We start from the raw sequence: 128,402 nt of genomic DNA, 5'->3' as shown, positions 1-128,402 counted from the left end.
GGAGTTCGTGAAAGTACCATCCCGTTTTCTAAGACAGTCAAACCTGGCCGACTCATCCTTATTAAGGACTCTGCATAGCCTGAAAGTCTCCCTTTCTCCTTCCAATTCCTCACAGTATGCTCTAAAACAGTCTCGTTTCGAACGTTTCACAAGCCTCTTATATTTACGGTGTGTTCTTCAAGATTAACTAATCTTCTTCCTTACTGCTTTCACAAGCACGTCTGGTTGATTTCCTGAGTCTTTGTAGTTCTCAGTTCCACCACGGAACCGTTTTACCGAGTTGGTCTCGGAAATAGGACACGCCTCTTCAAAGCACACTAGAGTCTCCAATTGATCTTCTATCGCCAAATGGGTCCTTAGTCACCTAGTGAGCTCCACTTGGTCGCCAATAAGTTCATTGAACTTTGTCCAACCCATTTTCTTAGGATTCCGTCTTTGTATTACAGACTGTTCACCAGAAATAGTCAGACTAAATTCTAAGCAAAGGCGATCTGAGAGTGAGGCTTCATCTAGCACTCGCCAGTCTCTAATCTGAGTTGATTAGAGAGAGTTTGAAGTGCAAATTGTTAGGTCAATTACTTCACTTCTTCTTCTTGGCCACATACGTTCGCGGTCATCAAACTAGCTGATGTGATAAAATCAAACAGCTTCTCTCCTCTGTGATTGCATTTGCGACTTTCCCAACAAATATGTTGTGGGTTCGCATCACAACCTATTAAGGGTTCAAAGCCACTTGACTCTGCATACACAACCAGATCCTTTAGTTCTTTCGTCAGTGGAGGATACAAAGAATCATAAGGTAAGTAAGGAGAGGCAACTATGACGTTTCTCCTCTTACCATTAACCTGTTATTGTAAGTTGACCACAACTAGGTCCTGGGAGTAGAATTGTTTAGCATTTTGGTGTTCGAACATGGGCCGTCGGTCTCGAGAGTCTTTCATCGAAGAAGATCCTAGATTTTGTCAGAACGAACCCATGGCTCTTGATGCAGAAATATATTAGGACGGTTCTGCAACTTTGACAGCCTTGCCACCAGTAGATAGGAAGGGGCTTTAACATGCTGCGGATTAATTTGACTAACTCTTATGTTTGGAGACATAAGTGTCGTCTGATAAAAAAACTGCTCTTAACTGAAAAGTCTGCTGCGTTCAGTGAGGATCTCACCGGGCTTAGCAGCTTGTCCTCACTTTCAGCCGAGAGTTTCGCTTTCTTGCGTCCGACTTCTCTGAACATCGCCACACTTGGTAGTGTAGCAACGCCCATGGCCTCATTCCCAAGAAACTTCACCGTCTTCGGCAGTGCCTTTCGTTGCCATCGGCAGGGAGCCCTGGAAGGTTCACGATTTCCGAGCTGCACGGATCTGTTTCCACATACCGAAATTAGACCAGTTGCGCCTACATCACCAGCTTCCCTTTTGTCTGCTTTCTCTGATAGAGACGGAAAAGAAGGTTCTGACAGGCAAGCATGTAGTCCTTTCTCCTTTGCGGCTGAAGTTTCCTTCTGCTGAGCTTTCCTTGTCCGTTTTTTTTAGAAAAATTAGGCAACAGTGTCACCGGCAAGCTGTAGTCTGGTTTCTATGATAGTTCCTTTTATTAGGAGAGTTGCTGCACTATCCTTCCTGACTGACTGCACCATTGACACCAGGTGGTGGTTTTCCACTGAAATGAAGAGCCTGTCTTCCCCAGATTTCTTGGGGAACATGATTCTAGTGAGGTCTCCAAAATCCGTGAATCGACCACGACCTAATTTTTCAAAGTCGCGGGTCGATTCGAAGTCTGTGACTTCTTACCACTTGGAGAGTTACAATCCTTTATTTCCATTTTCATGTGTTTTTAGATACACTCAGTGTAGTAATAAACTACCACAGGGATCCGAGGGGGAGTGTTAAGTCAAAAACTATTCCACCGTGTGGTCGCTCAATCCATTTCGGAATATTCAATATAATTCTGTGGGTTCAGTATCTTTTTGCAGGCATGCTCCACCTCTTCTGCTAGTCAGCGATACTTTCACTTTCTCCGGTAAGATACACTCGATCGTAAGACGTCCTCGAGTATTGTTCGATAAGCAATACATGTTCGAAGTATACTTAAGCAATATGCAGCTCCCACTTTTGTCCGATTTCTAGTACATCTAGAAATGTGATGTTTGGGTTTCAACTTTTATTTGCATAGACACCCATTTCCTCCACTTAGTGATAGGGGACACTTCCATCTTATGTTTTGCAAGTGATAGGTCTGCGTTGTCCAGCCAGGTCCTAATGTCATAAACTATTTCATTTGCGAAAATCTTGACCTGATTAGGGAGGCGTGCAACAACTATTAGCCTAATGTCATATGCAAAGACGATGGTGGCCACACCGGTAAGGAGCTCCATCGTCGGCAATTTGTTATATATATCCACAAGAATGGTCCTACGATGAACCATTGCCATGTCATTTGATATGATTTCAGACCTCCATTTGAATCGCAGCTCAGGAGCCGATCGACTAAAAAGTCGGTAGTTATGTGCATCAGATACTTCTGCACCCCCTCCATATCGCGGAATTTAAGGCGTTCTTTACGTCAAGTGTTATCACTGCATTTATCCTCTTCGAGTGCACTTTAGCTACTCTTACCACAAGATTAACCGCATCGATTCTAGGTCTCGTCTTTCGAAATCCGAACTGATTCCCAGAGGGATCTTACAGCAATTGGAAGTAACCTGTTATAGATTATTCGCTTGTTGGAAGAAGGTTTACCAGAAGATTCTTTTAGCTTAGGCATGCCTTTTCCACTGGGAAATGCATTACGGTTCGTTTCAGCACAACGCTTGCTGGTACCTAGTGTGCTGCTCTCAACGGCTACGGTCTCCTGGCTGGATGCCAACAGCTCATCCTCCGATCATGTGCCTGGCATCAGTACCTCTTCTTCTATCGTTGGTTTATTCATCTTTTTTTTCTAAATTCAGTCCATCTCTTGCTCCCATGGGTTGTCCGGGAAGAATGTCCACCCCGGCTAGCCCCCGGGGGAAGGTGCCCAAGGTATTCAGTGTTCGCATACTAAAGACCAAGTTTCCCATTGATCGTGCAGCCCTAGGCGAATGCTGTTCCGCCTTGGCTTAGGGTCCCATTAGCACCTTCTCTAGTGCGGGAGGACGATCCCCGGGCTGCTGCTTAAGCTCATCCCCCCCCTGCCAGATCCACTTGCCCCTAACAAATGGCCAGCAGACAAGCATATCGTCATCAGTTGGATGAGCCTACTCCCAGCGCGGTCTTACACACTCTTGACCCGTCCTAAGACGGTTTCCAACGGCCACTGCGAGGAGGTCGTGTGAGGATTTGACGAGTTATGCAACCTTAACTTGAAGCATAATCAGACCAGGCCGCCTACAAGGAGATATAGTTCCATTAAAATGAAATATCTTTTAATTTTTAAATCCATTTATCGTTCATTTTTTTAAATTTGGCATTTTACCGGAAATTCAATGAAATTGATTTTTAAATTTCTTGCGTCATTTTAATCATATCAAAATGAATTTTCAACTCTGAAATGATAATGCAAAAATGCAAACAACCCCCACATCAGTTTTGCTAATATGCACGTTCTCCACACTCTGTTTATTCCGTTAAAATGCGGAGATATTTCATCGCAACGACGATAATGATCGAATTTCTCTCTCAAATAATGAGTGCATTATCGTCTCATAATTCAGAAAGCTTGGGCAATGCTAATAATGTTAATATCATCATCATTCATATTCATAAAGCAGGAATGGAACGCGAGAAAGGATACGTAAGGACATACCAAAGGTTACATTGACTTCCCAGCTGAGAACGGCACTCGGAACGATGCCTGTAAATAACCGCAGTATTCGTCGCTCAGGACATAATCCATCACATTATCGATGAGCGCAAAATAACGCCCGAGTAAGGACCCCTTCAAAGGAATTTTAAAGAGCTTAAACGGATTAAGTTCCATTGACTTGAAGGAAAGCAAGTGAAGCACGAAGGATATCGACTAGACAATCTTATTTTGAAATTCTGCATTTGAATCACGTCATTCGTGGTTGTATGGGTTCCGTTCTGCTGTTTGTTTTTGTGGGTATAATTCTTACGTGGAAATGGGATTTTCATTGGAAAACAAGAGAAACTTTAAACATTTTCATTATGCCATGGATTAATTTATCAAGATTTATCCTACCATTTACCCTACCATGCGGAACTCGGCCTGACTAAACCCCTCCCAATGCTACTCTAATTAAATTTCCACCGAAATATTTTTGATTTAATCAAACATTTACCTTTCCCCGCATTACGCGTATTAATTATGAATCAATAATGAGTCCAATTACATAATTACCGCTAAGTCAGTTTTATCGGTGAAAGCGCTGATTCATATATGGATGAATGTTAATGTATATTTCCAGCAACCAGAATGGAAATTTTTGTGAAAACACACCATAAATAAAGGGAAAAGCCATTCCATGTAATAAATTGAAATACTGTAAAGCCCCCCCCCCCCCCCCGCCCATAGCATCAGATGACTTTACTTAGCCGCGGTCCATATTCATTTTATCGAAAGCTAATTGGTTTCACATTCAATCCACATCCCCCATGCATCCATCCACAACCCCACAATATTTCACTTTTCACATGTTTACAACTTCCCTTGACAAAACCGCCCATTTCTTCTGTTATAAATTTTCCAAGCAGAAAAGTTGGTCAGAAAAACCATCGCGAATGCCTAATAAATGAGCTCACATATGTACACACTCATCCCTACATATATAGATTGAATCATTTTAATTTAAACCATAAAATGATGATTACAATTTCGCGCTATTTACTTTCTTTTATGTCATAATTATTTGCATCCATTGCTGGAATTACGTCCGGTCAGGTTTAAGGCGGCGCGTTATCATGAGATAATGTAGTGCCGAAATTTCCAGAGGCTGCGATATGCGGACGCGACCTGTAACTCGCCGTGAAGGTGTCTCAAATGCAACAGCCTTCACGGCCCCCGACAATGTCCTAAGAAAGTATGAAGAGGGCTCGACGTGCTGCAAATGCGGCAGGAACACGCAATCGGCAAGTTGCAGGAACTGCCCGGTCTTCGTTCAGGCACAAGCCAGGCAGAACCAGCAACAACAAATCAAGCCCGCACTTGTAACAAACCCCAGATCTTTGTTACTCACACTACACACCCCACCCGCAATCACCTCCAAAACCACTTCAATCGCCAAACTGGCGAAATTGTCATTCTCCAAACAAATAGCATCAACCACAACCAAGAGCAAATCTGGCAACACATTAGACTTGTATTCCCACCTATCAGACACTCACTTCACCGATGGACAGGAAACTTGCCCTCCTCTCCTTCCCCTGTCAGGTGTCGCCGAACAATGCCAGTGGCTATCTTTTCCACCAACCATAATCCTGACATACTCCTCCTAACCGAGACCAAGCTTAAACCTAGAAATACCCTCAGCTTCCCTGACTAAAAAACCTTTCATCATCATCATCAACGCCGCAACAACCGGTATCCGGTCTAGGCCTGCCTTAATAAGGAACTCCAGACACCCCGGTTTTATGCCGAGGTCTACCAATTCGATATCCCTAAAAGCTGTTTGGCGTTCTGACCTACGCCATCGCTCCATCTCAGGCAGGGTCTGCCTCGTCTTCTTTTTCTGCCATAGATATTGGCCTTACAGACTTTCCGGGCTGGATCATCCTCATCCATACGGATTAAGTGATTCACCCACCGCAACCTGTTGAGCCGGATTTCGTCCACAACCAGACGGTCGTGGTATCGCTCATAGATTTCGTCGTTAGTAGGCTACGGAATCATCCATCCTCATGTAGGGGGCTCTTCTCTCGAACGCGGCCAAAAGTTCGCAATTTTTCTTGCTAAAAACCCAACTCTCTGAGGAATACATAAGGATTGGCAAGATCATTGTCATATACAGTAAGAGCTTTCACCTTATGGTGAGACGTTTCGAGCGAAACAGTTTTGGTAAACTGAAATAGGCTCCGTTGGCTGCCAACAACCGTCTCCTATCTGCATCGTTCTCGTTTGACCAGTGCCATTTGAAGTTGCTTGTTCTTTCGGTTTTGGCGCTGATGTTTCCACCATGTAGTTCGCCTTGCCTTCATTAATGTGCAGCCGGAGATCTCGGGCTTATTGCCACCTACTCGATCTGAATGAAGGTAGGCTGTACATCTCGGGTTCTTCGTCAGCGTAAGCCAGTAGTTGGGTGGGCTTGAAGTGGATGGTGCCTCTCGCATTTACATCGGCATCGCAAATCCCTTTCTCGAGGGCCAGGTTAAAGAGGACGCATGATAGGGCATCCCCTTGTCGTAGACCGTTGTTGATGTTGAATGGTCCCGAGAGTGATCCTGCTGCTTTTATCTGGCATCGCATATTGGCCAGGATCAGCCTAACCACTCTTATCAATTCTACCACGGCCAGGTAAAGTTTTACCGCGGCTATGCTATCATAGGCGGCTTTAAAGTCGATGAAAATATGGTTCGGCTGATGTACATATTCCAACAGGTTTTCCACCGCTTGCCGCAGAGATCAGATCAGATTTTCTGATCTGTTGCTGATTTGCCTGGAGTGAAGCCTCTTTGGTATGGGCCAATGATGGCTGAGAACTGAGAATATCTAATAGATGGTACCCAGCAACGTGATACCTCTATAATTGCTGAACCGTGTGATATCTCCATTTTTATGTATGGGACAGATAAGGCCCCGTTGCCAGTCGTCAGGCATTGATTCGCTGTCCCATACTTTGAGCATCAGTTGATGAACCACTTGGTGTAGTTGGTCGATTTCATATTAAACCAATTCAGCTGTAATTCCATCGGCTCTCAGCGACCTATGGTTTTTAAGCTGATAAATTGCACGGACTGTTTCTTCTATGCTTGGTGGTGGAAGCGTTTGTCCGCCGTCTTAAGTTGCCAGGACCTCCAACTCGCCGATATTTTGGTTATTGAGTAGTTCAACAAAATACTCCACCCATCACTCCAGTATGCCCATTCTGTCGGAAATCAGATTTCCCTCTTTGTCTCGGCAGGATGAACATCGAGGTGTGTAAGGCTTCATCCTGCTGACTTGTTGGTAAAACTTCTGGGCCTGGTGCGGTTGCTTCCTGTACTTTTCGAGTTCACAGACTTGTGGTTCTCCCAGGCTTCTTTTTTCCGTCTGCGAAGTTGTTTCTCCACTCGCCGGAGTTCGTGATAAGTCTCTGCGCGTGTCCGCGTCCTTTGAGAATGCAACATTACTCGGTATGCGGTATCCGTAGCTAGCTTACATTCATCGTCAAACCAGCCGTCCCGACTTTTCTTGCGGTTGGGGCCAAGTATCTTTGTGGTCGTATCAATAAACGCTCTTCAGGTGGTTGTGAAGATCATTTATTGGTGCCTCATATCCAAGACATCTGTTAGCCGCGGCTATTGTGGCATCCATTTCCCCTTTAAAGGTGTTACGGAGGGCTCTGTTGTGAATGGCTTCAGTATTCACTCTCACCTGATTGTCAGCAGGGATTGTAGGTGGTTTTGTAATTCGAGCTCTGAGCACCGTGCCAACGGGAGAGTGATCCGAGTTTATATTGGCCCCACTATATGTTCTGACATCAAGGCTGAGAAGTGGCGGCGTTCGAATCAACACGTGGTCAATTTGGTTGAAAGTGGTCCCGTCAGAAGAGGCCCACGTATGTTGGTAGACCGATTTCCACGCAAACCAGATCCTTCCAAAAACCATTTCGTCCGATTCTGTCAACTGAATTATCCGCAGTCCGTTATCATTGGTATGCCTATGTAAGCTATGGGAGCCAACGTATCGCCTGAATACGGGCCCCGTCCCCATTTGACTATTGAAATCTGACTGTTAAAATCCCCAAGTATGATATCAAAATCATACTGGGACAGGCTTAGCAGGCCTAGTACAAGATATCCTTCTCCGACTCTGTAGTCTCCTCTGTATGGGCATGAACGTTAATGGGACTGATGATTCTAAATTTACCTCCGAAATGCAGAGTGCATAGCCTTTCGTTCATATTTTCAAAGCCAATAACGGCAGGTTTCATTTCTTGGCTGACTAAGGAACCTACTCCTGCTTCCAGCATATGGTTTACTGGACGGCCACTATAATATATGTTGTAGTGGCTCTTCTCTAGGAAACCTGTCCCTGTCCAACGCATCTCCTGCAATGCTGTTACATTAGCCCTATATTGGGACAGCGGATCAGCCAGCTGCTCAGCAGCTCCGTTTCTGTACAGGGAGCACAAGTTTCATGAGAAAATGCGCAAATCTTTATTCCGTTGTCGTTGCCAGGTTCGTTGTTGTAAAGTCCATGCTATCCGAGGCTCCTTCTGTGGCTTCGTAATATTGGTTTCCCACGTAGGTTTGCCAGTGCTATCCAACCTGGAGCACCAGTTGATACAATCTGTTCCGTTTTTAAGCGCGGGAGGCTCGCCTTCATTTTCCTTCGTGTGCAGTTTTCCATTGGGAAAGAGTTCCCAGCGGTTACCATGTGGTGATGGAGCTAGGGTTTAGTAGTAGAACTGTTGGTGTTGGTTCAGCAGGCGTTTCCTAGGTTTTATGCTCCATCATGGGTACCAATCGACGTTTCGTCCTGGGACCTATACTAACCTTTGACCACCAGCAATCATTAATCAGTTAAACATCCTATTCGGAACTTATGTGCTCCGCCGAAGATTATGGCGATTAACCCCAAATTTGGTGGAAGGGTGGGAACTGTAAACGCCAATGCATACAGTGAGTTACATCATTCTACTCCGAAGTTAAGGGGTGGTGTCCATTTTTCCACCAAATATAGTCATGTGGGGTATCAAATGACAGGTATCGGTTAGTACTTTCGGAAGCCGATAGTTTTAATATTTGTTGAAAAGGCAATGAGTGCGGGGGTCGCAAGTGATCATTTTTTAACGTACCCATTCTCAAAAACCCAAAAACCGGAAAGGCTGTGATTATATGGTGCCTAGGCTCCGATATCTGTTCAAAAAAAGTTCATAATAGTATATTACTATAAGACCGTCTTCAGGTTCATCCTAGCATCATGAAATTTTACAGCAATATAGGCTATAACATAGAGCATGATCACGCTTGGAAAGTTGGACTAGCGATGTTTACTAAGAACATTAGTTGAGGCAGCTACATACTCCCCACCTTGTCAGGAGCGAAAATGGAATTAGTACAAACAGTCAAGTATTAGGAAGTACACCTCGACTACAAGCTGTCGTGGAAACACTATATCCAAGAACAATATCAGAAATTCTGCAGATTTCTCTGGCGGAACTGCGATAGGTAAGCCCTGGAGGCCTTTCACCACAACGGATTCATTGAATATATATCTTATATCTACCTTAAAACTCATTTTGATGTATACATGCCTTGTCCGCTCGTGGAGACTGAACTTTATTAACAGTGGGATGTTGCTAGCGCAGATTAGCAATGAGTACTACGCCCACCGCGGCATTCGGGGCTATCCTAAATCTACCTCGCTTTCATCTTGAGGTGACACGAAAAACAGCTAACGACGCATATAGATTCGATACCTTTGGTGGAAAGGCGGCCAATCATACGGTCATGCGTCCACCTGAAAACTTCATGGCAAACATGTGGTGGTTTGACGTTAACCGATCACATGGTTTCCAGATTCACCTTGGAAAAAGATACTCGATCGTAATCACCAGAAGAGAAGAATAGTCGATAAATGGCCATGAGTCTTTTGGGATGACAGTCATGGAACACTGATGGCGCAGGGATGTTTTCAGGAAGTCCAATTATAGAACTGGCCCTCAACCATTTTCCAGGTGCAGATTTATGACAATTTATTATCAGAAAAAAAAATTGAAAAAAAAAAGGCGGAAGTGCGAATCCGGCCATCTACTGCCAAATCTATTCTTAAGGCTGAAATTGCAAAAATTCATACAGCAAAATGAAGAAAATTAAACGCTTGCGAGTGGGAGAAGTTCCGGGGCTAGAGTGGTATTTTTGCTTTCCCTGAAGAAGTGGACAATCTATCTATCTATCTACCATATGGAAAAAAACACCACTTTCATCTATATTTGGGAGGCATCCACCTTAGCATTCTAACCCATGGCCAAGGAAACGGCTTTGTCTGGATTCGGTATTTAGGGGTAACGTTTTTCAATGTCTATCTAACATCGAATGGGACGATGCCGGATTTTCGACGCTGGCTTGACGCTCTGAAGGCCAGAGAGGGGCGGATCCGGGACCAAAGGGAAATTAATTTTCAAAATTGACAGGACCACTCGGTGTGCACCATTCCGGCGAACTTTCTGTGCGTTTAACCTCACAAGAATTAACACCGAGAGATTTGTCGAACCCCTTGGAACAGCTGCACTGGAGGCACCCCTTGGGTTACTGGCGTTGCAGCTGACACTGTCATAAATGCAGTCATGAGCCTGATGATGACGGCCTGCCGAGCTTCTGTGCAGAGCCTCGAGACGTGGCAAGCCTTCTATATAATAGTGGACAACCAAAATGAAAATTTTTGTGAAAACACACCATAAATAAAGGGAAAAGCCATTCCATGTAATAAATTGAAATACTGTAAAGCCCCCCCCCCCCCTAGTATCAGATGAATTTACTTAGTCGCGGTCCATATTCAATTTATCGAAAGCTAATTGGTTTCACATTCAATCCACATCCCCCATGCATCCATCCACAACCCCACAATATTTCACTTTTCACATGTTTACAACTTCCCTTGACAAAACCGCCCATTTCTTCTGTTATAAATTTTCCAAGCAGAAAAGTTGGTCAGAAAAACCATCGCGAAGGCCTAATAAATGAGCTCACATATGTACACACTCATCCCTACATATATAGGTTGAATCATTTTAATTTAAACCATAAAATGATGATTACAATTTCGCGCTATTTAGTTTCTTTATGTCATAATTATTTGCATCCCTTACTGGAATTACGTCCGATTCCGGGGATAGTTTTAATAAATTCATAAAAGGCTCTAATACTCGTATGTATAGGTTAAATGTTTCCATTATCAATTCACGAGGCCAAATTAAATTAATGAATATTAGTTTATAATGATGCGATAGCCTAGATTAATTTACACTTAGGCCAAAGGTGGTTCAAACGGATAATAAGCAAGTACCCAACATACATAAACAAGGGTGGAAATTAATTTCATTCTTAAATTTGGACATTGAAGTATGAGTGATTGTATAAATTAAGCTCTGTATGTAAATGTGCATTTGTATATATGAAAATTAAGAAAATTAATCGGAAAAATCAAGCCTATAAAAAAAATGTTAGTTACGCTAGGCAAATATAAGCTGGGATCGGCGATTACCGAAGTCGCAAGGGATGAAATTAAGTACATAAATCGCTTCATCTTTCAGCGGAGCCGCAAATTAAAAAAAAAATGTAATTAAATCAAAGTAAAGAATTAACGCTCATTATGTTACGTTTTCTAACTAATTTGATAACGCATTCGCTCAAAAAGGAGTCATACATAAAATGCTCAATAGTTGCGCAATAGTCGAATTGTAAAAACATGAAAAATAGAATAATAAATCTGTATTTAATATGCTGTAAACACTGGAGTTTCATTGATAACCCAGTCCTCAGAGGACACCCCGTAGGAGATTCTAACTAAGCTCCACAGATCTTCATCTATTTCTAGTAGCGTTTGCCCCCAAGATCCAGCAAGCAAACCTGATTAAGGCACTGTTCTAACCATTGTCAAGTTTGAGACGGTGCGTTATCATAAGATGACCCAGAGGTTGGGACATGCGCGGACATGCCCGCGACAATATCCTAAGAAAGCTGAAGGGAGCCCAACGTACTGCAACCGGCGAACAAGTAACCGTCAAGTTACAGGAACTGCGCGGTCTTTGTTCAAGCACGAACCAGATAGAGCCAGCAACAACAAATCAAACCCGCATCTATAACAAACCCCAGATCCTTGTTACCCACTCTACTCGCCCCACCCCCAATCAACTCCAAAACCACTTCATCCCCAACATGGCGAAAAATGCCATTCCAAAGAAATAGCTTCAACCTCGACCAAGAGTTTTTGAAAATACTTAACACCCAAAGAGCAAATCTGGCAACACATTTATAAACTGTTATTCCCACCTATCAGACACTGGCAGCAGCGATGGAGAGGAAGCTTGCTCTCCTTTCCTTCTTCTGTCAGGTGCCGCCGAGCCAAGCAGGTAGAGGAAACACGAACTGGCTATCCTTTTATCCAACCATAATCCTGACATACCTCTCCTAACCGAGCGTATAGCTTAAACCTAAAAATACCCTTAGCTTCCCTGACGAGGAGACCTTTCGGACGGATAGAATTGAGACCCCTGGAGGAGATACATCAGCCATCGTGTCAAAGGCACGGGGCGCTAAAAAAATATTCCTCACCACAAAATTAGCGCCTTCTTTACGAACAACCATATTTCAAAAAGAAAAAATCTTGACTGACGCCCCTCTGGGTAGAGGTGAAGCAGCATCTGATGAGTGCCTCTGCTCTGGACGAAACCGTCAGTCAAGACTTTTTCTTTTTGAACGTGGGTGTTTAACCCAAAAAGAGGAGTCCGTGGACCACAAGGGAGGAAGTAAGTTGCTTCCCAAGTAGTCCGGTCCATCATCAAGTGGATGCGGAATCAGGACTCCCAGCATCCAGCAATAACTCCATAATTTTAAGCCTATAATGTCCCTATCAAAACCTGAACCCTTCAGACATTTCCGCTAAAAGAAATAACCTCAATTCCCACTCAATCACCTCTAATAGGAGAGTGCCAGTTGCAATGGGAGGCGATTTGAACGCCAAGCACGCCATGTATTATAGAATAACCAAAGGCACAATGAGAATGGCAATAAGCTTGCACGCTGGTCTAGTCAACACCGCAACCCATTACAACTAATTCTTCTGCCCACCAGTCAACCAACCCACCACGGGCTAAACATACGTTCCTACATAGACCTGTTCCTTGTTAGTAATCATTTACTGACGCATCTCCATGACATAGTTACAGCTCCTATCCTAATAGTGATTTAAGTGTATTAAGTGACCATGACGGTGTGATTTTCTCCTTTAGTATATCTGAAGAACTCCAGCAGACTAGAATGTCGTACATTTGGGACTGGCGAGCGAAATTGACCAAATATATCTCGCAACCCAGCCCAGCTACAGGGAAAGTTTGCAATCAAACAATTCCCAACAGACCATTGTAACCTCACCCTTCCAACGCAAACCCTCAATTTAATCAAGGAAAAGGCTACACTGCGTTGTCAGCTACATAGAAATAGATTTAACCCACAAGCCATCCACTTAAGATCCCGCATATTTATCCTGACCGACAGAACCAGAAATTAGATCCAAACCATTTATCCTCAGTACTATGCCGCTCAGTATGCACCAATCTGCCTTAACAGCTAAGCCATCTCCCGACTCTGGAAAACTTGTCCTCGCCTTTGTCCCGTTGACAAGCGGGATCGGTTCATTGTGATCGGTTTCGTCATTTTTTTTATCAAATGCCTGATCTGGATACAATCGCGAGGCTTTTAAATCCCTATCCAGCGTATCAATCCACTGTTGTTTCGGCCGGCCTTTTGATCTTTTACCATCGACTTCAATGTTCAGACCAATTTTGGCAAGTGAATTATCATTAGCGCAAATTACGTAAGACGCCTCTCTCGCAGTTTTTTCACGAACGGTGCAACTCCATATCAATCGCGGATATCCTTATTTCGGATTGGTCATAACGTGGCACGCCACTGATTCAATGCAACATCTTCGTCTCCATTACCGCAAGACGACGTTCATTGTCTTTTATAGTCGGTCAACACTGAGAACCATAGAGGGAAACAGAACGGACGACATTGCGGTAAATTTTAGATTTGAGATGTTCATTGAAACGTCGATCACAAAGAACACCAGTTGTGGAACGCCACTTCATCCAGGTTCCATTAATGCGTGAAGCAATTTCATAACGCAGTTCTCCTTTGGCTGATAATTTTGACCCGAGGTATTTAAATCGCTCAGTTCTGGGCAGGTCATTGTCGCTGACAGTGATTGTGCCTGTTCCATGGGGATCGGTCGTCAAAAATTCAATTTTATTCAGATTCAATCTGAGACGGTGTTGCATGAGCTGATCATTCCATTTTTGGACAAGTTGTTCGAGATCATTTTTGCTATCAGACGCTAGGAAAACCTCATCTGCATAAAGCAGTGTATAGGGCGCTGGACGTTAGATCCCGTATGCCCGTGTCTATAACAGGAACAAAGAGAAGTGCTGAGAGGGCCCTTCCATGACAAACACCAACGGACACACGAAGCGGTTGTGATACGCTCCCACACGTCGAACTTTACTTTTCGGATCGTGGTAGAGCAATTGAACCCAGCGCACGAGTTCTTCTGGCAAGAAGTGTTGTCGTAAAGCATACCAGATGAGTTCGTGTGGTACACGGTCAAACACTCTGTCTAGATCCAGAAATGCAATGTAAAGAGGACGATGCTTCTCACAGTGTTTCTCCATGAGTAACCGCGCAGCGTGTATGGCGCCAGTAGTTCCGCAGTTCTTGAAAAATCCGTCTTGATTCACTGTTATTTCAACGATTTCGTGAATACGGTTGTCAAGAATGCGTTCAAAAGTCTTGATGGTGTGAAAAAGTAACCGGATCGGACGGTAATTTGGACATTTTACTGGACTACCTTTCTTTTTCCATATTTGAACTATGGTACTTTCTTGCCAGTCAAATGGTGTTCTTCCTTCCTAAATAACCCGATTAGAAAATTCACTGAGCGCAGTATTAGGTTCCAGCTCTTCGCTTAATATAGACAAAATCACACTTCACTTTTCCGACCCAATAGTAGAACAGAAAGTGAAGCAGAACGTAACCCACCCTATCCTTTCGCCTGACGGAATAGCTGCTATTTGCGCGCCCATCGATACCGCAACCAGCAGCACCGTCGAATCCATAATTATACCCCATAACAAAAAAAAATCCTCAGGACCTGATTAAATTCCAAATGTATTTTCAAAGAATTGCGCTAAAACCATCAGCCCCTTCCTCACCAAAATATTTAACGCTTGCCTGGAAACAAGACACTTCCCTAACCTTTGGCAACAAGTCCTCATAGTCACCATACTGAAAAGCAAACAACCTGCATCTGAGCCAAGCAGTTACCGTCCCATTTCGTTACTCAACACCACGTCCAAGATATTTGAGATCGTGATTCACGACATAATTGGTGGTCATATCTCAGAAAATGACATCATTCCCGATTTCCAATTTGCAAACAAACGATAACCCGGCACATCCCATGCACTCCTCGTCCTCGAAACAGATATTGCAAAATATCTCAACTTTAAGACTCCTCCCATGGCTTGCCTGTTAGACATGCAAAAAGCCTTCCATTCCTTATGGATCGAAGGAATAATCTATAAAATATCCCACACTTTCAATTTTACCTAACCAATGCCCTCTCCAATCCTTACCTTCCTCCAGCGGGTACCCCCAGGGGTCTTGTCTATCTGTTACACTGTTCTCCATATGTACCACCGATACTCATTTAGAAAATCACCCAGCAACCCCATTAGAACCATCCAATACGCGGATGATCTAATATCGTACACAGGCTCAGCTAACCTACAGACTAGTCAACGCTGCCTAAACCTGTCCTTCCAAATACTCAACTCATACCTCAAATATACCTTTCGTGGTAAATCCAAATTAACACGGAAGAGAATGACTGACGCACAAAACCTAAACGTACATGTTGACACCACCCAAATCCCCTGTGTTACATCCACCAAGTACCTTGTCGTCCAACATAATACCCGCCTTTCGCCGATTGCTCATGTGAGTCAAATCAAATACAACACTGCTTTGTCTTAACAACCTCTGACCCCTCCTCAATTAGAACCCCTATCCCCGATTGGAGGTCAAATTGTTCTGTTATAAACAATTAATTCGACCTCTGATCTCTTATGGTTTTGTCGCTGGAACGCCTTAGAACAAGAGAGAGGAGATTCTTCCGCATAGCGCTGAATCCCGATGACCCTCTACCAGGATACCTATGACGCAGTGAAAACCATCCGCATGGACGTCTTCCTAATCAAATCCCTAATAAAACTCCTAACCCAAGCCCAAACCCACCCCAACGAACTTGTTCGTCGGTGCGTGCCAGACCGACCTACCCCAGTCACTAATTTCCCCCGATCACACCAACTCCGAGTCAATATCCTATTTAACCACAATCAAGATCAACTTTTCCGACAAAATTCCTTAATACGCTATAACCGCCCCTTCCACAAAAGTCGCCTCATCTTTCAGCAGGGCCGCAAATTAAACAAAGAAATGTAATTAAATCAAAGTAAACAATTAACGCTCATTATGTTACGTTTTCTAACTAATTTGATAACGCATTCGCTCAAAAAGGAGTCATACATAAAATGCTCAATAGTTGCGCAATAGTCGAATTGTAAAAACATGAAAAATAGAATAATAAATCTGTATTTAATATGCTGTAAACACTGGAGTTTCATTGATAACGCAGTCCTCAGAGGACACCCCGTAGGAGATTCTGACTGAGCTCCACAGATCTACATCTATTTCTAGTAGCGTTTGCCCCCAAGTTATAATATTTATATACGCGTCCTGATTTGATGCGAAAGGTTAAAGGACTAAGATAAAGGTCACCTGACCGGGTATATGTCTAGCGGGTATTCCCATTCCATTATTTAATGCAGCGTTTTCTTGATTCTTTATCAGATTGTCTGGAGTATATCCTTGCGACTACCAGCAGACACGAAGGACATTTTCTGGGCGGAAGCATTCTATCAAATTCCTATATTCAATTATTGTGGAAGTAGATGGATCTTCTTGATGGGAGATATGTAATATTTAAGAATTTCTTTTCCGAACATTGGATATTTAGTTGATGTATTGTAAAGGGAGTGTTCCATGCTTAGAAAGCAAAGGGGGCGGCAATGCAAAATAGAAATGCAGGAAACGAATTTAATTCTACCGCAATTTTCTATCCACGCTTCCTTATAGAATCTAAATAAAATACAATTAATTTTTTCCTGAAACGGGATATATTGTTTATTTGTATATACGCATTTCGGGCACAAGTTAGGTAACCGATGTACATCCCCCAGCTGAAACCGCGCGGGTTCAACAAACGGACCATGTGATCCCGCCAATGAAAGTCACTGGGCGAATCTGCCACTCCGCGGGCGCTTTTTGAATTGGCCGCCGGGTCGTCAAAGGCCTTCAGCCTTTTGGGCACGCCTCGTTTCAGCACTCTAAACGGGCCCTCGTAAGGTGGTTGCAGCGCTCTCCGAGAAGTATCCACCCTAATGAGAACCTGTGTAGATGTCTTAAGGTCCCTGGGTGTGTTCAACTCCACTGTCGACTGTCGGAACGGTAAAGTTGGCCACATCTTCGAAACTGCGTCCCTGGGCAGGCGCAGTATTCCTGAGTCGCTTAACCCTACTCTGGTGTGTAGCATAGAGTCGGCGGGGAAGCGCAGATTCTTCCCGTACACCATCTCCGTAGGGCTTCCCGTGAATTCCTCTCATTGGGGTGTACGGAGGCCGCGGAGGGCGAAAGGCAAGGACCACGACTACGATGAATCGTTGCGAGCCATTAAGGCGGGCTTCAGCGTCCGGTGCCAACATTCCAGCATACCATTGGACTGTGGATGGTATGTAATAAAGCTTTCATAACTCCAGGAAAATAGTAGGCTCGAAATACACTCCCTGGTCCGTGATGATTACAGGTGGGCTACCAAAGCGCAGAATTCATTCTCGAGAGAGGGCCTCACAACATGATTCCGCCATTATTGCAGACAGAGGTCTATAATGCCAGGCAATACTTGAATCTGTGCGAATCTCGCAAAGGGCCAATGACGTCGAGGGAATACACCTACTTTCTTTCGTACGTGCTTGTTGTCTTTGCACTTCTTGTACGTGGTGCACTGTCCGCCCTAAGTGTTTGCGTTCATGGACGGCCAGAAGTATTTTTCGGTGATTAACCGGTTCGTCGTCCTGATGCCTGGATCCGCAAGATTGTATATTACGCGAAATATTTCTCTGCGATCGACCGAAATGAATGGCCTGGGTACCTTATCTGAGGTCTCGCAGAGTTAATAAGAGTTTGAGCAAAAAATGAGAAACTCCTTGAAATTGTATTTGGAGTTTGCCTTCAGGCTCCGAAGCTCTGCGTCGTTTTTTTATGCCTCGGCGGTTGCCCTATAATCGACCGCGACGGGGATTGTGACCACCGAGGTTCGAGATAAAGCGTCTGCAACTGAAGTAGAAGAAGAATATGAAGGCTGATATAACTCAGAGCCGGAAATGACTATTGGACGCTTTGTCGGACTTTTGTCTAAGCGCGAAAGTAAGGAGCATGTGGTCCATGAACACGGTGAACGGCCTGCCCTTAAGGAGGAAATGGAAGTACTTTATAGCGAGACACGCGGCGAGTAGCTCACGATCATAGGCGCTGTAGTTGCGTTGAGCTGTTTTGAAAACAAGCTCAACGGCTGCCAGATTTGATTCACCCGTTGGGCACCTACCGCTGTATCTGAGGCATCGACGAACATGGATTTGACTGATGTGTTGCGTTTTTTGACCGACTCAAACGTATCGACTGCTTCAGCAGACCACGCAACCTCACGGGAGTCTTTCGTTTTGAGCCCAGACAAGTAGGCGTTAAGGATCGCTTGGTGATGAGCGGCCTTGGGCAAGAAACGACGATAGAAGTTTAATATGCCCAACAACCTTCGAGCTGGAAGAAATGTTCTCCCTGCTCGAGAATGCGGTACGGGCCTTCATAAGAAGGTTGCAGCGGCTTCCGGACGGCATCCGTCCTGACCAGGACAAGTACACGTACACGTGTCTAGTTCCTTGGGCTCACAAACAGGTGCGGACGAGTGTTGCGTGGGAAGAGTGGCTTTCAGCGTCCGGTGCCAACGTTCTAGCATCCCATTCGATTGCGGGTGGTATGCAGTGTAGGGACCAAATGAAGTGGAGATGACCAACAGCTATTGGAAGATCTGCAGTTGTTTCATCAAATCGTTAAACTTTTTTTGTGTTACTGTTGCCGTGTTAGTGGAGGCACCTTTGAAAAAAATGAGGAGCCGCTAGTGTTGATGTGGTGCTGTACATCGTGCTTAACCAGGTGATAGAATCTATTTTCCGCAGTAATGTTGCGGTACTTTCTGAGGAGTGCGCGAATGCGGTGGTCGGCAACATCCTCGAAAATAATAGAGACAGTGTCGTTTTTGTAAGTGGAAATTTACCCTGACGTCTGTAATGAGATTGTGGGATCTATCAAGCCCTTGTTTTGCAGGTTTACAAACAGCCCGTAGTGACACGGATGGGGATGATAATATCCGCCAAAACGAAACGTCACGAAAACGTTCAGCGCAGTCAGAGACTCACGTCCACCTACCTGTAGCCATAGATGCGAATGGGAGGAGAGTTTACTGCAGCCAGTCGTAGGTTTTACGGAATTAGGGCGTTCGGACGGCGCGTAGGTAGAACTGACATCTCGGCACTCGTGTCGACCAGGAAATAACGCCTGCTCTCGTCCGCTTTATGGTTACCATAGACTTAGATGCTCTCCAGACCAACTGCCTCATTTCACGAGACAACTGGCTGGGGGCATGGTCGCCTAACGTCAGCTAATTCAGCAAGTGATTAAACTTTGGTTCCTCATTTACTGGAAAGCGCCGCATTAGCTGCTCCTTCAGGCGGACTCATTTGATACGTCTGAAACAAGCCCGATGATCTCCTCGTCAAGACCTTTAAAAGCGCCTGGGTGGCGTCCTTCGTGAGGCCCACCAGCGCAAATTGAGCCTCCAGTTGATGGAACCATGCAACTGCATTACGCCGCCAAAAGAGAGGCACCCTAACCGCAACTGCCTCCAGCTGTGGTATCGCGCCTTCCGCGGTCTTCCTCTCACGGAGATACTGTTTAGAAAGTGTACCGCTCAGGTCAGCGAACGAGACTATCTCATCACAAAGATCATCCTTGGCATTTTTCACCCCAAGCAGTCTTTTAGTTTGTCTTATGTAGCACTTCTCACAATCGGCAGTCCTCCAACAACCAAGGGTGCCGAACGAACAAATCGTCGTTGAAATTGAGGCAGACATTCAATTTCAAAGTGACGAATTGAGAGAAGGAAACCGTAATAATGTAGCTATCATCCTTTCCTCGTATAATAAACCTGCCCTCAAGGAACTACTGATAATACAAAGCCAAAGTAAAATGATGAAGGAACTAAAAGAAAGACCAGTATTTTATTTAAAAACGGGCAAAGAAAATGCGGTCGTAATAGTAGAGAAGACGGACTACGACGCAGCAATGTTCGAAAAACTTTGGACGGGAGGATACTTCGAATTTAGGAAAGATCCTTTGCGAGATTTCCAGGCTTGGAAAAATTATTAAAAGAATGCTACCACATAATTGAGAATCCAGCCAAACTTCGGATGTTCTACCCCGTACCGCCAAGAATAAAGGATCTACCAAAGATCCACAAACATGACAACGAATACATAGCATGTCATTACGAGCATCCCAGAAGGAGGCGCTTCTGTATCTGGAGGATTGGCTACGGCTACTAAGTAAAAATCCCACACCCTTGGCGTGAAAAAGAGACACATGCCCATGGAACTTGCGGGGATATGCATATCGGAGAGCTACCTGACATTCAGAGTGGAGTTCTACAAAAGAACCAGAATGGTGGCAATGGGAAACTTCCTATTACCATTTTCGAGTGACATATTCATTGACAAGATTGAGGATAATTTACATTCTCAAGACCTGCTTCAAAAAATGTGGTCAAGGTATATAGATGACATTATCACCATTACCCATGAAGACAAAGTCGAACAGATGCTCAAGGTCCTGAATAAGGTACATCGGAACCAGAGGTTCAGAATGCAGATAGGAGGATCGAAAAATTCAAACAATGATCCAACATAAGCCAATCACGTTCGGTTTTAACAGAAAGCAGACAAAAGATCGACAACGGAGACTGTTGAAACATATAGGCCAAGTACTCGTTGATATAGTTCGTGTCCATGTCTGTACTCGAATTAGTGTAATGACGATGCGGACCACAACGATGATGTCGAAATAGCAAGTATCAAGGGAAAATTTGCACTTAAACTAGAACTGAAACGGCTCGACGAGAGCGCAACCATTTTTTTGCCGAAGCGAACCCGACCCTACGTGCTGAAAGTTCTCTGAAGGAAATTATTCGATGCATTTCATAGTATGGCTCATACGAGCGGTTGGACAACAAGGAAAGCAACTGCCTTCCTCTACGTATGACCAAGAATGAATGCCGACATCACGCTATGGGCCGATATTGCTTACCGAGCCAACGAAGCAAAGTGTATACCGACAGGATTACGCATTGTCCTGAAGCATTCTCATTAAAAATCATCATCGAATATAGGACGGCCAACGACTTGTTCAACGATTGGCTCGCGAAGTTCGATTCACCAGAAACCATCACCGCAGACAGAGGTAGTCGATCTGGGTCCCCGTAGAGAATGACAGCTTACCACCCAGTGTCAAACGGAGTGGTAGAGCGGTGGCACAGATCGCTCAAGTCAACCATAAACTACTACGAAAATTATGAACCCAAAACTTGTCGGTGTGTTGGGAGATTGAGCTCAACTGCACCATATAGCAACTCAAAAAGGACGTTACTTTGTTAAAGCCTTCGACACTGTAAACCACAGATAGCGTTCCCATACCAATATCCAACCGATCTTGAAGCGCCTCTTTTGGTGACGGAACATTCCTCTCTTTCTCTTGACTCCATCCAACATTCCTTAGCTCTCTTCAATTGCCTCGTGAGGAGTACCTTGAGTACTGCTCCGTGATCTGGTCACCATCCCGTAACGGTTATTGTCTTGCCCTTGAAAGAAAAACTTCCCTCGTGTGGACTATCCCTCTCGCCTCCGCTTTCTGAATCTCCCCTTCCTACAACAGCTTATAACCAATTTGAAGTTATGCACATTTTTTTGAAACTTTCCTCGGGTCTGGATAGGCCTCTAATAATATCCCCTGCCACCCTGTGTCTTTCAATACATGCAATCCAGACATATCTAACGTGCCCTTCATAGACCTCGAAGTCTACCTCCATTCCCCGACTTTGTCGAAGTTACAACGCACTAAAGCGTGGTTCATTAAACTTCTCTTCTTTAAGTAATTTTAGTTAGGTTAAGATTATTGCTTTCTCCGTCTCCTGAGGGCAACAAGTAACTGGAGTTAACTCTATTTATTGTCCGATAAATAAAGAAATAAATAAACCTAGCTTGCCCCAGAATATGTATGGAGATTTCATCGTTCCAAAACTGCTGGCAGTGTCCACAGTTTTCCCTAGCTTTCCCAAGCAGTAGTCTGGACTGCTGTGGCCCATGAGTCTTCCTAACTATTCGGCGAGCGTTTTATTTCATATCTACCCTTGAGTATCTGGGACTGATCCATTCCTGGTAAATTTGTCAAGCACAGATCCTTCAACGATTCCTCTTCATTCCTTATTGCCATGACTATGTTGTGCCTTCTTGATACCACCGAATGGTGTTTGTCCATGTGGCGGTGATCTTTCTTTCTTACTGGCTGGCTGATCCACTACCTCTTATATAAGCGAATATCAACCTAATGGTAGTAACGCATATCCATGGGAATATGGATTGAGCCTTGAGTCCCCATATCGAGGCAAAGGTCCGTCTTCTCAGCTCATAGGCTGTGAGAGCTCGTTTCAACTTTACTTCTACATGATTGTTTAAAAGGAGAAGAAGTTCAACTGGTCCTCCAAGTTGGGGGTTGGGTAGGGTTAGCAACCCTACACTGGATTGACTACACAACGACAAACCCGCTCCCTGTACAGATCAAATGCTGCCCAGCGGCTAGCCAATACCCTGTCCCAATATAGGGCTGATGTAACAGCATTGTAGGAGATGCGTTGGACAGGGACCGGTTTCCTGGGGAAGAGTCACTATACTGAAAATAAAAGCGAAAGGCTATGCACTCCACGTTTGCGCGGCAACTTTAGAAATATAAGCGTCATTAACATTCACGCCCCTACAGAAGAGACCGCAGAGTCGGAGAAGGATACCTTCTACGAGGCAGGTGAGGGGACCCTCGAAGCCTGTCCCAAGTATCATATCAAAATCATACTTGGAGATTTTAGTAGTCAAGTAGGGGCGGAGCCCGTATTCAGGCAATACGTTGGCTCCCATAGCTTACATACGAAATTGTTGTTGGAAGTACCTGGTTCTCGCGGAACCAAAATAGCTATGGGAACACCCAGAAAATAAAACCACCATGGACGAATTGAGAAGGAGTAAAAATACGATGCAGGGGCTCGAACCTTAGTACTGACCACGTACCGAATATGGTTCTCAAACTTGCCGTCAAATGTAGACCGGATATGTTTGCGGAGCTGTTCGAAACGTGCTTGTCCGAGGATATCTTTCCTGCACCATGGAAGCGTAGAAGCTGGTGTTGCTGCCTCAGGGTAGCAAACCTCAAGGCGAACCGGTCTCCTATAGACCCATACGTCTTCTAGACATTATAGGGAAAATGTTGGAGCGGGTAATTTATAATAAATTACTTCCAGTCGTCGAGAGTCAAGGGGCCTTTCAGATAGGCAGTATGAGTTCCTCAAAGCGAGATCAACCATTGGTGCCACCAAATGGTTGCTGGCTTGGCCAAAAATGTAATTCACGGAAACAAATATTGTGTAATGGTGACCCTGGATGTGAGGAATACATTTAACTTGACCAATTGGAACCTTATACGAAAGTCTCTGGCGACAATTATCAATAGCTACTTGCAAGAGCGGATGCTCTGGTGTAATACCGATGATAGACCCCAGGAGTACATTGTCTCCGTGAATGTCCCACAGGGCTCTGTACTATGCCTGCTACTGGGGAACATCATATATAATGATGTACTTAACCGCCGACGATATAGCACTGGTTGTGGTCGCAAAGCATCTCGATGATGCTGAGTTGTACTCAAGTGAAGCAACCAATGTTGTTAAGGGTTGGTTAGAGAGTGGTGGAGTGGCACTCACAGAATAAAAGACGGGAGCGGTCCTCATCACTAAGCGCCCCAAGAGAAATTACGCCTTCATTCCAATCGAGAATCGCATCATCACCTCCAAGCCGGGAAACAGATTCTTGGGGAAAAAGCAGGTTTAGGCAATGCACATAAACTGAGTACGGTCTGCAGAAGAACAGCCTAAAGAGCGTGTCCTGCCTTCAGGAACATATCAGATGATGCAGCGTTCGCCAACTCGGGAATAATGCCGATTGACATCCTGGCAACCGAAATGATGAACATTTATTACACCAGGTCCATCTCTCCCTTACCGCAGCTGAAAAATCCGAAAGGTAGAGATCCATAAGCAGATGGCAACAGCGATGGGATAAGTCAGAGAAGGGTCGTTGGACTTACAGGTTGATCCCTTCCATCAGCGACTAGCTGGAGAGAAAGCATGGGAAGATGAATTACAATCTCACTTAGTTTCTCACCGGCCATGGAGAATACCGCCAATACCTGTACAGGTTTAAATTGGACAACTCACTTAATTGCTTAAACTGCGACGAGATCCCAGAGAACCCAGCGCACGTATTCTTCCAATATCCTAGGTTTGTGGACGAAAGGAGGAACCTAGAGGAGACTCTAGGTGAGGTGCTATCGTCCGGAAAATGGTAGCTTGCCCGGCGGATTGAAATGCGATCAATTCCACGATCGCAAGAATCCAGGATAAACTGCGAAAAGCAGCAGAAGTGAGGAAGGCGCGGTTACGAACCCCGCGGGAAGACGGAAGGAGACCTAGCTAAAGTAAGCTAACTCCGCCCCGTGATGTAATACCAAAAAGTGGTTGCAGGGGTAGGGGGGAGTAGGGGCGGTTTTAGTGAGTAAAAATCGCATACTCTAGCGTACACAGGCCAGAGTCTTTCGAAGACTTGCACCCCCTAAAAAAAAGCACAGACCTATAAAGGGGAAATGGATTCCGCAATAGCCACAGTCAACAGGGGTCCTGGAGAGCGTTATGCAGCATCAACAAATTACCTGCACAATCACCTGAAGAAAGTTTTCATGAAGACGGCCGCAAACATACTTGACCCCAGCGGCAAAAAAAGCCAGAACGGATGGTTCGACGATGAATGTAAGCTAGCAACGGAATAGAAGAATGCTGCATCCGAGTAATGTTGCATTCTCAAAGGACGCGAGCGCGCGCGGATACTAACCATGGACTAGGCGAGCGGAGAAGCGACTTCACAGACGGAAAAAGGAAGCCTGGGAGAACCAACAGGTCTGTGAACTTGGAAAGTACAGGAAGCAATCGTACCAGGCACGGATGTTTTACCAACAAGTCAGCAGGATGAAACCTTACACACCTCGACGCTCATCCTACCGAGACGATGAGAGAAATCTAATTTTCGACAGAATGGGCATATTAGACCGATGGGTTGAGTACTTGGATCAATTGCTGAACAATCAGAACATCGGCGAGTTGGGGCTCCCGCCCAAGGTATAAGACAGTGAATCACTGAATGACGATTGGCAACGAGGCATTATCTGTCCAATACATTCAAAGGGCCCTGGAACTTGGGTTCTTAGCAAGAAAAATTGCGAACTCTTCGCCGCGTTCGAGAGAAGAATCCTCCGAAGAATTTTTGGAACCCTACATGAGGATGGACGATTCCGTAGCCTACACAATGACGAAATCTATGAGCGATACCATGAACGTCCGGTTGTGGATAAAATCCGACTCAATAGATTACGGTGGGCGGGTCACTTAATCCGTATGGATGAGAATGGTCCCACCCGAAAAGTCTATAAGGGCAATATCTATGGTAGAAAAAGAAGACGAGGCAGACCCTGCCTAAGATGGAGCGATGGCGTAGGTCAGGTCGCCAGACAGTTTTTAGGGATTTCGAATTGGTGGACCTCGGCGCAAAACCGGGATGTCTGGAGTTCCTTATTAAGGCAGGCCTAGACCGGATACCAGTTGTTGCGCCGTCGATGATGATGATGATGACATTGGTACTGGTTCTTGGCTAAATGGCTCCAGATATAGAAAGAGAGTCAAATTGAGTTGAAATGAAAATAAACACCAACAAAACAGCGTGACGGATCATCGCATTCTCTCTATCTGCATTAACAGGGACAGCATCGAAGACGTCGATTAATTTGTATATCTTGGCAGCGTAGAGTCGGCCAACGGTGGTACTGAACTTGAGGTTGGCCAATTCATTAACAACGCTGGATCCGCTTTCGCGCTATCTAAAATACGAAAGTGCAATTATCTTGACACCAAAGTAATTTAAACACTTTATTTTATTTTTCAGTTTTCACAATTTTGGCAGATGCCGGATTTTACCTAATACTAGCAGCAGTGCCAAGCATTTGGGCTCGGACGATCCTACCTACTTAAAAACTAAAGGGCGCTGCTGGTAGTAGCCGATGGTAGGTCAATGGGAGAATCCGTCGAGAACTTCCTGCAACATCGAGCACGTATGAAGAATGGTGTACTTCTGCATGGTTTGGAGCAGACTGTGTGAAATTCCCAGGACATCAAGGGAAGCCGTGAGGGATTTGGATACCATACCTATAGCAGACAATATTATGGGAACCACAACTACCCGCTCCATGCGCCAAATTTCCTTGATTTCTTGAGCCAGTCGCTCATAGTTCACCTTCTTCTCACCGTATTTCCGTTCGATGTCGCTATTATGGGGGATAGCAACATCAATAATATACGCGGAGTGACCCGTCTTGTCAAGTAACAGTACATCAGGCTTGTTGTGCGGTATGTGACGATCAGTTAGAACTTGCCGGTCCCAATACATGCTGTAAGCAGAACCATCAAGTGCTGCTTGCGACTTATATCGGTAAACCGGACATGTTCCCTTGATCAGCCCATGCTTGTATGCAAGGTTTTGATGGATCCCTTTACATTCAGCATTATGCCTGTTTGTATATTGCATCGGTGCCATTACAGTGCAGCCAGAAATGAGATGGTTCTATATCTCTAACGCCGCACCACACATTCTGCATTGGTCGTTCTTCACCTGCTCTTTCATGATGAGCTTTCCATAAGCTCGGGTGGCGACCACGCCATCCTGAATGGCACACATAAACTACTCCGTCTCAGCAAAGAGCTCCCCAGCAAACAGCCATCTGATCGAAAAATGCAAATCGACAAATGGCTGTCAAGGATAATTCACGTGTTTACCGTGCATTGCATTCGAAATCCATTCATCGATCCGCTTTTGGTCCGACTTCACCCGATTCAGAGGATTAAAGGATCGATCCTTCAAGTTAAGTGAAGTCAACGCACAGTGTGCCTTACAGACACCCGCATCCAAGGGACTCGCCTGAGCGCAGCGAGTCGACTTGGGGATAATGTTGTGCCGCCCCGTCAACCAAGCCCTTATCTACGATGTCACGAGACAGGTTCATCCGCTCCATGGCAGAGTTTTGAAGATGCATTTGGAATTTAGGCATAGTAGTCCACACGCTCCCTGATGCTCCACGAATCTCTGGAGCAACATAGGTAAGATGTTATACCCGCCCCGCTGTTATTTGGTAGTAGAAGCGGATGAGGAAAAGATTCATCTCCTCAGTCTACTGTATCCGGTGCCTACACGAACCTACTGAAGTGGTCGCTACACAGTGCGGCGAAACAACTGCAGCAAGCGGAGCATTGCTCCTGGTCGTCGAGCCTTCCCACGACTAACGGTTTCGACGCCATGCTGTCCATTACGAGAGCCCGTCCCACTCACCAAGTCTGACGACTCCCACCAGTTATCTATGTCAGACCTTAAATTTTTCCTTCTTAGCATTTTTGGGTTTACATTTTATACCTAACTGGCAGGTGCGGTGATAGCTTCCTCAGTGAGTAATCTGCAAGACTGCAAAATTCCTACACATCGAAAGACAATTTTCGGTGTCAAAAATTGCTGTTTGGTTAGCATGGCGTGCGATAAGCAAGTTTTGATTAACATGGCGTGCGATAAGCAAGTTGTTCGCTCCGTTACACCAAGTTGAAAATGTTCTGTGTTGCTATGTGGAAGCGACACATGGCCTGATGCTATTTCAAACTCAGAAATTGGTCCCCGTAACGACATGTCACCATTTCGCGACATGATCCTAAGGCAGAAGGGACAATGGCTCCGTTCCCGTGGTTCACTTTGGTTAATTTGGATGATCACTTGACCATTTCTCATTCCATCAAGTCAGAGAAATCAAGGCCCCAACATCAAATCGACTCCATCAAAAGGAGTAAGATTCCGTCCCGTTCAGTAGAAAGGCAACTCGACCGTATGTCCTTTAAATAATGCAGACATATAATCTTTCAGGATATATTCATGCAACCTGGCGTTTCTCCCATCAGCATCTTTAATTTTGGCACCAATAATGAAACTTGCTAGCTAGGATATAGGCATCCATTATACTGATCGCCTGCAGTCCATTGTGCCGAAGTGTCATTCTAAGTATATATTCCCAAGAAAAACCCCAGAAAAATGGAATCAAAAATCAGGCTCACGACTAAACTTCAAAACTTCAATGATTAATCGACAATGACATTTTTCTGTACCATTAACGAAATTACCGTAGATAATAATTCTCTTAGCGTGACTCCAATGGCGCAATTTATCTATACAACGCGTTCCTCAGTACCTAAGCGATACCAAAAGCCAGGCATCTGTCTGAATGGATACTTAGCTCTAATGTGCGCCATCATATCGTGGGAATTCTCTGTCATAGCTCATCGTAGCATTAATCAGATTCTGCTTGGATTTACCAACAGTCAGACAAGCTGGATGCCAACGTAACCGCTGCAAGGATATGAGTGAGAAAACCACAAGTTCCCAAAAGCACTCAAACAGTCATCAATAATTTGCCGAAAAAGGCATTCCCCACTGGATAGGTGTATTTCGTCTCAAACCGTGGAAATACCAAATGCCATTTTCCTTGTTTTCGCTGATTTTCACCGGTGAGTGACTCCCTTTCGCGTTGGGCTCCTGTGGATTAACCCTAGAGCGAAATGTTTGGTAACAAATTTTTCTATAGAAGGAGAACTGAAACTTTTATAGAGCAAGGATCAAATTTCCAGCATAGGGGCAAGGAGGCAAATATAATTTTCTGCAATTTTCACTTAACTTATGATAAGTACTCACTTTTTTGAATATTTCATGCTCGTACTCGTACGCCATTCAAGGACTATAACCCAATACCTTCCAGCAAATGGAGCAGTTCCATCCTCAAGGGTATCTACTCAATTTCGTCTATTTTTACAATAGTTGCAGAAGTCCTTTGTGAAGCACATCAAGCATATACGGAAACTTCTTTCTCTCCTTTTTGACGTACAGAAAAAATGAAAAATGATCCTGTCGAGTGTACGACACAATTCACAAAACAAAACAATTTACATAAGAAATTACGTATCAATCCATCAAAATGAATAACAAGAAAACAGAAAAAGGCTACGGTGACATCCTGGCCTTCTCGATATATGCAGGCAATGGGTCAGGAGGTTCCGAGTAGGAGGAGTTGGCAAAAGAATTTTTTTTCTATTAAAGTCGGCGAGTAAGGGGTAGTGGATGAACTACCAGAAAGCCCATCCTCATAATAGCGGAACGATGACAGGACAATGGACATACGTACATCCTGAAAACAATAAGTCACGAAAAGACGACATTTGAAGTTATTAATGTCATCTCCGAAGGTGAAGACCTTCATTAAATTGCCACGAAGTTAATGTTGAAAATAGGAACCGAGAGGTATAAAAGGTCAAGCAAGGACCGCATCTGCTCTGTACGGTAGACGTGGAGCAAAGTGTGGGATAGTGAATACCAGAAAACTGTAAGAAGTTACTTAGATTCGTTTCAATTAGTTCAGTGGCCTGTAGTCCTGGAGAATTTGAACGAAATTCTATTGTTTGCCCAAGCACCGTACAGTCATACACCTTGCAAGTCTCGAAGTAAACCAATAACTTTTCTGCTACCCAATGGCTTCGAAAATTAGTTGGATTTCCATTTTTATCTTAACGCTTCATACCCCTCGCGGCCTACATGCAAGAAGCCCCCCAAGCGCCCAAGCTCAGTTAATTCACGAATTCGCAAGATCCTTTAAACACATACACCGAGTAAGCTTGCTCTCCTGCCATAACCTTCCGGTCAACTGCGACTTCTATCGAACCCCTAATCAAACAACATCCCCAACAAGCACTACAACAAACGCTATTATTAACAGTCTTACATTCGTTGAAAGTTTGTTCAAGGCCGAAGGCATTTTAATCAAAGTCCTTGCAATTGATACACTGTCTGCCTCATGGTCGACAGCGTCCAGTCGAATGGAACTTTGGAAATCCTTTTTGCAAAGCGAAGACCATAGACAAGTTGTTGTCTTGAATTTGTCCTGTGGCAACAATAGTCTGGAAATCCTCGAACTGGTAAGTAATCACAAGGATAAACTCCGGAAAACCCTTTATGCTTCTCAATCTTTTTTTCGCCAAATCCGCTATCCAGCGGAAACTGCAGGCATATATCCTTGCGCTATATACATACAACCTAACATATTCAGACCACAATGTAATATAATGTGTGTTTCAGCCTTTTATTGAGGGAATTTCTGTCAGGAGCAGGAATATATGCATTTCGTATTTTCAGGCATCTTATGAAGGGTTTTTCAACTCCTCGTATCATTGGCTGCTGATAGACGAAGATGGAGGAGAAAGGGAATTCCGAGCTGGAGCTGAAGCGGATTGCAAGGATTATAGTGTTAATCGGTCCAGAAAAGTTGATGATTCCCGGCCCGTAGACGAGTTTGAATACAAAAGGAGTACCGAACGTTTGCAATATATTGAATTTCTTTCCAAACTTAATATCAGCATGAATACTGAGCTTCTGTTTGCAAAAAGGAATGACCGAGATGGTATATATGTATTGTATGACATATGGTGAGTCTGAATTCCTAGAGTTGTCACCCAAAATAGGTTTTACTCTCCTTCTTCATTCGACTATAACATTGACGGATTTTTTTTTGGGTGGGGTAGGTGGACTGTGAATGTATTTAGGTGCAGACTAATGGACTCCCGCAACGGTACGCCATCGGACTACCAACTGGAACTACCAGTCTGGAACCATTTGTCACATTACTTCGAGCTAATCCCTAAATTCTCCCGCCTTTCAGAGCCTTCATAGCAGGCCATTCCTTTCGCCAAAGGAAGGGATCATCTCCTCAACAATGTTGTCTGGAAAGAGATCCCCCGTGTTTAAACAGAACTACTGACGAATCCCATTTTGGCGTCTTTTAATTTAAACACTTTTATGTTAATAACAATATCACCGAAATATATTTTAACTTCCAATATGTTCAATCCGTTAACTTTAATTTTCTTTTTTCCTTCTCTCCGGCAGACGTGACTCGACTCTTCTTCTCGACTCTGTTGACTCAAAACTGTCATTCCTAAAATTTTTCCCCCCAGTCTCATGTCAGTCCATCAGCTGTTTCTGCGGCCATTTTATGCACCGGCGGAGGCGAATTCATGTTGACGCTTAGATCCGCGCCTCCGATGTGCCGCCACATCACTCCGCCCCCAACTGAACCACGCCGGTTCAGCGAAACAAACCGTCCGCGTGATCCTATCAATGGGGGTCACCGGACGAATCTGATGCTTCGTGAGCACTCTTTCGAAAAGGCCGCCGGCCCATTGAAGGCCTTCAGCCTCGACAAGGACACTCACTTGCGCCCGCCTTGAACGTCGAGTTGAACCAATTCTCGCCTCGTTCCAGAACTTTAAATTGGTTCTCGTATAGTGATTGCAATGGCTTCCGAGGTGCGTCCACCCTGATGAGTACCTGGTCACACGTCTCGAGACCCCTGGTGGTGTTGACCTCCAATGTCTCGTGTCTGGACGGCGGAGTCGGCCGCATCGTCGAAATCGCGCCTCTAAACAGACGCAGCATTCCCGAGTCGTTTAACCCTACTATGATGTTCAGAACAGGATCAGCGGGGAGGCATAGATCCTCCCTCGTAAACCATCTCCGCTGGGTTGGCCGCGAACTCCTCTCGCTCGGCTGTACGGAGGCCGAGGAGGGCGAAAGGCAAGGACCACGACCACGATGGATCGTCGCGGCCCATTGGCCTTCAGTGTCCGGTGCCAACATTCCAGCATACCGTTAGACTGTGGTTGGTATGCAGTAGTCCTATGCCGTTTAAAGCAAAGGAGCTTTCCTAACTCCGCGAAAAGAGTGGATTCGAATTGCTTTCTCTGGTCCGTGATGATGACGGCTGGAACAACAAAGCGCCCAATCAACTCACCACAGAGGGCCTTAGCACATGATTCCGCCGTAATGTCAGACCGAGGTATTGCTTCATACTTGAATCTGTGCAAATCTGGAAAAGATCCGATGATGTCGATATGGATGGTGTGAAAGCGCTTGGTTGACCGAGGGAAAACACCTACTTCTTTTCGAACATGCACTTCTGACACGCGCTGTGCTGCCTGGCCCAAGAGTTTAGGTCCTTGTATTTTCCATTAACCGGTTTGTCGTCTTCATGCGTGGGTGCGCAAGATCGTGTATTGCATGAAATACTTCCCTTCCAAAATCGACCAGAATGAATGGTTTGATTTCCTTATCTGATGTCTCGCAGAGTAAATAGGAGTTTGCACCAGAAATAGAAAACTCTTTGAATTTATATTTGGAATTTGTCTTTAAGCTCCGCTGCTCTGCGTCGTCTTTTTGTGCCTTGGCGATTGCTGTATAATCGACCGAAGCGGGGACTGCGACCTCCGAAATTCGAGACAAAGCATCTGCAACAACATTGTCTTTATTAGACACGTATTGGATATCGGAAGTAAACTGACTGTTACAACTCAAGTGCCTTAGTTGGCGAGGGGTGCTTCGTCGGGGTTTTGTCTAAATGCAAAAGAAAGGGGGTGTGGCCCGGGAACAAAGTGAACGGCCTGCCTCCAAAGAGAAATTGAAATATTTTATAGCGAGGTACGCGGCGAGTAGTTCATGATCATAGGTGGTTCAGTTGCGTTGAGCTAGGTTGAGCTGTTTTGAAAAGAAGCTCAACGGTTGCCACCCGTTGGTGCAATGCGACGCCTACAGCAGTATCTGAGGCATCGGCGAACACAGCTAGAGAAGCATCTGGCTGAGGAAATGCCAGCAGTGTTGCCTCAACAAACTGCTGTTTGACCGTCTCAAACCCATGGACGGCCTCAGCAGACTACGCAATCTCGCGGGAGTCATTAGTAGTAGTCGTTCAGGATCGCTTGATGATAAGCGGTCCTGGGCAAGAAACCACGATAGGAATTTACCATGCTCAAGAACCTTCGCAGACCCTTCACCCTGGTTGGTAGTGGAAAACTCTTAATCGCCTCAACCTTGTCTGGGTCAGGTTGGATACTAACTAACTGGCCGAGAAATTTCACCTGCTTCTGTAGAAATCTGCATTTTTCAACGTTTAAGACAAGTCCGGCTTCAAGGAGACGTTGAAAAATGCGCTCAAGATACTCTAAGTCCTCAGATTCGGCAGCGAAAGCAACCAAAACATCATCCATGTATACGAAACAAAAGTTAAAGTTTCATAACCCAGAGTGGATGAACCACTGGAAATTCTGCACAGCGTTGCACAAGCCGAAGGTCATCCTAGTGTACTCGAAGGTGTGCAAATAGCCGTCTTCGTAATGTCTTCGGGAGTTACAGGGATTTGGTGGTACACCTTGGCTAGATCCAAATGCACAAAAACATGACAATTCTTTAATGAGTGCGTGAAATCATGGGTGAGTGGTGTGGGGTATCGGTCTGGAACTATCTGAGCATTCAGACGTATATAATGTTCGCATGGCTTCCATTCGCCGTTTGGCTTAAGGACCATATGAAGCGGAGAGGACCAACTGTTTCATGGTCTGCAAATACCCTGTTTCGTAATTTTTTCAAACTCCCTCTTCGCAACAGCAAGCTTCTTGGGTGAAAGAGGACGCACCTTTGAGAAGATTGTAGAGTCGGTGGTGTTAATATGGTGCTGCACACCGTGCTTCACGGGCTTGGAGAAACTACGTATTGCGAAACTATCGGAGGAGTGCGCGAATGTGATGGTCGGCAACTTCCTCGAAAATTATCGAGAGAGTGTCATCTTGGCAAGTATAAATCTTCCCTGATGTCTGTAACGAGGTTGCGGGGTCTATTAATGTCCTGTTCTGCAAGTCAACCAGCAGCCCATAGTGGCACAGGAAGTCTACGCCTAATATGGGAATACTAATGTCCACTAAAATGAAGCGCCACGCAACGTTCAGCGTAATCCGAGACTCAGGTCATCCTGCCTATAGCCATAGGTGCTGATGGGAAATGAATTCGCGGCCGCTAAACGCAGGTTTTCAGGAAGACGGGGTCCAGGGAGAACCGACACCTCAGCGCCCGTGTCTGCTTAGGGGGTCGAAGATTGTAAGGCGACGTGGTACTGCGCTTCGGGTAGCCGTCGTCGAGGCACCCAGCGAGCTTAGTTTTTTACTGCGCTAAACGTGCATCCTGTGATACATTTAGTCGCTTGAGCTCCGTATTTTCGATAGTACCAACAAAATGTCGAAGCCGATGAGGGGCCTGGCGTACGACTTCTCGAACGGGAAGCAGACCTCGATGTGATTGTGATCGAGATCCAACTCCCGAACGAAAAGTACCTACCCTTGTAGTGAGTTTGGTGACTGCATCGGCCAATGTCATCACCATTGATTTCAGCTTGTCGATTTCCCGAGTTGTGTCTAGGGAAACTTCCACGACCACGGGGCGCGTGTACACCTCGTGTACTTGGCGGCCATGGCGGACAATACCTCCGGCGATCCCGAGTCCGCGCAGGCCAAGATGGCGCGGGTGCTCTCCGGGAGTCGTTGCAGGCAGAGGCACTTTAGCAGCTCAGAATCGACCTTATCCCGATCCAGCCACTTCATTTCTCGCAGCAACTGGCTGGGAGCACGGTCACCTAGCGTCATCTCATTCAGGAAGTGTATATCCAAACTCGTATCTTCGGGGTGCAACCCTATTTTTTAAGATTTTGCGTAAAACAAAACCTTATTAGAATCGGTTTAGTGTCTGTCTGCCTGTCCATCTCTCCGTCTGTCCGTCTGTTCATCTGTCCGTCTGTCCGTCTGTCCACCTGTCCGCCTTTTTTTTTGTTTTTTTGAGGAGGTGGAAATCTTCAAAAGACACTGGTCTGGACACACCAGCGTGTGGGATTTTTACCGACTAAAACCACCTCCGACTCCCTCCCTGCCCCGCGGAACCACCATAAGGTATTAAATCACGGGGCGGAGTCAGCTCACTCTAGCTTAATCCCATTTCTTCTATACGCGGCGCACGTGACCGCGCTTTTCTCCTTTCCTCTGCCTTTCGCAATTTATCTTGAATAGATGCGATCATGGAGTTGACCGCATCACAATTCTCCTGATGTGCTACCATTTTCGGCACCACATTTTCTGGTACCAGCGCCTCTCCTAATGTGTCCTCTAGACTCCTTCCTTCCTTCCTTTTTTCCACAAATCTCGGAAGGTTTAAAAATACATGCTCTGGTTTCGGAACTCCATCGCAATTTGGGCTGTCGGGTGAGGTTTCCAATTTAAATCTGTGCAGGTATTGGCGATATCCTTCGTGCAACATGAGAAATTGCGGGAGATTATAATTAATCTCAATATGTCGTGTCATCAACCACTCCTTGATAGCAGGAATGAACCCGTGAGTCCACTGACCCTTTCCCAAGCATATCCACCACTCTTGCCATCTATTTATGGATCTCTCCCTCCCGGCCTTCTTGAGAGCATGATTGAGGTCACCAATCTGGTGGAAGTTGCAGAAATCCATGAACCTCCCACCATAATTTCGGCCGTAAAGATCATGTTTCCCCATCACATGTCCGAGCCACCTTAGTGTTCAGATCACCCATCACGATCGCAATGCCACCTTTGAGAAGTCTCTCCTAAACTGCGTTAAATTGTTCGTAGAAGGCATCCTTCTCCACTATATCGGAAGTCTCCCTAGGATTGTACAATTATGATGATACTTCGCCTGGGCCCAGAATGTCCAGCTTATATCGTTGGAATTCCCAATCAAGTTGTTCACATTCCAGAAACCAATCATTGTCCGTTTTCGTTGAACGTTACCAGACAAAGGATTTGAGTCAATGACATCACTACATTCTGCATGAATTCATACGATTCTTTGCTAAGCCTTGTGAACACCGAAACTTGAATAGGTGGCAAACGAGCTTACTATCACTGAACAGCCGATTCCGATATGCAGCAAACGAAGCGTAAGTAATTCTTCAACCGATATGTCAAAAACAAGGCATCATACAAACCCACCTTTCAAGTCCTACCTGAAAAACGACCCTATTTACTACTTACCTTCCTACGATAATACCTGGTTATTATCTGAAAGTCTCTTAAAGATATCCTGGCCTTATTCCGCGGAAAGAAAGACTAAGGGTTGGAGCACGGACATGACAACTCTTTTATGAAGTCAACCTTGTTTCAATTTCAATCTAGTAGGCGAAGTCCTTCAACCGTCTGTTCCCTCCTTTAGCACATTGTTGCGAAATCCAAGGTTAGTAGCTTCTAAATAAATGCATAACTCTAACCATCCTTGTGTATATTTTCGTCCTTATATTTCAGAAAAAGAACCACTGAAAAAAGGAACAGTTGTTTGCCGAAACATTGTATCAATCCATCAAGTTCAATAATAGACCAAATTTCTGGCAAGGACAAATGCTATTATCCACATTTTTAAAAATATCACAAAAGTTTTTAGGAATTCAAAAGGATCAGGACGACTTTGTCGGAAAGTCTCAAAAAGTTAAACAAATAATCAAGTCTAAATTAACTTTTCCTCAAAGCAAAATGGTCTGCGAGACAACTCCTTCCTCATGACCGAACCGCTGGTGATAACCACCCCCAAAACCAGACAAATAAATATAAATTTGATTTCAGAATATGGATCGCAGTCGGTTTGGTGACTGGAAAAAGAGCCTCCAGGAAGATGAAAGGAGCTCGTTGTATGCAAAGCTATATCCAAACACGCCATCCCATTTGCCCATCAACTTTTTACTTATTCCTACGATGTGTTCCCCAAAAGCAGCGAACGCTGGTAGACTGCACCGGCACAATTGCCAAGTAAAGAAAGGATTACAAGGGAATTGTGCTTGAACGCCAATGTACACACATATTCCGGGATGTGTACATTTGCTGCTTCCGACTCCTATTCCGAATCCAGTGCCATTCTTTGTCGACGAAATACACCTTTTATTTTGCAAGGAACCACCATCAAACACCATACGAGGGAATTCCACGAAAGCTAACAACAGCGCTAAGTGGGTGGATCTCATGTTTTCTGCAAGAACGTACCAAGCCAAGGAATGCTGGATGTGTTACTTTTCCTAAAGTGTTTTTTGATGTTTCGCCTGATAAACGATTTTAGGAAATGCATAGGAGGAGACACTTTGTATTCACTCCTTTCCTTTTATTTTCTTTTTCCAGCTTTGTTCCCGCTGCTCAGGCTAAAGATTGTGGTTTTCAAATCACACGGAATTTCTTTGGTATCCTTTCGGTTATTTGCTTTCTTGCTTTCGTCTTTTCCTCTGCTTGCTTATCGCTTCGATTCCTTCCTTTTTTCAGAAATTTCATTCTGTTTTTTTTTCTCGGCGGAATCAAAGGAAAGAAGTCAATTTTCCAAGTTGGTAAAATTCGTTTGTGTGGAAATTGACTCCCATTTTAACGCAATGGGATGGCGTATTGTATTGCAAATTGAGTACAGTTTTTTGAGTTTTGCCAAAAATAAAGCAATACAATTACATAAATGGAATGTTTTTGTTTCCTTCCTTTTTCAATTTGTTGGGTACGACTGAAGTTTGACTTCAAATTTTATGGAAATGCTGCTCCTTTTCCGACCGAATATGTAGTCTCCGGTGTATGTCTTCCATTTCGGTATCTTTGGCATGCATGAAAGAATGCAACCTGAGTAAAAACATTCCCTGAGATGCATACATTTCTAAAATTTTCTGAAAATCATTGATATTTTCGTGTGACAACAGTGTCCAGCTGTCAGTTTCCACCTCGGCCCTGTACGTAACAAATGACGGGTATTTGGAAGTAAGATGCTTCACATCCTTCGTAATCATCTCGCATGTCGGGAAATATGGAGAGCCGTCATGCCCTAGACAAAAAAATATATGTTTAGGAATTCAGTTGGGTCCTAGCTAACTTATCCATGTCATCCGTTAATCCACTTTGGATCATCGGGGATAATTTTGTCGGTCAAGCGTCCTTTAAGGGAATCAACCCATCTCTTCTGATATCCTTGTTAATTGCCAAAGATAGGTAACATATGGACTCACCAATTTCCTATGTTGGGTCATAGAGACACTATCCTTGTTCGCTAAGATGCCGACAGGGACCATGTACGGTTTCAAACATCCTGCATCACTGAATGTTTTATAGTGAGGACACGATGTTCTTAACACACTTATTCAATATGGAACCCCAATTTTTTTCCAAATCTTTTGGGAAGGGTAGGCGATAGCATTTACGCACAGAGTATTTGACTCCCACAACGGTACATTGTCGGACTACGAACTAAACCCTTCCCATCGTCAGAAAGCTTGCCTAGAATTGTATTTTATCATACATTACTTTCACCCCAGAACTCTCCGCCTTGCAGAGAGTTCAAATCAGGGAATTCCTTTCATCAACGGGAGGAGAGAGGAGGAAACCAACTTTGAGATCAAGGAACCCCTGCCATCCGGCCCCTGCATCGGTAGAGCTGCATTTTCTTTGCAATGAGAAGACCCCGAACATAATGCGTATCACCAATCCCCCTGTCAGCGCTCCTCACCACCTCCTCGACAATGTTGTCTGGAGAAAGATCTCCTGTGTTTAAATAGAACTACTGACAAATCCTATCCCAACTTCCACAAGAAAAAAAAAGTGTAATGGGTGTCGTCCACAATTCCCACTGCAAAGTAGACAAACAGGAGACCGTGCCTTTTCAATCTCATTCCGGCAAGACTGAAAGCTTCTATGCCCACTTAAGAGCTGGGTAAGAAAATTCTCAGTCTCACCATGCTTCTGATTCAATTACGCACCTAACTTGCTAATAAGCCACGCACTCCATCTGCTTCTAGTCCAATTTTGCCTAGATAGTTCCCGCTCATCTAGTGTACGTTGCCGTTCTTTACGAGCAACCACCTCCCTTGACTCTTCTCCTTTGCGCTTGTATATGGATTTACACTCCTTAGTAAGAAAGGCAACGGCGATCACTCCCACGATCACAATTACGGCCGTTTCAATGCGATACGCAGATGCTCCCCACTTCTGTACTTGTGCAAGACGCTTATGATATTCCTCCTCGCAAAGAGTGTCAGCCCATAGCTCTCCACCGTAGATGGACTCCCCACCGAACTCTTCTTCTCATCCTGTGGCTTTTCTTTTGACTGTGTTGCTTTTCGTGTCTCCCCGCCCAACTTCCTCCCGTTCATTGTATCTTATGTATACGTCCCCTGTGCTTGCCTTTCTCACCTCTATGAAGAATTGTCAGACAGTTTGTCTGAACTCTTTACTGTCATATTCCCTTCCTTCCTTTTCTTCCTTTGCAGAAATTTTAACCTACTCATACTCCACTGGCCTAATCATCCTAGCCTTCCAATTCCTTCCAACAACATCTCCCATTCTTCCTTTCTACTTTCTTCCTTTATGAACACTGGCTCTGCCAGAGTCTAAATCTCTTCTTTTCCAACCTCCTCGAGCGCCACCTCCCTTTATTTGATTGCACATCCCGGAATGCTAAAACTGATGCCCACCAACCCTCGCTTGAATTTGAAGCGAAGCTCCTTCGTTCAAACTCCAAAGCCGAGCGTAAACCTACTAAGCTCAACTTCCGCAAAACCAGCTTTAACGATCTGAACTCAGCTGTAGCGTCCGTCGACTGGGTACATATATTAAGCAAACTCAACATGTGATCAATCTCTAAACACCTTTTACAATATACTGTCCGAGCTCCTCTCCTATTATGTACCTTCTTCCCCTACTTGCCTAAGTTCGTACCCAACTTTGTTCACAACGGAGATTCTTAATAACATTCGCCTGAAACATGCACTGCGGAAGAAGTTTCGGGCTTCTAAGAATGACGCCAACCTTGCTCACTTTAAGGCCATGTTCTCTACTGTGAAGTCAATGATTAAAAAAGCGCACAAAAGGTACTTATTGAGCGTCGAAACCGCCCTTGCCCGCAGTAACTTGAAACCCTTTTGGTCTAACACTCGCAATTCTCGTAATCCCACAAAATCTCTCCCTTCTTCCATCTCACTGCCTGACTCCACTTCCAACCCTCGACCACTCCACCCTCTACGCCTCTTCTAACCGCAGACTGTACCGAATCTTTGGCCATTCCTCTCCTTACTCCTTCCTTGGTTGAGCTCCTTATTGGCACTTGACCCCAATGTCAGACTTGGCCCCGATAGGCTTCCAAACACCTTCCTTATTAACTGTAGAAAACACATTTCCCTATCCCTGTGCATAATCTAAAACAAAAGTCTAGAGGAATGCTCCTTTCCCCATCTATGAAAAGAGGCCTCTATCATCCCTATCCTCAAGAGCGGAGACCTTTCTCTTGCTGTTGACTACCGCGCCATTTCCCGTCTCTCCTCTTGCTCCAAAATCTTCGAAAAATACGTCAACGACTGGTTGACCGCCCACTTTGGTCACCTCATTATCAAAGAGCAACATGGTTTCGTGAAACATAGATCTACGGTTTCAAACCTTCTGGTCTTTACCAACTTCGTTGCTAAATGGTTTAACAACAGGAGGTACATACTATTTATACTGATTTCTCCAAAGCCTTTGATACCGTTGACCATAACATTCTCCTCTCTAAACTCTCATTACTCAACTTCCCTCCCTCAGGCATCTCCTGGCTTCCTTCTCTCCTTCCTCTGGTGTTCCCCAAGGCGCTATACTTGGCCCCTACTCTTCCTGCTCTTTATCAATGACCTCATCTCCATCCTCAACTGCCCGTTTTGCTTTACGCAGACGACCTTAAGTTATTTGCCTCTGTTTCGCCTCCGCTGGACTGTGGTCTCTTGCAGTCCAACAAGTTAACACTGAATGTCAACAAATGCTACTGGATGTTCTATTCGCTCGAACCCTCCCCAACATCCTTTTTCTTTTCTCTTAGTGGACAACCTTTCCCTATTGACCTCTTTCCAAGACCTGGGTGTAATATTCGACGACAAACTTCGTTTCAATTCCCACTTCGTTGACACCATCAATAGAACTTCTAAAATGTCTGGTTTCACCCTGCGTCCCTCCTCTGACTTTATCTCAATTCTTCCCTCACACTCTCCAACTCCCTTGTCAGAAACATCCTCCAATATTTCTGTGTAGTCTGGTCCCCCTTCTGCATCTGTGGCTGTCGCGCTCTTGAAGTTGTTCAATGCAAATTCACCCCAATCATCTTTTATAGAAGGTTCCATGGGTTGACTATCCGTCACGACTCCGCACCCTCAATCTCCCCTCTCTGCAGTAACGCCGTATCTTCTTTAATATATGTACTCTTTTCAAACTATGCAATTGCCTAATGGGCTGCACTGCTTACTAAGATATTACTTCCCGCACCGTCTCTCATAACACATTTAGTGCGGACATTTTTTAAGTACCCTTGACAAGGCTCAAGAGTTCCTTTCAATCCCCGATCCCGAGACTATGCCGGTCCTACAGCACCCTTCAGCTTGGGTTCTTTCACACTTTTAAGGGAAAGGTAAACCATTTACTTGCTCTCCCTCTGAGAACAATGTGTAATAAGGATTTTTTTTTTTTGGGTATTGTCTTCATTAAATAAATAATGGGGAGAGGGGGTCGTAGCGCCGGAATTTTGTTGTTAGTTAGAATGACTACTTCGCTTTTTTTCAAGTCATCCATCCGCTTATCCAACGCATCAATATGACAAGCCTGCTTTGTGTCTGTTCGACAGTGCGTCTAACAACAAGCGCCACGGCATCATCTGCATAACCGACTAGGCGCGACTCTTCTGGCATATCGAGTCTCAGTAGACTATCGTAGGAACCCTTCCAGGATGGATCCCTGCGCTACCCCGGATGAAACTTCCATCCACAACAGCATCCCCTGTGGACCTCCCTGTTCTGAACCCGAACTGCCGTACGGGATAGCTCAGCACGTGGAAAGTATTGTCTAGTGTGCCTAGAATGCCTTTCCATCATACAGAATTGAAGGCAAATCGGACGTCAAGTGTTAAGAGGAACATCATCCGTCGAGTTAGGTGGCTGTATGGCTCCGCTCGATGATCCGCATCCAGGACTTGCATGATAGCATCAACTGTGGATCTTCCTTGCCTAAAGCCCAACTGGCGTGGGGATAAATCTCCTTCAGCACGTATCGCTTCAGCGAGTTTATCTCTGATGAGCTTTTCGAGCAGTATTCCGGCAGTGTCAAGCATTCATGCTGGTCGGTATAAAGACGGCAACTCAGGGTCGGCTGTCCCTTTGCTGATCAACACAAACCTCGCCACTTTCCAACGAGAAAATTCCCTCTTTCAGGCAAACGTTGAATGCGTCGAGCAGTACGTCTGGGCGATGTTCCCGCAGCAGTTTGTATACCTCCACAGTGATGCCGTCGCGTCTTGGGGTCTTCTTGGTTTTCATAGAGATGACTGCCTCTTCCAATTCTTTTATAAAGAAAAGTGGATAGTCCTCGCTCTCTGCGCCACCGTCATCATTCGGTATGGAGTGGGCAGGGGTTTTCCATCTGTTCGGCCTTAAATGAACAGGATTTTCGCGATTCCCGATTTTTCGGATGACTAGTTTGTAACTGAGTCCCCACGGGTCCCCATTCATCTTGTCGACCAAGTCTTGCCAGCAGCGAGCTTTACTTTTGTTTATTGTTTTGCGGAGTCTGCTTTAGGCGGTTCTGTAGTTTTTGATTACGGTATATGCCTCCTCTCGGTCGTTTGGACGTTTGTGACACTCGGCGGAGTTTGTGACACTCCTTCCGGAGCTCTGCAATTTCCGCCGTCAACTAATACATAAAAGGTTTACCATGTCTCGATACCCTCCTGGGCATGAAAGCTCATAAATGAATTTACGACAGTGTCAGCTGCAATGCCAATACCGCCAGGAGTGCCCTCTAGTGCGGCCCCACCTGCTCCAAGAGTTTCAGTAAACCTCCCGGTGTTCACGCACAAAAAAAGCGCCAAGGTGGCGCACACCAAGAGTTTGTGTCAATCCCTTCTAAGGCAATATATTAATGGTCGCTTGCCGAAAAGTCTTCCAGAACTCGCCATCTGTCCACTAACGACACCAGTGACTCCGGCGCGAAGGTTACATCGGGAATGCTTCCCTCGAAGCCTGTGCACCGGATCATTGAGGTGCATCCGGTATTTAAAATTACAAGTCCTATTCTCGCCACCATTTCGAGAATTCGTTTCCCTCTGGAGCCTGAATGAGGCATGCCTCATTCAAGTGCCCTGGCACTGAAGTCACTCCCAACCAGGATCCGCCCCTCCATGCCTAAGATAGTGTTCTCCACAGGATCAAGTCTGCGACGAGAATCCGCCATCGTCGCGTTTGGCGTGAGATAGATACTGAAAAACGCTACCCCCGAAATCCGAACCCAGATATAACCATCCCCCCGACCCTTGCCAAGAACCCTAATGTGGGTACCGTTGTAAACCCAGACGACAGCGGTACCCGGTAGCGGCATTTCATCTTTAGGTAGACTACGGAATAGTCCATCCTTATGTAGGGGGACAAAAATTTTTCTGAGGATTCTTCTCTCAAACACTGGCAAGAGTTCGTAGTTTTTCTTGCTAAGTGGCACTAAATGCCATTCACACAATTTTCATGGTGCCTCCTGAAACTACTCCACATGCCGGAGTCGAATCTTTCGGTTGAGGGCTATGTGTGTCTGTTAGTCCCGAGATTACATTTTGGATGTTGCCTGGGAAGTGCAGCAAATGGTTCCCCGTTTCCCCATCGGTTTTTGTGTACCTCCTACTTTATAAACGTAGAGAATCCAACTGGTGGCAAAGTTCTTTGACAAGGATCCGCTTTAGCTTTGAGGTTGCCTCAAGAGAGTTGGTCTCTCAGTAAAAGCGTCTCTATAATTATCATTTCGCCGACCTTATGCTCCTCTTTAGAGCTTTTTGAGCCTCCTTGTACCGAATCGAGCAAGCGGCTGAAACAGACTTTGGAGCTCGGTTGAGGAAGACCCTTCTTTCTATTTCGTCAAATTCGAGTTCCACCATGGTGTTTTACCCTTCTTTGGCATCATGAATGGACAGTTCCCGTCGAAAGCTTCTCTCATGCTGGTAGTGATCATCTGGGTTGTTTTCTGAATTCCAGTAGGCTCGATCCTCCCGCGTTGATGTTGGAAATTTCCCAGCATGTATGGTTTCTGTTAACATCACCTCCTACTATTATTCCCATGTCTTTATTTTTAGCAAATTGGTTAGCTCTGGTGAATGTTCCACTGGAAACTTCGGCTACGGCATAAGCACCATACGATCTCCTTATCTCCCTCTTGGCTTTTTATGGTCAATTTGATCGTTGTGGTGTCGCCACTTCCATTGACACTAAGAGATATGGTACCTCATCTACGGTTCAGATGAAGATGCCGTGGGTTGCACGTCACCTCGAAAGTCTTCAGAGCCAACACTTGTAATGTGACGGTCCCAAGTCTGTAGTAGAGCCGGTAGCCCGTTTGTTCCCAAACTTTCTTAATATCCGGTTCAGGAACGCCGATATTGAGGCATGTTCCCGGCCTATCGGGTTTTCCCCCTACTTTGCTGCCTAATAGCAGCCAGTTGGAGGTGTTGAGGTTATTCTGGACTCCAAGTTGTGCCAAGACCTCAGCACCATTGCGCTCCTCTTCTGAAAGCCAGAGGAAGCATTTTCTAAACGATGGAACCCTCTTCAGAGTCAGTTGCGCACCCTGCCACACATCGTTGAAGGAGGAGCAGTACTGTCTGAGCCACTCGTTCGTATTTTCGTCGGCAAAGTTTATCCGTAACATTTTACGGTATACCTACCAACACAAAGCGTAGTACACACTGGTCTGTATTATAACCGGAAAGGTTGGTGTCGTCGTAGAGGACCCATCCATCGGCTTCAATAGCCTTGACTGCAAATGAAAACTTAGCCATTGCCTGCTGAGCCTTCTTTGTAACTATTTGAACCGAAGAGATGGGATCATCAGAAGACCCCTGCCGCTTTCTCTTGCCCTTAGCGGGGGATGCCCCAGACGATCCTTTCCCTTCAGCATTGGCACAACTCGGGGGTTGTGTTTTGCCCGAAGGTGGACTGCCGGAGACTATTTGCCTGGAGGCGATTTGCCCAAAGGCGGTTGGTCCGGAGGCGGATTCCAGCTACGTAGAAATGGAATCGACGTCTAAGGAAATATTTTGACATATGAAGTACAAAAAGGCTTTTCCACATGAGGAGCCGAACTTCTGGTTTTCAATGTGTTCTTGACCATTTGGACTACAGTCCAAATCCCCTCAAAGAAATTCTAATGGCTTCTCCATATATGCATATAAATATGAGCCAACACAGAATCATCCGTAAGTAAAGAAATAAATCCATGAATCCTTCGTTAATTCATATAAATCCACCCCGAAATTCAAACCCTATTAAAGAAACATGACTAAAGAACAATCCAAACCTCTCCACCTCATTTATTCAACACAAAAACAAATTCCTGAGCAACAATTCCTCAACACTATTTACAATCTAATTTCAGGAGTCCTGGACGACAATACGGAGGTGAATTGAACGTAACTGAAGTCGGACGATTCTCACAACATGACGGCCTGCAAATGTACAATTGGTTCAAAGAAACAACCTCAATTGTCCGACGAATGGACACGAAAAATGCCCTCATTCGATGCATGATTGTAGTAAGTGGTTCTGTTGATTTCCCCAGAGCAGTAACATAGTGTTATGATCCTATTTCTCTGGCATTACCAACACTCTCTGTCCTTCTTCCTATTAAGTGTATATCTTATGGTCATAGTTTTCCAGTTCCCATCTCGCAATGCCTGGAACAATTCTGAATTCTGTTATTTGTACTCCACTTGGCCATTGCGTCTGGTACAGATTGAATTCGTCAACTGATCCTGCGAGACATATAAATAGGGTTCACTTTTAGGATTACATTTCAACTATTTGTCTTCTTGTCGAAAATGAGTATCCCCGGCAACGGACGTTTTATATTGTTACAGATTACCAGCCACATGACCGAGAACTTTGAGGATTACTTGAATCACCAGCATAATCCCCATTTGGATTCAATGCACCGATTCAATTTCAATCTTCTGTCACACGTTCGAGACATGTTCAATTTCAGGTGAGTAACATTCTTTTTTAGGACATTTGCTCCTTGGAAGGTGTTCGGACCATTGATGTTTGAAACTGAATCACACATGACCCCTTACAGGCTCCAATTATCTAATTTCGGCACACATCCTCACCCTACTCCTTCGGGAATTCCCAAATAAAGCACGAGATTGGAATTCGTTGCCGCTTCTCACAAATTTCATATAATTAAACTCAAACCCTACACACATCTCATTACATAGTAGTTACACCCCTTCCTCTAGGAAAAGTATCCAAAAATCGCTCAGCAATCCCGGGGTTACCAAAAACCCTAGCACATCCGCTTAAATTCCACACAATTCAACCACAGGCGCGGGCTTAATTCATTTCAGTTACGTCCTTTTGAAACTATCAAATCCACCAGCTCATGATACACCTGAAATTGAGCCGGAATTCAATCAATAATAATTTATTCCTCCTCCGTTCTGTAATATGTACATAACTCCCGACATAGATTTCATCTATTCCGTACCAATTCCTGGGGTTATTTGAAAAATGGAACGTTCGACGGGATGATCGGAGCCTTGGTGAGACGCGAGGTTGATATTGGGGGCTCCCCGGTTTTCTTTCATGAGGAACGTGCCGCCGTGATTGATTATACGACGAGGACATGGATTGCAAGGTATGTAATTACTGAGAATAAGGACATTATAGAATCGTGATTGATTTCATAGATTTAGATATGAATATTGTATGCATGCATATTGTGTGTCCTGAGATGAAATTTGTTCATGTAAATGAGAATGGAGTGAAAAAATGGATTATGGGGGTGAGAAGTTTGGTCTTAATGATATGTTGACATTGAAAAGGTCCTTATTATAGCTCTAGCCATAAATGAATGCTTGGGAAACCAGACAAATTCAATCGTTGTCGGAGTCGAACGTTGTCCCAAGCCATATATTGAGATTTCCTTGCGCTCCTCAGAGAATCCGCAGATATCCCTATTTTCTCCAGGTGATAATTTTCCCGTAATGTCCAGTGAAAATATTCCAACTATGATCGGGAGGCTCTTCTTTTCGAGCGCTTGCATCCATATCATGTTATGAACCCCTTAGACTGCTCCCTTTCGGGTAGGCTCGCCCAGTGTAGTTCCCTAAGCTGTCCCTCTTCATTTTTCAGCATCATAGCCATGAACTCCTTTCCGAATGCACAGAAGGATTCTGGTCCACATAGCGGCGATCATGCCCCTTCCCTGCTCAGTTCGTCCACTGCCTTATTACCTTTTAATGCAATGTAGCCTGAAACCCGCAGTAGCCAGACCTTATTACGTAACCCAAGCGCGATCGAAGCAAAAACATCATGTTACCACGGCAATCACATTTGAATCTTATCATGCCTACCATGCAATATTGCAATGTTATCCTTGGAAATCGCTCCAAGGTACAGTAGTTAAAGCGCTAGGATATCGCACGGAAGGTCACGATCCAAATATCAATGGTGACTGAAGGACTGGATGTCCGATACCAGTCTATTCAACTGCGAATCAAATCATGGTAATAATCATAGGCGAGCACAGCACTTCAAGGCTCACATCCAATTGGATCTACGCACCAAGGATATTATGCATATAATTATTAATATCCCTAAACCCTTGCAATCACTGCAGCTTTTTCATGGTTGAGGTTTACCTGGACTATCGTTTTATTGACCACTGGTTTCATTAATATTTGAAGCTCTTCTTATTCGAATATCATCCTTGTGTATCGCTGTCCAACTTGAGTCCCAGCAGATTCAGCTTGTGGCGTCTAGTTTCTCCTTCCCATTGGACAAAAGGTCCAATTCCCTGTTCGGTCTTGCTCTTTCAGTTCCCATAACTTCCGCGATTCCTTCGAGGATCTCGGTAAACTTTCCACCCGATGCATCACCATAGTTTCTCCCTGTGTATAAGCACAGTAATATCGCCAAATATATATTATTATTATTCTGTTGAGTGGAAGTCGCACCGCGTCCTTAAAGAAGCCTATAGCCGTCAGGAACTTTAGTATGTTCCCTACTTCCAGATCTTTCAGCTTTGCATCTGAAGTGTTCTCCCAGATGCCTCGACCTACTTTGCACAGCATGTCTATAGAGGTTTCGTCATACTCCTCACAAAACCTGCAGGTAGTGTCCGTAGATATCCCTAGCTTCCCTAGGTGATATTTCAGCCGACAATGACCAGTGAGAATTCCCACTATGATTCGGAGGTTCTTTTTGGTGGTGTTAAGCAATCCTTTGTGCGCATGGGTTCATATCCCCCAAAAAGCACCCTAGACTCTCCATCCCTGGTAGACCCACTTTAGTTCCCTCAACCGTACCTCTTCATTTCATAGAGTCATAGCCATGAAACCGTTTCCGATTCCACAGAAGGGTTCTAGCCCGTGTAAAGACATCCCTGGTCCCTTCTTGGCTAGTTCGTCCGCTGCCTCGTTGCATTCCAACCCAGCATGGCCTGGAACCCAAAGTATCCAGACCTTGTTGGACGAGCCGCGTGTATTCAGTCTCTCAAGGCATTCCCACACCAGTTTAGAGTTCACCTGGTTCCACCTAAGTGCCTTGATCGCTGCTTGGCTATCAGTCAGAATAGCAATGTTCTGCCCCCTGTAGTTCCTTTGCAGATTAAAGGAGGGACATTTGTCTATGGCGTATATTTCCGCCTGGAATATGCTAGTGCACGCACCCATTGGCTCGAAGTACGTTTTCTTTGGACCAATGACCCCGGAACCCGCTCACTCTGCTGTGAGGGTTCCGTCAGTGTACCAAGTAATCAGTTGCTGATTTAAGCCGTATGTCGCAACCGCGTTCTCCCAGTTTGCCTTGTTACTCCAGCGTGTTTCAAACTTCTTATCGAAGTGAAACCTCGTTGTCATGTTATCCCTTGGTATCAGTAATTCGGGATGCCGCCTAGAAAGAATATCAATCTTACTTCGATTTACGCAGCTCCCCGCCTCACTCATACTATCAGCCATCCTGAATATTGCCCTCCTTGCCTGCATCTGTATGTGCAGATGGAGAGGGGCTAATCCCAGAAGGACCTCCAGGGATGCCGTTGGGCATATCCTCATTGCCCCACTGATACACACGCAATCCAGCTTTTGGAGCCTATGTAATTCCCTGACTTGTGTGCTGAGTTCAGTTCTACCCAGATTACCGTTCCATTGATAATCATTGGTTTTACTATCCCAGTGCATATCCAAAGTAGTATCTTCGGTATGCAACTCCATTTTTTACCTATTATGGACCTACAAGCCATCAGAGCCCTCTTCGCTTTCCGCCAAATGTTTCCGACATGGGTCTTTCAGAGTAATTTGTGGTCTAGCGTACTTCACAAATATTTGACCTCTGTTTCTGGTTTCACCTCCATGTCAGGTAACCTTATGGCTCTCAGGTGATCAAGCTTACATTTCCTAGTGAATAGTACTATGGTGGTTTGGCTAGATTGATCCGCAGTCTCACTTTCCGGGGCTAGACATTAGTAACCCTTAATCTAGTTTGGATTCTATCACGTAGGGTGTCTTCATATTTACCCTTACAGATTAAAACAATGCGATCCGCGTAACCCCCCGCCTCTATTTCAGTATTCGTTAGTGGCGCCTTGTGGACAACCTTGAGTAGTATTCCTGACAATTGAATTTGTACTTGTCAGTGCTTCTGTTTGCTTACTCTCTAGCATTTTTCCCATCCAGAAAGCCAGGGTGTTCCTCACCCCCTAGCGAATCAGGGCAGCTTGTATCTCTGTGTGCGATGTGATGTCGGGTGCAGCTTCCATATCCAAAATCGCACACAGTACTATTGTTTTTGTTTCTATAGCATCCCGCAATACATCCGTCAGCTTATACAGAGCATTTTCAGTTGACCATCCTTCTCCAGCGGTTTGAGTACGAACGATGTTAGGCAAATTGCTTTGATCGATTTAGCGTGGAAAGGATACTTTTTACCCGCTTTCGGAATAAAGACAACTTCTGCTCACCTCCATGCTCTTGGTATATATCCCAGAGCTTGGATGGCCCTTACCACCCTCAGAAGAGACTCAAAGATAACTCCTAGGCCTCTCTGGATTAGTGCTGGGTAAATGCCATCTATTCACCCACCTTAGCCTAGCTTCTGAACATACCTCTTTTGGTAATTTCCAGTTCTCCTTTCATCCCCTTTTATTCGTTGTTGGGGTGCCAGGCAGAATATTGTCGCCTGCCACCGTTGGGTTGGACCCCGGGAAATGAGTTCTCAAAATCAGGTATACTCTATCTTCCTTATTCTTGCTAAATGCCCCATCTTCCTTCTTCAAGTAAGCAAAAGATTTGTCTACAGCTTTGTAAAGCCTGGTTGCTTCTGTGATTTGCTCCATTCCTTCACACAATTCCCCGAAGGTGATCCGTTTCACTTCCCTGATCGCGTTGCTATACGCAGTTAGTGTATTTTTGGACATCGAAAAGGCCCCGGTTTGTTTTGTCCGGTTGAAGAATTTTCGTACCTTTGTTCTCATTCTGGCCAAGTTCCTGTTCCCCCGTGGTACATCCCTTGATGACTTGACTGTCTTAGCTGGACAGCTGGCCTCATATGCATTTCTTACGCCTATTTTGAGGTTTTCCACCACTGTTTCTAATTCCAGTTCGCTCCTGATGTCACCGCCCCCTTGAAGGTGGGCTATGTTGTTGCTCAGGTGCTTTGCATAGAATTCCCAATCAGTTCCCCTGGGATTCCTTATTATTCTTTTTATTTCGGAGTTACCCTCAATGTCGAACCCGATTATTTTGTGATCAGACATAGAGAGCTCATCCGGCATCCTCCATTTTCTGACCAGCCCGTTCATTCGAGTATTTCCTAGAGTTTGCTAAGCACTTCCTCTTTCTAAATATTGGAGTGCTCCCTATGTTATATATTTCTAATTTATTCCTAAGAATAATTTCAAGAAGGTACTCACCTCTTCGATTGGTTTCGCTGCTTCCCCAAACTTCGTGATGGGCGTTGGCATCGCAGCCGACGCCTTCTTCTCACAGTATTTCACCAGTTTAGCGATTTGTTCCGGTGGAACCCGGATGTCGTCTCCTACGAAGTATCCCGATACCACGACTGCCTTTTAACTGCTCCTCCCGGCTTCAAATGGGACTTGGATAGCCACAAGATCCCCATATACATTAAATTACGTTTTATAATTATGCAAGCTTTTGGTTTTTCACAAAAGAGAGTCCCAAATTATCTACATGCTTCCTCCTTGCGGATCGCGGATCTGCCCCCGGTACACCTGGAGCTCCTAAGCCAGCACTATACCAACGTTCTCCTTGGAACTTGCCCTCGCAATTACCGCAGATGCACCTTTGGCATAATGGAAGTTTATCTGAGCTATTTTAGTTCTGGCCATTGGCTCCCTTATTGTTTGGAGCTCTTCTCCACTGTGGGAGTATCGCCTTCCTCCTCCATGGCGTTTTCTGCGCGTCGCTCTCCACCCTGAGCCCTAGAAGTCCTAGCTCTAGGTCATCCAGCTTCCGCTCTTGACTGGACACCAGGTCTACTTCTCTGGCTGTTCCAGCCCTTTCCGCCTTTATGGATTTCGAGAGTTCTTCGGGGACCTCGGTATGCTTTCCTGCCGGTATCTCCTCCTCTCTTTTCTCGGTTTTTCCCTGTAGTTGATATGGCAACTCCAACATTTGATTGCCTCCAGAGATCGGTCATCTACCACGATCGGGCGGAGTCTATCCTTAACCTCTACCTTCTTTAAAGACCCTTACTGAAGACTATCCATAATCGCGCATGGAGATCCTCATTCTAAGTGATTATAGGAGATCCATACCATCTTCCGTCTTTATTGTAGCGGTATTTGGGAGAATCCCTGTCACCATCTATACTCTTGTCCATCACATGTTGACAGTTCTGCTCCATTCGAGCCTGGCAATTTAGGAACTGTGGTCCTAAGCCACTCTGCAGTATTTTCCGTCACGCAGTCCACCAGTATTTGACATGGTCGAAAGTATGGCCCCTGAACACAAACATCGCAGTCCATCCCTTGTACATCTGCCTGACGACAAAGTCTTCGATAGTTTCCTGCTCCTCACGAGTGAATATTTGCTCGGGAAACATTTTTGGCAGTATGGCCTGTCGAATGATCGTACTAGCATAGCTAATGACGGGTTTTCTGATTCCTGCCTTCATCCCTGATCTACCCGGATTTTGTCCCCTCTTGAGTTCAGGTTTGGATCTTTTGGAGCATTTCCTTCATTGGGGCTAATTTCCGCTTCAGCTTCTCGCTTTCTTGGCTCTGATAAAGATGGCTTGGATATGTCCTAAGCCTCATTAAGGGCCTTTTCTGGTTTCAGGCCTATCAGATAACGCGATATCATTTAGCATCTGCCCCACTGAGACCTGTCTCCTTCCTGACGTGTGATATGTTTATCTCAAATGTGCTTTTGCTTGTCCCTGCTTTTTGAACAGTGGTGTTTGTTGGTTGTTGTCCTCGCAATATGCCAATGTTGACCTTGGATCCACTGCTTGACGTGCCAACTTCTCCCTTCTTGGGTGTAATCACCTGGCTTTCAGTATTTCACAGTTGTGTCTCCGCCTAGTGAACCAGTTTGTGTGCGGCACGGGGTCCCGGTTATGTGGTTGTAGCTTTCTTCATTTTCTTTATTTTTGTAACATTACTCATTTGATTCCCATGAGTATGGGGGTTAGGAGCTCCATACTACAGTCCCCGTAGCACGGTAAGGTAAAACTTACTCACTGAGGCGACCATGTATCACTGATGCTCCATTCGAATACCATCTGTTATCCCCAGGGCAGAGACCACTCATCAGATGCAGCCTCACCACCTTCCTTCGAAATTGTATCAGGCATATACAAATTGATCGTCGCTTTCGATGCTCTTCTAATAATGGAAATAGGAAGAGTGCGATGACCCGTCAGAATGAGAAACATGATTTTGCTGGTGTTTATCTTCAGTCCAACTCTACTACCCCCTCATTCTAAATCTAGAGCCTTTTGGCCAAGTTCCATGAACCGGTGAGAGAGCAAACAGATGTCATCAGCATAGTCGAGGTGTCGGTGAAAGCTGTCCTGATTTTAAAACTCTCTAAGGCGACGGTGTGTACACACCTTCCTCAGCCCGAGTCCAAGAAAAAATAATCCCCTGTCCACTGGTGACGTTGAAATGTAGGTTGGGAGCCCTACCGAACTCCCAAACTCGAGGACCAATTGTTACAATTTTTGCCGCTTTTAGGCATGGCATATCACCTTCATCCTTCTCCATCTGCAGGCGTTAAATGTCATCTTGACCAAAAATGCAATGTTTCGAAAACGAGGATCGGGGGGCACGGGAGTTAGACAAGATTGGTAATTTCTCAATATATGTCCGGTAGTAGGTTGTACAGCCATACATGAAAAGGACATACAGAAAGGAAAAGGCAGGTCATGGGTACGTGGATAAGAAGTATACACACAGGAGACTTTAATACAGCGCATTGCTTAAATTTGTATGATGAACAAAAAGCATAGCATATGTGTATGTTCGATGTTTTTCGACCACTTAAAAAAATTTCACGCATTTACTCTGGTGTACATTGGTTTGCGGCCACGTGATTGCCAGCACATGGTTGCGAATCCAGCTGTTTATGGCTTGCCACATGGGATAGAGAAACACATCAAGGAGCCATCGACACACCCGAGAAACCAATCGACATACCACAAGGGCCACGGGCCAGTTATCTACCTCATACCTACTCCACGAATACGCAATGACACTCCTTGCCACCTGGAAACTTGGTTTGCTCCTCCCAAAGGGTGGGCGAGGTACATGCCTTATAACGCTAATGAATCCTTACTTATTGGGGTGAATATTAAGCTCACTAATTATCCGATTCTTCGAACAGGAAGATGAACACAGTTTTCTTGACCAAGCATTGTATAACCGGGGAGGCGTGACTGGAACATTTTCAATGGCATCTTTTTCTTCATCAGATAAGGTTTAAAAAGCTCACTGACTAAAGAGAAAAAAAAAATATCTCTACTAAGCACTACACCAGTGAATCCTTCTAAACTACACCTAGTTAATTACGAAACTTACTTTTTCATTATACTACATAAACTCGTTTCTTTTCCAGGCCCTGCTTCATATTTCGACATCCAAATTCAACCCGTTACATGCGAAATATTTTCCTGCAACCATTTTCAAATCAAGTGTGGATATGCATTGGTATCTGTGGCCTAGTATCTGTTGTTATTCTGTGGCATCTAAGGCACACCGAGGAAAATCTTCTGGACGAAATGGGTAATTAATATGTGTGGCGTAAAATCCTGTGGCTCCACTAATTGACGTATCACACCTTCTGGCTAAAGTTGGATGCTTAGCCTTACGGCATGGTCTTTTTTCTTAAGCCGACGTCTCCACTTTCATCAGCACTCCACCGTGTGCGGTCGTTCTGCTACATCAAGCAGACCTTACTTTTCCCAGGAAAAAAAACGAAAGCCCTTAAATATCCTTGGCACTGTTCCTATGTTCCTTACTCCTGGTACTCGTTGCACTCCCTTCCTCCCGTCATTCCTCCTCATTCCATCCATATGAAAGTGCTTGTTGCAATCTTGCAACATTCCAGACCCCATTCATTAGTTTGGGTTATTTAACTTTGTTTTCTTGCATTAGCTTTTCCTGCTACATGTTTCGAATCAGTTTTCCCTTGCATGTTTGGGCGGTTGCTGGCAAATCAATGGTGAAATGCTGGAAAATGATGCATTCATGTACCAAGAAGTGCTCGCAAAGGATTCAAAAGTTGTGCTGTTATTTCCTATCGACGTTAAGAGCTATTTTCTCACTTCAAGCTTAACCAGTTCGGAAAAAGTTGTTTCACCGAGAAACACTATATTTCTGTGCCATAAACGCAACGCTACTCCGTTTCATCATCTTGATTTATTTCCACCAATTTTTCTATAAAACATGATATTGGCCACAGCTTTATTAATAAGGAAAGGAGGAGATGAAATTCTTCGAGGAAAACTCTCCAGGAAGATTTAATGGCTTCGTTCAGTTTTTTAACAGACAAACTAAGGAAAAAATTTAACATTAAAATTTCGAATCCTAGTTCAAAAAACCCCATCTTTCGACCGATCCCCGGAAAATCTCCTTCCAGATTAAATCAATGCAACCGATCCCTGTCCCAACTGAAGCCAAGCTAATGCCCAGCATTTTCCAAGCTACGAGCTGGCACTTAATCGACACAATGTTCTTCCAGATACCACCGACACTTTAACAAATCGAGGGAAACGAATTCATGGACGCAACTGCAATCTTCGAGATTTTCTTGCAAGCATTCTCAATTGTCGTCATAAATCACAACTTGCAATTGTGCTAAGACGCTTCTTTGGGAAGTTCTTCTATACCCGGAAGGCTCCCCATCCGATAGCAACTCCAGCAAATGCCACAACTTGCTTTCAAACTAAAACGGATTATCGTAATTTTCCCAATAATAGCAACAACCACAGAAAAGATTTTCGATTGTCCCGTCCGTTTTGCTCCTGCAAGTTGAACGACGCAACTGAAGGACTTGAAGATACTCCTAGGGCAAAGGATGATTGTTCCAGAACGAGTAATGCAAACGAAGCCAATATTTGTGCAATGAGCAATGTTGGAAAATATTCAAAACGGACAACAATGCCGGCTACTTATTTACAGCAAAACAGAAGAAAAGATCGTTTATCTTGGCTGAATTTGAATGGAAGCTCAAATGAAATAGCTCCTTGGGGCACATCCAGATCATTTCAATGTTGCATCCTGTTTTTTATTGCAGCGATTTGTCAGCAAGGTAAGTGAAGTAAGCTCGTTTATCTCTAGGGGGTAACTATGTTAACTATAAATGTTCCTTGAGATACTTTGTGAAAAATTCATAGATTTTTCAGAAGTAATGATAATCAATTTCGTTGCTATTATATAGGAAGGAGTCCTTGAATGTCATTGAATGATTCTAAATTTATATTCAGGAGATAACAAGTTCGTAATTTAGTGATTGCATCCACAATTAAAGTAAGTTTGAGAGGGTATACATATTCCGGAAATCTTCCAATGCAATGGTACGAAGAAAATTCTCATCATCCCTTTTCCAATTTTCTACACCTCCTACGGACGACACACTAATAATGATCATTATAATTTGACTTGAAATTTAGTACCCTAAACTCAACAGTCCTAGAACCTCTCACAATCCCAATTCTACTTTAAATAATCCTTCTTGAGGATAATAGACCTTGTCATGCTATTTACTTGGCCTTGCCAGCGTGCAATTGCATGCAATTTTCGTAAGTATTTTTCCTCCAGTAATTTAGAAACGTTTCTGGGAACAATGTTGCAACTTAAATGCAATGGAGAGTCAGCTGGCAGTTCTGCTAGAGTACAACTAACAGTGCGTAGGTTAGACACCCCTCGAATAATGTATTGCTCACAGGTTAATGATTCTCAAGGATTTGGAGTGTGAGGAGTCGCATTTAAAATTTCGTAGAGGACGAACAGATTAAGATTGGACTTAATATTCGCGATTTTTAAGATGAGAGGAAAAGGAAAGTGGTTCGCACCTGTAGAGTTATTGGGGGGAAAGAGATGGATCGTCAAATAATCTTTGTGAAAATAAATGAAAAAGCTGTGGGAAGAATGTCCTTACAGTCTTGTCCACGTAGTGTTTCACAATGTTTGTTAACTGTACCGCAAATCTTACCAGAAACGTATTCGATTGCAGTCACCTGTAAAATTTTCCTTTCACATCAATCATGTTTCCTTGATTACATTTTGGAGAGCTCGAGGGAGGAAGAAATTAGCAAGCGATAAGGTTGCTCCATCAACAGAAGATTTTAGGTGTTGCCCACCTACATGGACCCGCAAAAGCGCATCTAATGTTTCAAGCAGTATTGGAACAAAAAGTTCCTCCCATGCCCTCAATTAGCCTTAAGGCTATGCATGCCTTGTACCATCCTATCCGGCTTCCACTCTCATTCGGTTCTTACCGTCCTCCTCTGTTGATACTTTGGATGTATCGTGTGCACTTTCCACCCCTCGCAGCTGCCCCTTTAGGGAGAATCTCTCAACGCTCTCATCTCCACAAGGGAGTTTTCATAAGGCGTCGTATTGTTGACAGCAATGGGGAAAACGCCAACATCGTTACCCCAACCCTTCCACCGCAAACGTCGTCTTGGTAAAGAGTCACCGAATAGACCATACACCATCACTGTTCTTCTCAAGTGATTGCTACAGTCCGGTTGCTTGTAATAGAAAGTTGATCGGATATGTAAAAGTTGAAATACAATGTACCCTCCAACGCCCCCTTTCTTTTTCTTCAGCCATTTGGCTCTATCGAATGCCTGATCTGGGTGCAATCTCGAGGCTTTCAAATCCAGCGTATCAAGCCACCGTTGTTTAGGTCTGCCTTTTGGTCGTTTATCATCGACTTCGATGTTCAGACCAATCTTGGCAAGTGAATTCTCGTTTGCACGAATTGCGTGACCATACCATCGAAGACGCCTCTCTCGCAACTTTTCCACGATCGGTGCAACCCCATAACGATCGCGGATATCCTCATTTCGGATGTGATCTAAACGTGTCACGCCACTAGTCCAACGTAGCATCTTCGTCTCCATTACCGCAAGACGCCGTTCATTGCCTTTTATAGTCGGCCAACACTCAGAACCATAGAGAGCGACTGGGCGGACGACATTGCGGTAAATTTTAGATTTGAGACGTTCGTTGATACATCGATCCCAAAGGACACCAGTTGTGGAACGCCACTTCATCCAGGTTGCGTTAATGCGTGAAGCAATTTCATAACGCACTTCTCCATTGGCTGATAGCGTTGACCCGAGGTATTTAAATCGTTCAGTTCTGGGCAGATCACTACCGCTGACAGTGATTGTACCTGTTTCATGGGGATCAGTTGTCAAAAATTCAGTTTTGTTTAAATTCAATCTGAGATCGTATTGCATGAGGCGATCATTCCATTTTTGAACAAGTTGCTCGAGATCATTTTTGCTATCAGATGCTAGGAAAACATCATCTGCATAAAGCAGTGTGTAGGGCGCTGGACGTTGGATATCCCGTGTGACGGTGTCCATAACAAGAACAAAAAGGAGTGGTGAGAGGACGCTTCCTTGATGAACACCAACAGAGACACGAAGCGGTTTTGATACACCCGCCATACTTCGAACTTTACTTTTCGGATCGTGGTAGAGCAATTGAACCCAGCGCACGAGTTCTTCTGGCACGAAGTGTTGTCGTAAAGCATACCAGATGAGTTCGTGTGGTACACGGTCAAACGCTTTCTCTAGATCCAGAAAGGCAATGTAAAGTGGGCAATGCCCCCCTCCCTCCATATATCGACGTGATACTTCAGCAGAACTGCCCTTAGCTGCAGGCAGACCGCGACACAATTCTCTCCAGATCTACACCATAAGCACATATTGTACGCTCGGATCCTTGTCCAACCTCGAGGCATCCGTTTGATTTGGACTTCTCTTAACCCGAAGCAGTCATGATGAATTCGGTAGCACACTCCAAGCTTCAATCACTTAAGCCGTTTGACGATAAATAGCCGAACCATCCTTCAATCAAAGGACCAATTGATCGTTGTGGAATGTTTCCACATCAAGCGGAGATTATACATTAGTATTATCCAAGCCTTTTCAACCCCATTAAGTTTCCCCTTCAACGTTCGACGGAAACATCAAATCTTCTCAAGGAACCATGTGCGCATCCTGCATAACCCATACACAAAAAAAGTTCACACATCAGAGATCGTTATCTTTAAATCCCGCTGTGTTTATTAAACTGCACGATTCATAGATAGATTCATCGAATTACACATCAACGGTTCCAACAGCCTAGTACCGGGCTGATGCTAGCCAGCGTATAAGGCCGCAGAACATACGCCTATTGCATCCTCGACCAACAGGTCAATGCTAATACAACTCTCCCCTGGCTACAGTTAAAAGATTTTCCTCTGACCACTTGATATTGATTCAGCAGAGAAGTTACTATCCACTCTACCTGGTGCTCAGAGGTGATGGTGAGGAAGACGGGGCGGCAACCCTGTCGGCTGAACCAAAACCAAGTGGCCGATGAGAACCTCCATAGTAGTGGCACGGGGAGACGCTGTATCGCACTGGCTTGCCGGCCGTGATGCAGTAGGCGAATGCTCCAAAGGCCTAATCAGGGCGATCAGACCCGAGTTTGCACGGGGACTCATCTGAAGTAGCAATTGGTCACGAAACCTTACCAGGGGTATACTGGTACGATGGGAACCGGGAAAGCCCCTGGACTCACATACTTCAGGAGAATTCCTGTTGTATATGAGTACAGCTCGGTTGTTTGCGGTTGGCCCCCTAGTGGGAGCTTCATGGAGGTAGTGGTTGCGTTCAAGCGAACAGAGACCTTTGGGTCTCAGTGTGGTGTTGTGTTTCAACAAGGGTGCAGTACTCCTTAGTTCGGTAGAGATTTAGGTAGGTCTTGCATCCACCAGTATGAATGCTGAGCCATGCACTTGGTAAAAACTGGTACCGTTGTCGCTTGTCGCAGCGGGGCTCTGATTGTGGTCACAATATCAGTCCGTGTCTTAAGAAGACCGTGGGATTAAGTCTCCATGACAGGTGCTCACGTAAAACGCCTAGAACTGACTGTCCAATCTACCTGGTGCTCTGAGGTGGCGGTGAGAAAGACGAGGCAGCAACCATGTTGGCCAAACCAAAACGAAGTGGCCGAGGAGAACCTTCATACCGAATTTTAATCAGGGTAATCAGACCCGAGTCAGCACGGGCATTCATCTGAAGTGGCAATAAGTTACGAAACCTTACAGGAATATACTGATGCTATAAGAACGGGGATAGCTCCTAAATTCACAAGTCTCAGCAGAATTCCTGTCTCATGTACGTTCAGCTCGGTTGATTCCGTTGGTCCCCTAGTGGGAGTATCACAGGGGCCATGGTTACGTTCAAGCGAACAGAAACCATGTGGCCTAAAGCATTGTGTTGTGTTTGAACACAGGTGCCGTACTCCAAAGTTCGGTAAAGATTTAGGTAGGTCTGACATCCACCAGTATGAATAAACCGACCCATGCACTCAATATAGACTGGTACCGTTGTGCTTGTTTCAGCTAGGCTCTCATTGTAGTCACAAAATCAACCCGAAGTTTGACTTATCCGAAGGGTTGCTTTGCCAAGAGGAAGAACGTTACCCAGCAAGTTGGTTCAAGCCGATGGTGCCGATTAAAGTCTGGGGGCAGCTGCACTGAGAGAAGCAACCTCCACTCTTAACTAGATCGGTTTCCTACAGAGTTTAGATCCAGACCTGCTATCCCAACAGAATCTAAGTCTAGGCTCAGCCCGTTGAAAAGTTAATCATTAAGATGGAAGCTTTGATTTTTATTTTAGGCTTGCAGATTAGAGCAGGACCTGACTGAGGGTCGTAAACTCCCTAAAATTTCCCGTTCCTGACCACTTTTTAACCAAATTGATCATCCACTTTCTGAATGATAGTAGCACCTCCGATTAGCGTCCGAATACCGAAGAGCTTAGCTAATATCCCAAGGAAGCTTTTTACTTAATTCTCCTACAAAGACAAGGTAAATAATCGATCGGAGGGAGAGTCTGGTTACTAACGTCATCTCTTACAAACGTGGCACCTGAATATGTAAGATCTATATAGACCGTACGCCACACCCTTAGAAAGTTTGCGTTTGTGCACATTAAAGTTAATTATGTCTGTATTACACCCTCACCAGAGCTCTTAGCATTTCTCAATATTTTCAATTTCGGTTAACATACTGTGCCTGCTGTGACTGATATCTATACCATTCTGGATTAAAAGACTTCTTGAGCTTTCCTATATGAAATTCCATGGTCTGCCTTTCTTCCACTTTTGCGCCCGGGAGAATTCAATCATCGGTGTCCAGCTTTAATGGTGATTCCCTTAATCATATCAGTCCAACTGTAGTGGAACCGTCCTTCTTTCGACGGCGGTATTCCAATTCCTTCCGCCTCTGCTGCTGCTCCAATGCCTTCAGGTAATTTTTTTGTCTGCCATTCCAGTCGCCTCGTCACTCTCTGCTCTACTGTTAGCCACTAAGAGACCGTAGTACATACCTTCGTTGCTGAAGGCCGTGCTTGAAATAGGGTCGGTACTCTTCAAGAGTAATGGTCGTCCGTTCCCAAGGGTCGGCAGCAGCAATTATGCTCCTCCTAGTGCAACATTAGAGCAATATGAGGAAATTCTAGACAGCTTAGTGTTGGACACCCCAAAATTACTGACTGGGGAAGTCGATTAACAAACCCCAATGGCCAAATCTTGCTTAAAACCTTCGCCGAGCTGTACATCATACTTGCCAAAGTTGGATACGTTCCCACCTTCCGATATTGAAGGCTAGGCTCAATCGTCGATCTAACCTACCTCAGTACGTCATTGGCGCGAGGGATAGTCTGGTAGGTGAGTGAACGATACACCCACAGTGACCACCAGGCCATCTTTCTCGGGATCAGGAACGAGAAGGGCGACAGTGGGGTGAGCAACAGATGCGGAAAAACCAGGATAGCTGGGTGGTCCGCTGGAGTTTTTCAGGAACAGACATTCTTGGCGCTGGAAAAAGTGAACCAGTTATGTCAACGAGTAATTGAGGCATGAGAACGGAAGCTCCACCACAATAGGAAACCAAACTACTGATGGAACCAGGAAACCGAGCTATTGAGAGCATCGTGTCTGCAAGCGAGGAGGCTTTGTCAAAGGCCCGGAGAAAAACCAGAACATCCGCAGTCGAAGAAGAATACCGCGATCTTCGAAGTAGCCTTAACAAGACTATACGGGAAAGTAAGGGGAATTGCTACAAGCAGTTGTGCCTTGATACAAATGCAAACCCAGTGGACGCTGCTTACAAGGTTGTATTGAACAAGATGCGTGGACAAAAATCACCTCAACTAACGTGCCCGCGACTCCTGTTCAAAATAATTGTAATTATTTTCCCACAACAGGAAGAAAGTGGACCTCAACCAATGGTGCAACAGGACGTCTTCACAATCCCAGGGGTTACCGAGGAGGAACTGCGGGAGATCTGTGGACGAATTGGGGATAATAAGGCTCCCGGGTTGGATGGGATTCTGAACAAAGCTGACTGCTGAAATTAGACCCGCGTTGGTTCAAAAGTACGTTTGAATCGTGCATGGTGTTTCCCGCGCAGTAGAAAGAGCAGAATTTGCTAGCGAAGCCCCAAAAACCACCTGGCGCACCCTTTTCATATCGTCCTATCCGTCTTTTAGACACTATGGGGAAGGTGTTGCAGCGAGTGATATACAACGGGCTGCTTCCGTTCGTCGAGCTAGCTGGTGATCTATCGCAGCAGTACGGGTTTTGCAGAGCCCGATACACAGTCGAGGCCACTGCAACGGTTGTAGACTTGGCCAGGGAAGCATCGGCCGCTGGTAAGTGTTGCGCGGTGGTAACGCTGGATGTCAGGAATGCCTTGACCTCGGCCAACTGGGGTTGGATTAAGGGCATCCTGGCTAAACTGGGTTTCCCTGATTACTTAACTCAAACAATCGAGAGTTACCTTTCGGAGAGACTTTTTTCGTACGAGACGGACGAAGGGCCGAAAAAATATATTGTGACAGCAGGTGCTCCCCAAGGTTCTGTACTGGGACCCTCGCTATGGGACATAATGTATGACGGAGTGCTTGGCCTTCGCGTGCCAAAGAAGGCAACGTTGATGGGTTTTGCAGACAACCTGGCAGTGGTAGTAGTTGCGAAAGCATGGTTCCAAATGGTGAAACTGGACCTGACGAAAGATAAGACAGAGCCGGTCCTTATTACCAATCGCAGAAAAAACAACACTGTCAAAATCCGAGTTTTTAATCACGAAGTCGTTTCAAAATCGATTGTTGGATACCTGGGAGTAATGATCGATACCAAGTTGAGCTTCAAGAGGTACCTGGACTATACGCGCTAAAACGCTAGCAAGGATGACGCCTAATATTGGAGAGCCAAAGTCTGGTCGCCAGCTGCTTATCGCAGGGGCGGTGAAATCCATCCTGTTATGTGCGGCTCCTGCATGGGCGTGCGCACTGCATAACACAGTGAACAAGGGAAGGGTAAGTTCGACATACCGGCCGCTGAGGGCATACAGTGTATATAGGATAGTATCTGGTGAGGTAGTGTGTGTCATCGCGAGAATGATTCCCATGGATCTTCTAGCGAATAAGGCACACTGCCTCTATAGGAGAAGGAGGATGATTCCGGCTGAAGTGACTTCGAGCTTCCGAAAGGCAACTAAGAAGGAACTGTACAGGAGGTAGCAGCAACGGTGGGATAATTCCGAAAAAGGCCCTGATCTCATGTATTGAAGGATGGGTCGAGCATGGAGAGTTGAACTACCACCTAATGCAGTTCCTTAGAGGACACTATGGATATTGGAAGTACTTTCATTGCTTCGGATTGGATGAGTCCCCAGACTGTCCCGAATGCGCCCTACACCCGAGGACCCGGAGCATGTTTTGGTCCATTGTCCGAGATTCACGAGTGAAAGAGGGAGGTTAAACGATGCCCTCAACGCAATTATCGGACCTTATACAGGGTGCGGCAGCATAACTTCCATTTTTAAAATGCGCGCCACTCAGTTAGTTGATGTCATAGCGGAAAAAAAAAGCCCGAAATTAATGTGCAATATGGTTTCACTATCAACACTCCTCAGCACCTCCCTGAAGACGCTGTCCAAAGAGGGCTACATAAAGTTACTGTTAAAGTTTAGTGTGAGTGGCGTTGACTGCGCCGCCTCACTGCAGAAAACAAAATCAAGGGATAGGGGATGAAAAATCTGGTGCAAGTAATACCGAAAATGTTCACGCCCATTTAGGAGCTGCATTAGTAAATAAATGCATACATATATATATATGGGTTTTCCCTAGTTAAGAAACGGTCTGCTCTTTCTATTCACAATCTTTCCATGTTTTTGATTGAACCACTGAGCCCAAGTTTCAGATAACACCATCAGTTCATCCTCCTCTTCAGTGTGTATCATCGTTCTCCAAGCGTAATCACCTCCCTTGAGTCGGCTCTCTTAGGCTTATAGTTGGTGATACGTTCTTTAACAATGATAGCAACGGAGATCTTCCTCACAGTACGATAAACACACGCACCTGTAAAACATTCCGGCTGGATTGTTGACCGAGGCCTTTACGAAAGTCCTCCTTGCTAAGGGCATCACCCCATACTTTCTTCAAGCGGAATGGGATACGTAGCACTCATCAATAAACGTTTCCGGCCTAGGCGCCATCGTTCGCGGTTATTTCAAATGCGCCTCAACTCCCCCAAAATTTCCCGAGGAGCCCGCACCCCTTCTCTACTATTCTGTGGCAAGTACCTTTGCTGTGACCCACTCGTCCGGACATCTTGGGAAATCGTATTCTTTTGCATTGTATAGCCAGCAATACATTTCTAATGTGTGACCTACCCAGTGCCACTTCTGGCTTCCAATCATATTGTGTACGGTTGCAGGCCAGTACGCCGACAAAGATCTTCATTTTTAATAGTATAAGACGGGTGTGCTTCGATGAAACGTCGTAGACATTTACTGACGAAGACCTAGAGCATTCGAGTGATAGTAGGGATCATTTTCCATGTACTACTCCCATATGATACCACAATAAGGACGGACAAGTCTTAGCTTCATCATAGTGTTGAGATAACTGCATTTTTGATAATAGACAAGGCAACTAAAGCAAATCTAGTAATATGTTCAGTTCAGTGCCACCGTCTGCAGAAACCACGCTTCCTAGATGTATAAATTGAGCGATGCGTTCGATGCTCTACCCATTACTACAGATAGGGAAAGTACGACTACTCGTCAGACTAATAACCTTGGTTTTGTGGCTACCTGGTGGTCCCGAACAATTCGACCAAGGTCCATGACACGGTGAGAACATTAAAAAAATCAACAGATGTCATCAGCGTAGTCGAGATGTTTGTAGTCTGTTGAACGCCTCCACATGGTCCGGACAAGAAAGTATGACAGAAGAAACCACCGATAGCAAGAGGAAATAATATCGACGGCATGATGCTACCCTGACGAATTCGGCCTTGGTGTTCAACGTCCTCCGAGATTTTACCTCTGTGAAACACGTGACATTTTGTGTTATCATATGTCGCTCTAATTATAGCCATTAGTCTCTCCAGAATGCCCCTCCTGCAAACAACATGTTACATACATTCCTTGTACATTATATTAATAACTTTCTCGAATTCGATGAGGAGCAGGTGAAACGAAGATCTAAACTCCGCACACAATTTCAAAATGATCCCAACATCGGAGGATCCGGAACGGAAACCAGCCTTTGTGTCAACTAAGCTTTCGAGATGTTCTTTGACGCATTCCAGGATTATTTTAGGTATTGTCTTTGTGACGGCAGGAAACACGCACCTAATGGGTTAACTGACATACATAGAAATTTGTGGACCAACAATTCACAAATTTTGAAACTTTACTCCATCAACACCTCAGATGAGTGCTGACGTCATGCTGAAGACCTTTGGCTTCCGAAAGCAAACTATAACTGGTATCTAGAATCTGCGTATTGGCGACAACGGTACCGAAGGTCCTCAAAATGCCACATTTCTCCATCTCGAACGAGAATTCCACCGACATAAGCTAGACATTTTGAGTCTAAGCAAAGTAAAATGGTGGGACTCTGGAGAGTATTCCTTTTCCTCTTACCAGACTGATGGCAATGTCTTTCTGTACTCTGGAAAGCCGATTGGTAACAAACGCGACATCTACCGCAAACTACCAAATTCGGCAGGATCATGAACTTAAGGGGGATTTTCCTGTCAATTACTAAAACTTATAGTAATGTGCTACTATTAACTTCATTTGAAAAGGTATCGGTATGGAGTGTATTTCGGAGCCTAGGCAATCCCCTGATTTTTTTCAGATTTTTCGATTGTGTAGTTTCTAAGAATGGGTTCGTTAAAAAAATGATCACTTTTAACCCCCCGCACTCCCCATCTTTTCAACAAATGTCAAAACGGCTTCGAAAAGTACTAACCGAGACCTTTAATTTGATACCCCATATGGCTATATTTGATGAAAAAAAAAATGTACACACCCTTTCGCATTTATGGGGACCCCCCCTTAAATTCGACGTAAAAGGATGTAACTCACTATATACGTGAGCGTTAACAGTTCCCAATTTTCTATCAAACTTTGTGTCAATCGCTACAACCATCTCCGAGAAAAATGCGTGTGACGGACAGATAGACAGACAGCAAACCGATATTAAGGGAATTTAAGGGAAAGGGACCAGTTGTTGGATTATTTAAAAAATAAATAAGCAGAACAAGAAAAAAATGTAATTGGTTGAAGTATTAAGTATTGGATTGAAATGAAGACGGGATGGGAATTGTGAAATAAAGAGGGATAATTGGGAAAACTAAAGGGGTAGAGAAAGTATGAAGATAAAGAGAAAATTACACATTATTGAATACATTATTTGGTCAAAAGGAAAGGGCGAATGGAATACCGCTTCTATCGCTAAACCGCAGTGACTACAAGTTCCGCAGTATCCTCTACATAACCGACCAGATACGATTCTTCATGTTTGCCGATAGTCTAATGAGACTATCGTTAAAAACGTTCCATAGATGTTGCCTAGGGTAGATCCCTTTGCTTCTCTCGACGTTGATTCGCATTTTCTCCGGTTTCTCTAGCGTTTTAGAGAGCAGGGGACGGTTAAAGAGGAGAGAACGAGCGAGTGAAAGCCAGTGAGTCTCTGAGCAAATTTGGCATGTTCAAGACGTACTGATAAGAGAAGCGAGAAAAAGGAAAGCTTAAGGAACTCGAAATCTGAAGAGTCCACAGTAAATCTAGTCGGATTGGCTGCCGCTTCAGTATCTACAATGGACGGCCAAGCTAAAATAGATCTGATAAGACAATTAGCTTAGGATGCAGCTAGAAGTATTTAGTACCAATGGTAATGCGGCCTTATTTTAGGCCGCTTGTACTTTATCGTATGATCATATTCTGCTGGTTCTCCTCTTGTGAGCTTGTGCTTGGCAGTCGAAATAGATGTAGGAGGGGAGAAACAAAATGTGTCTCTGAAAAAGTTGTCTGTCCAAATTATATAAATTTATCGTGAAGGATGAAATTCTTCATTCAAGTCCCTGGCTAGCTGCAAGCACCAAAACAGATAAAAAATAAAACCACTCCAACTCTGTTGAATGATAGCTAATGAGTTTCTAACCATTCAATGATATCCAATCATTTCCAACTGCAAAGTTACTTAACAAATCATTTGAAACCAAAAAGGGAATCACTACAAAAGAGTGAGTCCTTTACTTGGTTCCAATTCTCAAATCTCTCATTCAACTGTGCAACTAATTGGCTATGCTGCATAATTCAAACATTCCAGGCCACTCCCATTGAATCAATTTGTATAAATAATGTGAAATGCAAACAATTGGCCGTCCAGCTCCAGCTGCTTATCCATTCTATTAAACAGAAACCTCAATCCGCAATCTCTTCATTCAATTTCAGGACCTCATTATTCCTGTCATCTAGTATCCGGTCGCGTTGTTATCCTTTCGACTTTGCTCTTCGCATTTTGCATCAGTCAATTCTATTCAGGAACCATTGTCGGAACTCGACTAATGGAAAAACCAAAAACAATGAAGAACATTCGCGATTTAATCGATAGCTCATTGGAGGTTGCCATCGAGGATATTCTGTACACTCATGACTATTTTCGAGTAAGTATCTACTTTGTATTAGTTCCAACTCCGTTTTTCCCTTACAGGGACAGGATGGTGAGCAAAAATTTATTGAATGGGAGAACAGACTTATGGACAAACATACAAGGCTGCCAAGTCTAACTCCTTTAATTGGACGCTTCAAATGCGGCCAGGATTCATGCTCAAACTATATTATGCGCCCAGACTTCACGGATATTTTTCAGCCCTCTGATATCTGAGCTTACAAGTTTGGACCAGGAGTCGATTTTCAAAGGACTCGCTACATTCATTCCCAATTGCTGAAGTGCAGGACTTTTTATAAAAAAAATATTTTCATTTTTCTACATTACTTCACCGGATCAAATAGGAAATTTAATGGCAAAGTTCCGATCATGTGGAAACGTCTGCAACCTCATTATTTACCTTCACCAACTGCAAATATATTGAAATTTTCCTTGATCACTACCCATCATAGTTTCCTTAAATTGGAAAACATCTTCATTTGACATTCCATCGCCTTCTTCCTTTACCCAGAAAGGATAAACCTTAAACAAACTCCTCCCACTCGAGTCGTTCCTGACTGACTTACTCCTGTTTTTCCTCTAGTTTTCCTCGTTTATTTTAGAGTGTTGTAATCATTTTCCCAGTACTTCCATCACAAGACTCATCCTTGATACCTCGTTGTCATCGACAAGTACATATTCAAAGTCCTCGATGACGATGAAAAATAGGAAGAGTCAACAACTAAAAGGTAAAATTCATTTCAATATCAAAAGCGAACAACTGATCCGGATGCTATCGAACTCTATCGGAGAAAAATCAGTCAACCTGTCGACGTTGAGAGGAAATCCGACACAGGATGGAATGGGCGGCATAGTATTAATAACAACAAGGGGGCGGCGAGTAATGAAAGTCAGGTTTTCACAATTCCACCTGGAGGTCGGCAAGGTGGCAGGAAAATGTTTCGCGGAGAGGCGGTAAAAGGTGTCGCCGGAGTCAAGCAACGCTGGCTGAGCCCGGAAAAGGGTCTGGAATTAATGAAAGCTGGTGGTAAGTACTTTCCTGCATCTTCTGCTTTTTATCCTTATGACGTTGATTATGATAATGTCAAGTAGTGTATTCCGAGATGCACTAATGAATCAACATTTACTTATTGCTCCTATTGTCCTTGCCGACATAATTGGAATTACAAAGGAGAATTGGAAAAACAAATATTGAAGGACTGTTATGATTCGATTTTCCGTAGACGAGATAATGCTATTTTCCTTTAGCTTCAAGGCTTCTTTGGTTGAATGAATTGAACTGTTGTCATTATGAAATCGATATCTGATGACAAGGGTTACTTTTTACTAATAGTTGCCTATTATCGATTTAAGTAGAGGTAGGTAGGTATCAGTGGCCGCTCCGAGGAGCCCAATTAGCGCTTTGGTGCTGCCGTTTTGATGCCACAAACTCCTAAGACCGTGACTGTTGTTATAGGAACAGGGAAGCAGAGTCCAGCTGGCTCGGATCTTCAGAGCCAGCCCGTAACATTCACGAAGGAAAGCAGCTCTCCGACCCTGCAGCTAGAAATCTCACTGAGGTCCCCAAAGAATGGTTTACCCAGTGTCCGCAGCCTGACTCGAGCCAGAGCTGGGCAATCGCAGAGAAAGTGCATGAGGGTTTCCTTTCCTTCTCCGCAGCTTCGGCAGTGCGAGTTGTAGGGTAAGCCGAGCCTAGCGGCATAGTCCCCTATGAACCAGTCCCCCGTGCAGACCGCCGTAATCTTGAATGCATTTGCACGCGTCTGGCACAAGAGCTCTCGTGATCGGGCTATGTTATAAGCGGGCCAAATTCTCCTTGATTTGGCACAGCTTATAAGCCTTCGCTATCTCAGGCCCGCGGCTGCTAGGTAGTGCGAGTAGACTCCGCCCCCGACAGTCGCCAGCGGAACACCGACTGTATTCCCCGAGGGATTGCCAAGAGCAGAGCCTTGCCTGGCCAATCCGTCAGCTCGCTCATTCCCCTCTATGTTCCTATGCCCGGGAACCCAGAGGAGAGTGATCTTGAGCGTGCCGCCCAGATGGTTAAGCGAGGTGAAAGAGGGGAAAGATAACCGGCATATTGCCGGAAGTAGTAAATGTCCTGAATTTAGGAAGGCGCTCACTGCAATAAAAAAATGAGGTTTATTCAGATAATTCAGTCAGATTCAGTCATTGCAGGGTCGCTCAGGATTTACTTGAGCAGACCACGTTCGAATCAGAGATGGAAATCTCCATCATAAGTGAGCCGTACAGAAGCCGTCACGGTGGCGTATGGGTCACAGATTCGACTGGTGGAGCGGCGATATGGGCTTGCGGTCGACAGGCCATACAATGTACTTCAAGTCAGGCAGCCAGTGGCTTTGTGTGGGCGAAAATAAGTGGTGTATATATATACAGCTGCTACGCCCCGCCAAGTTTGACACTGTCTGAATTCGAGCAAATGCTTGATAAACTTGTTCTCGACGCGAGGGGACGTAGTCCAAAGGTGATTGCTGGTGATTTCAATGCTTGGGCCCTAGAGTGGGGTAGTAGGGAATCAAATGCTAGGGGGCGCAGTTTATTAGAAGCTTTTGCGCAGATGGACATAATTTTGGCCAACGAAGGCGCTGTAAACACCTTCCAGAAAGGGGGGTCAGGCTCGGTTATAGACCTGACCTTTGCCAGCCCTTCGCTGGCGCGTGGTATGTCCTGGTGCGTCAGTGAACGCTACACCCACAGCGATCACTAGGCAGTTTTCTTTGAGACATGTGTCGAACCTCAGGGCAAAGAGCTATCATGCCCGAAACCGAAAAAGATATCAGGCTGGTCTGCAAAATCTTTGGATGAGCAGAGCTTCTTAGAGGTGTGGTTACATCAACCTGATATAGCAGGCGCCTCAACGGAAAGAGCTGTCCATCTGGCTCAATGCATCGCCAAAGCATGTGACGCGTCCATGCCTAGGAGGTGCGCATTCCCCCGTAGAAGACCAAACTACTGGTGGAATGGTGAACTGACCGGCCTTCGATCAGCCTGCCACCGAGCCAGAAGAGCGGCTCAGAGGGCGGTAGGTAGAGTCGATCAGGGGCAGAAAGAGTGCGCCTACAAGGCAGCCCGCAAAACCCTCCAGTTCGCCATCCAGCGAAGCAAGAGGAAATGCTTTAGGGAGCTCTGCTCAGAAGCGGACGTAAATCCGTGGGGGAGAGCTTATCTAATCGTGATGGGACGATTTAGAGGCCGTTCGTCTCCGCAGATCACGTGCCCCACCCTCTTATTGAAAATCATCCAGGGGTTATTCCCCCAGCAAGTGGAGAACACCGACATATTCCAACCACCTCTGAATGTGACGGCAATCCCGCCAGTCACCAGAGACGAGCTCCTGGAGATCTGCGGCAGAATAGGAGACAATAAAGCACCGGGTCTGGACGGAGTGCCGAATAAGGCCCTTAAGCTTGCCGTGAAATCCAGGCCGGACATGTTCGCTGAGTTGTTCGAAGCGTGCATGTCCGAGGGAATATTTCCAGCGGTATGGAAGCGGCAGAAGTTGGTGCTTCTGCCTAAGTCTGGTAAACCTCCAGGTGAACCATATGTCTTTTGGACACGGTGGGGAAAATGCTAGAGCGGGTAATCTATAACAGATTACTCCCGGTAGTTGAGAGCCAAGGCGGCCTTTCAGGTCGGCAGTATGGGTTCCGTAAAGCCAGATCAACCATTGATACCATCAAATTGGTTACTGGCTTGGCCGAAGATGCAATCCACGGAAAGGATAGTACCAGCAAATATTGCGTGGTAGTAACCCTCGACGTGAAAAATGCATTCAATTCGGCCAATTGGAATCTAATCCGGAAATCCCTAGCGAAGGTTGGCATTCCCGCCTATCTCGCCGCAATTGTCGATAGTTATTTTACTGAAAGGAGGCTCTGGTACGACATTGATGACGGACAGCAGGAGTACGTCGTTCCCGCGGGTGTCCCGCAGGGCTCCGTATTGGGCCCACTACTGTGGAACATCATGTACAACGATGTACTTAATCTTCCCCTTCCGGAGGAAGCCACAGTGGTGGGTTACGCTGACAACATTGCACTAGTTGTTGTCGCAAAGCATCTCGAAGATGCTGAGTTATACTCAAGCGAGGCAATCAGTGCTGTCAAATGCTGGTTAGAGAGCTCTGGTCTAACGCTTGCGGAGGAAAAAACGGAAGCGGTCCTCATCACGAAGTGCCGGAAGATAAATTACGCCTGTGTTAGAGTCGGGAATCATATCATCACTTCCAAGCCGGCCATCAAATACTTGGGGGTGGTGATAGACAGGAAGCTCAGCTATAAGCAACACGTACAGTATGTTTGTGATAAATCATCCAAAGCTAGTATGGCCCTGGCGAGGATGATGCCGAACGTGGGAGGGCCACGGCATACCTCTAGGTTGCTTATAGCCAGAGTGGTGACCCCAATTATGCTCTATGCGACCCCAGTTTGAAGCGAGGCGTTGCGGATGTCAGTTAACACTAGCAAACTGAATGCAGTCTACAGGAGGACAGCTCTGAGGGTATGCTCTGCCTTCAGGACTGTCTCAGATGATGCAGCATTCGTCATCTCTGGAATGATGCCGATTGACATCTTGGCAGATGAGATGGCGAATATATACCATGCGAAGCCAATCTCTCTCTTATTGCAGACGAAGAAGGCTGAGAGGGAGAGATCCATAAATAGATGGCAAGAGCGGTGGGAACACTCGGGAAAGGGTCGGTGGATTCACAGGCTCATTCCTGCCATCAAGGAGTGGTTGGAGTGACGACACGGTGAGATTACTCACGAGACATGGAGGATATCTCCAATACCTTCACAGGTTTAAATTGGAGACCTCACCCGACTGTCCAAATTGCGATGGAGTCCCAGAGGACCCAGAGCATGTATTCTTCCACTGTCCGAGATTTGTGGAAGAAAGGAGGAACCTAGAGGAGACTCTAGGAGAGGTGCTGGTACCAGAAAATCTGGTGCCGAAAATGCTAGCACATTAAGAGAATTGGGATGCGGCCAACTCCATGATCGCATCAATTCAAGATAAATTGCGAAAGGCAGAGGAAAGGAGAAAAACGCGGTCACGTGCGCCGCATATAGAAGAAATGGGATTAAGTTAGATTGAGCTGACTCCGCTCCGTGATGTAATACCTTATGGTGGTTCCGCGGGGCAGGGAGGGAGTCGGGGGTGGTTTTAGTGGGTAAAAATCCCACACGCTAGTGTGTCCAGACCAGTGTCTTTTGAAGATTTCCACCTCCTCAAAAAAAAAAGAAGATGGTTGAGCGCGTCTCTGCATTGCCCCACCAACCGGGAAGATGTCGTCGTTGAGTACAAGGCCTTGATAGCCGCTTGGCTGTTTGCTAGAATGGCTATGTTACGCTTGGGGCTCGAATCACGCTCCAGCCATCGACAGACTTCCAATATCGCCAGTACTTCCGCCTGGAATACACTGGTGAAACCTGGGAGACCATACGACTGATATACACCGTGTGTATTCGAGAAAACCCCCGCGCCGATTCCATAGGCCATCTTTGATCCGTCCGTAAAGAATACCGTGTCATAGTCTTGCAACACGCCGCCGGTCTTCCACTTTGCCCTGGTTGGAAGGTCCACAGCAAAGTTTCTCGTGAAGTTCAGCTTGCGTGTGACATAGTCCGTGGGGGATGCCCAGATTTCTCGAGGTATTTCATCTAGGATGTTGCTGTAGCCGTAGGACTTCGCTGCCCAGCATCCGGACTCACGTAGTCTGACGGCACTGTACGCTGCAACATATTTGATGTGGAGGTCTAGGGGGAGGAAATGCAGGAGTGCATTGGGAGCATCTGCCGGGAAGGACTGCAGAGCCCCAGTAGCACCTGCACACGCGGTTCTTTGAATCCTATTAAGCTTCGTTCTATTGTATTTCTTCTTCAAAGCCTGCCACCATACAATAGAGCCGTACGTCAGGATCGGACGCACTACAGCGGTGTAGAGAGAACCATCCTCGGCCGGAGACCCCATTTCTTTGCAAAGGTTCTCTTACAGGCATAGAAGGCTATACAGGCCTTCTTAACCCTCAGGTCTATGGTCAACCTCCAACTTAGCTTAGGATCCAGGATTACACCCAGATACTTTACATTAGAGGAAAAAACCAATCTTTGTTGAATCAGCTGTGGTAGATGGAATTCAGGTATCCTTGTCTTGGTGGTGAACAGCATCAGTTGCGTTTTGGTTGAGTTTATGCTGAGTCCGCATCTTGCGGCCCACAGGCACACCTTTCGCAACGCTCCTTTCATGATAGCGCTCATAATGGACAGAAACATCCCTGATACTAATATCACCAAGGCATCGGCATACGCCACTACCTTCACCCCGCTACTGTCCAATGTACGTAAAATTTTGTCCATTACTATTAACCAGAGCACCGGTGAGATGGCACCACCCTGGGGCGTGCCTCTGTTCACAGCTCCGGTTTAAGTAGAGACTGTCAATCCTTTTTAAATACCCTTGAAACACAGGAACAGATTTAGTCGTCAAAGTTAGCAGTTGAATTACTGAAAGGATGCACTTCGCGACGCTAGAGAAGGATCAGTTTCGTAAATGTAATCTATCTCATGCGTGGATGACAACAAAACGGCTCCTAACATGCTGCAGGAGATAAGGTGCGACAAATACGTGATAAGGTGAACATGTTCCGAGACAAATTTAAAACAAATGGAAAAGCATTCTGTCCAGCTGAGCAGTAGTAGAAAATTCCTTACACAGCTTTCCCGTGTTGTTGGGTCAGACTGGAAGTGAATTGATGTACCTGACGAAGGCTGTTAGTCAAGCGGAGGCAGTTCATCAACGTAGAAGACTATGCCACTAAGAGACAGAATTGGCTTTGAAATGCAGACTCTACTTATCCTATCCCCCACTCTAAACATCACCCTGCTAACTAGGCTAACTCTAGTAGGTTTTGTTCCGAAAATGTGCGGTGGACCAAGCGCAAACGCAAACAAAAACACTAGACAGGGAAGAAGTGAGACCAAGCGCACTATCAGAGGCCGAAATCTGTTGCAATCTGAGTACGGCGCCAACACGGTCACCAAGGCTGTCAACCAACCAAACTCCCCTAACAGGTTTGCCAGTCGTGAACACCGACTGCGCGAGATAATATATGGAACCGGACGCCACTTGCTGGGGATAACCTGAATGCTACCAGTTCGGCGAGATGAAGCCCGGGGTTGCAGAATATGTCACCTGAAAAAGCTGAGCCATCGAAGTACACTTCCAAGGAGTTTCGGCAACTGCAACAGCCTACACTTTTTTTTATATAAATATTATTGATTTGGTTAAATTTAAAAGATTTGAAGATATAATTAATAGTAAAACACGTTAAGCCGCAGGAGCTGCCTCAAAGTTTTTAAAGGCAAAGTTGGGCAGTCTGTGGTCCCTAACGCTTTACTGGTTCCCCTCGTTCCTCAACTTGATATTAACATTTGAGCCCGAGAGATTCCGAGGAAGAAGTTCACAGAATTCTTCGCCTTTTCTTCGTGAATTGAAAGTAAGCTCGCCCAATGTCATAGGAGTCGCGAGAAGCAGCGGGTTAAACTACCGAGCTTCAGGAGGCGTTAGCCACGTTGGCGGCTATCGTCTCTAAGCTAGCGGAAGCAGTGGGAGCCTTGCATTCGGTAGGTCCCGAGCCCATTCGCCATCTACCAACCGAAATGGGCAATCGAGTAGTCGCACGTCGGGGACCTCAACGAGTCCTGCGATTTGCTGGTACCACCATACAAGGCAAAGAAGTGTATCAGCCCGGGTACTTTCACGGCATCCAGAAACTAAACTCATTGGGAGTTCCGTCGCGCGGTGGCTACCTAGAACGCAGCTCCACGCCGTTATTACCAAATCAAAACGGGCACAGACGTCTCAGTTCTCCAAGTATCGCGAAATCTCAAGTTGATTTCGCTCCGTCAAAAATACCGCAACATGACTACCGAAAGTAGTCTCTCGCAACAAACTAAGCATGGTGTACAGCATCACATCCACACTACCTTACCGTCTCGAGGGTGTGTCCATTACCGCCCCACAACCTCACTGTTGTTAAGAAAGAAGTTGATATACTTTTAAACCAGGGTGTTTGCAGACCATCAAATAGTTGATGGTCTTCTCCACTACACATGATCCCAAAGCCGAAAGGCAAATGGAGATCATATGGCGATTATAGACATCATGCTGCTCAGACCATTCCAGACCACTACCCCATACCACTCATCTACAACTTTGCACACAACCTTGCTACCTTCCGAAAACAGCAATATACGCACCCTTCGGACTCTTCGAGTTCACACGAATGACTTTTGGTCCGTGCAAACTTTCCAGAGGTTCATCCTCTCTGTACTGCGGAATCTTAACTTTTGGTTCGTGTAACTGGATAATGTTCGCTTCTTCCTCTGAGGCTGAGCATTTGAAACATCTCGAGTGCATTTTTCAACATATCCTTGAAGCCGATCTTGTAATTAACCTTGAAAAATGCAAATTTCTTCAACAGCAGGTGAAGTTTTAGGCCAGCAGTGTTCATCCGAGGGGATTCACTCAGATCCGGACAAACTCCAAGCCATCGAAGACTTCTCACAACATACAACAGTCAATTGTCTGCAAAAGTTTTTGGACATGTTAAACTTCTATCATCGTTTCTTTCCCAGAGCCGCAGAACATCAAGTGATCCTCAACACCTACTTGTCTGAACCCAAGACCAAAGACTCACGCATGATTATGCGGTCTACAGAGGCCGTCCAGGCACTTAAACTAGCCAAACGACAGCTGGTAGACCCTGTACTTCTGGCATTCCCTCAACCAGAAGCACCTCCAGCCGTATTTATCGATGGCTCAAACATCGCAGCAGGTGCTGCCCTTCACCAGAAAGTGAACCAAATCCGGCAGCCGTTGAGTTTGATTTCCAAGTAATTGAATACAACTCAATGGCACTACAGCACCAACGATCGTGAGCTATGACCCGCATACATGGCAATCAAATATTTCCTATACTTCCTAGAAGGCAAACTGTTCACAGTATTCAGGGTCCACAAGCTTCTTACCTTCGCCTTTAAGCAGAAGCCCGACAAAACATCTCTCCCCCGACGCTTTGTCATGCATTTCAGAAATGCTACGGTCAATTTTTCGGCAATCACCGACGAACAGAAGGATAACGCAGTGCTTCAGATCCTCAGAGACAAATTTCGGGCGTTTCTCCTTTTCAGCTCAACCTCCGAAATATTCTGCGAAAGCTTTGAAAAGGGACCTAGGCCATATATTTCGGCCACTTTGCACACCACCTTGCACACCTAGGCATTCGAATAACGATTCAGCTGGTCACTAGCAAATATTTCTGGCCCTCAACGAATATGGATATTAACTCCTGGTCCAGACAATGCATCACATGCCATCAGTGTAAAGTCACCAACCACGTACAGAAAGAAGTAGGCTCATTTCCTTGGTCCAGCAAGCGTTTCATATGATCCACCTCAACATCATTGGCCCCGAGATTTGCATGGCTTCTAGTATGGCCTCACAATCATCGACAGATTTACCCGGTGACCTGAGGCAATAGCTCTGGTCGGCATTTCCGCAAAATCGTGCACCGAGTCCCTTTGTCAGGAATGGATCCCATGCTTTGGAGTCATTACTTACCAGGGAATGCAGTCTGAGTCTACGCTGTTCTCGGAGTTAGGTAAACTCCTGAGCATCAAGCGCCATCAATCCAATGAAGTGCTGGAATGCTGACAAAGGACACGGAAGGCCGCTATAATGGCACACGATGACTCTCCGTGGTCGAAAGTCCTGTCTTTCGTTCAAGCTTTTCCGCTTGCTCCGGGACGCCGTGGCCAAACTAAAATCACCCCCGCCATCCCGTCATTCTTCGATGAAGGCTAATACCCCCGGGTACTTGGCCGTCTGCATAGACGTTTTGTTTCGCGTGGATGTTTCCCGGAAGCCCTTGCATATAAAGTTTTAAATATAACGAAGCACCTTATTAGGCTTGACGTCGATGGCAGAGCCAAGAATTCCTCCGTGCCCAGCCTAAAACCTTTTGTCCCCAGGCCTTAGATTCTGGGGAATAAGGGGGCACGGCGCATGAGATTCGACCTACGCCCCTAAAAATGGCAGGTCGACAGTCGGATTTTGTCGCTGAAACCCAGTGTTCGCTGGGGGTGGAGTCGTGTGGATTCGATACAGTCTGGAGCCGTTTAGCGGAGATTCGCCCGAGCCGTACATCAAAGTAGCGCAGCACAACTCACCACGGCTGAGCAACTCGAAACTCACCCGTCTGAGTAGCTCGCCTACCTATCGGTAGCAGGATGACAACCACGGAGCCGGCGTAGGAACCAGGCTAGCCAGTCAGCAATCAACCGTCAAAAAGAGAGAAAGGAATTAATAATTAAAAATGACTAATAAAAATAATTAATTCAAATTATTAGAAATATAATAATCAAATTTATTAACAAACTATGATAAGTATATAAAATGTAAATTGAATAATTACATAACATTATCTTACTGCACCCGTTACAACATCGATTCCTTCGCTGATCTGGGGAGGAGACTTCAGATCATGTACGTAGACACTGACTCCCGTACCATGCTGAGCTGCGGAGGTATCAGGAAACTCAAGACCGAATCATGGGCATCTCAGAACTACATGACCCCTATCTACTCAACCGTTCTGCTCTCCGCACCCGCTCCTACTGGGCTGTACGAAAGAGGATACAACAATTCCTTTCGCCGGAAGGGAGATTTACAACCATATGCGACCATCACCCTTCGGGGTAGGATGTATTGGACTTGGTTGAACTGGACACCGAAGCTTGACTGAGCTGTATCTCCCCTGAACTAACTGAGCAACTTCTGTTTGAAAAATCCATGCTAGGAAAGGTTTCTGCTACGGTCGCGCGACAGCGACAAGCCCTCTAAGTACTGATGTACGGCAGAAATTGTAACCTACGGAGGGAGTGTCATAAGTTCCGCCATTTGGCCCAACGTTTACACTTAATGTGAGGAGGCATGCGCCATAAAGGCAGAGTATATATCACCAAAAAAAAAAAGACTCCGTAGCACTATAAATAAAAGCAAAGCTTGCGCTTGGCAGAACCTGGTATATATAACCCATAAGCTTGTCATCCGGAACATCGGTACCCTGCGGATGACCCGCATATTAAGTACCAACCAAATGGACAGCATTGTATGGGCATTATTCCCCAGACATCCTGTAAGGATTAATGTCAATAGAGCGGAAAACGTTGAGTTACCCCCCTTTCACAATGAAAGAGCTGGAAGAAAAGGTTCTTACCATGAAAAACAAGAAGGCACCAGGTCCTGATGGTATCCCGACGAAAGTTTACAAAGTGGTGTTCCGCCAATAGCCAGACTTGCTGCTCGAAAGGTGGTGCTCTGAGGTGGCGGGGAGGAAGACGGGGCAGGAACCCTGTCGGCTGAACCAAAACCAAGTGGCCGAGGAGGACCTCCACGTGGTGGCACCGGGAACCGCTGCATCGCATTGGCTTGCCGGCCGTGATACAGTAGACGAATGCTCCAAGGCCTAATTAGGGCGATCAGACCCGAGTCTGCACGGGGACTCATCTGAAGTGGCTTCGGTCACGAAACCTTACCAGGCGTCAGAACAGGGAGATCCACGGTGGATGCTGTTATGAAAGTCGTAGATGCGGTTCATCGAGCCCAGGTCTACCGCCGCCGATCTCGACGGATAGTGCTCCTCATAACGCCTGATGTCAGAAATGCCTTCAATTCTATAAGATGGACAGATATGCTAGGCACAATAGAAAACTCATTCCACGTGCCGAGCTATCTCTTGCAGATATTGAGGGATTATCTGAAAGGCCACTTCCTGCTCTATGCGATGCTAGATGATCAGAGGGGGATGGAAATCACGTTAGGAGTAGCACAGGGATCCTCCTAGGGCCGGACATCTGGAACGTTTCCTACGATAGGCTGATGAGACTCGATATACCCGAAGAGTCGCGCCTGGTCTATTATGCAGACCACGTTGCGGTATTTGTTGCCGGGCACACAGGTGGAAAGTAGACTCGACATATTGATGAGACGGGTAAGCGAATGGATGATTGCTCATGCTTTCAGCATCGCGTTTAAAAAAACCGAAGTAGTCGTCTTGACCAGAAAGAGAATTCCGACCTTCTATCCCATATGGATTGGAGAGCCAAAACCGGCGATTAAATACCTTGGTTTAACGCTCGACTCGACAATGAGCTTCTTCGAACAAATCAATGCAGAAGCGGCCTGGGCTGCAGCTGCAGTCTTGGTCTTGAGTCGGCTAATGGCAAATGTTCGGTGGTTGTCCATAAGGAACGTAAATACACCCTTCCCGCAACTCTCTTTGCAAAATGAGTCAATAGGCAGATAGAGTGCGTGACTCATGGGCAATTTAGATTCGTGACTGAACCGATCGCATGATGAGATTCATTACATCCTTACCCAACTTCTAAGTGGGCATGGATGTTTTCAGTCTTACTTCCACAGGATTGGAAAGGCGTGATCTCCTGATTGTGTGTTCCGCAAAAGGTGGGGCAGCTTTCTTCACCAGCTTTATGCAGACACAGGCGAGCTCTCTCCCGACAACATTGTTAGAGATATGCTGAGTAGCGCTGGCAGATGGAGTCTTGTTGCGCATTATGTTCAGGCTCCTCTTCTTACGAAGAATATTGAACTGGACCGGCGGAGGGACCGGATGGCAAAGAGTTCCCTGAATAACCAACTCCCCTCCCCCTCTCCTCTCCCGTTGGTGAAAGAAATTCTTTCTCTGACTTGAAGGCTGCCAACACTGGAAGAGCGGGAGGGCTCAGCCCGAAGTAATGTGTCTAACAGTTTCAGGCTAGTTCTCTGACGACAGGGAGGTGTTTAGTTGGCAATTCGACGGCGTAAAAAAAAATTTTAAATTTAAGCCGATTCGAAGACAGAAGTAGCATGAAATAGATTGTCCATATTTCTGGACGAAACCTTTCACTAACATAAACGACCAAATTCATTTTCATAACTCTCATGATGATCAGTAGTCTTATCGAATAAGTTCTAAATGTTTACAGCATTTTTTTCAGGCATAGGCATATAATTTCCTATCTGATTGACCGTATCATATAGATTTGAGCTCCTCCAGGCGAAAATGGCAAAAGTCACAAATATCTGCATATATCACTGCCAATATTGCATCCCATGTGTATCAAAAGTATGAACAAGTATTCTAAATGCAATAATCGAAACACCTCGCAAAATGCAACTGCCAAGGACTCGTTCATTCTCTTCATTCAACGATCAACTCCACAACATCTCGAGAGTACAAAACTAATTAACCACTCGATCAATTTCACTGAAAACTTCTTGAACAAAAGGCAAGTTGTTGCTGAGTGTTGAACAGGACATGGCGGCGGGAGAACAGGGGTAGTCATATGCTTTCAACACACTCGACTTTTTCTAATAAATTTCGTTGAAAACCTTAAGTCCCGGCTAAAACAGAACCCCATCCCAATTTAGTAGTTCACCACATGCTTTCAAAGCCACAACAGCATCTTGTAGAACGGAACTCGAAGCGGAACTTTAACTAACAAACTACTAGTGTGAGAACGAGTCCTGAAACTGGTAGTTTGTAGTGTAGTCACTTGTTCTTATGTGTTTCAGCCCCATGTGGAGGTAAGGTAAGGAGGGTAAGAGTTCTTTTCTCCATTACTATTGTCTTAACCCCCGAGATTGGGAATTTCGAAAATTCGGAGTCTCAGTTTATTAAGGACGAGGCAAGGATCAGCAGGTATAGCAATATGCTAATCAGTTATGTGTATGAAGTGAATATTACCCAATAGTAGAGCCAATTCTGAGCCTCTTCAGTGTTATTTCCATCCACCGTGTCCTCAACAACCAACTACCCATGTAAGGTTAAACAGCAAATTGAGCTGAGGGTAACGTCTTCTTTCATTCCGGAAACTTTTCTCACCAAGTTTTTCGGGTAGCTCTTAGCACTTTCCTGGACTTTTCAAAAGTTACCAAGTTGCCATCTAATAGCCATGGTTGAGTTGAGGTCTTGAGTCCTAGAGTGCATTCTTGTATATACAAAACTTCAATAACGTGCATGGGGCGAAAAACAACAGCAAAATGTCAGTAAAGGAAACACCTCCTTCAGCCCCAGGCGAGACTTTTCCAGCTGCCACTGCCGGAATATCACTCCAGGGTTCCACAGAAGCGATGGACGATTGCATGTCCCTTTGAGTGTCATAAGTGTGAAGTTGAAATTAGAACACAAAACTTGTCTGCAGTAGTTGCAAAACGACTCGGTTAAAGAGTGTAAAGTGAGACTATAGCCATTTTAGAGAAATTATTACAACCAAACAGTGTCATGAGAGAATTATACTCACTAAGGGGATCCCTCGCTATCAAAAATTTAAGGACATTCCCTTCAACTTTTGCATTGTAGTGCCTCCCTTGTCCAATGACAAGGAGTGCATTGAATTGGCTCATGAAAATTTTGTGCGAATTTTGCTGTTACCACCACTGACATGTGAATTTAAAGTTCAAGGTCGGGGTCAATGATGACAACGTTAGGCGAATCCGAACCAACTGAGAAATGATGACCGGTGGGCACTCAACTGCGTCTAACCTCCCTCTTCCAATCGCGAATCTCGGACGGTGGTACATAACATGCTCCAGGTCCTCGGGTGTAACGACGCATTCGGGACAGTCTGGAGACTCATCCAATCCGAAGCGATGCAAGTACTTCCTGTACCGCCCGTGTCCCGTAAAGAACTGTATTATGCGTAGTTCAACCCCCCATTCGTCTGTTCGACCCATCGCTCAATACACGGGGTCAGTGTATGGGTCCAGCGACCTTTTTCGGAATAATCCCACCGTTGCTGCCATCTCTTGTACAGCGCCTTCCTAGTGCAGGAAGCCCGCAGTCGTTTCGTTCGGATTCACCCTCCTTTTCCGGTAGAGACGATGTGTCTCATTCGCTAGATGATCCAATGGAATCGCACACTGCCTCACCAGATACTGTCCAATATGCACTACACACGCTCAGCCCGATTAGCCGGTATGCCGAACTTATCCTTCCCTGGTTTACTGTGTTAAACAGTGTGGACGCCCAAACAGGAGCCGCATATAGCAGGATGGACTTCATCACCCCTGCAATAAGCAGCCGGCGACTAAATTTTGAGGCGCGAATATTAGGTATCATCTTTGATAAAAAAAAGCTAATCTTTGTCGCCTTTTCGCGCATAGTCCCGGTGCCCCTTGAAGCTCAACTTGGCATCCATCATTAGTGGTAGGTATCTAATGATCAATTTTGAAACCACCTCATGATTACCAACCCAGGTAGCATGTATGGTTTCACTTGCATATAGTTTCCCGTCCTGGGGATGTTTGGCTACTGCTACCGCCAGGTCGTCTTCAAAACCAATCAACGTTACCTCCTTTGACACGCGAAGTCCAAGCACTCTATCATATATTATGTTCCACAGTAGTGGCCCCAATACGGAGCCTTGGGGAACACCTCTCGATTATCCGAACTAAGTAACTAGGGATACCCAGTTTAGCCAGGATACCCTTAATCCAATCCCAGTTATTGGTTTTATTGTATTCAACTCCATTTAGTATTTTTATAACTTTTTTAAAGTTTTAAGCTGTTTTCTTTTCTATATTTTTTTTCTTTCTTGATTTTATTTCTTTTAATCTATTTTTTTTTTTTGTTTTACTTTCACTGGAGCAATACCTAAGCCGCCCCGGCCGACTAATTTCCCGCTTTTGACTGCCACGCACTATTCCAGTTCGCCAGCCAAATTAATAATCACGGGACACGTTCCCTACTCGACATCGGTTCCACTACGTAGCTCCCTCCGGCGGCTCATCGACCCCGGGCACCGCTGAACCGCAGGTCGCACCTGCGATCATCCTAATCTCATATCGCCCCAGCGGCCCGCTGGTGAATGTTGCCTCGCCACCGAAACAACTGTTTGTGTCAAGATATTCGGGCCTACATCAAAGGCAATGCCAACTCAATTCTGTCACCTCTCTCATGTGCGAGAGATAGCATCCTTCGATGCTATCGCTCAATCTTCCTTTAGGCCGGAAAGGGTCATGGTCAAACCTTATCAGAAGATTTGGATTCTAGAAAATTTCTCGGCTGCCCACCTGCTTTGCCAAACTTGAATGATTTTTATAACTGCAGACTGATCTAGCAAAATGTAAGGGGTCTAAGGACCAAACTGTCGGGTTTCAAATTATCTGCCTTAGCATTCCAGCATCACATCATCTGCATTACAGAAAACCTGGTTGGAGGACGGGATTTCCAAGCTCCTCGAAATTTACTCTGTCTTTCGTTGTGACAGGGACTGCGCTGCACTTGGTAAGACAACCCGTGGAATTGCCTTAATATAATAGTTGTTCAGCCCTCTCTTCGTACCGAAGCCATCTTTTTTATCTTTCCTCCTCCATCCACGATTCAGTTACCGTACGCCAAACGCATGCCTCTTTACCATATCCTGTGTGTATTTCACCTGCCTTAGCCCCTTTCTGGGTACGAAAATTTCATAGACAGATTATCAAAAGTGCTATTTGGTTTTCATTCCCCTCACTTCCTTTCATCTTCTGTGGTGACTTTAACCTTCCTATACTTTCTTGGCCTACACCTCCCAGCCTTCCTTCCCTCCCCAATAACTCCAGCCACCCTTACCTTCATTTATCCACTTTCATGAACACCTGTGCTATCTTTCAATTTAACCTTCACAGAAACCACTTAAATCGCACTCGAGATCTTGTCCTCTCTAGCCTTCCTGTGCGTTGGCTTTCCCAATCCTCTCACGCCCCTTCTTACGTTGCTCCTAACGCTCATCATCCTGATCTTGAGTTTAATGTTCAGATCTCCCGATTCCACTCCCCTGTCGTGCGCAAGCCTACAAATTTTAACTTTCGTAAGGTAAACTTCAAAGATCTGAACTCAACATTCAACTGGGTCTCCAACCTCCATTAACGTTTGACCAAGCACTCTACATCTTCTATACCATTTTATCAAATCTTCTTCCCTGTTGCGTCCCCTCCTCACCGAAGATCCTCAGCTTTTACCTTGTCTGGTTCACCACTGAAGTCCACCAAAACTGAACTGAAAGCTGACTTCGTTTTTTTCCAAACACTTCGTTCCTTTATCAAATCCTTAATACTTAAGTCCAGAAAGGAATATCTGGTCAGTGTTGAAAACTCACTGGAGCGCGGAAACCTCAAACCTTTCTGGTCCCACATTCACAACTCCCGCAGTCCCGCCCAGTGATCTCCTCCTTCCATTAAATTCTCTAGCTCCTCTGCGAAATCACCCCCCCTCGCAACTATCTTGAGATTTACTCTGCCGCTATTTTCCCTCAGTTTATGTTTTCTCTCCTCCCTTCTCTTCCCTCACCCTAGTGGATGCTGCCCGCCCCATATCTCCTAACACTCCCTTCCTTACCCCTCTTCTTCTCGAGTACCTCATTGGCAAACTTGACGCCAATGTCGGATCAGTTTACGACGATCGTCCAAAACATTTTTTGCTTAAAATTGGTTCGCCCATTTCCCTTCCCCCATCCACTATTTTCGAAAAAATCATTTTCCTAGGGCGTGGAAAAGGACCCTCATCATTCTTACTCCGAAAAGTGGCGATTGTACTCTTACAGAGAATTATCATCTCATTTCGCTCCTCTCCTCAAATTCCAAAATTTTCTAAAGGTATATCAACAACTGATTGTCCGCATACTTTGTCCACCTTTTTCTTTTTTGGTCAAGAGTAGCTGGATGCGTTAACGAACAGAAAATTGGACTCCCGGAACAGTACACCGCCAGACTACTAACTAGACACGTCCCTGTCATCAGAGTACCATTTAACACATACTTCGAGCTAGCCCTTCCGCTGTCCCGGCTTTGGGAGCCTTCACGCCAGAGAATCCCTTTCATCAACGGGAGGATAGGGAAGAAAGTTCAGGGAACCCCTGGCACCCGGTCCCTCCGCCGGTCGAATTCAATCTTCTTCGTAATGAGAAGAGCCCGAAGATAATGCGCACCGCGACTCGATAACTTCATCCACCAGCGCTCTTCAGCATCTCTCTGACAATGTTGTCTGGAGAGAGCAACCCTGTGTCTGTCACTCCATTGAAGAGCACACAATCAGGAGATCGCGCCTTCCTAATCCTGTGCAGGTAAGACTGAAAACCTTCATGTCTACTTAAAAGTAGGGTAAGGAAGTAATCAATCTTACGGTGCATTCGGTTCAATCGCGGATCTAAATTGTCGATAAGAGAGTTGCCACTCGGTAAGGGTGCGTTGACGTTCTTCACGAGCAACCACCCCTCTTAAGTTCTCGCCCTTATGGCGGTAGATAACTATACGCTCCTTGCAAGGAGGGCAAGGGGGATCACTCCCGCGATCACAATCACAGCTAGTTCTGAAACAGTACGATAAGCAGATGGCACCCGCAAAGCTCTTCGTCTCTGCACTTGAGCAAGGCGCACCTCCTTGTTAAAGGCATCAGCCTATACCTCCGCGCCATAGACCTGAACTGACTGCGTTGCTCCCATAAGAAGACGTCTTCTAGTAAATATAGGGCCCCCAACATTCACCATTAGCCGACTCAAGGCCGAGACTCCAGCTGTAGCCCTATCTCTGCTGCTTTGATTTGCTCGAAGAAGTTTATCTTCGAATCGAGCATTAAGCCAAGGTATTTAACCGATTTCAACCCTGTAGTCAACTCGGCGGTCGATATGGGGCGGGGGTTCACTTATCCATCCGCTTACCCGTTGCATCAATATCCAAAGTCTGCTTTACGCCTGTTGTAACAAGTGCCGCAACGTCGTCGACATAACCGACCAGGCGCGACTCTTCCGGCATATAGAGTCTCAGCAGACTATCGTAGAAAGCGTTCCAGTGGCCCGGCCTTTGGATGGGTCCTGTGCTATTCCCGACATGATTTCCATCCTCCTTTGGTCCTCTAGCAGGTCCTCTAGGAAGAGCGCTAATTATCGAGATCGGTGGCTGTGTGCCTTGGCTCGATGAACTGCATCTATGACCTTCAGAACAGCATCCACTGTGGATCTCATTGTTTTAAACCCGAAGTGGGGATAAGTTCCCGGCAGCGCGGATCGCTTCAGCGAATCTACTCCTGATGAGCTTTTCGAGCACATACACAGCGGGCGGTATGCAAACGGTAGCTCCTGATCTCCTTCTCGCTTACTGATCAGCAAGAGTCTCGCTACCTCCCGGAAACGAGGCAACATGCCCTTCTTCAAGCAAGCGTTGAACGCCCAGAGCTGCAAATCTGGCCGTTCTCCGATCATCAGTTTGTAAACTTCTGCCGGTATACCATCAGGACCTGACGCATAGATTAAAGTCCTTGCTTTCTCTTTCTCTTGAGAGCAGAAACTGGAGTTTACTCTATTTATTGTTCGTTAATAATAATTTGAAGCAAAACACGTATGCCAGGGTTTCAGCCACTCGCTGCACTGCTGAGAGACCGCCAAGGGGCTAACTTCTAGCTCTCTCGAACGATGGTTGACTTGTCTTCATGCCAAACTCGGCGACCTACGTCTCATCACCGCGTCATTTTTCGCTTCAGAAATCATATCCTTAGCAACCATCTGTCGATGTTGCTTTTGTACGAAATTCAAGTCTGCTTGGACAAGCCGCGATGTAACGCATCTCGTTGCAATTCCAAAACCGCTAGCAATCTCTTTTAAGCTGATATGACGGTTTTCGAGCACCATTTCTTTCATTGTTTTGACGTTTTCGTCTGACTAGCATGGATGAGAGTTCGGAACAATGTACAATGTACGACTAATTTCAAAGCCTTTATACCACTCATATGCCCGATTTTTACACAAAGCAGACCCCCCAAAAAGTTTTTTTCAACGTTTTCAATTTATCAGCACAAGTATAAACGAGGAGTGCCTGGAGGCACTGTAAAAGGCCGATTATAAAGTGTGTTTCGGAGTCAGGAATGCCCAAGAGGATCCACTGGAGAAAGTTTGGTCAGGTAACAAACAAGAACAAACTCTCCGGTGCGCAAATTGGTAGGATTGGCACGACAGATGAACTAGAGTCAAAGGTCGGCGCTCTTGAGAAGGCATTTGATACCGCCTTTAAAGTCTCATGCCCTACTAAGTAAAGCAAAAAGACCCAACCTCCGTGGTGGAACGAAGATCTCTCTAGTCTCAGGAAGCTGACGAGAGAAATCTTCAACATCTGCTACAGGCAAAAATACTGGCAGCCATACAAGGACTGCCTGAAGAAGTACAAGTCGGCCATCATAACCGCCAAGAGGCGGCCAAGGAACATAAGAGCCCATCCTTTCTTAAAAAGTCGAAAGCCTCCTAGACGGAATCTTCTCGCGAAACCTTGGAGCTGCTGGTTCAAACGCACTTTCCCTCCAGCGAGGAGGACTGTGAGTCAGAACCTTGCTTGGAGGGTTTGCGGCAACCCCAGCTGTGCGAGACTATGAAATCGGTAATTACCGAGGATAGGATCGGCTGGGTTATAAACAGCTTCTTGCATACAAATCTCCAGGCCTAGAAGGCATAATGCCAGTCATGCTACAGAAGCAGCAGGAAAGGGCGGTGCCGTGGCTTATTGAGATTTACCGGAGCTGCATCACTTTAGGATACGTACCGCAGTCCTGGAGGGGCGCATGAGTGGTTTTCATACCGAAAGCGGGCAGGCGCGATCATGAGTCCGCGAAGGACTTTCGACCAATCAGCCTGACCTGTTTCGTGCTGAAGACCCTAGAACGCGTCCTGGACATTCACTTAAAGACGATTATGGAAAGGACGCCTTTCTCTAAATCCCAGCATGCCTACCTCAAAGGAAAATCCACAGCAACCGCCCTCCACGAGGTAATTGCCACGGTTGAGCGGTCGCTGCAGTACAAGCAGTATACCCTTGCTACCTTCTTGGATATAGAGGGAGCTTTTAACAACGTCAGTATCAACGCCATCAAGGAAGCCTTGACCGGTATTGGATTGGAGGGGTATCTCACGCATTGGATTATATCCATGCTGAGTACCAGGATAATCCAGTCCGATCTGGGAGGCAACCACTTGACCAGAGCTGTGAACAGAGGCACGCCCCAGGGTGGCGCCATCTCACCGGTGCTCTGGCTGATAGTAATGGACCAAATTTTACGTACATTGGACAGCAGCGGGGTGAAGGTGGTGGCGTATGCCGACGACTTGGTGATATTAGTATCAGGGGTGTTTCTGTCCATTATGAGCGACATCACGAAAGGTGTGGCTGTGGGCCGCAAGATGCGGACTCAGCAAACACCCAACCAAAACGCAACTGATACTATTCACCACCAAGACAAGGATACCTGAATTCCATCTACCACGGCTGAATGAACAAAAATTAGTTCTTTCCTCTAATGTAAAGTATCTGGGTGTAATCCTGGATCCTAAGCTAAATTGGAGGTTGAACATAGAACTGAGGGTTAAGAAGGCCTGTATAGCCTTCTATGCCTGTAAGAGAACCTTTGCCAAGAAATGGGGTCTCCGGCCGAGGATGGTTCTCTGGATGTACACCGCTGTAGTGCGTCCGATCCTGACGTACGGATCTATTGTATGGTGGCAGGCTTTGAAGAAGAAATACAATAGAACGAAACTTAATAGGATTCAAAGAACCGCGTGTGCAGGTGCTACGGGGGCTCTGCAGTCCTGCCGGCAGATGCTCTCAATGTACTCCTGCATCTCCTCCCCCTTGACCTCCACATCAAATATGTTGCAGCGTGCAGTGCCGTCAGACTACGTGAGGCCGGATGCTGGACAGCGAAGTCCTACGGCCACAGCAACATCCTAGATGAAATACCTCGAGAAATCTGGGCATCCCCCACGGACTATGTCACTCGCAAGCTGAACTTCACGAGAAACTTTGCTGTGGACCTTCCTTCCAACCAGGGCAAAGTGGAAGACCGGCGGCGTGTTGCATGACTATGACACAGTATTCTTTACGGACGGATCAAAGATGGCCTATGGTGTCGGCGCGGAGGTTTTCTCGAATACACACGGTGTATCCAAGTCGTATGGTCTCCCAGGTTTCGCCAGTGTATTCCAGGCGGAAGTACTGGCGATATTGGAAGTCTGTCGATGGCTGGAGCGTGATTCGAGCCCCAAGCGTAACATAGCCATTCTGACCGACAGCCAAGCGGCCATCAAGGCCTTGTACTCAACGACGACATCTTCCCGGCTGGTGGGGCAGTGTAAAGACGCGCTCAACCATCTGGGTGGCACGCTGAAGGTCACTCTCCTCTGGGTTCCCGGACATAGGAACATAGAGGGGAATGAGCGGGCTGACTGATTGGCCAGGCAAGGCTCTGCTCTTGGCAGTCCATCGGCGAATACAGTCGGTGTTCCTCTGGCTACTGTCGGGGGCGGAGTCTGCTCGCACTACTTAGCACTACCGGCTGGACTCTGCCTCCCTGCTCCCATAACAACAGTCACGGTCTTAGGAGTTTGTGGCATCAAAACGGCGCACCAAAGCGCTAATTGGGCTCCTCGGAGCGGCCATTGATACCTACCTACCTACCTACCTATCAGCACACGGAATTTCATTAGCAACCCAAAGTTTCAAGCAAACTGCTCAACAAAGCAGTCCATACTAATAATAATAATAATAATCGTTGACGCAACAATCCATATTGGATCAGGGCCTTAAAGTGTGTTAGAGCACTTCATTCAAGAACGTAACGGTACACTAGGAGGCAATGTGGTCAGCATTGCGCTCGCCCGAGATTATTACCCTGATTTGACTCAGGTACTCATTCACAGCTGAGTCGACTGGTATCCGACGTCAAGTCACGATACAAATTCCACTGCCACCAGTGAGATTTGAACCGCGACCTTCCGTATGACAATCCATACTAAAATGCGACAAAATGTAAAAAGTTGACTGATGTAAACAGACGTCATACAGATACTAAGGATTCATTGTCGCGAAATATTGACATGTTTGACAGTAAAGGCGGTACCAACTTAAACAAAGCGAAAATAACCGGTTCTGCGTGGGGAGTTCGTTTAAATTCAAAATTTCAGGTACTTTTTGATCATTAAATATAAAATATCTTTATTAGCAAAAATGAAAGGTCTATTCACAATAGTTAAAGCTTAGGATTCACGATTTGATTAACTAAGTAAAAGTTTTCGAACGCGGGAAATTTCAATCCCAGTCCCAATCAAGGTACCAGCTCATGCAACGAATATTCGTCCACTAAACCCGGAATACTAAAATATGAAAAATAGTTTCCAACATCAAAATATTCCATAAATGTCATATTCTAATTCTGCTTCTCTCCAATTTTTATCTCGTTCCATGCATATACGACCACATCATTTCCTGTAACCGCTCCGCCATAACCAAAATCACATGATGCCGGACCACTTTCCTATGTAATCTCGACGTCTTTACTTGATTCCATATATATTTCTTGGTACTCATGAAAACGGACAACATGATGGCATACAAAAGGATATGCCTTTCATGTGGATGTGGCCACGGCGTATAAAATAATAAGAGAAACATTTACAGAACAAGAAATATGCGCGCTGACCGAAATCCAACTATTTCCACCTCAAAAGATGGTTGGAATTGTACAAAAAGGATCTCCGTTGAGGAAAATGATTACTTACGGGTATGTTGCTAGGACCTACGTAGGATGGTGGTGAGTACACGCTGCACAGATGCCCAGCTTAACTTAAGGCAACTGGATTTCGCATATGGGGAGTCTCGGTTTGGTACATGCAATTTCTGCTTGCGTCCATTTTATTACAAACTGCACAGCATTTTATGAGAATGCGGAAGACAAACCAAGCGCAAGGAGCAACGTCATATGCTCCACTTTCAGAGAGTCCTGGATGGAAAATATTGTAATTTTAATGGCCCTCTCGTTTGGAATTGAAGCAAATTGAAAGCTGACAAATTCCTCACAGGTCCTGTGAGAAAATTTGTGCGTTACAAGTGCCCCGGATGATGGATAAGGTGTTCTGGAATGTGGCTTTAATACCCGCAATAGTACTGAAGTATGAACGTGTTACAGTTTAATGAAAACAACCCTCATTTGGGCTTAGAATTAATTCCGGAATAACAAGATACAATTCGCAAATATGTTTTGTTTATGATGCAGAACTAATAATCGATTAATTATAGGAGAAGCAGACGTACCTACTCTTGCTCAAAGGGATCCACTTGTTAACTATGTACCTAATACGGCCTGAACACAGCGTCTCAGTTTGCATCGGCTCCTTCCATGCACACTGATTACACCCACAATGAATAATAGCGACTTGCATAGATTTTGGTATTTATCAGCAATTGCCGGTTGCACAGATGTATCTGCTTCCATAGATAATAGATAGAGTAGAGATACACGATTTATGGTTGCATGCCTTAATGCCCTCGCAACTGGCATAAGTCTCTTGCAAATGCATTGCAATGTGTCTTAGACAGACGATGGCTGCACTGAGCTAGTTTAGGAAGGAAATAGTTTATGCACCCGTTAACCATCCGCACGACCTTCCCGTATTGAGTACACACATATTTCGTGGGGGCTATTAAAATAAAGCTGGAAGGCCACTTCCAGGGGCCGTTTATACGATGCCAGGGGTGAATTTGGAATTAGGGTACCATCGATTATTGTTGACTAGTAAGCCTAGCAGTATTACGGATATAATTTACACAATTAAGCACGTTAAGGAAGGACTCTTTCACACTAAATTAACTCACTAAATCCTAAGGCACTTCTACCATATTTCGCAACAAACCCCAAACGCATTAGATTTGAAACACCAACAGCTACTCTTCCATGCACACGCTACCCTAAACCAACCCCCAACCTAATATCCTTTCTTTTTTTCCATCCTCAATTCATAGATTACGACGAACAGCCGAGACAGGTCTAATGGATCGCCAGCGAAAACTTTGGCATTCACCAAAACCACCCTGCGTCAGGCAGATTCAGCCGATTAACTTGAGGGTAAGTTTTCAATTTTCCGAAAATGGATTTTCGATCAAAAATTTGCACGTTCTGCGAGAAATTATTCTCTTTCGCGCGAGAATGAATTGATCCAACTGCACGACAACGTGCAATGTGCAATCCTCATCATTCACCAAGAATAGGAATTTGTCCCATGGGCGATTGGGGGAGGCGACAAAAAAAAATAGGAATATGAAGTTGAAGATAGAGTTGATGTCACTTTTCATGGTATTCATATTGCAATGGAAGCTCTATTTCATTGACTTGCAACTCGGGCATTGTTGGGATGTTACAATTTGGCGAACAATGATGGCAGATTGAAAATGAAGGGAGGAAATTTGCGGCGATGGATATGCTTTGTTGTTCCAATGCAGATTTGCTCCATTGATCACGGGAAAGACGAAGAAAGTAGGACGTTTGTCATCTTAAGCCGGTTAACATGATTTGTCAATACCATGTTAGGAACACATACGGCTTAAACCAGCAACTGATTACTTGGTACACTGACGGATCCCTCACAGCAGAGGGAGCGGGTGCCGGTGTCATTGGTCCAAAGAAAATGTACTTTGATCCAATGGGTAAGTACACTAGCATATTCCAGGCGGAAATATACGCCATAGGCAAATGTGCCTCCTTTAATCTTCGAAGGAACTACAGGGGGTAGAACATAGCTATCCTCACCGATAGCCAAGCAGAGATCAAGGCACTTAGGTCCAACAAGGTGAACTCTAAACTGGTATGGGAATGCCTTGAGAGACTGAATACACTCGGCTCGTCCAACAAGGTCTGGATACTTTGGGTTCCAGGCCATGCTGGGTTGAAAGGCAACGAGGCAGCGGACGAACCAGCCAAGAAGGGAGCAGGAACGCCTTTACACGGGCCAGAAACCTTCTGTGTAATCGGAAACGGTTTCATAACTATGAATCTAAGAAATGAAGAGAAACGGTTGAGGGAACTATACTAGGCGGGCCTACCAGGGTGCTTATTGGGGGATACGAACCCATGCGTACAAAGGATTGCTTAAACCTCACCAAAAAGAACCTCCGAATCATAGTGAAAATTCTCACTGGTCATTGTCGGCTGAACTATCACCTAGGGAAGCTAGGGATATCTACGGACACTGCCTACAGGTTTTGTTAGGAGGAGGATGAAACCTCTATACCCGTCCTGGGACAGTGTCCTGCACTTGTGCAAAGTAGGTCGAGACATCTGGGATAAATGTTCTACCAGATGCAAAGCTGAAAGATCTGGAAGTGGGGAACATATTAAAGTTTCTAACGGTTACAGGCCAGCTTGAGATACTATGATCAATAGGTACACTATAACCAGTAAAAGGGGCACAATAGTTCTTCAAGGACGCGGTGCGAATTTGTTTCCGTAAAGAATGAATTAAATTGTACGAAATGCAGGCTTATTTACGCCACGTCAACCACTATCCCCCAAATGGTACATGGCGCATCCACCGTACCTACTCCCCACCCTTGCCATTTCTGTGAAATGTGTTCTAACCTTCGGCAGGTTTTCTCGAAAAGCTTACACACATTCTCTACTGTTCTGCACCACGTACTTCATGGGCAAACTCCTATTCGACGTCTCGGGGATAGTGGATTCCCTTGCATTAACCCACAGCCACTTCTGCACATCTATCGGTACCTAGCAGGTATACGGAGGCAATTCTCCGTTCAAGAGACGACATCCGGAAGGCAAGATATTGCGGGAAGTGCACTCACAGGCAGGCCCTTAGAAATCCAAGAAAATTGAAAATTTCCATCACCCTCGGCCAGCGAAAATGGCCACAAATGCAAAATCGTCGGATTGCGGTGCGGGATGTCTCGCTCGAGAGGGTAGGCGGTCGAAATTCGGGAAATGCAAGAGTTTTATCACAGCGGCATCAGGAAGGCAAGATATCACGGGAACTGCACTCTCAGGGAGCCCCCCAAAATCCAAGAAAATTGAAAATTTCAACGACCCTCGGTCAGCGAAAATGGCCAAAAATGCAAAATCGTTGGATTGCGGTGCGGGATGCCTCGTTCGAAAAGGGAGGCGGTGCAGATTCAGGAAATCCAAGATTTTTCTGACAACGACGTCAGGAAGGCAAGATATCGCGGGAAGTACACTCTCAGGGAGGCCCTCAGAGATGCTAGAAAATTGAAAATTTCCACGACCCCCGGCCAGCAAAAATGCGAAATCGTCGGATTCCGTTGCGGGATGCCTCGTTCGAAATGGGAGGCGGTCCAGATTCAGGAAATGCAAAATTTTCCTCACCACGACGTCAAGAATGCAAGATGTCTCGGGAAATGCACTCTCAGGGAGGCCCTCAGAAATCCAAGAAAATTGAAAATTTCCACGACCCCCGGCCAGCAAAAATGGCCAAAAATGCAAAATCGTCGGATTGCGGTACAGGATGCCTCGTTCGAAAGGGAAGGCGGTCCAAATTCAGGAAATGCAAGACTTTTCTGACCACGACGTCGGGAAGGCAAGATATCGCAGGAAGTGCACTCTCAGGGAGGCCCTCAGAAATCCAAGAAAATTGAAAATTTCCACGACCCTCGGCCGGCAAAAATGGCCAAAACTGCAAAGTCGTCGGATTGTGGTGCGGGATGCCTCGTTCGAAAGGGGAGGCGGTCCAGATTCAGGAAATACAAGATTATTCTGACTACGACATCAGGAAGGTAAGATCTCGCGGTAACTGCACTCTCAAGGGGACCCCCGAAATCCAAGAAAATTGAAAATTTCCACAACCCTCGGCCAGCAAAAATGGCCAAAAATGCAAAATCCTCGGATTGCAGTGCGGGATGCCTCGTTCGAAAGGGGAGGCGGTCCAGTTTCAGGAAATGCATGATTTTCCTGACTACGACGTCGGGAAGGCAACATATCGCGGGAAGTGGACTCTCAGGGAGGCCCTCAGAAATCCAAGAAAATTGAAAATTTCCTCGACCCCCGGCCAGCAAAAATGGCCACAAATGCACCTTCGTCGGATTCCGTTGCGGGATGCCTCTTTCAAAAGGGGAGGCGGTCCTGATTCAGGAAATGTGAGATTTTCCTCACCACGACGTCAGGAAGGCAACATATCGCAGGAAGTGCACTCTCAGGGATGCGTTTGGTCGCTGTTGTAGCACCAGTTTGCATACCTCTGCTGGGATGCCATTGTGTCCTGGCTCCTTCTTTCTTTTCATAGAGGGAACTGCCTCTTCCAACTCTTCTATAGAGAAAAGTGGGCAGTGGTCATCATCCCGCAGGGGATGCATATAATGCGTCCATCTGTTCTGCCTTAAGTAAACAAGGTTTTCCCAAGGCCTCGATTTTTCGGTTTACCAATTAGTAACAGAATCCCCACGAGTCTCCATTCACCTAGTCGACCATGTCCTGCCAGCTGCGAGCTTCTTTTGGCTGATACGTACTCTGTGATTATGGTACATGCCTACACTCAATCGTTTACTTTTATCGTTATCTTTTTCGACGAGTCTTGCTTTGGTCTACGTGTTTATCTTTTGGTAGAAGGTTAGGATAATCCTCATACCAAAGCTTGGAAAGGATGACTACTCATATTCAAAGAACTTCAGGTGCAGGGCACGATATGTTAGGTAGGTAGCCAAATTAGCGCCATGGTTTGCCGTTTTGATGTCACAGACTCCTAAGATCATGATGGCTGTGGTAAGGTCATAGAGAGAAAACACGGGTCCGGGGTGAAAATTATGTGGAAACCGTGGTTCGGAAAATTACATAGGGCTCCATTATTTTCGGGGCTTTATGACACTCCATCCAGAACTCTGCAATTTCCGCCGTCTACCAATTCATAGACAGCTTACCACGTCTCGATGCCCTTCTGGATTAGCCGTTGTATCAGGTTCAAAACTGAATTTACGAGAGTGTCAGCAGCAGTTCCATCATCGTCAAGAGTGAACTCCAGCGTTCCAATAGTTTCGACGAACTTCTCGGTGTTCACCTTTACGTCGTACCACGCCTAGAAAGAGCGCGAGGGTGGGGCGCACCGATAGCTTGTGTCAACCACTTCAAACACAATATATCAATGGTCGCTTGCCGAAAAGTCTTCCAGAATTCGCCACCGGTCCACCAGCGACACCAACGATTCCGATGCGAAAGTTATGCTTGGAACGCTTCCTTCACAGCCAGGGCACTGAAACTTTTGGGGTGAATCCGGTGTTCAAAACTACAAGTCCTGTTCACGTCGCCATTTCGAGAATTCATTTTTCTCTAGAGTCTGAATAAGGCATGCCCCATTCATGCCCTGGTAATGAAGTCACCGCCAGCCAGGATCTGCCTCTCTGTGCCCAAGATAGTATCCTCCGGATTGTCAAGTCTGCATCGAATGTCATATTTATCTCTTGAATGCGGATCACGTCCTAGCTCTTTCTAGTTCTGCTCTGATGACTGAACACAGCCCCAAGCCCGCAGTGTGCGCAACGCTCTCGCCAGGCGCGCTACGGTCCTTGCATATAACTCAACTCTCTCGCCTAATTTGACGAGGACCCCACCACCCTTCGTTTGCCGAATGAAAGACACTTCCGCTCCGCTATTTTCGGGATTGATCCTATAACTGATTTCACTGAGGACTTCTCCAAAGTTCGTTCCTTCCGTCGGCTTAATAAGCAGAGCTAGGGGTCTGGTCCTCTTTCCTCTCTCCACCGAAAGAATAGGTGCTTCATCCTTCGGATCCGCCTTAATTTTAGGCAGAGGTTTTTCTGATGGAGCGGCATGTTGTTGCCTCTTAACTATCTTCGCCTTCTTCTTTTGAGCCTTGGAGAGTACCTGATTGAAGTCTTCTTCAGATGCCCCTTCCTCCTTTTGTTCTGCAACGGTGTGTAATACGAAATTCACTCCAAGATACTTTTAACGCCACTTTGTTAGCCTTTCCTTTGGCAATACCCATAATGGTATTGCATACCAAAGCTTGGAGCACTAAATCTAGACACTCATACTCAGTCAGGTTAACCATCCGCCATCGCCTAATGAGGAAACTAATCGTTTTGGGTAAGGTTCCGAAAGACTTACCGGAACACATCAAAGCATTGCAGGAGGGACATGCTCTATAGGATGTTTATATCTCCCTCAAGTATTCTATAGTCCAAAAGAACATTTCTCGGTTAATTTTATATAGAAGAGCTGAAGCTCAAAGAAAGCACCATTGTTGACTTAATGCTAGGGTCCTGAATCGTTAAAGGTAGCAACCCAGTGAAAACATAAAAGCTAAACAACCAACGTCCGATTTTAAAACCAAATAAATGTTCAAAGAAAATTACATAAATAAATTTCCCCATTTTCTGTGATTAGGTTATCGATTCTGTTTTCCTGGCGAATATTGTCCACCCTTCGCCCCACGCTATCATTTTCTACCAAAATGTAAATTCCACTCATTCCCACTTTACATCTATTCCTCAGGTCGAAATGGAAACGGTCGCGTCAGCACTTTTTGTACTTATCTTTGGCTTAGCAGCGAGCGGGATGATTCTAGCCCTTGAGGTATCTTACGATTTATGGCAGAGGAGAAGCACCGCCAGCAAATCTGCGGATATTGGACAGGAATGGCGCCGAACCGCCGAGGAGCAGCACAAACAGCGATGCAACCATCCGGCAGCATCTCCCAAGGATAATGTCGGCGAGAAAGACTTTGAATTCGTCAACTAGGGATTACGCTTTATGAATACTCGAGAGCAACAAACCCCTCCGCAAAATATACATGTACCACATGCCAGCACCACCCCATCCTGCAATACCAACGGCAAACTTTGGCCATCACCGAAAAAATACAGATAAGTACACGGTCTTTGTTCCGCCAGCGAAAATAATATTTCTGAATGGACCTGGGAGCGGGACGTGGTATCACTTGGCCAGGAGTATCCTGGAAGCATGACTATGCAAAAATAAAGCCCATAATGCACTCATGCACGAGCATTAAATATGTTTTACTACATTTGTTCGGAACTATCGCATGGCTCTATTGGAAAACGGATTTCGGATGCGGTTGTTATGGGAGATTTTCCGTGTAGACATTTTGCCCTCGTGGAGCGGTAATCCTCAAAGCTATGATTATCTGATCCTGCTACGAATTCCGACCAGGTTTGTGTCGTTTAGATGGAATTGAATTGTGGTTGCGAGATAACGGCAGAAAACAATGGTGTGTGGATTTGGCCGGGTCGCAGGCGATTAACTTATGTTTTGGAATTATTTAACATTGTCCTGGACGGAAGCGGATAATGCATCATCTTTGAATTACTAGAACGGAATTATGGGGAAACAGAAAAGTCGAGTTCTGTTTGAATAGATTAGGTGGAACGGATCTGCCGTACTCGGACCACAGATAAAATCCTCGTCCACTCCATATTTCGAATGTGCATTTCAGTAATACGGAATTATGAGCTTAAAAAAGTTTGATATGCTCTCATACCAGAATATTTGGTCTAATACCAAAAGGACTCGATTTAGTCATTCATTCGGACTAATACAAGTTTGGCAATCATAAGTAGCTTTTCAATCTTCAAGCTTCAGACAGACATCCCTTATGTGTCCCCCGATCTCGAGCTAGAAGAAATGTTCTCCCCGCTCGAGAGCACGGTGCGGACCTACGTATGGAGGCTGCAGCGGCTTCCAGATAGCTTCCGTCCTGACAAGGACGTGCGCGCACGAATCCAGTTCCTTGGGAGCGCAGGCAGGTGCGGATGTGTGTCGGGTGGGAGGTGTGGTTTTAGAGCGGTGGAGGTTGTCTCTCAGCTCTCTCTTGTCGAAGACCGGGTCATTTGGGAGCCTTGGGTTCTCCTCATATACCAGCTCCGCGGGGCTGGCAGCAAATTCCTCTCGACGGGTTGTTCGGAGGCCAAGTAGGACGAGAGACAAGACTTGAGTCCAGGACGGATCGTGGCGGGCTATAATGGCGGATTTCAGCATCCGGTGCCAACGCTCTAGCATCCCATTGCGGGTGGTATGCAGTAGTCCGCTGGCGTTTGAAACCCACGAGTTTGCCTAACTCCGAGAAAAAGGTGGACTAAAATTGCATTCATGCAATTGCATGGTCAGTGATAATCACTGCAGGAACACCAGAGTGAGGAATCCAGTCTCGGCAGAGAGCCTCAGCACAAGATTGCGCCGGAATGTCCTTCAGAGATATTGCTTCAGGCCACCGCGTAAACCTGTCGATGATTGTGAGGCAATACTTGAAACCGTGCGAGTCTCACAAAGGGTCTACGATGTCGAGGTGTATTGTGTGGAATCACTTGGTAGTGCATGGGAATGAGCCAACTTCTTTTTTTACATGCCTGGTGACCTTACACTTCTGGCATGCGATGTACTCTCTGGCCCAGGAGTTGACGTCCTTATTCATTAAGGGCCAGAAGTATTTTTCGGTGACTAGCCGATTTGTCGTCCTGATGCCTGGATGCATTAAATCGAGTGCGTGGACCACTTCCTTGCGAAAGCTGGCCGGAATGTATAGCCGGGGGCCCTTTTCCGACTACTCGCAGCAGAGAGAGAGGTTCGAGCCGAAGATGAGCAACTCCCGAAATTTGTATTTGGGATTGGATTGGGGCTCTGAAGCACTGCGTCACCCTTCTGCGCCTTGGCGATAGCCGAGAAGTGAGCCGGGGATGTTAACCTCGGAGACACATAACAAAGCGTCATCAACTATGTTGTCCTTGCCAGATACGTGCTGTATGTCGAACGTGAACTGGCTTATAGAGCTCAGGTGTCGCAGCTGACTAGGGGACGCTTTGTCGGGCTTTTGTTTTAAAGCATACGTGAGAGGCTTATGGTCCGTGAACATTGCGAACGGCCTGCTTTCTAGAGAGAAACGGTAGTATTTAATGCTCAAGTACGCGGGGAGCAGTTCTCGATTGTAGGTGCTGTAGTTCCGGGATTCAACTATTTAGAGAAAAAACTCAACAGCTGCCAGACTTGATTCACCTTTTGGTGAAGAGCAGCACGTACTGCGATGTCAGAGGCATCAACAAAAACGACTAGGGGTGCATCTTGTCGAGGAAATGCCAAGAGTGTAGCATCAGCCAGTTGTTGTCGGGATTTGTCAAAGGCGCGGACAGGCTCTTCAGACCACACAATCTCTCGTGTGTCTTTTGTTTTGAAGCCAGACAATTCGTACGTGTTGGGCAGCCTTGGGCAAGAAACGATGATAGAAGTTTAGCATGCCCAAGAACCTCCGCAAATCCTTCACATTTTTCGAACGGGGGAAGATTCAGATCACTTGCATCTGGTCTGGGTCGGGCTGTATTCCGTCAGGGGAAATGGAGTGGCCGAGGAGTCTCACTTGTGTCTGGAGAAACTTGCATTTATCAACGTTTAGGACTAAGGAAGTTTAGAAAGTCATCGAAGCCAGAGCGACTTCAGCAAGTCGTCGTCGATCTTGCTCCCACCCAATTGCCCAACGTCAAACCTGCCAGCAAGTGATCCAGCTTAGTTGTGACTCACTTACCGACAGGCGCTTAATTAGCTCCGTTTTGAGTACATTGTAGGAGGCCGTTTTGACAATGTCTGCCACAAGGAGGATGGTCTTCTCATCCAGGCCTACAATAGCGTGGTTAAACTTGGTAACGTCCGCTGTGATTCTGGACATCTGGAATTGCGCCTCCAGATGGACGAACCACAACTCCGGGTTCCTTCGCCAAAAAAGAGAGACTGTGCGAGGGCGGTCACTTGAGGGTCCGATGGGCCTGCCGCGTCTTTGTTGTCCAGAGACATGACACTAGCTAAGTTAAACGGTGCGAGATGATTCGAGGACGCGGCTGTACCGAATTTGAACAGGTTTTTGTTGACAAAATCCATCGATGTATCCCGGAGCGGACGCTTGACGCGCAGACCAAAAATAAAAAACTCGCTACGAGAACGGAACTCGAACGACGAATTTTAAAAAGAATACCGTCGCCGTCTCTTGCGGCAGTTCTATATTTATTTATGCTTTAACTAGAAATTCAGGACACGGAAGGTATATGTCAAAATTTTACAACTTAAAAAAAAATGTTTCCCTCCAGCGGCTTCCACTGACAGCATTTTTGAGATTGGCGCTCCTGAGCGTGCAGATAATCCTTGTCGGCGACTCCGGCTCCCTGCGGTGACATTGTCGAAGTCAGCTTCTGCTTCTAGAAGCTTGTGGCTCAACGGGCCGATCTAGACATCGGGGGCACAAAAGAACCAATGGAATTTTTCGCGTCTTTCAGTCGCGCTGATACGGGACGTCCTCTGCAGAATTCAACTACGTGGCGGCCACGACCATGACGGCGGAGTTCCACGAAATGAATTCCTTTCAATCGCTCATTCGAAGCTGCGTTCGCGGTGCTGCGACTGGCTCCTTCTGGCGCATGTCCCATGTCCCATATCCGTAGCATTTACGAAGAAGAGGAGCCCTCTCAACCTACAACGGCGTCCAGCGCCTGTTATTAGGTAGAGCTCTTTGAGGGTTTTCCCTCCTCTCGGCAATGTGGCTGTCCAACATCCAGACTCACGTGGTTTGACAGCACTGCCAACTAAATCATATTTAATGTGGAAATCCAAAAGTACATTTCAAATATCTGCGGACTAAAACTGTAGTCTCATTAGCACCCGCAGACGCAGTTCTTTCTTGGACAAACCGCCGAAAATCCCTTTTCTTACACAGGTCCTCTTGGAGACGTACAAGTCTACACCGGCCATCTTAACCCTCAGTTCTATTTTCGGCACCAATTTAACTTAGAATCAGGGATCACACCCAGATACTTTACATTGCCTACTTAGCCGTGAGAGGTCAAATTCAGGTGCCTTCGTCCTGGGGGAAAATAGCATCAACTCCATTATGATGGGAATTATACCGAATCCCAATGCGTTCTTATTATTTCACTGTTAAAGGAGGGAAACACCCCTGGCACAGTCAGTCCTTTGGATTCGCCATCATTTTCAACCGGAGAAGTGGCTCCATCCTGTTCACAACTGTTGCCAAGTGGCTACCTCCCAAATCAGACTGGATTATCCAGTTCTTATCACGGATATTATATAATGCGTAAGATATCCCTCCAATCCAATACTAGTTAAGGCTTCCTTGATGACGTTGGTACTAAAATTATTGAATGTTTCCTTTATATTCAGGAAGGTAGCTTAAGTAAACTGCTTGTACTGCAGCGACCGCCCAACCGTGCCAATTACCTCATGGAGAGCGGTTTCCGCGGATTTTCTTTGAGGTAGGCAGCTTGGAAAAAGGCTTTCTCTCCATAATCATCTTTAGGTGGATGTCCCCGGCCCGCTCTTGGGTCTTCAACACAAAAGAGGAGAGAGTCCACTGACTATCGGCTAAGTCTGTTTCCCGGTAGGGGCTTCGAATGTTTGAGGACTGTGTCCTTAATGATGGAGGGTTATTTGTTGTGGCATTCAATCGTAACTTTTTAAGGAAAGTGAAAATCTTTTTATGGTCCTTGGCAAACTCCGGGAATATCCTCCTGCTGTCCTATCTGGCCTCGAGTTTTTGAAGGTTGCTTTCAAACCCTTTCCCTGCAAAACTCGCAGAAGTTGCGGAACATCCAATTGATACACGGTAAAAGGAAGGATGTTTTCTAAGATTCATCAGACGAGTTATTAATAGGGACGAGACGTGAGTTTTTTTAGGTGAGTCAATGGTGTGCAACGAATGAGCAATCGCAGATGGTTCTGATGGACTTCATGTTTTCGACCTAAAATTATTGTACCTTTAAAGCTCCTGGAATGCATACAATAAATGGCCTAACACTAACACTCTGAGAGGTCAAGCAGTGGACTGCGGGATAGACTGATGTGGAATATAGCTTTCTGGTAGCCAACCTATCTCCTTCTAGGGTTGATATGCAGCTCTCCAGGGCTCTCTCTCGTCTACCTAGACCGTTAGTGGGTACTAATAGCCAAACCCTGCACGAGACCGTACTATTACAGAAAACTATAAAACGCTCTAGACTAAAGAATTGAAAAACACCCCCTCCCGCATATGTCCCCAACACTGAGAACCAGGCCAAGAAGGAAGAAGTTTGGAGGTCAAGCAGTGATCTGCTGCGGTCAACATTGGCTTACTGCAAAGACCACAACCAACAAAAATGCCCGCGCGAGTAAGGGCACGCATGAGGTCAGCAAATCAGACAATAGGAAGGAGACAGGCCTCAGTGGCGCAGGGGCTAAATGGTTTCTGCGCTATCTGAAGGCTGGCCTGAAATCAGAAGAGACCTTTAACAAGGCACAGGACAGGCCAAAGCCTTCAGCATCAGAGCAATGAAAGTGGGGAGTACGGAGATAATGCTCCCATGAAACCCTAATCCGAGCCCAAGAGAGTGAAACACCTGGAAGGCCAGGGGTGAAGTTAGTGGCCAAAAGACCCATCATTAGCTACGCTAATACGGTAAAGATCGTTCGATTGGTCATGAAGACCAAGAAATAGTTGGGAAACTCATCGTCATGAAGATGTATGAGAGATGGAATAAAGAGCTTGTGTTTACCGATATGCGCTTTTGGCCAGGGCTTATACTGGTAGACTGCGCTACGAAGGACACGACGCACTTGCTTAGAACTGCTGTCTCCAAACTAGCGGAATGAAAGGTAACGACGTCGATATGTGCTGGGGAAGATATATCAGGGGCACACATGGTGACAGCTTACAAAAGTCGCAGAGATTGGGACGATAAAGTTTTTATGCCTCCTCATCACTCAAAACATGAGCCTCCACATACGGTTATGAAGGGTTTTTAATAGCATGGAGGAGGGCAAAGGCAAACTCCTTACGATCGGGGTAGATGACAGATCCTACGAAGAATTAAACGTCGTAATGGCCTCATCAATTATATATTTGTAGCCTACCTGTCCACGTGCACAGGGAGAAATAAAGGAAGGATACTCAGGAGGATGCCATAGTGGCTGATAGGGCACATCCGATCACGGAAATGGACCTGCTATCCACAGAAGAGAAGAAGCTTGAAAACCTTGACCAAGACCTTCTAAAGCTGGAGTCGGATAGCGAAACGCAAGCACGTAGGGGGAGGAGGACAATACTCCAACATTGGGGACCAACTTCAAGCACTAATGGAGCCTATTAAAAGCACTAATTTAGCCCAGGGAAACCTCCCACCATGCAAAAGCAGAATCTGCAGTAATTACAAAAGCAAGTTTCAATGATAATTTTGGAATCGTATTGGCTCAAGAACCCTCAGTGTACCGGGGGCAGATTCGCGGTCTGCAAGGAGAAAGCATCCAGGTAATTTGCGATTCCTTTTGTGAAAAATCAAGAGCTTGCATCATTCTCAAAAGGAAATTAAGATATGTTACACATGTCTTTCAGAATTTCCAACTGGAGACCTCATTGCACTCGAAGTCTCACAGGAAGCCGGGGGAAGGACTCGAGAATCAGTCGGGGTCAGGATACTTTCCATAAGACAACACTCAGATTTCATTGGAATTAGTCGTTAGACTGACAAAGTTATGCAGTTTCCTCGGCTAAGGATGTCGGTTCACTAAATAATCAGATTCGACGGCAACTCAGAAGTAGACAGAGTAATAAGGAATCCTAAGAGAACAGACTGCGGCTCCTACACAAGAAGATGCCTGAGTGAAACCATGGCTCATCTACAGGTGAACGCTGATATTATGGGTGAAATAGAGCAGGAAACGGTGGTGCACTGCTTCAAAAAAGTCACCATTGGCACATATGAGGTCAGCTGTCCGGCAACGACAATCAACTCATCAGGGCACGTACCCTAGCAGAGCAGAACCCTGGCCAAAATGAAAAAAAAAGCTGTGAAAACTTGTCATGAAAAAAAACTGTGAGCTAAGAGTTGGCGTCATTCATTCAGCACGTTTTTCAATTTGGTCGAAAGTGATCCCGTCTGGAGAGGCCCACGTATGTTTGAGGACCGTTCTCCGCTTTCCAGCCAAATGCTTTCAACAACCGTTTCGTGCGATACTGCTAACTGAATAATCCGCAGTCCGTTATCTCTGGTATACCTATGTAAGCCATAGGAACCAACGTATCGTACTTCGAGCACATGGTTTACTGGATAGCCAATATAATATATGGTGTAGTGACTCTTCTCCAGGAAACCGATCCCTGTCCAACGCATCTCCTGTTATGTAATCCGTCCAGTCCGAGGCTCCTGTTGTGGCTTCGTAACAAGTTGTTTTCCGTGTAGGGTTGTCAGCTTTACCCAACCCCCTTCCTGGAGGACCAGTTGATACAATTTGACTCGCTTTCATCCTTCTCCGCCTGCAGCTTTTCGTTAAGAAAGTGCCCCCGCAGTCACCACGTGGAGGTGTAGATAGGGTTTGGTAGTAGAGCTGTTGGTTTTTGTTCAGCAGGCGTTTCCCAGGTTTTATGCTCTATCGTGGATACCAATCCACGTTTCGCCCTGGGACCTATACTACCCTTTGACCACCATTATATGTACAGAAATAATCCAAATTAGCATAACAAACATGCTTCCCAGGCAATGCCTTACAATTTTTAAAAGAAATCATTGATTTTCACTAATAGAGTCAATATTCAAGAAAGAAAAAAGAAAAAATGAGGTAAGCTTTGAAGCTGACTTTGGCAAAGATCACACAAAGCTGTGGATGAGAGTAGGTAGGTAGCTATCAGCGGCCGCTCCGAGGAACCCAATTAGCGCTGTGTTGCGCCGTTTTGATGCCACAAACTCCTAAGACCGTGACTGCAGTTATTCGAGAAGGGAGGCAGAGGACAGCCAGCTCAGATCTTCAAAGCCAGCCCGTAGCATTCAGGAAGGAAGCTAGAAATCTCGCTAAGGTCCGGAAAGAATGGTTTACCCAGTGTCCGTAGCCGGACTCTAGCTAGAGCTGGGCAATCGCAGAGAAAGTGCATGAGGATTTGCCCTTCCTCTCCGCAACTTCGGCAATGCAAATTGTAAGGTATACCGAGCCTGGCGGGATGCTCCCCTATAAGCCAGTGCCCAGTGCAGACCGCCGTAATCTTGAATGCATTTGCACGCGTCTGACACAGGAGCTCTCGTGATCGGGCTATGTTATAAGCGGGCCAAATTTTCCTTGACTTCGCACAGCTCGTAAGTCTTCGCCATCTAAGGCCTGAGCCGCGCTTGACAGCCGCCAATGAGACATCGACCGTACCCGCCGAAGGGCTGCCAGGAGCAGAGCCCCTTCTGGCCAATTCATCAACCCGCTCATTACCCTCTATGTTCCTATGACCGCGATCCGAGACTGTTCAGCGCCACTCTGCACTGTCCCACTAGCCTGGAGGATATCGTCGCTGAGTGCATAACCTTGATGGCCGCTTGGCTGTCGGTCAGAATGGCTATCTTACGTTTGGGACTCATATCAAACTCCAGCCATCGAGAAACTTCCAATATCGCCAGTACTTCCGCTTGGAATTCACTGGCGAAACCTGGGTGACCATACGACTCGAATACACTGTGTGTATTCGAGAAAACCCCCGCGCTGACTTCACAGACCATCTTTGATCCATCGGTAAAAAATACTGTGTCTACTTTACAACACGCTGCCGGTCTTCCACTTTGCCCTGGTTGCAAAGTCCAGAGCTAAGTTTCTCATGAAGTTCAGCTTGCGTGTGACATATTCCGTGGGGAATGCCCAGATTTCCCGATGTACTTCGTCTAGGGTGTTACTGTGGCCGTAGGACTTCACTGCCCAGCATCCGGATCCACGTAGTCTGACTGCACGCTTCAACGTACTTAATGTAGAGCTGTAGGGGAGGAGATGCAGGAGTTCATTGAGAGCATCTGCCGAGCAGGACTGTAGAACCCGAGTAGTACCTGCACACGCGGCTCTTTGAATTGAATTCGTTCTATTGTAGTTTTTGCTCAAAGCCTGTCACCATGCAATAGAATCGTACGTTAGGATTGGACGCACCACAGCGGTGTACATCCTGAAAACCATCCCCGGCCTGAGACCCAATTTTTTGCAAAGATTCTCTTGCAGGCATTGAAGGCTATACAGGCGTTCTTAACCCTCAGTTCCATGTTCAATCTCCAATTTAGTTTTGGATCCAGGATTACACCCAAATACTTTACATTGGAGGGAAGAACCACGAGAGTGTATGAAAACCACTCGTATCGTCTCCAGGGCTGTGGTATGTATCCTAAAGAGATACAGCTCCGGTAAATCTCAATAAGCCACGCCACAACTTCTGCTGCTTCTGTAGCATAACTGGCATTATACCATCTGGACCCGGAGATTTATATTCGGCAAAGCTGCTTATATCCTGGCCGATCTTATCTTCGGTAATTACCGATTTTATAGTCTCGCACAGCTGGGGTGCCGCAAACCCTTCAAGGAAGGCTCTGACTCACAGTCCTTCTCGCTGGCCGGAAAGTGCATGTGAAACAGCAGCTACAAGGTTTCACTAGAAGATTCCGTCCAGGAGCCTTCCGACTTTTTAAGAGAGGCTAGGCTCTTTTGTTCGTTGGACAGAATCTTACTGAGCCTCGCGAATTTACTGATGCTTTCGATGTTCTGTTCGATGTTCCAACCAAGACCGCCAGTTGACGGTGCTGATGGCCAACTTGTGCTTCTTCAGATAATTCTTCTATGACTCCCAATATTTATGACTGTAGCAGATGTTGAAGATTTCCCTGGTCAGCTTCTTGAAGCTAGAGAGATCTTTATTTCACCACGGTGGCAGTGTCTTTTTGCTGTGCTTAGTAGGGCACCAGACTTTAAAGGCGGTATCGAATGCCTTTTCCGGAGCCCCAACCTTTGACTCCAGTTCTTGCCAAGTTGCGCACCGGAGAGTTTGTTCTTAATTACTTGATCAAACGTTATCCATTCGATCCTCCTGGGGCCCCTCAAGGGTTTGGAGACCTCTGCGGCGAGATCTGAGAATATCCAACTGTGATTTGAGAAGGATCTCTGGTCAGATACTCTCCAGTTCTCCACCGTAAGAATCCTATTGTCTGTTAGTAGGGAGATATCAAGGTCCCCCTCCCAACAGTCACAGTTCCTCGAGCTGAGAAAATGGAAGGCTGATGTACTGCCCCTGTTACACACCGATAGATTTGTAGTAATCATAAAATCAAATAATAATTCACCTCTCTCGTTGATTTTCGAGCTGCCCCAGAGCGTATGCCTTGCATTGGCGTCGCAGCATATTAACAAACTGACCTTCTTTGTTGCTACGGTACGCGGAGGAGTTCTCTGCTCCCTCCTGCTCCAATTTGACCACGACTAGGTGGCTGAAACTCGCAAGCTTCGCTGATCTAAGCGACGCACGATCCGAGAAAGTCCGTGGAGAACTGGTCCTCGCAAGCTATAACGTGGAACCCACGGACCTCCTGACAGGAATCAATGCAGGGGATGGATCCCGTATGTTTGCCTTCAGAGTCGAGGAGATGTTCAATGCCCATCTCCGACAGCCTGGCTCGGTGCTAGTTTGCCACTAGCGGAATTACCATTAGCCAGCGCCACACATAAGTAGCTCCTGGCCACATCGCTGGAGGGTTTCGCAGTTCGTGGATCGTCGGCTGACTGTTACTGCCTCCTTTTCTTCACATGTTGTTTAGCGTCCGAGTCCACTCTGCTCCGCTTGTGATCTTGCTCGACCTCATCGTGAGATCGATGGCTTTTCAGAACGATGGGCTTCGCCTTCTGCTCGTCTGCGAGGCGTTTGTTGTTGTACTCCTCAACAATCGCCTGGTATTTAGCGAGGTTTTTTACATCTCCCCCATCGACAGTACCGGCCTCCTTATTCTTAGCAATCTTGTCTCGACCAGGCGTATCGTACGCCCAAGCAGCTAGGAATACTCTTCCTAGAATTGTAGCACCTCAAGCTCCACAAGGCAGCAAACTGGCCTTCAGAAATTTGGTCGAAAGTGCTGCCCTTCTAGTCATGAGAGACTACCATTTTGAGGAAGTCGTCATCCAGAAATTACTAATCTGTTCCGCTGCAGCGGCAATAGTAAAAACCAACGATAATAGGCGGATATAGTAGTTTCCGTCTATATCAAATGCAATTCCCGAATTGAGCAACTGGGCCATGACTACCTTATCTTCGGTGGCGACTTTAACTTACGGATAAGGCGGAAAATTCAACTGGGAAAACCCTGTACAACTGGATCCACGACCCATTCACGCCAGCCAAACTTGAGGTGGTCTCGCCGGATTCTACGACAAGACCCGCTACTCAGTCCATCATTGACATTTTCCTGTTGTCTGACGAAGCCATGCAAAGTTTTCAGGTAACTTCCTGTAAAATTTTGTCAGGCATGTCCGACCATTTTGCAGTTGAACTCAAACTGACCTCAACTTCGCACCTGCAGAAGCGAGTTAAGGTAACCATCAGATCATTCGCCCACACTGACTAGGACAAATTCAAGTCAAATTCAGCACCAATGCTGAACTTGAAGAAACTCGCTACAGATCGTAATCTGTCAGACAAAGACATTGACGAAACTATCATTTTGGCTACAGACGCTATCAATACTGCTACACGCAAGGAATCATTTGAGCCTCAGCGCTATACCCCCACCGCCTCAAAATAATCCGGCCATAGTGTCGATGGTTGAGACAACTATCGCCGACTTCGTCTCTAGGGATTCAAAGAAACTTGTGAAATTCTCCCAAACGAACTCTTCGCTAAAACCAACGGATTCGCAACATTTCCTGAGTTTATCGCAACTCACCGCCTTGACAGACCCTCCTGGACGTACACCACCCGGGAGAACGGGTGAGAGAAGTGGTAGGGGGAGAGTTGACGGTTCTTGCAACCCCTTCAACACGCAAGCGTTGCAAGGGGAACTGGAACACTGCGAAAGCGGTTGTTACCCATGAAAAGGTGAGAGCTGCCATACTGTCCTTTGAACATTTCAAAGCACCTGGCATGGATGGCATCTATCCGGCAATGCTAAAGGAGGGTATGGAGCATTTAGAGCGACCTCTAAGAAATATTTTTCGAGGATGTCTTGCTCTGGGCTACGTGCCTTCTTCTTGGCAACAGGTTAAGGTAGTTTTCATACCGAAACCTGGGAAAGATGACTATTCTAATCCAAAGAACTTCAGACAAATCAGCTTGACTTCATTCTTGCTGAAAGGTTTGGAGAGACTGGTGGAGCGTCACATTCGTGGAAACGCACTTAGGTCACACCCACTTAGTGAAAACCAACATGCTTACCAACGTGGAAAGTCCTGTGAGTCTGCTCTTCATTCTTTGGTCACAAAGATAGAGGATGCAACTTTGAATGGTGAGTACGCGATGGGGGTGTTCGTGGACATTGAAGGGGCTTTTGACTGTGCGCCTTTTCAAAAACTTTGTGATGCCGCCAGAGCGCATGGTGTTGATGATGCTTTAATTAAGTGGATCCATGCTATGCTAACGCAAAGATTGCTGTGCGCTGAGGTAGGGGTCGATCACTACCTGACTACGGAAGCAACGATGGGCTGCCCCCAAGGAGGTGTGCTTTCGCCGCTTCTGTGGAGTATGCTGATCGACTCGCTGCTATGCGAACTGTAAAATTTGCCAATACACGCTCAAGCTTATGCTGATGACGTGGCTGTACTTGCTGTTGATCGGGATCTTGGAACGGTGTGTAGGAATATACAACGTGCCGTTGATTTGATAGACAGCTGGTGCCTCAGACATGGTTTGTCAGTTAATCCTAATAAAACCACAATGGTTTTATTCACAAAAAGGAGAAAACTGGATGAACTTTGTCTCCCTGAGATGAGGGGTACTACCCTTCAACTCTCCGAAGAAGTGAAATATCTGGGGGTCACTCTAGATAAAAAACTTCTTTGGAACAAATATGTAGAGGTAAAGATGAAACGAGCTCTCACAGCTTATGAGCTGTGCAGGCGGACCTTTGCCTCGACATAGGGACTCAGGCCTCATGTGGTAATGTGGATATACGTTGCCATCATTAGGCCGATGTTCATATATGCATCCGTAGTGTGGTCGGTTAAGGTGAGACAAAAAGATTTTCACCGTAAACTAGCCGCGCTGCAAAGAACTGTTTGTCTGGGTATCTCCGGTGCCATGAGCACGACATCCGGCGCAGCTCTGAATGCACCACTCAATTTACAGCCCCTGGATATATTTATTCAAAGCACTGCAATGAGAGCAGCTCATAGGCTAATTCGATTAGATCTATGGGAAAACAACGGATGTGGGAGCACAGAGCATTGGAAGAGTTACTGGCAGGACTGAATCCAGTTCTTACAATGCCTTCCGATTCTCGTGTCCCCATACATCTGTTTGGTAGAAGATATGTAGTTACCCTGAAGCGTAGAGAGGACTGGGAAGATCCAGAGGAATGCGTTCCGGGACATACGGAAGTCTTCTACACCGATGGCTCAAAAACAGAAGAGGGTTCTGGAGCCGGAGTCTACCTCTCGAATAAAAACGAGAAGTGGGCTTTTCCTTTGGGACAATATGCAACGGTTTTTCAAGCCGAAGTTTATGCGATCCTAAGGGTGGCCAACTGGGTGCTTGACGAGCGGTTGAAGGGCAGGCGCATCGCAATCTGCAGTGACAGTCAAGCTGCACTGAGGGCATTAAGCAGTCCTTTGATCACCTCGAAAATCGTTCAGGAATGCAGAAACCGTTTGAACTTTATGTCTAGATTCGATACGGTGGAACTACTCTGGGTACCTGGTCACTGTGACATAGAGGGAAATGAAATCTCGGACGCTTTAGCGAAAGAGGGGTCAATCTTCCCTATGCCGGGACCGGAGCCAGCAATTGGGGTATCAGTAGCATTGGCTAAATCTGTTTTCAAAAACTGGGAACGAGTTTCCCATAATGACAGGTGGCAGAACCTAAATGCTATTCGACACACCAAACTTTTCCTGCCAGAACCGAATATACGTACTGCAAAGTTTATCCTGTCGAAAAGCAGGAGGACTTGAAGGTGTATTGTAGGCATTCTGACAGGCCATAATTCACTAGCTGGGCATATGTTCAGAATAGGAATTACCGAAGATGATACGTGTCCCTCCTGTAATGAGGAAGCGGAATCCACGGAGCATTTCCTATATGAATGCCCCGCCTATGGACGCATCAGGCATCTGATCTTTGGTACCCATGTTCTCCAATTGCGACGGGTAGCACCACATCCACTAACGGAAATCCTGCGATACGTTAACGAATCCGGAATATTCCGTTAGACGGGGGAGGCGAGTACAATGGGTCAACACGACCTGAGTGCTGAGAAGCTTTAGCTTCTCCCCCACCATACACACACACACACACCGCCTTGACCTCAAACCTAAACGATAAAAAGTCAGCCGGATCTGACGAAATTCCAAATTACGTCATTAAGCAACTCCCCCAAGTCTCCATGCAATTTTTATTCGCAGTATTTAATAACTGCATAAATAATGGCTACTTTCCCACCACTTGCAAAGTTGCTAAATTAATTGCGATCTGGAAAAAACGTGGCTCTAGTGAGCCTAACAACTTTAGACCTGTCTCATTATTGTCCAATCTAAGCAAACTCTTTGAGAGAGCATGGACAATCGGGCTAGAGTAAGTCATTATTGGAAATAAAAAACTTGAATCTTGAACTGTTATCACTTTCAGTCACGATGCTCTCAGGACAAAGGTGAGGCAGCGTCTGATGAGTTTCCTTTGCCCTGGACGAAACCGTCAGCCCTTCTTCCTTTTAATAATAACAATGTTTAGTTTGTTTAAGGATTGAGAGGACCCTGAGTCCGCATTTTCTTGAAGGAAACGATTAACCCTAGGAACTGGTTTTTGCATAAAAAGTATAATCTAAACATCTTGGTTCTGTAAGCATTTTTTTAAATTTAGCTTATTGCATTCATTACATGGGCGTTGTAGGTCCGTTCAATTGACAGTTATTATGTTTATATGCTTTCACTTCTGGAAAGCCAAAAATTATTTTCAAATAAGAGCGAAAATACTCCGAATGTCGAATAAAATTAAAATTTTCCATAACTCCATCTGAAGCAAATGCCTCCAGTCCAATCAGTACAATCAGTTAAGAAACCGCTGTAACGCACACTCGTAGAATCCTCCTCCACACTTGTCCATTCACTACCAGATGACACGTCTATCATCCCAAAGAACTGTCAAATCGTCAGATTATCCGTCAGTCGACGTGTTTAGTATTTTTCCTTGAATGAAATTCCGCCGGACCCTTTCCAAGTGATTTCCCGTGGAAGATGTGCATTTAATTGTGGAGCTCGACAAAGGATGAAAGACTACACCAGCTCCAGAATGTACTTCGCGACTATAATCGTTTTAGTTAATTTGCTGTGCGGCGTAATAGCGGACGAACACAATCACATTGTAAGGTCCCGGGGGCGACAGGCGACCGTCGTCCCCGATTGGAATGCATTTTCCCAGCGCCAGGACGAGTGCGAGTAATGTTTTTCCCATTTCCCACTTGCAGTACAACGATGGCGAGGAGGTGGTGCTGTGGATGAACACGGTGGGGCCATACCACAACCGGCAGGAGACCTACGCCTACTTCTCGCTGCCCTTCTGCGTAGGGGAGAAACGCGGGATCGGCCACTACCACGAGACCCTGAGCGAGGCCTTGCAGGGCGTGGAGCTCGAGTTCAGCGGCTACGACATCAATTACAAAGGTAACCCACATCCACACTTGCTACAATGTTTGCCCAAGTGTTCCCGGCCGGTCTGATGTGTTTTCTGTTTACTTCCCGGTTCCGGCGAGCAGCCAACACCGAGCCGACCGTCATCTGCATGGTGGAGCTGAACGACGAGAAGGTGAAGGCGTTCACGTACGCCGTGAAGAACGACTACTGGTACCAGATGTACATCGACGGGCTGCCGATCTGGGGCAAGGTCGGCGAGAAGGAGGACAAGAAGTTCTCGATCTACACGCACAAGCGCTTCGACATCGGCTACAATGGCCAGCACATCGTCGACATCAACCTCACCACTGAGAAGAAGGAGCTGCTCACGCCCGGCGCCAAGATCAAGTTCACGTACGAGGTGAACTGGAAACCCAGCCCCGTCAAGTTCGCGGATCGCTTCGACAAGTACCTGGACCCGAACTTTTTCCAGCACAGAGTGAGCCCCCGTCTTGCTACCTCAGTAGATCTCGTTTAAACACTTCTCCCCCTTCCCCTGCAGATCCACTGGTTCAGCATCTTCAACAGCTTCATGATGGTCATCTTCCTGGTGGGCCTCGTCTCCATGATCCTGATGCGCACGCTCCGCAAGGACTACGCGCGCTACAGCAAAGACGAGGAGATGGACGACATGGTAAGCATTTCCGCAAATTCGCGTATCTTATCTTGGATGTGCGTTTCCATGTTTGACATTGCTCGCTATCAGCGGGTCGGAGCAAGCTTGGCGTACTCTTGTTGGGCGATAACATTTGCCGTTATCGGGAAATGAGCGAAATCGATTGTGGCCGCTGTGAATTGACTTAGAAATATTTGCGGTGACTTCACTTTTGTGCTGCGCTTGAACAAAAATCTAAATTATCGACAAAACACGGGAGGCAAATGGAGAGTGAATAAAACTTGGGGTTGCGGTTGAGAATATGAAAAACTCCTGAAGGTTTTTAGGGAATTTTTGATCCGTTTTGGCTTGTGATCATGCCAGGCTTGGTAATGACTAGGTGAAATCTCTGAAGGACATGCCAGCCCGGAAATATATGGATGCCATAGAGCCCTATGTGGGGTATAGCGCGTCAACCACATTACGCACAAGCCCTGTCGGTTCCTGGCAATGTGCTTCAGCTGCTTCCACGAGGGATTACATTCAATTACAGAAAATTGCGTCATTTTTAATGCCAAACGGTGATATATTGGCGACATTAAAGGAGATATGACGGAAGCAGTTTTAACGCTGAATGAATTATGGAGGGTCAAAATGTAGTTTCGCAATATGTCTGCATGCCTAGTTAGAAAACGTTTAAAAATATTCACCCAAATTCCCTCTGTGCTTTGGTGGCCTAGAGTCGAAATATGGTTGCTATTTACCCCTTGGTGAGGTATAGCGCGCCGTCATTCACTGGAATGTGCTTCAGCTTCCCTCACTTCTTATCTACTGTTCTGCGTCAAGTGCTTTTGGGGCGACTAATTGGTCTTGAGAGAGTGGATTCCACAGCATGGCATAGCCGACAATGCATTTGTCGCCCCTCTTCAATGTGTGGCCTATCTACTGCCACTTCCGATCATTCCACATTGCCTACAGGTGCCAAGCCTTTGCACCAACCAAGTTCTTCGTTTGTAATAATACTAAGCCAACGTACTACCATGATACGCCCCAGACAGATATTTATGAACGCTTGGAGCTTTTGAGTAACAGTGGTCACTTTTGACATTTTTTTGACAAAAGCGCCGTAGATCTTGTGTGGTGAAATCTGTAAGTTTGAGTAGCATTGCCGCGACGATCATGACGCCAACGGTGAGTTGGCGGATATATTCGCAGGTTGATGGAGGCATGATAGGGGACGAATTATCATGTAACCTCCTACAAGATGATCGTATTTGTATGCTCAGCCGCTGGATTGCAGCCCGAAAATTGGTAGAGCGAAAATATTGAAAGTCTTCTGTTCCCAAACGTTATATGCCGCTTCACTTGACTTCACGCTCAACGAGGTTCCCAACGCCAACCTGCCAGTTTGATGACTTCAACAGACCGGTTAACGTACCAGAGGGCTGAGCTTCAGCAGAAACCACAAACGAGGCCGGAGCCTGATCTGACGACAATCTGGCAACAACACGCGAGCTTGGGATAATCCTCCAGGCTGCCTTGCGCTTGTAATAGATGTGGATGATTTTAAGGACGTCGAGGTTGAATCATTCTGATCAGCCGGAAGTTAAACTGGTTTTAGCCTTTCAGTCGAAACATTCATCCGCTTTCCATTGATTTAGACCCTGCAGTTGACAAAAAATAGAAAAGTGACCAACAGTTTCGTCTAGGGCAGAGGCAACTCATCACACGCTCCCTCACCTCTGCCCTGCGAGCAGAGAAAACGAGAAGTTCGTGGTCCAAAAAAAAAACTGAGTAAGTTGCTCTCCATTTGGTCCGATCCAACATCAAGTAGGTGGTGACTTAGGATCCATCATATCCAGAACAAAAAATGCAGTTGACAGCCTTTGGATGACTTAATGCGGATCGGAATAAGTTTGGGTCAAATATTTTTTTATCGGCGTCGATCCACATGAAAATGTGTGAGTAAGAGCCTTGTCTTTGTGCATGAATGGCGTTCTGCTACTGTGATCAAAAATTGGTCCTGAATACAGTTCCCGCATGTGCTCCCGGAGGCTATTAAGGACTCGTTGTGGCTAATATTGTCGCCACTGTCGACGAATCACGCGCCGAGCAACCAAAGGGAAGTTCTGAATACTAACTCCGCAGGTGATTCACTCAGGTCCTCCTCAACACTGTTGAATGGCCAATTAATACGATGGGGAGCAGCTGATCCCAGTTTACTTTATAGCATATTAGGGACGTTTTCAGTGACTTGTGCCACAGATCGATCGCTTCGTTGGACTTCGAATGGAAAGGCTTGGTAAGTGTACGTTTATAGCCCGGCAATATCAATATAGACTGCAGCTGAAATCTTTTCTCAGTCACCGGAAACGGTTGGATGCCGTTTTTAGTATGCTTTTCAAGTTTCGAACGCTGGCATTGCACACATCAGCGCGACCACTATCGATCGTCGCTACGCATCCCAAACCACACAAATCTCCTCGAAATTGCTTGAGGGGTAACCCGAGCTGCCGGGGGCGAATGACGATGACAAACGACCGTTCTGAGCGTCTAAAGCGATTTATAGCACCAAATACTTCAGCCGTCGATGGTAATGGCTCTTAGTTCCAACGATGACTCGCCGCTAACCAGCAGCTGCTGCAACTCCGTATCGCGAAATTGCTCGTAAGCTAACTCTTTCTAGTCGAAATCCGTCGTCAGATATATTTTTTTCTACCAGAGATAATGCGTCTGCAACGATGTTCGTCTGAGCAGTTGACTTGTTCTGCTCTTGAAAGAAATCAGCGGTTTGTGACCCGTTTTTATCACAAACCCACTTCCTTCGAGTAAGTGCTGGATGCTGCTGTATATCGTGAGGAGCTCGTAGTCATACGTGTTGTCGTTTCGTCGAGCGGCAAACGGCGGTCACCTTGCTTCTGCTTGAGGACGACTCTGGCCGCACCGTCGGACGCATTAGTAACCAAGACAAAAGGTTTGCCTGGCTCACAGTAGACTAGCAGTGTTGCGCTTCCTCAACACTCGGCGAATGCAGGGAACATGTAGATGGGTTCCCCACACCACACACTCACCACCACTCGCAACAATCAATCGAGCCTTCAATTCCCTATGATCATTGATCCGCGTCCACTATTTCGCAGTCAATCCTACGTAACAAATCTGCGAGAAGTGGCGGATGCAATACGTAAGCTACCATCAGATGGTGATTCCTTTCGAGGTCGATGTCAGCGCCTCACTTGTTACGCACATTCAGAAGACAATTGGTTGCGAACTGGTCGATCTGATTGCTCATAAGGCGACCAACAGACCTTTTGGCAGGCTCTGTGCTCGAACAGCGTGCCACCGATAACGAGGCGGTGGAAGTTGCAGAGATCCACGAATCTCCCACCATTACCGTTACGGTCGCCAAGACCGTGCTTCTCTATCACGTACCAGATCCCACTTTGGCATTCAGATCACCCATCACGATCACAATGTCACCTTTAGGAAGCTTCCCGCGAACAGCGCAGAATCTCAAACATCAACTTTCACCCTAACATTAAAAAAATAGTTGATATTATCACAAATCAAGTCTAACGGTAGTGGATTAGTTCAGAGGCACTGGCGTTCTGCAGACCTGAAACCTCTCTTCCGAACAAAACAACAAGCTTTCAGGAACTTTAGAACAATAGCGAATCAGGAAAATTTCAAAACCTTTATCAAGGCAAGAAATAACTGGTTCCGAGCTATGAGGGAGGCCAAGAGGAAATCCTGTGGATAAACATCGCAGACTGCAAATCTTTTAAAGATTTCTGAAGTCAGATCAACTGGCTTAAAACCCTTCAGGATCCAAAGGGGGAACCTTGATGCTTGCGATGACACTAAGGTCCTTCAATTTCTGAATCGTTTAAAAGGATACTGTAAAAATGGCCCCGTATCTTTCCCTTTGGCTGAGGCAATTCCCATCGCCTCTCAACCTTTTTCTCTGCAAGAGTTCCAGGAGGTTCTTGACAGACCTAGAAAGCGCTCTACGCGAGGCACAGATGGGATCATCTACATTTATGTCCAGTGGCTGATCTAATCGGCACGAGAAGTTCTTCTGAAAGCGTTAAATGATGTATGACTATCTCAGAGTACACCAGATGATTGTCGCGATATGAAACTAGTCCCAATCCCCTAAGAAGGGCTAATCTCAAAAGGATCTCAACCATTTTAGGCCGATCTCCCTCCTGAATATTTTCTCTAAATTAACAAATGTCATGGTTGAATTCAAGCTTGTCTTAACTCTTGAGGATCTACGCCTGCTCCCAGAGAAAAGATGTGCTTGCAGGCGACACAGGTCCACCTCCTCTTGCCTCAATCACTTGCTACTTCACATCGCCATTGAGAAGAGCCACAAAAACATGTTCTAAGCCTATCCCTGGACATCAGAAAAGACTACGAGAGGGTGGACTTGTCCCTCTTCGTAGGAATCATCGCTGACATGAATCTTCTCCCTGACAGCATCCTATGGATATGGAACATGCGCACTAGGAAGTTATCCATGCAGGGCCATCATCATCTGATAAACAATGGCATTCCCCAAGGGTGTGTCTTTAGCACAGTTATCTTCAACGTTTATACGACCCCCCAGCAGCTCCAGCAAAGTGGAAATTTTTCAATATGCTAATGACTTCCTAATTACATCCTCTGACGACTCCCGGGTGGATGCAGAAAACACCTTTCCACTTAGAGAAGTCATGCACGATTGCTTTTGCTCGTTCTCGGCTCGATAACGTCTATCCTGAGCATAAAAAGTTAATCACTTTTCTGGGACGAGCCATTACTGCCTCGGACAAGGTCAAAATGCCGACTAGGGTCATAAACTTTGCGACGGTGGCTAGCTGAGGACTCCATCCTAGAGAAGCTCTCAAGCTATTTAGAGGAATTATCAGACCAATCCTTGACTATGTCTCTTCCTCAGTTTTCGCTCCCAAATATCTTAATCGAAAATCGAATCTCTTACTGGTGCTTCTTTCAAGCGCTGTCTTGGCGTCATGAAGCCCTCTCCAGCACATGTTATCTTTGCGCTAGCGGGCAAACCTCCTCTCTCTTACAGAAAAACCTTACTAGCAGTCAGAGAGTCGCTGATATCCTGATCGCAATTCTTATGACTTTTCTCCTGACTTAAAAGTATCCCCAAAGGACCTAATTGTGAGTATTGATAATATTGTTGTCCACAAGTATGCCATAGAGCATGGTAAGCTACGAGAATGGATACTTAGAACATTAGCGAATTCAATGATGGCGATGCGGTAATCAGTTGCAAGGTGGTCTGTGGCGTCTTGGCGGCATTTTTCAATGTCTTCTTGAAGCTGACCTAGCACTTAACGTTGAGAAATATAAATTCTGGCAATTGCAGGTTAGATTCCTCGGCCATTTGATTACCCCCGAAGGCATCCAACCAGACCCAGGTACAGGTACGGTTACCTCTCTATGGTTTAACGTTTGTACCTGTCTCGAGGACTTAATCGCACGGTCCTCTTAAGGCACGGATTGATTTTGTGTTCACAATCAGAGCCCTGTTGAAACAAGCAACAACGGTACCACTCTATACTGAGTGCAGGGCTCAGCACTCATACTGGTCGATGCAAAACCTACCTAAATCTCTACCGAATTAAGGAGTACGGCACGCGTGTTGAAGCGCAACACCACTTTGAGACCCGAAGGGTTCTATTTGCTTGAACGCAAACACAAGTCCCATGAAGCTCCCACTAGGGGGCCGATCCAACCCCTCAACACCCTAGCTGAACGAACATACAACAGGAATTCTCCCGAAGTATGTTAATTCAGGGGCTATCTCGATTCTCATGGTATCAGTATACCCCTGGTGAGGTTTCGTGACCTATTGCCAATTTAGATTAGTCCCCGTGAAGACTCAGGTCTGATCGCCGAAAAACCAATGTGATAGAGCATCTCCCGGTACCACAACTATGGAGGTTCTCCTTGGCCACTTGGTTTTGACTTGGCCGATATGGTTGCCGCCCCGTCCTCACCGCCACCCAAGTTAAGGGCAAGCGATTTCGATCTTCTCGCTTTCGAAAACTGTTAAGGATCTGAGAAAGTTCTTGAGCATGTTAAACTGCTATCATCGTTTCTTGCCCAAAGCCGCCTACCATCAGTCGATTCTTAACGCTTTCTTGTCTGGGTCGAAGACCAAAGACTCCCGCCTGATTGTGTGGTTCCTAGAGGCTGTCTAGGCGTTTGAGACTACCAAGCAACAACTGGTGGATCCTACAATTCTGGCATTCTCTTAACAAGGTGCACCAATAGCCCTATTCATCGATATCTCAGACATTACCGTAGGTGCTATTCTTCGCTAAAAAGTGAATCAAAACTGGCAGCCGTTGAGTTTCTTTTCCAAACAGCTGAATCCCACTCAACGGAACTACAGCACCTAGCCACGTACATGGTAATAAAATATTTCCGATATTCGCTAGCGGCCTGTCTTCTAGGCATCATTCACGGACCACAAGCCTCTTACCTTCGATTTAAGTAGAAGCCCGACAAAGCGTCCTCTCGTCAACTTCGGTATCTAAACTTCATAAGTCAATTTATTGCGGACATTCAACACGTGGTCGGCAAGGACAATGTAGTTGCAGACGCTTGTTATGCATTTCAAAATCCCCCTTCCCCGCGCACATTGCTTCAGAGCTTCAGGGACAATCCCAAACACAAAATTCGGGAGTTTCCTCTTTTCGGCTCAACGTACGAAATACTCTACGAGACCTCTGAAAAGGGAGGTATAGTACATATTTCGGCCACTTTTCACAAGGAAGTATTCCATGCAGTACACGATCTTGCGCACCCACGACATTCAACACGTGTCTGGAAAAGATAACGTGGATGCTGATGCTTTGTCGCGTGTTGCAGAAGTCAAGATCCCCGCCACAATCGATTTTTTGGCAATCGCTGAGGCAGAGAAAGACGACACAGTTCTTCAGAGCTTGAGGACCAACTGCAAATACACATTTAGGAAGTTTCCTATCTTCGGATCGACATCCAATATATACTCCGAGAACTCAGACAAGGGGCCAAGGGCGTATATTCCTGCCGATTTCCGAAAGGAAGTGTTTCATGGCGTTCACGATCTGGCGCACCCAGGCATTCGGACAACGAATCCGTTAGTCACTGCGAAGTATTTCTGGCCGTTCATGAGCAAGGACATTAACTCTTGGGCCAGACAGTGCATCGCATGCCAGAAATGCAAGACTACAAATCATGTAAAGAAGAAGGTAGAAGTGTTCATCCAGCCCTACAAGCGTTTACACACAATCCACCGCGACATCATGGCGGGGGGGGGGGGGGGGGGAGGGGATAATCATCGATATGTTCACGCGGAAATACATTACTGGATAATCTTTTGCTGAGGCCCTCTGTCGAGAATGGATTCCACGCTTTGGTGTGCCGGCAATTATAATCACCGACCAGGGAATGCAGTTTGAGTCCTCCCTTCTCTCAGAATTGGGCAAACTCCTCTGCCACCGGACAACCGCGTACCACCTACAATCCAATGGGATTTTCCAAAGGTGACACAGGACGCTGAAAGCCGCTATAATGGCCCAAGACAATTCTTCTTGGTCGCAGGTCCTGCCACTCGTTCTATTTGGCTTCCGGACAGCGAATTAAGAAGAATTTGCTGCAAGTGGGGAGAACCTGAGACTCCCCATCGACCCTGTTCTCGACATCAGGTCGGGATTCAACACTACCGATGCACAAGTCACCGCCACCCGCCAACTGAAATATTGTTTTTCGATGTCATGGCTTGGACCATTGTGGGGCCATCTTTTACTCAGTACACAAAAATTTCATCCGTGCCCAATGATCCTGAATTTGAACCGGATAAACATTTTCATCACTGTCTATCTCACAATCACCCGTCCTTAGAGTAACTAAGAATCTTGTAGAAGGTTGCCCGCTTGGTCTTGAACTGCTTCTAGAAAGCATCCAGGATCAGACTAGAGTTTCCTCTCATCGAATAAATCCTCCACTGTTTGCCGTTTCCCAAAGCTAAGGCTGAATAGCTAAGGCAATCTGACAGAAGTATTTTATCTTAACATTTTCTTTCTTTCCAGGAGCGTGATCTTGGCGACGAATACGGCTGGAAACAAGTACATGGAGATGTATTCCGTAGCCCCTCGCACGCTTTGTTCTTTTCCGCTCTGGTTGGTACTGGCTACCAGTTGACGTCTGTGGTATTGGCTGTGATTATATTTGCTATTTTAGGGGAGCTCTACACAGAGTAAGTAATCAAACTTGATTTTGTTTTCATTTAGAAACACCAACGACTATCTTCCTTCCTCTAGGCGTGGCTCACTTCTATCGACGGCTATTTTCGTATATGCCGCAACGTCGCCCATCAACGGCTACTTCGGAGGATCTCTTTACGCCCGATTGGGCGGTAAAGTTTGGATAAGACAAATGTTAGCTTCTGCATTCCTCGTACCAGTGTTTGTGTGCGGAACTGCTTTCTTCATTAACTTTATTGCAATTTACTACCACGCCTCGCGAGCCATTCCGTTTGGAACGATGGTGGCCGTGACGTGTATTTGTATTTTTGTAATATTGCCGCTAACTCTGGTTGGCACAGTTGTGGGGAGGAACTTAGACGGGCAACCAGATTACCCGTGCCGCGTGAATGCAGTACCGCGACCTATACCCGAAAAGCGCTGGTTCATGGAACCGGGGATTATCATTTTGCTCGGTGGGGTGTTACCATTTGGGTCGATATTCATCGAAATGTAAGTCAGTCACGCTAGTCCTGGTTCAGGTTCATACGATATGCTTTCTTCCACAGGTACTTCATTTTTACATCATTCTGGGCGTACAAAATCTACTACGTGTACGGATTTATGTTGCTTGTGTTTTGTATTCTGATGATTGTCACGGTTTGCGTGACGATCGTATGCACATACTTCTTACTGAACGCCGAGGACTATAGGTGGCAGTGGACCAGTTTCCTGTCGGCTGCATCGACTTCGCTCTACGTCTATGCCTATTCCTTTTACTATTTCTTCTTTAAGACGAAGTGAGTACCATGTTGGATGTTTCTCTCTCCTTTAGGAAGCTAATACGATCCCCGAACTCTTTCCAGAATGTATGGTCTCTTCCAAACCGCCTTCTACTTCGGCTACATGGCCCTGTTCAGCGGCGCGCTAGGAATAATTTGTGGAACTGTAGGTTATATCGGGACAACCGTGTTCGTTCGGAAAATCTATTCGAACGTTAAAATCGATTAGGGCGCGGGTGCACATGCGACTGCAAATTGAATCTAATTATTCACGGTGGCGTTGTGTTGCACACACAGAGAGTCATTTAAATTTTTATTTCTAATTTAATTCTTGATATTGTTAAGATCCTTTCGTCTTGTAAGTATATAAAAAAATGAATGTAGTTAGAAGTGGGGGATGAAACCGCTTTGGACCACTTGGACAACCTGAAGCCGTCACCAGCTCCGGCATTATCTTAGATCAGTTATTATAATTTTTATATATGTATGTGTAATATAAAGGAAACATGGGAGGAAACTCACTAAATTCGAAATTTAGTCGAGCTCGTATCCTTGTTCTAGCTCTTCGTCGTTCGCCAGCCAATTGTGTTTTCTATTTTCGACTAAACTATTCTAACGGTAATAAATAGTCAAAACGAAGCGAATTGAAACTTATTCCAAAAAAAAAATGTATCTGGGTCTATTGTATTGTATTTAGTCAGCGATTGTGTAAGTTTTGCCTGTTTAGGGATCCTTTCGAATAGTTTCAATTGTAATTTTTTTTTCTGGAGTATAACAAATGCGACAAACACAATACAAAATAAATAAAAAGTAAAAAATTGGAAATGGTTTTGTTTTGTTAATGGAATGAAGTTATAAGAAGTAGGACGATTGCGGGGGGGGGGGGGGGGGGTACAGCGGAAGAGGACGAACTCAATGTCGAACAGCAACAGCGGAGCGTTCCCAGGACGAAAACGTGGATTGGTAGTCATGATGGAGCATACAACTTTAAAAACGCCTGCTGAGTTCCGCGTGGTGATCGCTGAGAGTTCTCTCATAACGGAAAACTTATCGGGCACCGCTGCCATTTGGGTTCGGAACGACATTCGACTTCGTGTTCTTGCCAAATGCCAGAGGAATGGGCTTGTCTGGATCCGTTGTTTAGGGATAAGGTTTTTTAGCGCTTATCTGACGCCGAACGAGACGATGCCGCATTTTCGGTCCCGGCTTGATGCACTGGAGGACGCCGTTTCGAGTACGGAGGGACGAATCCTAGTAGGCAGTGAATTTAATGCCAGGACCCTTGAATGGGGCTTGCTTCAGTCAGACTCCAAAGGGAAATGGCGGCGAGAACCGAGCACGTAGTTTTAAACACCGGATACACACCAACGTTTCGGCGCCCAGGCTATGAAGAAAGCGTTCTTGATGTCACTTTAGCGTCGAAATCTCTGGCATCATCAGTAGTGGCGAGTCCTAGAAGACTTCTCGGCAAGTGATTATCACAAGTACATCAACTTGCCGGCGAGCATCAACGCGACACTCCCCCTGCCCGTGCAATGTCGCGAGGGTGGACATCGGGAAGATCGTCGAAGCTCCTGGAGCAGGCAGGGGCACTCCGACGGGTAGTAGCGTCACAGCTGACACCATCGTAAATTCAGTGATGAACCTGATAACGGCGGCGTGTGAGGCTTCCATTCTCCGGAGGGGCCCCAAGCACGACAAACCTTCTATATACTGGTGGACAGCGGAAATTGCCGACCTGCGGAGGGAGTGTCATAAGTCCCGCCGTTTGGCACAACGTTTGCACGCCAACGAGGAGGCATGCGCCATAAAGGCACAGTATACATCAGCAAAAGGAAAACTCCGCAGCGCTATAAATAAAAGCAAAGCTCGTGGCTGGCAGAAACTTGTCAACGAGGTGAATGAGGACCCGAGGTTATTTGGCTATAAGCTTGTCACCGGGAAAATCAGGGCTCTGCGGAGACCCTGCATACTAAGTACCGACGAGATAGACAGCATTGTGCGAGCATTGTTCCCCAAACATCCTGTACGGGTTGATGTCAATACTGCGGAAAACATCGAAGATTGCCCTCTTTTCACAATGAAAGAGCTCGAAGAACCGATTCTCATGAAAAACAGGAAGGCGCCAGGTCCTGATGACACCCCGGCGGAAGTTTTACAAACTGATGTTCCGCCAACGGCCAGAATTGCTACTTGAAACGTTCAACGCTTGCTTGAAGGAGGGCATTTTTCCTTGTCGCTGGAAGTGGCCAGACTCGCACTGATTAGCAAGGGTAGAGGAGACCCGGAACTCCTCTGCATACCGACCGCTGTGTATGCTTAACACGGTCGGCAAAGTGCTCGAAAAGCTCATCAGGAGTAGACTCGCTGAAGCGATCCGCGCTGCCGGGGACTTATCCGCAAGGCAGTTCGAGTTCAGAACAGGGAGATCCATATTGGGTGCTATTAAGGAGGTCGTAGATGTGGTTCATCAAGCCGAGGCACACAGCCGCCGATCTCGACGAATAGTGCTAATCATAACACTTGATGTCAAAAATACCTTCAATTTCGTAAAATGGACAGATAACCACAAAAAACTCATTCCACGTGCCAAGCTATCTCTTGCGGAGATTGAGGGATTATCTAAAAGACCGCTCCCTGCTCTATGAGACGTTAGAGGACCAAAGGAGGATGGAAATCACGTCGAGAGTAGCACAGGGATCCACCCTAGGGCCGGACATTTCTAATCCTAGCTATGATAGTTTACTGACACTCGATATGTCCAAAGAGTCGTGCCTGGTCGGTTATGCAAACAACGTTGCGGCACTTGTTGCCGGGCGCACTGTTAAACAGACGCAAAGCAGACTTGCCATATTGATGCGTCGAGCAAGCGGATAGATGACTGCTCACGGTTCCAGCCTTGCACTGAAAAAACCAAAGCAGTCATCTTGACCAGAAGAAGAATCCCGACCCTGCGTCCCATATCGAGTGGTCATAGAGTCAAAACCAGCCAAAACCTTGGCTTAATGCTCGACTCGAAGATGAGCTTCTCCGAGCAAACCAAAGCAGCAGTGGATAGCGCTGCAGTTGGAGTCGCGGCCTTGAGTCGGATGGCGGATATTGGGGGCCGTATATATACTAGGAGACGTCTCCTTATGGGAGCAAGGTAGTCGGTTCTGCTTTGTGGCGCGGAGGGATGGGCTGATGCCCTTGACAAGAAGGTGCATCGTAAGCGCCCTGCTCAAGTGTAGAGGTGGGGAGCTTTGCGAGTGGCGTCTACTTATCGCATCGTTTCCGAACCGGCTGTGATGGGGATCGTGGGAGTGATCTCCGTTGCCCTCCTTGCCAAGGAGCGTAAAGCCCCTCGCAAGGGCGAAAACTTCAGAGAGGTGGTTTCTCGAGAAGAACGTCAACGCACCCTTAGCGAGTGGCAACTCTCTTGGCAAAATGGGCCAAGGGCAGACCCAACTTCTAAGCGGGCATGGAGGTTTTCAGTCTTACCTGCACAGGATTGGGAAGGTGCGATCTCCTGATTATCTGTTCTGCAATGTAGTGGCGGACGATGCTGAACACATCTTTTTCTCTTGCGAAAGTTGGGACCGCTTTCGTCAGCAGCTTTATGCAGACACAGGGGAGCTCTCTCCAGACAACATTGTCAGAGAGATATTAAAGAGCGCTGGCAGCTGAAGTCGTGTTGTGCATTCGGGCTCTTCTTCTCTAACAACTACCTTCTTCCCCTGCCCTCTCGTTGGTTAAGGGATTCCCTGAGTTGAAGGCTCCCAAAGCTTGGAGAGCGGGAGGGTTAGCCCAAAATAATGTGTCAAACGGTTCCAGGCTAATTTTCTGATGACAGGGAGGTGCTTAGTTGGTTGTCCGGCAGCGTGCTGTTGCAGGAGTCCAACACTCTGTACGTAAACGCATTCACCTTCCCTACTCCCAAAAAAAGACCTTATTTTAAAGTGATTCTTATTTAATAAGAATTTCGCTGTAAATCTTGTCATATCATCATCCCATTTTTTTAAACAATCACAAATACGAATAGATAAGAAATGATGGGTGGGAC

The 128,402-nt window shown here is 45.8% G+C and overlaps 2 protein-coding genes across 2 annotated transcripts; both read left to right on the top strand.

Moving 5' to 3' along the window:
* The first annotated feature begins 29,880 nt into the window (after nucleotides 1-29,880).
* Nucleotides 29,881-99,465, top strand: LOC119650383. Its single transcript, XM_038053122.1, has 12 exons — nucleotides 29,881-30,497; nucleotides 30,715-31,004; nucleotides 45,846-46,002; nucleotides 46,327-46,451; nucleotides 46,935-47,102; nucleotides 54,547-54,713; nucleotides 55,672-56,241; nucleotides 67,981-68,192; nucleotides 68,951-69,224; nucleotides 91,694-91,856; nucleotides 93,095-93,197; nucleotides 98,598-99,465. Exons 1-12 carry the CDS (start codon nucleotides 30,054-30,056, stop codon nucleotides 98,841-98,843), a joined length of 2,919 nt encoding a protein of 972 aa, XP_037909050.1. The 5' UTR covers nucleotides 29,881-30,053; the 3' UTR covers nucleotides 98,844-99,465.
* A 14,730-nt stretch (nucleotides 99,466-114,195) lies between these two features.
* LOC119648257 (transmembrane 9 superfamily member 3) lies at nucleotides 114,196-124,999 on the top strand. The gene is made up of 8 exons (XM_038049902.1): nucleotides 114,196-114,429; nucleotides 114,533-114,728; nucleotides 114,821-115,176; nucleotides 115,240-115,371; nucleotides 123,426-123,592; nucleotides 123,657-124,091; nucleotides 124,148-124,378; nucleotides 124,445-124,999. Exons 1-8 carry the CDS (start codon nucleotides 114,334-114,336, stop codon nucleotides 124,587-124,589), a joined length of 1,758 nt encoding a protein of 585 aa, XP_037905830.1. The 5' UTR covers nucleotides 114,196-114,333; the 3' UTR covers nucleotides 124,590-124,999.
* Nucleotides 125,000-128,402: the final 3,403 nt, after the last annotated feature.

The sequence above is a fragment of the Hermetia illucens genome, chromosome 2 (assembly GCF_905115235.1).
Source record: "Hermetia illucens chromosome 2, iHerIll2.2.curated.20191125, whole genome shotgun sequence".
NCBI lineage: Eukaryota > Metazoa > Arthropoda > Insecta > Diptera > Stratiomyidae > Hermetia > Hermetia illucens.
Note: the sequence above shows the minus strand (reverse complement) of the source record. Positions and strands in the feature narration are given on the sequence as shown.

Coding starts and splice junctions, on each gene's coding strand:
- LOC119648257 (XM_038049902.1), top strand. CDS start 114,334: ATGAAAGACTACACCAGCTCCAGAATGTACTTCGCGACTATAATCGTT. Junction 114,430..114,532: donor CGGACGAACACAATCACATT/GTAAGGTCCCGG, acceptor TCCCACTTGCAG/TACAACGATGGCGAGGAGGT. Junction 123,593..123,656: donor TTAGGGGAGCTCTACACAGA/GTAAGTAATCAA, acceptor TCCTTCCTCTAG/GCGTGGCTCACTTCTATCGA.
- LOC119650383 (XM_038053122.1), top strand. CDS start 30,054: ATGGCTTCGAAAATTAGTTGGATTTCCATTTTTATCTTAACGCTTCAT. Junction 30,498..30,714: donor GTCTGGAAATCCTCGAACTG/GTAAGTAATCAC, acceptor TCGTATTTTCAG/GCATCTTATGAAGGGTTTTT. Junction 93,198..98,597: donor TTCAGCCGATTAACTTGAGG/GTAAGTTTTCAA, acceptor TCTATTCCTCAG/GTCGAAATGGAAACGGTCGC.